The 144,179-nt window shown below is 32.8% G+C and overlaps 8 protein-coding genes and 1 long non-coding RNA gene across 23 annotated transcripts; 5 read left to right on the forward strand and 4 right to left on the reverse strand.

Annotated features, from left to right (window-relative positions):
• The first annotated feature begins 9,341 nt into the window (after positions 1-9,341).
• Positions 9,342-10,332, forward strand: LOC126699631 (21 kDa protein-like). Its single transcript, XM_050397572.1, has one exon. It carries the CDS (start codon positions 9,396-9,398, stop codon positions 9,999-10,001), a length of 606 nt encoding a protein of 201 aa, XP_050253529.1. The 5' UTR covers positions 9,342-9,395; the 3' UTR covers positions 10,002-10,332.
• Positions 10,333-13,460: 3,128 nt separating this feature from the next.
• On the forward strand, positions 13,461-14,418 carry LOC126698943 (21 kDa protein-like). The gene has a single exon (XM_050396460.1). The coding sequence runs from the start codon at positions 13,510-13,512 to the stop codon at positions 14,107-14,109; it is 600 nt and encodes a 199-aa protein (XP_050252417.1). The 5' UTR covers positions 13,461-13,509; the 3' UTR covers positions 14,110-14,418.
• A 30,739-nt stretch (positions 14,419-45,157) lies between these two features.
• LOC126698941 (endoglucanase 8-like) lies at positions 45,158-50,544 on the reverse strand. Its single transcript, XM_050396457.1, has 7 exons — positions 49,815-50,544; positions 49,308-49,715; positions 48,887-48,979; positions 48,131-48,319; positions 47,934-48,045; positions 46,329-46,492; positions 45,158-45,644 (listed from the first exon to the last, which is right to left on the reverse strand). The coding sequence occupies exons 2-7, from the start codon at positions 49,713-49,715 to the stop codon at positions 45,321-45,323; spliced, it is 1,290 nt and encodes a 429-aa protein (XP_050252414.1). The 5' UTR covers positions 49,815-50,544; the 3' UTR covers positions 45,158-45,320.
• Positions 50,545-61,201: 10,657 nt separating this feature from the next.
• Positions 61,202-69,750, reverse strand: LOC126698942 (endoglucanase 8-like). Of its 2 annotated transcripts, none has more exons than XM_050396458.1 (7): positions 69,550-69,750; positions 65,410-65,817; positions 64,218-64,310; positions 63,412-63,609; positions 63,200-63,308; positions 62,249-62,412; positions 61,202-61,522 (listed from the first exon to the last, which is right to left on the reverse strand). In XM_050396458.1, exons 1-7 carry the CDS (start codon positions 69,745-69,747, stop codon positions 61,202-61,204), a joined length of 1,491 nt encoding a protein of 496 aa, XP_050252415.1. In that variant the 5' UTR covers positions 69,748-69,750. The 2 variants fall into 2 exon arrangements, with proteins under 2 accessions (XP_050252415.1, XP_050252416.1); XM_050396459.1 differs by having other exon boundaries at positions 63,200-63,311; positions 69,550-69,732.
• A 6,282-nt stretch (positions 69,751-76,032) lies between these two features.
• LOC126698939 (probable pectinesterase/pectinesterase inhibitor 60) lies at positions 76,033-79,466 on the forward strand. Its single transcript, XM_050396456.1, has 2 exons — positions 76,033-77,062; positions 78,614-79,466. The coding sequence occupies exons 1-2, from the start codon at positions 76,177-76,179 to the stop codon at positions 79,306-79,308; spliced, it is 1,581 nt and encodes a 526-aa protein (XP_050252413.1). The 5' UTR covers positions 76,033-76,176; the 3' UTR covers positions 79,309-79,466.
• A 7,285-nt stretch (positions 79,467-86,751) lies between these two features.
• On the reverse strand, positions 86,752-89,777 carry LOC126700002 (uncharacterized). The gene is made up of 4 exons (XR_007646967.1): positions 89,328-89,777; positions 89,047-89,206; positions 88,765-88,828; positions 86,752-88,052 (listed from the first exon to the last, which is right to left on the reverse strand). It is a non-coding gene; the product is annotated as an uncharacterized LOC126700002 (long non-coding RNA).
• Positions 89,778-92,368: 2,591 nt separating this feature from the next.
• Positions 92,369-95,646, forward strand: LOC126698955 (pectinesterase 2-like). Its single transcript, XM_050396486.1, has 2 exons — positions 92,369-93,418; positions 94,649-95,646. The coding sequence occupies exons 1-2, from the start codon at positions 92,539-92,541 to the stop codon at positions 95,338-95,340; spliced, it is 1,572 nt and encodes a 523-aa protein (XP_050252443.1). The 5' UTR covers positions 92,369-92,538; the 3' UTR covers positions 95,341-95,646.
• A 150-nt stretch (positions 95,647-95,796) lies between these two features.
• On the reverse strand, positions 95,797-104,997 carry LOC126698952 (pentatricopeptide repeat-containing protein At5g62370). Of its 12 annotated transcripts, XM_050396485.1 has the most exons (11): positions 104,850-104,997; positions 101,542-104,466; positions 101,290-101,393; positions 99,419-99,477; positions 98,516-98,595; positions 98,273-98,316; positions 98,060-98,154; positions 96,736-96,819; positions 96,437-96,551; positions 96,290-96,365; positions 95,797-96,121 (listed from the first exon to the last, which is right to left on the reverse strand). In XM_050396485.1, the coding sequence occupies exon 2, from the start codon at positions 104,207-104,209 to the stop codon at positions 101,600-101,602; it is 2,610 nt and encodes an 869-aa protein (XP_050252442.1). In that variant the 5' UTR covers positions 104,210-104,466; positions 104,850-104,997; the 3' UTR covers positions 95,797-96,121; positions 96,290-96,365; positions 96,437-96,551; positions 96,736-96,819; positions 98,060-98,154; positions 98,273-98,316; positions 98,516-98,595; positions 99,419-99,477; positions 101,290-101,393; positions 101,542-101,599. The 12 variants fall into 12 exon arrangements, with proteins under 12 accessions (XP_050252442.1, XP_050252436.1, XP_050252430.1 ...); XM_050396479.1 differs by having other exon boundaries at positions 96,736-96,791; positions 101,542-104,997; XM_050396473.1 differs by having other exon boundaries at positions 101,542-104,997.
• Positions 104,998-123,527: 18,530 nt separating this feature from the next.
• Positions 123,528-129,803, forward strand: LOC126699697 (NAC domain-containing protein 7-like). 3 transcript variants are annotated; one of them, XM_050397647.1, is made up of 4 exons: positions 123,528-124,375; positions 127,262-127,446; positions 127,556-127,827; positions 128,707-129,803. In XM_050397647.1, the coding sequence occupies exons 2-4, from the start codon at positions 127,287-127,289 to the stop codon at positions 129,355-129,357; spliced, it is 1,083 nt and encodes a 360-aa protein (XP_050253604.1). In that variant the 5' UTR covers positions 123,528-124,375; positions 127,262-127,286; the 3' UTR covers positions 129,358-129,803. The 3 variants fall into 3 exon arrangements, with proteins under 3 accessions (XP_050253604.1, XP_050253603.1, XP_050253605.1); XM_050397646.1 differs by having other exon boundaries at positions 123,529-124,375; positions 127,257-127,446; XM_050397648.1 differs by having other exon boundaries at positions 123,532-124,375; positions 127,257-127,446; positions 128,710-129,803.
• Positions 129,804-144,179: the final 14,376 nt, after the last annotated feature.

The raw sequence follows: 144,179 nt of genomic DNA on the forward strand, positions 1-144,179 counted from the left end.
TCTGTCCACTCACAAGGTTGTTTCCCCTCCTTCTGATTTACAACCTGAGGCCACAATTGATGTACTTATAGATGCAGAGACAGGGGCATGGAAAAAGGAGCTTGTCCAAAGACTCTTCCTTCCTCATGAAGTTGAGGTGATACAAGGAATCGCTTTGAGTTCCAAGCTTCCAGAGGATAGGCAGGTTTGGGCTCCAACAGCAAACGAAAGCTTCAGTGTGAGAAGTGCATACAAGCTTGCTGTAGAGATGAGCTTGGGGTCTGATTCTTGGGCTGTATTTGATGACAGCAATTCAAGGAAGTTTTGGAAGTATTTATGGCAGGTAAATGTTCTTCACAAAGTCCGCCACTTTACTTGGAGAGCCTGTAAAAACATCTTACCCACAAAGGATAATCTTGTGAAAAGGAAGGTCTTAATAGAGAGTTGCTGTGATGAGTGCCAAGCAAATGTGGAGTCATCGAGTCACTTGTTTTGGGATTGTCCAAGGGCTCGAGAGATATGGTCCATGTCAAATCTTATCCCGGTGAGACATAATTTCCATTTCAATTCTTTTATGGATTTCTTGTGGCATGTGGTTATGGTGGCTAAATGGGAAAAAGACTTGGTAGAAAGATTATCATGATTTCATGGGTTATGTGGAATAATAGGAATGAGGTGAGGAATGGTAGGGTGAAGAAAAATGGGTAATAATCCATGGTGCTTTAGATTATTTGGGGGAGTACCAGTCCAGTCAAGCAGTCACCATTATGCAGAAAGCGAAGTGTCCTGCAACTTGGACTCCTCAACTGCCTAACTCTTATAAGATAAACGTGGATGGAGCTGTTTTTGCAGCACAAATCGGCTAGAGTGGGAATTCTGATTTGGGATGAAGGTGGCAAATTGGATGGGGCTTGCAGCAAGAAGCTATTGGCTCCCCTTGGTGCTGTTGAGGCTGATAACGCCATGTCGGCGTTATCTCCTTATTACTATGTTTAATTTGTATAATTAAACCATGATTTGCGTTAGTCCCTATTATTTATCTTTACATAATTTCTTGAATAAGATGTCATTCATTGCATGTAATTTTCTACTTTCAGGAAATCATGTGAAAAATATGAGTTTACAAGAGTCTGTGAGAGAATGGAGGTTAAACTAGAATTAAAGAGGAGCTAAAGGACTATGCTTAAATTTCTAACGGGGTGCAGCTGGAGTGCTTGGGTCGTCTACCATGTTTGGAAGCTTCAAATAGGGAAAAAAAATCAAAGAGGCAGAATCTGAAAAGGAAAAATCAGATTTGAGTACTGATCGGTATTTTGGGTGTATCTCTCTCCTCAAAAATTCAATTGACACAAGACCAGATGGGTTGGAACCGTGACTTAAATATCTACAACTTTCCAGTTTTGAGTTTTACGAAATTAATAATTTTTAAAGGCCGAAATTAACTCACAAGTTACTGCTGTAAATCTGGACGAAAATTAAAATAGTAAAAGTTTTATTTTCTTTGGACACTTTGGACGTTAGGATTTTGAAGAGAGGCTATGTAGAATGAATTTTGGACAGAAAACCTTGTATTTTCCTTTCTCTAATGGCCGCTTAAACTCTTTGCTAGGGCTAGGGGTTATGTTTCTTCTATACGATATGAATATTCAATATGATTCTTTCTAAAATTTTAGACAATAACATATTTGATTGTTCAATTAGATTTCTTTTGATTTATTAGTTCTTTCATGCTTTCAATAAGTTCAATCATGTTTTTTTTATCGTTTAGATGAATTTCTAATAGTTTCAAATAGAAATCAGGTTTTAAAGTGAATGGATTTTTCTGAAAACTATTCTAATCACATTATTAATCTAGATTATCATGCGTTCTTAAATTGTCTCAGTTCAACTGAATCATAAGTTTTTAATTGTATAAGAACAATCATTTATGAAATATATATTTTCTTAGATCACAAAGAATTTCATATCGATATAGGGAACAACTCGATGCCCTGATATTTACATTATTGATTTAAATCAAGTATTATTATTATTATTCTTGTTAACAATCACCAAGAAAAAGTACTTTTCTTCTTCACCCAAATTGTTATTTAATTATATTATCTTTGAATTTATCCTACTCCTTGTGGTTCAACCTCAATACTCCGAGAATTATATTGCTACGATCTCCTGTACTTGGGAGTGAGCAAGCAATTTTGGCGTCGTTGCCAGGGAGCCGCGACTTGTTCAGAGGCAATTTTTTTTTGGAGCAAAGCATAGCTGGTGGAAATTCTTCTATTGGTAACTTCGTTCCATTTTTTTCCTTATTTTGTTTTTATTTTATTTTATTTGATTATGGATTCATTGTTGCATGAGCATTTGGGTTAGAAACGAGAGAGGTAGATTAGAAAATTTTGAAACTTACTTTGGTAATCTTTTTGACACACCTTCACCTTCTTCATCAATCATGGATGATGAAACACATAATAATCATGAGCAGAATAGAAGAACTATGAATGAATTGTTACATCCCACACAAAATTTTGTTCCTTCATGCATCATGTTTCCAGCTAATGCATCACATGTAGAACTGAAATAAGGTTTATTAGCAATACTTCCTGACTTTAGGGGACAAGAAAATGAAAATCCCTATGTCCATGTTAGAGCTTTTGAAGAGGTAATTAGTAGTTTCTATGCACAAAATGTTATTGAGACTGCTAAGTTACATTTCTTTCCTTTTTCTCTTAAGGATAAGGCAAGAAGTTGGCTTTACACCTTGAAACCTAGGTCTATAGGTTATTGGGGGGAGATGGCTCAAGAGTTTTTTAAAAATCATTTCCCTCCCCACAAAGTCTAGCAAGTAAAAAGAAGGATGGCTAGTTTTGTCCAAGGAGAGAATGAGACCTTATATCAAGCTTGGGAAAGGTACAAAGATCTTTTCAATTTCTGCCCAACTCATGGGTATGAAGATTGGAGGTTGGTTAGCTATTTTTATGAAGGACTTACACCTAGGGACCGACAGTTTGTTCAACTCTCATGCGAAGGGGACTTTTTACAACAAAAAAAAAACCTGAAGATGCAATGGATTATCTTGATGAGATAGCTGAAAACTCTAACACATGGACTGGACCTAGCCTTATGGACTCCACTGATAGGACTAGAACTAACACTACCACTACCACTTCTAGTGGAAGTGTTTTCAAGTTGAGGGAAGATGATAACACGAGTGCAAAAATCAGCATGTTAACTAAAGAAATAGAGGCACTCAAAATGAAAGGAAGTAAGAGTGTTAGTGCTACCTTTAGAGAGGACCTAATGGAGGTGTGTAAAATCTATCATGAGATATACCATGCTACAAATGAATGTGCATCAATTTCACCATTCTTGAATGTGCCAGAAGAACAAATACACGCATTTAATTCATACTGGCCAAATAATTCTTCTTATTCTAACAATTATAACCCAAATATGCGAAACCATCTGTATTTGAGTTATAAGAGTGACAATGTGTTGAATCCTCCTGCTCCAAGGAATTTTAATTCACTACATGCAACATCATCATCATCATCATCATCATCATCTAGACCTTCCTTGGAGGATGCACTTAGTACTTTCATTCAAAGGCAAAGTGAGCAAAATCAAAAGTTTGAATCCATGCTCACTAGGCTAGATGAAGAGGTAAGAAAGACCAAGAGTCATATAACTAGGCTTACAAATTCATTGAGTGGGACAGAGAGAGGGAAGCTTCCTTCCCAAACTCAACCTAATCCCATCAATCAAAATCTAAAAATTGGCTTTAAGGATTAATATGAGGAAGTAAAAGCTGTGACTATTTTGAGGAGTGGTAAAGAGATTGATAGAAGTTCTCCTCTAGTAACTAAGAAATCTAAGGAGACCCTAGTTGAAAAGGAGAATGATGAAACTAAGTCACTTGTGCTTGATGACATTGAACAATGCCCAATCCCTTCACCATTTCCACAAGCCTTAAAATTACCTAAGAAATTGGACGCCACATCTAAGATATTAGAGCATTTGCATCAAGTCAAGATAAATTTGCCATTGTTGCATGTTATCAAGCAAGTGCCTACATATGCCAAGGTAATTAAGGACCTATGTACCATAAAGAGAAAGCATTATGTGAAGAAGACTACATTCCTAACAGAACAGGTAAGTGCAGTTATCTAACATAAGACCCCACCAAAGTCTAAGGATCCAGGTTGTCCTACGATCTCTTGTATTATTGGAGATTACATCATGGAGCATGCATTGCTAGATCTTGGGGCAAGTGTTAATTTGATCCCTTTCAGTGTATATCAAAAACTTGGACTTGGTGAGTTAAAACCTACTTCAATAACTTTACAGTTGGCTAATCGCTCTATAAGGGAGCCGAGGGGGATTGTTGAGGATGTGTTGGTGAAAATTGAATAATTTTATTATCCTATTGATTTTATTGTTCTAGATTACCAACTTGTTTTACATCCTAGTGTTCATACTCCTATTATTTTGGGTAGACATTTTCTTGCCACAGCTAATGGTTTAATTAATTGCAAGAACGGAAGGATGCAACTCACATGAGGATGATGACTATGCTTATGTGAACCTTATTGGGGCAGTGATTCAAGAAGAGTTTAATAAGAATTGTTTTTCTGGTCCTCTTGAAACTCTTCTTAAAAATTCTATTGGTTCTTATGATTTAGAATGTGATATTCATGTATCTGAAAATTTTTCTTTGTTGGATTCCTCACAGGTTTTGGAAGAACAACAAATGATGGCAGTTAATGAAGGATGGAAGCCTTGCTTTGAGGAGCTACTAAAGAATGAAAAAAATCTTGTGCATTCAAGTGAATAGGCATTACAGCTGGAGCTTAAACCACTACCTGGTGGTCTTAAATATGCATATTTGGGCCTAGGTAAGCTAAAACCTAGGTGGGATGGCCCTTTCATTGTAAGGGAAGTGTTTAACCATGAAGTTGTAGTAGTTGAGGACCCTAGGGATGATAGGATTTTGAAAGTAAATGGACAAAGGTTAAAATCATTCTTAGGGAGAGTTATACTAGAGGAGGAGACTATGTCACTAGAGATCCTTGCCTATTGAGATGCTACGTGAACTCTGAAAGAGACTTATGAAATTGTACCATATTTGTTTTAGTTTTCTTTTCTTTCTGTTTTTTTTTTTTTTTTTTTTTTTTTTTTTGCCTTTTGTTTTTGTCTTTTGTTTTTTGTTTTATTATTATTGTTATTATTATTATTATTGTGAGCTAACATTTGCAGGTGTGAAAGAAATTTCAAAAAAAAAAAAAAAATTTAAATGCTTAAGGTAACTTCTTCCCTTTATACTTGAATTTATTTTGGCTTTGATACATCGAGGACAATGCAATATTTTAGTTGGGTGGAGAGGTCTACACATTTTGCTGCACCTTGCATGATTTTTTTTTTCTTTCTTTTTGGTTGCAACTTTTCAATTCTTAAAAAAACAAAAAAAAAAACAAAAAAAAAAAAAAAAAAAAACAAACAAACAAACAAACCTTGAATTTGAATGCAGAAGAGTTATAAGCTTTATTTTTATATCATATGACAGAATGAATAATGTTGAGTTGGTTATACTATTTGTTACATTAAGGCCTTTTCATGAAAAGCACAATTGGAAACTTTTGAGCACAATAGCCAGGTTAGCGGGCGGTAGGATGTAGGATATGCATGAATCATGAACAAACTAGATATAAGCTAAAACTCAATCTTACACATCTTTCATGTATTTCAGAAAGGTTATATGGTTGAGTAAAGGTTATTTTGATTCAAGTTGGTTGTTATTGCTATGAGTTGGGTTTGGTTTGAATTTTTTGCATTTGATTCATATACCTCCTATTTCAAAGAGAGCAGTTTGCCTTAACCTAGCCATAAGATTATACTACCACTGAGCTTAAAGTCCTACTTGATCCTAAACGTGCATGGCTGGTATGTGTTTAGAATAAAAACTAGGGATGAGAATGGTATTAACCTCATGTTTCTAGGAATTCAACATCCTTTCCAAGAGATCTTTTTCCATTGGATGGGCTATGCACACACACACACACACTCCAAAAGTGAAGCTAGTGAAAACTCTTTAATATGATAAATAGTATCCCAACTCAAAAATTGAAAGTTCATTTGTATGATATAATGATAAAGAAAACTAACATTTGTTGTAGGAATTTTCAGGAAACCTTTGACTTTTGTGGATAGAGTCACTGTAAACCCTCACAAGAGTAAACTCGTCCACTAGGGGTGACCTAGCAGTTCAAAGACTTGCTGCACATGGGAAGTACAATCGTGTAGCCTACGAAAGTGGCTTGTATTTTAGTTTTTTAGTTTTTTTATTTTCCCACTTTCAATAGACATGGGTGCTTTGTAGATTACTAGGGACTAGCAAGATTTTAAGTTGGGGGGTGTGATAACGCCTTAAAATGTATATTTGTTATATATTTATGTGGGCATTATCTCCTTATTACTATGCTTAATTTGTATAATTAAGTCATGATTTGCATTAGTCCCTATTATTTATCTTTACATAATTTCTTGAATAAGATGTCATTCATTGCATGTAATTTTCTACTTTTAGGAAATCATGTGAAAAAGATGAGTTTACAGGAGTTTGTGAGAGAATGGATGCCAAACTAGAATTAAAGAGGAGCTAAAGGACCATGCTTAAATGTCTAAGGGGGTGCAGCTGGAGTGCTTGAGTCGTCTACCATGTTTGGAAGTTTCAAATAAGGAAAGAAATCAAAGAGGCAGAATCTAAAAAGAAAAAATCAGATTTGAGTACTGATCATTATTTTGGGCGTATCTCTCTCCTAAAAAATTCAATTGACACAACGCCAGATGGGTTGGAACTGTGGCTTAAATATCTACAACTTTCTAGTTTTGAGTTTTACGAAATTCATAATTTTTAAAGGCCAAAATTAACTCACAAGTTACTGCTGTAAATCTGGACGAAAATTAAAATAGTAAAAGTTTTATTTTCTTTGGACACTTTGGACGTTAGGGTTTTGAAGAGAGGCTATGTAGAATGAATTTTAGACTGAAAATTTCTCTAATGGCCGCTTAAACTCTTTGCTAGGGCTAGGGGTTATGTTTCTTCTATACGGTATGAATATTCAATGTGATTCTTTCTAAGATTTTAGACAATAACATATTTGATTGTTCAATTAGATTTCTTTTGATGTATTAGTTCTTTCATGCTTTCAATAAGTTCAATCATGTTTTTTTTATTGTTTAGATGAATTTCTAATAGTTTCAAATAGAAATCAGGTTTTAAAGTGAATAGGTTTTTCTGAAAACTATTATAACTGCATTATTAATCTAGGTTATCATGCGTTCTTGAATTCTCTCAGGAACACCCTCACTTGCCATTTTTTTTTAATACCTAGCAAAAAAAATTATAAAAAATTAGTTTAAATTAATATGTTTAGTGACCTTCTTGACTTAAAAAAAAAAGTATGTATATACTTACAAAAAAAAAATATATTATATACTATATTAACTTATTTTGACCGCCCTATTAAAAATGTTAAACAACATGACTTGAGAATCACAAGAATTTGAATTCAACAAAAATAATAGTAATGCTATATTCACAATATTTTCACAATAAATCTTATGTAGTAAATTGTTATTAATTCTAATTTGGGCTCAATATTGACATGTTTTACCCACTAATAGCTTCTGTTATAAAATTGTTGTGGTCACTTTATTATTCTCATATCAGCATTTTCAATTTCCATTTTATCTCTTACTAGTCATTTTTTTTTCTTTGCTAGTACAAAAAATTGTAATATTTCATGTATTTGCGTTTTTTTTTTTTTTTTTTTTTGTAATATTGATATATTCAAGTTATCTCTTTATTAAATTTTATATAATTTAAGTTTCTTAGTGATCACTTAAAAAAAATTCTTAAAGCCGCTATTGATGACCAAGAGTCAAGGGTCCAGTTTTTTCAGCCATTTGCAATATATAATGTCAATTTCATGAGTTAAAGGTTCGTCCAAATTAAATATTTCACAACTTAATAAAAGCCAACCGTAGTCGCATATGGATGACTGCATGTGCAAAGTTGGCATAGAATCTAGGCTAGATGGTCCTCTCTCTCTTTATATATATATATATATATATTAGGATTATCTTAATTTGTCTTTGAAATGATTCAAATGAAGATGATTTATTTCATAGTGAAGATTTAATTTCGTAAAATTAAAAAATATGCGTAATGTCACGTTATTTAAAATTATTAAGTAGTAATAAACTTTAAAATATATCTCAATGCTTTTACTTAAAAGTATTTGATTTTAATTTATTAATTGGAAGATATATGCATCTTTTTAGCTAGCATGTCATGTGTGTTACTCTGACTCTGAGGACATATGTGGCACAATTCTGGGGCCCTACAATATACATCATAATATGATTAAAAAGTTCTAGCTCTTCTTCGCCTACCGAAAGAAGAAAAAAAAAAGGGGCAAAAAAAAAGGGCAAAAAAAAATCTTTAGCGGATTCCCTCAAACTTCCATGCATCCAGCCGTTGAAAGGTATATCTACACAAAGGTTTTCTCCTACAAAAAAAAAAAAAATACACAAAGGTTTTCCTTCTGCCATCCCATGTGGAAAAGTATTTACTCTAGTTGGAGCGCATAACAAGTACCATTATCCGATAAGTATCCATATTAGGTACCTCTAACATACGCCTGCATGCGTGTTCCATCTTTCTTTTTTTTCTTTTTTTTTTGGTGAAAAAAGTGTGAATATGTTCAAGGTATGCCTGGATATATATAGTCGTAACTTAGCCCTCGTGATAGTAAGAGTCTAAGAGTCCGTTTGATTGGAAAGATGGAAAAATTTAATTTTCTCTCATTTGTATTTGGTTAGAAGGGTGAAAAAGTAGAAGGATGAAAAAATTATTTGTTTGGTTGAGAAAAAAAATAAAATGATAAAAAATAAAATTGGTATAAATTTACAATTATATCCTCATTAAATAAAACAAAAAAATAACACATTTTTTTATCAAAAAAATTTATGTATTTGCAAGTGGATGAAAAAAAAAAAAAAAAAAAAAAAAAAAAAAAAAAAGAAGCAACCCAACGTGGATGAACTGGGCATTTTCGTCAGCCCAGTTCATCCTCTCCCCTCCTCCCAGTTTTCTCCCCATTTTGGGGAGAAAACCTTTTGGTACCCGGACCCCACCTCAATTTTTTTCTCTCCTTTACGAAGCCAATCTGAGAAAATTGAGAACCCACTTGTAATTTTCCCAATTGAGATATTTGGGACAAATAAATAGGTATTAATCTTGGGCTCCTCCGCAAATGATGTGGGTCCTTGTAGTTTGTATATATTGGTAACCCTTCTCCCCTACATGCATCCATTACCCCTACAAATTTCTTGCCTCCACACTTGAGAGAGAGAGAGAGATGGAGAGCTTATCTTCCAAACAATTCTTTGCATCTCTTTTCATATTGCTTGCCATTAGTTCCTACATAAACTCAAGCTTAGCTGCTACACCTACACCTAACAAGGTTAGCACTGAGTTCATTAAAACATCTTGTAACTCAACAACCTACAAAAAGCTTTGCTTTACCTCTCTCTCAACCTATGCAAATTTAATCCAAACAAGCCCTGAGCTTCTTGCCATGACAGCCATCAATGTAACTCTATCATCAGCTAAATCAACCTCTACCATGATGGTAAATCTCTCTAAAAGCCAGGGGATTAGTCCTAAAGTGGTTGCGGCAATGAAGGACTGTGTGGAGGAGCTTAGTGATTCAGTCTACGAGCTGAAAAAGTCTATAGGTGAGATGAAAAACAATAAGGGCTCTAACTTTCAGCTTATGATAAATGACATTCAAACTTGGGTTAGTGCTGCTTTGACTGATGAGACTACGTGCTCTGATGGGTTTCAAGGAAAAGCCATGAATGGGAACGTGAAGACCCTTGCGAGGGCTGGGATTGTGAATGTTGCGCATTTGACCAGCAATGCCTTGGCTTTGATTAATCGATATGCCTCTCTTTATGGTTAATTAGCTTACTTTTAAGTGAGATTAATTATACCATATTAATTTTGTATAAGAAAATAAGAAAAAGAAAAACACAAAAATGTAGATGCCTATGTAATATCATATTTGGTGTGGTACCCATGTATGTGGTAGTAGTTGTGTAATATTATATTTGGTGTGGTACCCATGTATGTGGTAGTAGTTGATGCATGGTGTAAGTAGTGATTTGTGATGCCACATAGAGAATCCATGTGGCTATTAAGGATCGATTGAGCTACGAGCTTGACATTATTGGTGTTAGCAAGTTGTAAAGTGTAACTGTTGCTATTGTAAAATGCAAAATTTACGTTCTCTAGATTCCTTTCTACAATTGGAAGCATGATTGATACAGAAAAGAGAGAAAAAGAAAACTTCTTGATTAACTGCTTTTCTCAATCATCATGGTGGGGCTGAAACTTTTGATGCCATTGAAAAATAAAAGAGTTTTTTTTCCCTTAAAGTTTTGTGAGATAAAGTTTGTGCAAGCAAATATTATTGAATGAAATTGCTACTTTAATCTAACTTGATACCTATAGAGCAAGTGCTACAAAAGACAATAAAAATAAAAGGAAGAAGAGGAAGAAGAAAGAAATGAAAAAGACAGGTGTGTTTCTAGAGTGACAAACTAACCAACCTCGAACGTAGAGTCCTGTATAATTATCAAAATTGTTCACAAGCGTGGAAGAATCTTTTCTTCCATCATTCAAGTGAAATAACCTTATGTGATGCATACAGAGATATATGTCTTTGTTCTACTGTATGCAATAATTGCATTTTTACGTAGAGAAATAGTTCTACTGTATGTATGTGTGTGTTGTCTGCGCATGTTCTCATTGTGCATGTGACTTTTGGCAATTGCATAAGCTCTAAACTGAAAAAAGCAGAGCCGCAGAGATTGGGAATCTAATCCAATTGGTAGATGAAATGCATAATAACAACTCGAAATAGATTACAATGATATCGCTTTAGGACTACACATCGGATTGCAACTGTCTAGGAGGCCAAGATTTTTTGTTTATTAGCTAAAGCATCAAACATGTGATTCAATCATGCATAGATAGACGACTAAAGAGAACCTCTTTTGAAATGGACATATTTGTAAGTACGTGGACTACATACTGACCCTAAATGGAGGAGATTCTAACTAGAGGAGGTCATACCTAAACAGGTTTAGAGTGGCATATCAAATTGTCAATTATTCACACAATCCTCAATTTCAGGACATGGCCCCTTCTCGAGTCTACCAAGGCCAGATCAATGAAGTCTCTCGATTTCGGGTACGTGTCAGTCCGAGATTCAATGGAGGCTTCTACAGCACATAGTGGCTGCTTGGCGGCTGAGTCTTTGTCGGTCATCGAGAGAGATCATATGGAAGGATAAAGCTATATTTATATTCGTTGTAGAGATGGGGGCTGTGTACGTAAGGGTTGGGTCTAGTGCTCTATGCATTGGACCCAAGCCACTTCATGGGTGTTTGTCTTTTTAAATTTTTTCGATCTAAATTTTCTTATGGATCGTACCTAATATTCAATTTTTCTTTTTTATGTATTTTTTTTATCTACTAAAAAAATATAGCCTATTATATATAGCAATAATATTAATATTAATATCAAAACCTATAGTGAAGATTCTCAAAAAATAAATATAAAATCCAATAGTGGCACTTGGAAAAAAAAAAAAAAAAAACAATTTCATGTTTAAATTGAAGGAGATGGAGATGGAAAGAAAAGAGGATAGGAGAACAAAAAGGAAGGGAGGCCAGATCTTTTTTGAATAGTGAGCATTATGACCAAGAGTCAATATTGCTCTAGTTTTGCAGCCATTTCTAATGTCAATCTCATGAATTAAAGCTTCATCCAAATTAAATAATTATCAATTATAGATGAGCTAGCCACATTCGCATATGGATGATTGCACGTGTAAAAAAAAATTATGGGAAGCAATTGCAAAGTTTTTTTTTTTTATTTTTTTATTTTTAGAGACAAGCACGTGCAAAGTTGGTTCAACAACTTAGCCGTCAAATGGTCCTATCTCCTATCTGTGTATTACGATTATCTTAATTTGTGTTTGAGCTGGAGAGGGATTATTTCAATGAATATTTATTTAGTTTTTAATGCATTAAAAAAATATAAATAATGCCACATTATTTAAAATTAATCTTTATTAATAGGCTTCAAAATATCACAATGCATTTATTTTGAAACAGCCTTTGTGTTCTTTGGGTTTTATTGTGAGATTTTCAATGGAAAATATTAAAGATACTACAAGTTTACTGCATAAAGTTTATAAATTGATATGACAATAAATATAATTGATCTGGTTAAACCATCTTATAAATGAATATTTGAATTGTATCTTTATGATAAGTGACACAATAGTTTATAAGTTTAATATAATAAAACTTGTAGTACTTGTAGCACTACTCACTTTCAATAAGTATATCTATAATATGATTTAAAACCTTTAGCTTCTTGTGAGATTTTTTTTTTTTAAAGAGAAAATCTTCAACATTGTGTTCCTAACTACCAAAAGAAAAATATCTGCTGCAGGTCCCAAGTATATCCATGAAAGAATGCAGTTTGATGATCCAGCAGTTGTAAGGTATATTAAAACCAAGACTTTTCTTTTGTCATCCCACTTGGAAAGGTAAATTTACTCAAGTTAGGGGCGAAAATCGCCCACTACCACTGTTTCCTGAAAAATTTAGCAATATATCACTCTTTTGAAAATATGTAAGGATCTACCACATTTTTAAAACTCGAGTGTGAAACTCGAGTTTGCCTTGTAACTCGAATTCCAAAAACTGGAGTTCTTTGAAAAAATAACCTTCAAATTTGCCAGAAAATTTTTGATAGAACTTGAAATCCAAAAAATTTTTAGCGGAACTCGAGTTCCATAAAAAATTTTCAAAGTTTTTCCATGGAACTCGAGTTCGAGTACCATGGGAAACTTGATTTTCTTAAAGTCGAGTATCCAAAAAGTGGTAAATCCCTACATATTTTCAAAACAATGATAAATTGCTAAATTTTTCGGTAAACAATGGTAATGGGCCATTTTGGCCCAAGTTGGGGAGCACAACAATTCCTTCAAACCCGGTTTTAAGTATTGCTGTATGGGTTCCTTTCACAGTGCTATTTAGATCGCAATTGGCCAAATTGGAGACGTTTGATAGTAATCAATGTATGAAACAAAAAATCCATCAAAGTGTTGAGGACTACTCAAGGAAATTGTAGTGTAAACTCATAAAATAGAAGCTATTTTGGCCAACGAAAGTGACATAGTTTTGCACATGCATGTTTCCCTTATTAAGCCAAGTTGAGCAAATTGAGAAACCACTTGTGACTTGCCCAACTGAGATATTCTGGGATAAATAGGTATCTTTCTTGGGTTTATCTAGCAAATGATGTGGGTCCTTCTAGTTTGTATATATTTCTAATCCTTCACCCCCTACATGCATATCCAACACCTCTAGTACCATAATAGAAAGAGAGAAATGGAAGGCTTTTCTTCTAAGCGTTTCTTTGCATCCATTCTCATATTACTTGCCATTAGTTCCTACATAAACTCGAGCTTAGCTGCTACACCTAACAAGCCAAGCACTGAGTTCATTAGAACATCTTGTAGCTCAACCACCTACCCAAAACTTTGCTTTACCTCTCTCTCAGCCTATACAAACTTAATCCAAACAAGCCCTCAACTTCTTGCAAGCACAGCCCTCAATGTGACTCTTTCATCAGCGAAATCAACCTCTACCATGATGGTGAATATCTCAAAAAGCCAGGGAATGAGTCCTAAAGTTGTTGCTGCTATGAAGGACTGTGTGGAGGAGCTTAGTGATTCGGTGTACGAGCTGAACAAGTCTATAAGAGAGATGAAAAATGTTAAGAGCTCTAACTTTCACCTAATGATAAGTGACATACAGACTTGGGTTAGTGCTGCTTTGACGGATGAGACTACCTGCACTGATGGGTTTCAAGGGAAAGCCATGAATGGGAACGTGAAGACCCTTGTGAGGGGTAGGATTGTGAACGTTGCACAATTGACTAGCAATGCCTTGGCTTTGATTAATCGATATGCCTCTCTTCATGGTTAAGTAGCTTACCTTAAGTGTGATTATATCATTTTATTTTTGCATAATATAGACCCAAAAAAACAAAAAACCAAAGGACTCAATGCCTAAGCAATATCATATTTGGTGTTGTACCCCCGTATGAAATTGGTTGATGTATAGTGTAAGTTGTGATCTGTGGAGCTAAGTGCTTGAGATTATTTGTGTTAGCAAGTTGCATTAAAATAGTGACTAGTAAGTTCTTCTCTGCTTAATATCTGTGAACAAGTTGCAAATTGCAACTTTTGCTATTGTAAAATGCAAAATTCCAGTAATGGAGATTCCTTTGTACAATTGATCATATATTTTTCAGTTGGATTCATAATTGATGAATATCTGTGGGGGAGAGTAAAAGAGACAGAGAGGACAGGAAGAGCAGACATTTCACATGCTCTGCCCAAGAATATGCAAGTGGGGATCTTTTAGCCAAAATAAAAAAGTGGGGATCTTTGGTATTTTATATTTCTTCAATGAAACCATGTGAAATTATCCAAAGTGCTTCACATTTATATTCTTTTTCTATTGATTTTTCATTTGATAAGTCCACTCATCTTGACTTGTGCCAAAGCCAAACTGTTTAATTCCCTACCTGGTCTTTCCATCTTTTTTACAATAAGTTGAGGAAGGCAAATATTGGTTGTGGCTCTCTTAAAGCAATACTAATGTACTTTCATTTCTATTTACCACTTAAGTTTATAGCCTGCAAGGATAATGCTAATTGTTGATCATAGTGTGCCAATTGCAAATTGCTAGGATAGTGCCATTTGGTGCCATGTTCTTATGGTGCAATGCAGTTGTTAATAAATAGGCTTTGACAAACCAATGGTGGCCTAATTGAACTCTTTTCCTAGAATCTATTAGGGCTACACACGTCACTAGGAAATATTACAGGAGGTCCCTAATTTATGTTAATCAATACAATGGAGCTAAAGTCGTTATTACATCCTAACCCTGATACATATACATTTTTGTTTCTGGGCTAGCTCTGCACTTGGTCCCAAAATATACCAACTTCATTAGTTAAGTAAAATAGTCACAGCATCATCATGATTATTACTATCAAAGAGCTTTTCAACATTTGACTTGCATTCATATTGAGATCTCTAGGTAGCAAGTACCATGCCCTGCAACAAGGTGCAACCAAGGTTGGTTGCCTGGAATTGCAGTCACTGTCATATTCCCCCTAGGTGCATAATGCTTTTAGGATTTTGAATAGTAAAGCATTAAATACATCTTAACTTGAACTGTTGACAAAGTCCCTAATATACTAATCCAGAACAACTAAGTGTTTTAACTTGACCTTGATGGCTATACTGCCACCACTACCATTTTCCATTAAGCACTTAGGCCAAAAACAAAATGGAATCAAGGATAAACACAATGAAGAGGAATCAGGCTAGACAAGTTAAGATGTTTTAGCCCATTATCAAGATAGAGGCTACACTTGGCCGATGGCCTAGGGTACTTAAACCTACTACCATACCCACACGAGTGTTTTATCCCATTACCTACCAATAAGATTCAGATTAGTTGACTATGCCAGTACCTTGAGCAAAAGCTACGAAATGAAATATTCATTCTAATTATGGGGCTCAGCATGCTAATAATAAAAAATGTAAAATGAAGGAACCAGTCTTTCTTAATTTATATAATTTATGAAGCACTCAAAAAAAAAAATATATATATATATATATAAATCTTTTAGTCGTTGACATGGAGAGTTTGTTCTTAGGTAAGAAGCAATTAAGAGGCCCTTTTGGGAGGAGACATGTTACCAATAAGAGAAATTGTTGTTCCAATTGTAAATATTTGTATCAGCAATCCTGTGAAAGTTCAATGAAAGGAGATTAAACATACAATCCAAATGTAAAATAAACATCACACTTACAATCAGCATAAAAAGATAAATAACTCACCAATTAGAATGTGAGCAGTCTCCAGAAGTTAAAATTTATATTTTTCCCAGTTACTTGGATCTTGGATAACCTACTCAGTGATTAAAAATAACAATCAGGAAAATTTCATTGGAATAATATGGAAGCTCCAAGAGTAAGTAATTGGTTCCCACTACATATATAAAATCCTGTAAGGACACCCATCTTTGAGTTCTTGTGGTTAGTAACTATTTTACAAGTGATTTAATGCCTGGACATATGAGAAGGGAAGATTTTACCACAGGATAGACCTGATAAGTCACAAGTCAAGTTTGAATAGATTCTATACAATTACAAAATATTAGCATCTTGGAAACATGACAACATGCAGCACGTCTTAATACATATTTTGTTAATAGTAATACAATCATTAAAGTAAAATTAAATATAAAGTACAACTACTGGCATTTAGACACACTAACACCTATCAAAGTAATTAAGTAGTAACTGGCACATTGCAAACAGACATCAAGCATTTGACATAAGATGAAACAGTCATATATTCAATTACATAAAAAGTTATAATGATAAATGAGTGGCAGCAGTTTGAGTTTCTTGCTTAAAGAACCACCGTGCACCCTTGGTGCGGTGTTCACTCCACAAGTATAAATGCTTGTGGGGTGTGGGGGGGCAAGGGTCAGGGTTCAAGTCTCCAAGAGGGAGTTTCACACACATATACATTTAGATTAGGCTAGAGTAGAAATTCTATCTTGTATCAAAAGAGTTTCTTGCTTAAAGAATTTTATACTTACGGAGAAATTCAAATAGGAAAGAATTATATTAAGGTAAGAGAGACAAGGCTTGCTCAAGTTATGGGGTTTGTAGGGCATAATATGGAGAGGATTTATCTAAATTATGACCGAGTGGACAACCACTTGGTCAGTGACTGAGGTCAATTAAACTAGAATACTTTGGTTTAGTTGATTGAAGAAAAGTACAAAAATATGGGGTTATGTAGCATTGGCCTCAATTTCCTTTGTTGACCTCAAAAATTCAGATAATGAAACGGTTATTTAGTGTTGGCAAGAAGTATATTTGTTAAAACACACATGTCAAGAACTTTGACTAAAAGCTAATACTAAAAAGGAGACTTCCTTCAATCTAAAAGTAGATTAAAAGCGGAATAGTTGCTATTTTTATTATTATTTATAATTCCCCAAGTAAACATTGAAGACCTACACAACATCACTAACAGCTACATTAGGGCAATGTTTACAGGATGAAAGACTATGACTATGAACACATTCACCATTATACAAGAAAAGAGGCTGCACAAATACTGGCGGGGTCTACTTGCTTCGGCAAACACCCTGTGGGTGGGATCAGCTAGGGTTCTTCCAGCTCAATTGGAGTCCACTCCATTGGGGATTTCCTTTTCATACCTCACCCCAAAAACAGAGAGTGGGGTTGGTGGAAGAAAAACTATATGATGCTGCAATATATAGATCAATCATAGGCAATAACAGAAGAAGAGGAAGAGGAGTTAGCCATTCAAATGACTAAGGAGCATTCAGAATATGAGAAACTTGAGATAGGTGAAAGTCACATACACTAAAGAAAAGTTGATAGGAAGAAAACAAAGAGGTGATGATGGGGATCATTACAAAATTGGGACCTGAAAATTTTAGCACTTTAACTGTATTATGTGTTACATTATAAGTACGAGAGGATACACAAGTTGAAGCATTCATTTTCTTTTTAATGAGTAAGAGAATTTTATTGAGATAGAGGAAATGTTATGCACACAAGGTGTACACATATACTCCAAAAAATTAAAAATAAAAGCTGAAGCTTTCATGACCAAAGAACATTTAAAAGCTGAGTACTTTAATTAGATTCGCTGGCTCAAATCTAAAAGCTCCTTGAGCTAAATAGTTTTGAGACAGTGTGATGAAGAGCCTGATTTTTAGGAAAGCTCTAATCATTAACACTCAAGTTTAGAAACTAAAATAAGTCATCTAGCTTGTACTAAATAGAAACAAGAACATCTACCAAATCACTTTGTTCCTATCTAGCATCATACTAGATCTGGTGAAATTATCAACTATAAACACTCAACAGAACCATCCTCAAAAGTAATAAACTGCAGAAGACTTTCAGCAATATAGGGATTTTTTTTCCTTAAGCAATAGTACTGGGTGAAACGAAAAGGTATAATTTTAGGAAAAACAAATTCTGAATTTGTTAAACATATATTGTGGAGTCAATTTTAGCAAAGGAATTAATTGTTGTCTGTAGTTTCTCTTCAAACAAGTTCAGTTTTTTGCAACAAGACATGTGAGTATATAATATGTGTTATCTATAAATCGACTATGAACTTAGATTTCTATACCAATGACTTCAGGAATTATTAACTTTCTTTTTATGAATTACTCAAGGTTTTAATTAAAGAACTTGATCAGATCATCAAACACTCGTTTGCAATTTTTTAGAGTGTCTCTAGCTTGTTTCTCTAAGCTCATTTTGCTTGATTTTTTAAAATATTATCTTCTTTTGGAGAATCAAATATTCTTATTTATCTTCCATGATTTTTTTTGAAGTCTCAATGATAATCAACATTGAAAAAAATTCAACCTTCTTACCTCTAATATAAAATTACTCTTAGCTACATGAGCAATCCAGAAAAGTGTTGCCGCCGTAGATGCAACAATGTAAACTTCTAAGAAACTCACTCGGCTACGTCTTCGACCTTCAAAACAACAAGGACATAGATACAGTAATTGGAAACAGATGCACAAGTACACAGTAGCTCGAAAAAGATGCATAGAGTTTGATTAGATACCTAATTCCCCTATTATGAAAGAAAGAAAACCAATGACGATAGTTGCAATAGCAAGTCTATCAGGACCCTCCTTTAATGTTGTTAGAAATGTGCATACAGCTCCAAAATATGTATAAGATGTGCTGCACGTTGTCATACAGAAAAAATTAAAAAATTAAAAATTAAAAAAAAAAAAATTTAAAAATACAACAGCTGCCACTTGAGATAAAAGCAGTTGGATACAAAAAATTACTTCACGAAAGAAAATAATAAAAGTTATCATGGTCAATGAGCTCTAGCTCAAATGGCACCTCCTCCCCTTGTATAAATAAGGCGGAGAGTGAGGTCTTGGTTTCAACCAACGTGTGTGTATAATGACCAATAATAAAAATGATAGAAGAAATCACTTACATATTGGGCTATTTCGATTTACACAGTTACCATTGTCTGTACCATCTCAATTGAAATAACCCCAAAAATCATGCCTTGCTAATCTAACAATTCTAAATATGTTAAAACCTAGACCACCTGAACAGGTCAAGTCTTTACCAACATTCCACCAGACAGAACTATCCCCAACTCAAATTTTACTAGCCAGCAGCAATAACTTAACACGACTTAGGTGACAATGTTCATTTGCCACAATAGACTATGTCAAACTCTTTACTACCTTATTACTCGCATCGAGCAGGAAAGAAAGGAAATACAGCTTAAAATAGAGTTCGAAAATACCATCTTTTCTTGCTTAGATAATTTCAAACAAATAATCTTATAATAATTAACTAACTATTGGTTCTGGCGGGTGGAGTCAGTTTCCCGTAGGTTTTACTGGTTAGACGCGAGTCCAAAGAGCTCTTTTTTAAAATGGTTCCCTACATTATAAAAAATAATTAAATTGACTATCTAAATGACGCAAAACTTAGATACAAGTTCTCACATGCAGAGAAATAAGACCCATAAAATATTCAATTATTAAATATAAAATTTGCTTTCCTATCTACATTTAAAAACTCAGGACAATAAAAATAAATGCAAAACATAGAACAAGAGAGATACATTATCAAAAATGGTAATTGTATATATATATATATATATTTGAGAGAGAGAGAGAAATGTATGAACCTGAATGAAAATCAGAGCGTAGAGACGAGACTTCCCTTTTGCTACCTTTTGATACCCTAAAATTCAAGGAAAGAAAGCATTAGGGTGAAGAACCCTAATGCTCTCTGTTTGGTCGCAGAGAAAATACGTGAGAAAGTAGTAATTCGAAAGAATTTTCAAATCTTAAAGACACTAATTTCCTTTCCATGACTTTCTCGGAGCCAAACAGAGAATAGGAAAAGAAAAAAAAAAAAGGAATTTGGGGAAATTGAATTTGAGAGTGAAGCTTACGTGAATCGACGACCATACGATAGGAGAAATCTGAGCCGTCCGTCCCAGAAGGTCTTCCAAAAGCTGATTTTCTCTGCTGCATCTTGTTCTCATCCGAACTTCTTCTTCTTCGAATTTTCTTTTTTAGAATGGTCGAGCTCGACTACTGTTCAGCGGTGAAATCTTTGAGATTTATGGGGCATTAAAATTTCATAAAAGGATAATTACATTTTATCCATACGTGGTTTACCTCTAATTTGATTTGTTTATCCATGGTTTAAATTTTGACACTTTACCCACTTGTGATTCTCACCGTTACTGTTTTGTAACCCACCTCTCCCTCACCGTTACTCTAACACATATTATGTAAAAAAACAAAAGTCCAAACAGATCAAAACACTCTTACTCAAATCTTAAACATGAAGAACATACCCAAATTTTGAAACTTAAGTTGGCTCAGTAAACCCAGAACATGAAGATTAACCAAAAACTAAATCCAGATTTTTCTGTTTTTCATGTTCAAGCTAATTGTACCCAAACTATACCCAAACTAAACCCACAATCATGTTCTAGGTTTAGTGAGTCTGAAGAAAAGTAGAAGAACATACCCAAAAACTAAACCCAGAAATTTTGAAGATTAACCAAAAATTAAACCCATAAATTTTGAACATAACCCACTGCAACCAAAGATTAAAACCAAATCAAACACACCACAAATTTCTTTAGGCAATGTGGGTCTCTACGTGTCATTTCATTGGCCAAGAACAAGCTTTCTGGGAAGATACCGGACAATTTGAGCTCGTGTTCAACTCTTGCGTCTATTAACTTTTCGTCGAATCAGTTTTCAGGGTCTTTACCATCTGGGATTTGGTCTTTGAATGGGCTTAGATCGTTAGATTTATCGAATAACTCCTTGGAGGGTGAGATTCCAAAGGGTATTGAAGGTTCGAATAATCTGAGAGCCATTAACTTGGGTAACAACTAGTTCCTTGGGAAGGTTCCTGATGGCATTGGAAGTTCTTCCAAGTAACCATAAAAATCAAATTGTATTCCTTCATCCATGCAATGGTATCAGTCTATTGACCAGAGACTTGCAATGGACCAAAGAGTGGAGTAGATAGATAGATAAGACTATGGAATCTCTTTATGTTGGGCAAAAGAACCTACTGAACCAAATTATAGAAATGTTTGGGAACAATGATGCATGGGGGTTTAGTTTTTGGGTATGTTCTTCTACTTTTCTTCAAACTCACTAAACCCAAAACATGATTGTGGGTTTAGTTTGGGTACAATTAGTTTGAACATGAAAAACAGAAAAATTTGGGTTTAGTTTTTGGTTAATCTTCATGTTCTGGGTTTAGTGAGCTAACTCAAGTTTCAAAATTTGGGTATGTTCTTCGTGTTCTTCATGTTTAAGATTTGAGTGAGAGTGTTTTGATCTGTTTGGGCTTTTATTTTTTACATAATATGTGTTAGAGTAACGGTGAGGAAGAGGTGGGTTACGGCACAGTAACAATGAGAATCACAGGTGGATAAAGTGTCAAAATTTAAACCACGGGTAGGCAAATCAAATTAAAGGCAAACCACATGTGGGTAAAGTGTAATTATCCCTTTAATAAATATGCAAATCTAGTTGGCTTAATCAGAACTTGCCGCATCCATTAAAAATTGGACAAAATTTAACTACAAAATTGGTTGTAGCATAAGGTTGTAACTTTATTTAATATCTTTTTATTGAAGGTAAATTTTGATAAATCCACCATTAAATCACATCTTCTTTGTATATTCTTCATTCTTACAAAATTTCTAGAAAATTAAAGATTAATAGATATGTCATCAATAAATTGTTTAAATTGCAAGTTTTTATTATTTAAAATTATATATAAAATATGAGTTTACAGATCATATGGTAAATAATATCCAATTGACACAAAATTGAGATAAAGAAGAAGACGACAAAGAGAAAAAAGATGAAGAACGTGAATTACCATAAAAAATAAAATAAAATGCTAAACGATTCATTGTTGTTAAGTTGATGTTCCCCATCAGTGAATAAGAAAATGAGAGTGGGAGAACGAGAGAAAGAGAAACAGAGACTGAGAAACAGAATGAGAAAAATGAATGAGACACTAAAATGTCAAAATGCCAACCTCACACTTTTTTTTCTTTTTACATAAAATCGATAGAAGAAATTATGAATGACACTCAATATTTCTGATAGAAATTAATTCTATTATTAAAGTGTGTACGGAATCAAAGGAAATTAATTCTATTACTAAAGTGTGTAGGAAGTTAAGAGTAAGTGTGCCTTGGACACCTTAGTACTACTACATTAAACCAACCTCCTCACTCACCTAGACAAATCCAAATAATTAAAACAATTCCAAATCACCTGACCCTAGCTAGCCACTTTACGAACCAAAATCATATAGCTCTCACACAAGATATAACGTCTGTGACGCGGGTGGGCTTGGGACCCACGGGGTACGTGTGCACTGAAAGATCGATTTGAGAAATAAGTAATAAATAATCATTCTGTCATTTTTTTTCTGTCATTAATTTTCTCTTTCTATTTTTTTCCTCTCATTCTCTCACTTTGATTCCCTCATTTTCTTATTCTCATTCGCCTTCATGGGGAACATTATTAACAGGTCATAGGTAATTCTTTATCTTTTTTTTTTATTTTTTTTTATTGCTTTGTTGTAATCCTAATTCTTCTTGTACGTCTTTCATTAATTTTTTATTAATCATTATATTGTAATCCCCCTATACTATGGGCTAGGGCCTATACTATGGGTTAAGGCCTATACTATGAGTTAATATGTTTAATATATCTAAAAAAATTCAAATTCCACTCCCATATATAGAAGATTTCCATTCCATTGCCAACGTGCAAAATTGGGCCTAGTCCCACGCTGTTTGCATAAGCTTGGGATCCATTTGGTGTATGAGAAGTGGGAAGATCCTTAGCAGTTACCACACACACAAGCAGTGAAGAAGAAGAAGATGACAACAACGCAAAGCAATAAAAAAGCTAAACCGATGAAGAAGAAGAAGAGCAAGAGAAAAAAGACGAAGAACAAGAATTACAAAAAAAAAAAAAAAATGCTAAATGATTACTTGTTGTTAAGCTGATGTTCCCCATAAGCAAATAAGAAAATGAGAGTGGGAGAATGAGAGAAAGAGAAACAAAGATAGAGAGATAGAAAGAGAAAAATGAATGAGAGACTAAAATGCCAAAATGCTGACCTCACACTTTTTTTTTTCTTTTTTACTACAATCAATAGAAGAAACAACAGATGACACTCAATATTTCTATTAGAAATTAATTCTATAACTAAAATGTGTACAAAATCAAAGGAAATTAATTCTATTACTAAAGTGTGTACAAAGTTAGAATAAGTGTGCCTTGGACACAAAATATACTTAATAGTTTTTCATTTCAGTTCAAGTTTAAATGTTTTTTAACACAAAATTAGCAACTGATTAAACCCAAATCTTTAGAGAAGTGGATAAACCCTATTCTTAATTATTTTCACCTTTATCGAAGTAAGGTGTACATGTACCTTTTTTTTTTTTTTTTTTGAGAAGGTGTACATGAACTTGAACATTTAAATAGTACTAATATATGTTCTGGATATGTCATGTGCTTGTTTTGTAGGACTTACAGTGCTTGTTGCCTACCAAAAAAGCAAGACACTGAGAGCATCACTGATTTATTAGGCACAAGTAAAATCAAAGCACATACATATCCATGGCTCCAAACATATAAAACTCTGGTATTGTAGGCTTGTGGCTAATTCGAAAAAGAGCATGATATTGTACTAATGCCTAATGCGGCACACAGTTTATTTTATTTAAAAAGAAGTGGAATAGGCAAAATGTGACATTCACATTTAAGACTACCGTTGTTGAATGGCACCAAAAAGATGAGGAAAAGTCATAACAACTAGGAAACATTCTTGTACATCTATTGTCAATTGAGAAGAGCAGAGAACCAATATGCAATTTTTGAATTATACTTATCCTTATCAATCTGAAAGATAAGACAACATCACCTTCTAGTTATGAAGGTACAACTAAGCAACCCGGGCACAAAGAAATAAGCTCAGTCCTACAAAGTAACAACTAACAACTAAAACCAAAGTCATGATCACCCAAGTTTCCATTACAAATTTTCCCATGAACATGCTAACTTAAACATCACATCAAACTCATGAGCTGCTCTAGCAAACCTTAAGTCTAGATCAAAATTTAACACCACCAATAACCAAAAGTAAAATCTTAAAATCCAATACATTAAAAAAGAAGACAAAAAATAACCTATCCAACAATGTAGCACTTAATAAGCAGCAAAAACCTAACTTTAAAGCAAGCAATACCTCAACTTTGACAAAAAAGTATATTCAAGCTCATCCCAACACATTATCTTCAACATAACTACCCAAACCTATAGAAAAATTACACAAACAACAAAAAAATTTACCTTCTCGTCCATTCACATTTAATTGTTTGAGTTAAGCATGATCATTCACCAAAAAAGATGAGGAAAACGTGATCATGGTATGCATTGATTAAGAAAACCTGACCTAATAAAATTAAAAGCACTCCTTTTAATAGTAAGATTAAGGTATGTAGCTTATCTCTCAAGTATAGATTGCTTTATATACCAAGTTGGTGTGCAGCAAAATTAAGGTATTTTAAGCCCCAATGGAAGGCATGATTGAAATTGATAAAATCAGCCACAATAGTCACAATAACACAACCATATATCTTGCACATCCACATGCGATTGTTTGCAAAAGCACTCTTAAATAGCTTCCTTTCATCTAATCCTCATCAACATATGAACTAGATTGAGATAGGTGCAAGTTGCCAAAATCCTCCATGAGGTTTTCTTCCTCCAAATCATGTATAGCTAAAAAAGGAAAGCAAAGCATTTATTAGTACATCAAATACAGATTAATGAATATTGTGAGCACATAAGTGATAAAAAAGTATGATATACCCGGTACTCCATTTAGCCAATCACGAGCACATAACAAAGCTTCTGTAGTTTGTGGCAAAAGAGAACTGCGAAACTTATCAAGAATGCGGCCACCAATACTGAATGCAGACTCCGAGGCAACAGTAGTAATGGGAATGCTCAAAATATCTCGTGCCATCAATGAAAGTTCTAGGAAACAATTACTGTGAGACTTCCAATACCCCATAACATCCAAATCCTCGTGAAACCTATGGTCAAGTCGAGTCTCTTCCAAGTATAAATCCAATTGTGACTTGCTTGAATCTGAACCAATAAGTTGACTCGTATATGTCTCAAAACCAAAGAAATCATCATGCCTATCATAATGACCATGCAATTCACCACTACTGGATGCTACTTCAACCATATCGCAGATATCATTAGTAGAATACATATATTCTTCAAAGATGCCATATAATTTATCATGAAGATTCATTGTCATAAATATTGCCTCCTGGCTTATACAACTTGCCATAACAAAATTCTACATATTGCAATTTATATCTAGGATCCAAAATGACAGCAAATGATAGCACATGACTGTAATACTCCCAGTATTTATCAAACTTTTCTTTCATTTCTTTTGCCATTGCTCTAATTATTGCATCATCATCTTCCAACTGCTCCGTAATACGCAACTGGATTTTGCAAACACAATGGAAATACAAGTTGGTTATGGGGTAGTTTGTCCCAGAGAAGAGCTTGGTGATATCATAAAATGGTTCCAAAACCCTTGCTATATTTTCTACCCTTTCTCATTCCTCATCTGAAGGGTAATTGAAAAAGTATTTATCAATCCTACTCAGGTGAGAAAATGCATCTCAATACTTAAGACAAGTCTCAATCATTAAGTATGTTGAGTTCCATCTTGTTGGGACATCTTGGTGTACTTTCTTACTTGTCAAAAAAGGAAGCTCTAAAAGTCATTGAGCAAACCTCAACTTCCTATGATCCGAACCCCTCACATATTTAACACTTTCACGTAAATTATACACAGCCTCATTTATGACTTTTAATCCATCTTATACAATAAGGTTTAATATGTGTGCACCATAACGCATGTGAAAGAACTCACCATCATAAGGTAAACAAGGTCCAAAAGAAAGGTGTCTCTTTAGATGACTCACCAAAGTATCATTATACAAAACATTATCTAAAGTAACGGTGAATGCCCTCTTCTCAATGCCCCACTCTTTCAGCAAACCTAACAACCTCTTTGCCAATATAACACCACCACGTGGAGGTAGCACATGAGAAAAACTCAAAACTTTCTTTTGCAACACCCAGTGTTCATTAGCATAATGTGCTATAAGAACCATGTACTCATCAGTGTTAGGTGAAGACCATAAAACTAATGATAAGCAAAACCTACTAGTAATTGACTTTAAATCATGTTTCAGATTTTCCTTTTCTCTCCTTTATATTTTTATCACATCCGATTTTGCAATGTTCCTAGATATAGTCTTAACATCAGGATTCAAAAAACAATGAAGCAACCTATTGTTCTCATGTTCTACAAATGAAAATGGATAGTTGTGACTAATGATTGCCAATACAACCATTTCCCTATACGTAGCTTGATCTAAAGGCTCACAAGACACAATTTGATTGTCAACCTCATTGCATTTGGTTTTATGACGCAGCAAAGAAGTAGTGCCACTAGCATCGGCAACAAAAGAATTTTGACATTTTTTACACTTTGCTCTCTCTTTCCCATCAGGACCTTTAGGTAATATTTCAAACCCCACCATACAAAAGAAGTCCTAGATCTCATTCTTTTTGGAGCACTTGAAACAGTATCACCATATTCATCATTTTCTTCATTCATTGAATCCATATCTAAAATGTAAAGGAAAACAAAACGAACAACAATAATAACAACAACAACAACAACAACAAAAAATCAGCATTTTGAGCCATTCAAATTATTGACTTGAGCCGAGGTTAAATCTAGCGTATCAAAGATCATACACACACATGCATAGATAGGATCATTATCATTGTCTCACAAATTATTTTCAAAAATATCATAGCATATCATTGCACTCTTAAAAACATCACCAACACGTTTTAAGACTTGGAAAGTTTAAAATGAAAGCTGCCAACTTTAGTCATGATTCAATATACCTTTCTCACAGAGATACCATATAATTAAGCATTGTGTACAAGTCTGCGCTTTTTACATGAAAACAAAAACCAAAACTCTGTAGTGTAGTTTACCCCCGACAGTACAAAGCTTGTAAGTAAGGGGATCACGGATTAGAATCCAAAATGTGATTTGAATACGCAACTGGGTGTTAAAAAATTATAAGTAAGGGGAGCTAACTGGTGGAGATTGAGTTTGTTTAAATAGGCCAAATCTACGGTCAAACACTATATACAAAACCAGACTGTAGAATCACCATAGTATCACAATATAGGTATATGCAATATGCCTAGAAGAAATGGACAAAAATAATGGATAAACGATATGATAATATGGATACTAGATACTATTCTTCTGGTATTTTGTTTAATGGAGGAACAAAAAACAAGATACTAATGGAATCTATTGTAACACCCCCAATAACCTTATTAGATAAAATTTTCAGATGAATCAAAAGTAAAAGATGAAGGTTCGAAAAATAAAATACTGTCAAAGGGAGTAGTTGAAGTTGGGAGTTCCTATTCTGCAATATTTTCTTCACAGCTTTCACAACATCTTTTGCTTGCTTGAGAAATTAAACACAAACCCATCATTTCAATACACCAACATAACTTACACCCTGAAATTAACCCCCCCCCCCCCCCCACCAAACTTTACATGATCCAGTTATTTAAAATAAATTTGATTATGAACAAAATTTTTCCAAAACAGAAAAATAAGTTCTTTCTTTTTTCCTTCATATACCCGATTAATCTTGTGTAGAAATTTCTCAATGAAGTTTGCATCTTTATCATGACCCTTCAACTAACTATAGCTTGAAAAAGAAAAAGAAAAAGAAAAAAAGAAAAAAAAAACCTATTTATACCACAAAAGAATTCCCATCTAACATAATCCCTTTCTCTGATTAATACAAGTGACTAATTGAAAACCCAAAAACCAATCATAAAATTAATACCTTTCACTTTTCATGGCTTTGCAATTTGAAGTCCTACCAAGCCCATTAATTTATTTTGCAGATAAAATAGGGGTCACTTTAAGTAGCTTCAATTTCAACTGGTGCAAGTAAAGAGAGAGAGAGAGAGAGAGAGAGAGAGAGAGAGAGAGAGAGAGAGAGAGAGAGAGAGAGAGAGAGAGATTATGCTCATCTTAGCAAAATATAGCAGTTGAGAGATAGGAGACCAAGAGAAAATCAAATGAAGGTTTCCAATGAAGCTACTGGGTTTAATCTGAAATTCAAATCGAAAAGAAAAAAAAAATTATCTAAACCAAACAAAAATGCGAAATCTGAATAAGCATTGACATTAGTAATCAATTCAAAAAACCACAGCAAACTTACCAATTAAAACATGATTGGAGGCTGAGAAAATGAAGGAAAATTTTAAATTTTGAAAACCCTAGTGAAACATTTAGTAGTGTCTGAGGACTGAAGAGAGAGAGTTTAGAGGCTGAGAGAGGGGCAGGGCTGGGTTTTTTTTTTTTTTTTTTTTTTTTAATGGGAAAGGTTGGGTTGAATTTGGGTTTATTGTTTTTTGGTTAAATGAGACTCAATGGGTTTTTAGTTAAAACCCAATAGTTAATGAGTCTAATTGGGTTGCTGCCCATTTAACCCAAATAATAATTGGGTGGGTTTGGGTTCAATTAGAGTAGTTGGGTTTGGGCTTCTTTTGTCACCCTGAACTACATTAAACCAACCTCCTCACTCACCTAAACAAACCCAAATAGTCAAAATAATTCCCAATCACCTATACTAGCTAGCCACTCTACGAATCAAAATCATATAGCTCTCGCACAAAAGATCTGACATTTGTGACACGGGTGGGCTTGGGACCCACGTGGTACATGTGCACTGAAAGATTAATCTAAGGAATAAGTAATAAATAATCATTTTGTCATTTTTTCTCTCATTAATTTTCTCTTTCTATTTTTTTTCCTCTCATTCTCTCTGTCTCATTCCCTCATTTTCTCATTCTTATTCGCCTTCATGGAGAACGTTATTAATAGCTCATAGGTAATTCTTTAGCTTTTTTTATTGCTTTGTTGCAATCCTTGTTCTTCTTCTACGTCTTTCTTTAATTTTTTATTAATCATTATATTGTAATTAGCCTATAGTATAGGCTAGGGCCTATACTATAGGCTAAGGCCTATACTTTGAGCTAATATGTCTAATATATCTAAAACTGTTCAAATTCCACTCCCACATATAAAAGATTTCCATTGCCAACGTGCAATATTTAGCCTAGTCCCACACCGTTTGCATAAGCTTGGGATCCACTTGGTGCATGAGGAGCGAGGAGATCCTTAGCAATTACCACACATACAAGAAGAAGAAGAAGAAGAAGACAACAACAACACAAGGTAATAAAAAAAATAAAGAAGCTAAACCGATGAAGATCGAAGAAGAATGCTTGCTCACTCCCAAGTGCAAGAGATCGTAGTAATATAATTCTCGGAGTACCGAGGTCAAACCACAAGGAGCAAGATAGATTCAAAGACAATATAATTAAACAATAATTTGGGTGAAGAAGAAAAATACTTTTACTTGGTGATTGTTAATAAGAATAATAATAAAAATTGATTTAAATCAATAATGTAAATACTAGGGCATCGGGGTATTTCCCTATATCAATATGAAATTCTTTGTGATATAAGAAATTATATATTTCATAATTGATTGTTCTTATACAATTAAATACTTATAATTTGGTTGAACTGAGACAATTCAAGAATGCATGATAACCTAGATTAATAATGTGATTAGAAAAGTTTTCAAAAAAAAAACTCATTCACTTCAAAACCTGATTTCTATTTGAAACTATTAGAAAGTCATCTAAACAATAAGAAAAACATGAATGAACTTATTGAAAGCATGGAAGAACTAATACATCAAAAGAAATCTAATTAAATAATCAGATATGTTGTTGATAAAATCCTAGAAAGAATCACATTGAATATTCATACCCTATAGAAGAAACATAACCCCTAGCCCTAACAAAGAGTTTAGGTTTCCATTAGAGAAAGAAAAATACAAGGTTTTCTCTGCCAAAATTCGTTCTCCACAGCCTCCCTTCAAAACCCTAACATAAAAGTGTCCAAAGAAAATAAAACTTTTACTGTTTTAATTTTTTGTCCAGGTTTACAGCAGTAACTTGTGAGTTAATTTCAACCTTCAAAAATTGAGAATTTCGGAAAACTCAAAACTGGAAAGTTGTAGATATTTAAGTTATGGTTCAAACTCATCTAGCCTTGTGTCAATTGGATTTTTGAGGAGAGACATACACCCAAAATACTGATCAGTGCTCAAATCTGATTTTTCCTTTTCAGATTCTGCCTCTTTGATTTCTTTCCTTATTTGAAGCTTCCAAACATGGTAGACAACCCAAGCACTCCAGCTGCACCTCCTTAGACATTTATGATTTAAGCATGGTCCTTTAGCTCGTCTTTAATTCTAGTTTGGCCTCCATTCTCTCACAGACTCTTGTAAACTCATCTTTTTCACATGATTTCCTGCAAGTAGATAATTACATGCAATGAATGACATCTTATTGAAGAAATAATATGAAGATAAATAATAGAGACTAATGTAAATCATGGCTTAATTATACAAATTAAGTATAGTAATAAGGAGATAACACCTACATAAATATATAGCAAGTATACATTTTAAGGCGTTATCAAAGAACAAGAGAAAAAAGACAAAGAATAGGAATTACCATAAAAAATAAAATAAAATGCTAAACGATTACCTGTCGTTAAGCTGAAAATGAGAGTGGAAGAATGAGATAAATAGAAACAGAGATAGAGAAACAAAAAGTGAAAAATAAATGAGACACTAAAATGCCGACCTCAAATTTTTTTTTCTTTATTACTAATCGATAGAAGAAACTACGGATGACACTCAATATTTCTGTTAGAAATTAATTCTATTACTAAAATGAGTACGAAATTAGAGGAAATTAATTCTATTACTAAAGTGTGTACGAAGTCAGAGTAAGTGTGCCTTGGACACCTTAGTACTACTACATTAAACCAACCTCCTCACTCACCTAAATAAATCCAAATAATCAAAATAATTCCAAATTACCTGATCCTAGCTAGCCACTCTATGAACCAAAATAATATAGCTCTTGTACAAAAAATCTAACGTCTGTGACGCGGGTGGGCTTGGGACCCACGTGGTATGTGTGCACTGAAAGAACGATCTGAGGGATAAGTAATAAATAATCATTTTGTCATTTTTTTTCTTTCATTAATTTTCTCTTTCTATTTCTTTTTTCCTCTCATTCTCTCATTATCATTCCCTCATTCCCCTTCGTGGGGAACGTTATTAACAACTCAACAAGTAATTGTTTAGCTTTTTTTATTTTTTTATAATCCTTGTTCTTTTGCTACATCTTTCTTTAATTTTTTACCTTTTGTTGAGCTGATGTTCCCCGTGAGCGAATGAGAAAATGAGAGTGGGAGAATGAGAGAGACAAAGAAACAGAAAGAGAAAATTGAATGAGAGACTAAAATGCCAAAATGCTGACCTCACATTTTTTTTTTCTTTTTTACTAAAATCGATAGAAGAAACTACGGATGACACTCAATATTTCTGTTAGAAGTTAATTTTATTACTAAAGTGTGTACGAAGTTAGAGGAAATTAGTTCTATAACTAAAGCGTGTGCAAATACCCCTATTGTTACTATCTCAGTTAAACCCTAATGGAATCTTATGATTCCCATTGTACAATGTCTAAACTATCTCCACTAAATTTTAATATTTCAAAAATTTCCTTCACGTATATAGTGTTCTATTTGTTACCTAAAGAACACTAATTTATTAGGTTTAATCTTTTAAACTTATACTTTTATATAGTTCGATGACACGTATGTCTTTTGTTATCTTGCTCTTTTAAAAAAGAATATATATATATATATCCTTGCTTGAGAGGGTGTTTATTGAAAACTAAATAAGCCAAATATCATAGCAAGACACATAAAAGTAAGATGATAAAGGGTGAAATATGAATAAAAAACTTAGTTGTGGATGGTTGCAGGTATATTTGATGAAGTGCTTTAATTTTATATGGTGTCATTCATTGCAAAAATTCAGTTCTTATGACATTGTCTTAGCAAAACTCAGTTACTTATTGTTGGAAGATGATATTCATTATCATTCTTAAACGTTTTTAGTGAGTGGATATTGCCTTTAACAAATAGGTTCTAAGAAAACTATCATAGTAAAATAGATACTCATATATTAAATTGCTATCTTAAGTTTGTATGTAATCAAAATTCTTATATGAAAAATGAAGATGCCAAAAATCGTTAGTTGAGTTCTCGTCTTTGTAGATGGACGATGGCGCTGGATTCGTCTAGGGACAAACTTGCAATAAGATATGAAAATAAAGAAATACACCGGTGTGGTGTGTGCTAAAAACCCTCCGATGATAAAGTTAGATGGAATTCAATTGGAGTATCACAATGGAATTCAACTTTGGGAGTGTTTTTGGGATTAGAATTGTGTACCTCTTGTAGACACCGCATTTTGTACCCGATAATAAATTTTGGTCCCCAACCCCAATGATAAGCTTGACATATGTCAACCAAGGGTAATTGAAGAGTTCACAATAGTTTGGATGTAATCACAACTCAAAAATGTTCAAATCGCTTTGAAATCAACACTAAAAAATGACATTTGCTCACTGTTTTGACTATAATTTTTTATCCACAAGATTTTTTTTTGAGTCTGGTTTGTTTCATTGGAAATTAGACATCATAAGATTCATTTTTGAACACAATTTTTGCCTAATTTGGACTTATATTGAGTAATTTATGACCATTTGAAGTTAGGCCAACTGGGCAGTCCGATTTTCTAGGTTTTAAAACTTCATTTTAAAGGCCCAAAACATCATGCTTTGATGTGGGCCGGCCCATAGACCCTTGAGAACGTTCAAAGATCATTAATAAGCTCCCCAAAACCTAATTCTAACTTATAAATACAGCTCCCCAAAACCTAATTCTAACTTATAAATACTCATCTTATGTCTTCAATCAAAACCTAGCTGGAGAGAGTGATTTTTTGGCCTCCATCTTCTTAAAAACCCTAATTCTCTTCTCTAAAACTCACACACAACCCCTTAGCACGTTTTTACAAATTGAAAAAGCTCTCTTTAATTAGTTCTAAGGTAGAAACTATTTTTCTAAATTGATTTCTCAAAACCTATTTCAAAATCTCTTGTTCTTGAATTATGATTACTAACTATTGTTGTGTTCTTTTGATTATTCCTATCCTCAATCTAATATTTGTGTTGTAGGCACAAAGGGGTTGGTTAAACAACTACAAATATGCTATTCTAAAGCAAGGTGAGCTTCTTTCCCATGGTTTCCCAATCTTCTTAATATGTTTCACATGATTTTCTTGATATAGCTTCTCCTTTTGTTATATTTGACTTGTTTGATGTTTTTAATTATGGTTGATATGTTTTAATATGATTTTAGGTGATTTATAATCTGTTCTCTTTGTTCTTATTTCAATTCCTAGGTTGATTTAATATGATTTAATATTGTTTAGTTTAATTGTTTGATTTTGTTTCATGCTTATTTGTTTATATTGATGTTTGTTTTATTTGCTTCATGTTAGTTTAAGTGTTTAGGGTTTTAACCTTTTTAAAAAAAAAAAAAATCTTTGAATGTTTAAATCTGTAAAAATAATTTTTTTTGAATCTATGCTAAAGGATGCGTACAAATCTTTGAGTATACGTACGCATGGTTCAACCCTGCGTATGCATGATTGAGTATGTGACGCACCCCGAATCTAGATTAGGGAAAAATCTTATTTTTATTATTTTAATCACTTTTTAACATGTAATTTTATTCTGTTTTACTATGATTAGATTAATTATTTATGTTTAATTATTTTCCATGTTTATTTGAATCTTTTTGCCATATTTAGCCTATTTGATATTCCTTCCTTGTGTGTTTTATTTAATTGTCAACTTGTCATGTTTAATTTATTTTGTTTGATTATGTCTTATTTATTTCCTTTTATATTGTGATGTAATCTTTAACATATTGTGTGTTTTATTTCCTTAAGTGCATGATGTATGTTTTGGTTAAGGATTAGGGCTCTTTTAATAAACTCTTTATCTAAATATGGCTTAGCAACACATAATAGAGGCTGGCCCACAAGTCGGGCGGTCTTGGGTGCCTAACACCTTCCCAAGCCGTACCCAAATTCTGGACCTATAATCTGGTATGTGGACCCATGTATGTAAGTGATTGGTCCAAAAGGCCCAATATGGTTCCTAGACCTAATTTAGGTGGCGATTCCACTTTTCTCCGCCATGGTCCACTTGGCCAGGGTGTACTCTCCTTTGCACCCACACCTTTTGGTATCATTCTCTTCTGGCTTTATAGCTATCTTGTCTTTAATGATTAATGGATCTTTGCATTCATTCCTGTAAAACAGCTAGTGCATTACAAATGGCTGTCTTGATTTGTGTAATGTCTTCTTTCCCGTTACTCTGTCGATTACTCTTTGGTTTGAATGCTTGCCATAAACACAAAACGTATCTTAGGTTCGTCCATTATGATAGACGAAACCTTCAAAAATTGCTCTCATCAATTGCCCCTTTATTCCTTTCTTCGTCTATGTGACAAGATAGAAATATAGGAAATTTTGTCTCTTTGTTTTCTGTGTACTTGCATTTATTGTGAGATGACGTTTCGTCTGTCTCTGTGACACGTGTAGGGCTGAGATTGCCTCGTCATGCCAAAGACCCACCTCTTGAGTTTCCTGTGCATGTTTTCTCTTCTCTTTTCTATTTCCCTCCTCTCTACTTTTTAATTTTATTTTCTGGTGCTTATCTTGGAGCTTTCTTCTTCTTCTCTATTTTCCTATCGATAATCTCTGGTAAGTTTGTTCCTCGTTTCTCTTTTCTCTGTGTTTTTATGGTTGACTACTCCTTCATTCCTCATTTCTCTCTTCTGTGGGTTTTACCCAATATTTGATGATGTTTAGTGAGGAGGAGGTTCAGTCTAGTGAACTTGAAATGGGCTTGTCTTCATTTGAAGAACGTGGGGTTCCTGAAGTTTCTTCTAGGTTAGCTCATTTAAGAGCTTTAAATATATGTTGCTCCCTTAAGGAAAAGGACGAGAGTAGGATTGGGAGTAGATTTCAAATATCCCCTTTCGTTAAGATTAGGATTTCTGATAGAGACAATAGAGCTTGCACTTCCTTCCCTGACGAAGTGTGTTTCTATGAGGCCGATTTCGTCAGTGGTCTTCATTTTCTTGTTCATCCTTTCATCAGAGAGCTCTTATTTTGCTTGAAACTTGCCCCTACCCAATTAGTCCCTAATTCATGGAGGATAGTAGTCTATTGTATGGTTATGTGGATGTTTGCCAATGAAGGGGACGACAATGGATAGACGAGTTCTTGCATCTTTATAGTCTAAGACGATCCAAAATTCCAGGCTATTGGGAGCTTAAGCCTTGGGATAGGAAATCAAGGTTGGTTTTTGATTCCCTTTCTTCTTTTCACAAATGGAAAACTAGATTGTTCTTTGTCTCTAGTGATGGTTGGGAAACCCTCCGAAGTGAAAGTTCAGATGACGCTCTCAAGTTGCTTCATAGTTGGGGCACTCTAGTGCCTGATGCATCTTTCATTTGTTTTTCTCATGCGTGTATGATGTTCTTCATGTTTGCAATATTGATGCCTTTTTTCTCTTCTTGTAGATTCTGTTTGGTCCCATTTGAAGAAGTGATATCACAATCATCTGCAAAAGGTCAAAGGATACGTTGACAACGTCTCTGATTTTGACGAGCTCATTTCTCCATAATCTCTTTTTGTTCATTTTCTTGGACTAAAACCTTCTAATCATGTCCAAAAGAACAATGAGGCTGTCGGAAAAAGTAAGTGTATTGATTTTGTGAATATTAGGTTACCTTTGGACGACCTTTGGATGATTTTTCCTTGTTGATAATTCCCCCCCACCCCCCCACCCCCTTCCCCCCTTTTCTTTTTTAGGAATGGCGACCAAATTCAACAAAGGAAAATTTGTTGAAGTCCAAGAGAAAAAGGCAAAGACGGGGTTGAAAGAGGGTCTCTTATCGAAGAGGCATTGTAAAGATGATGAGTCATCCAAGGGGGAAGACCCTGTGGTTACTTCTAATGCTCAACCTACCTTCCAGCGTCCTACTTCACCCACATTGTCTTTGGAGCTAATTACCCCTTCTGACAAGGGAACAAAAACTCGGGCAAAGGAAAAATTGACACTTAGTACCTTCTAGGACGAGGCTTATTGCGTTGTGGCCAAGGTCCATGATGCCATTTCTGTGGAGGACTTGAAGCCATTGATGTCGCGACTTAAATAATGCTCCCAAGTGTGGGATTGTCGCAAAGTAATAACTTGGTAAGTCCGAGGTCGAATCCACATGGAAAAGAGAATTGATTAGCAAACCACAAGAAAACAAAACTATAACAATAAAATTATATTGAAGCGAAATTTTGATAGTTTGGTGAAGGTAATTTTGAATGAGAGGAAATAACAATATATTAAGGCGCTAAGGTTTAGGGATCCACACACAATACATCTATTGATAATCTTAACAATATTTATTTTATAACTCAACTAAAATTCATATGAAGGATGATCTTAGTCGGATGATTCAACAGTAAGAACTCAAGAATAAATTGCCTAAGGTAGTTACATGAAATTGATTGATTTTAGGCAAAACAAAACTAGTGAATTAGTTCGCATGGAATACTAAGCATTTAACGTGCTCGGAGTCTATGATAAATCAAATAATTATACAGAACTAAACACTTTTCTAGATGATTAAATTAATCAAAAACATAATAACATAAGTATTAAAACCATAAAATAATTGTTAAGAACATACCAATAAATGGTTGGGTTTCACCCCTTGCCTTAGCAAGGCTTCTAGCAAGTCATAACACAAATAAAACTCTAAAAACTGTTAAGAAACTTTAAGAAAACTAAATTATGTTCTACTGCAACTCTCGTCTGAATTTTGCCCTAAAGAACCATTAAATAGGTCAAGGAATCCTATTACAAGTTGAATTCCAGTTTGGAGAAAATCCTAGTTTTTTAGGCTTCACTTAACTGACATTTGTTGCCCATTTAAAGTTAGAATTCAGAATTGTGGTAAACTAAATAGTTGTATCCCTTTAAGTTAAATTTCTAGCCTAACTTGAATCATCTCGATTGGACGTCTGAACCGAAAGTTATACCCAAAATACTAACTAGTGTGCAAGTTGGAATCCTAATCCGGATTGGACTTAGATTTGGTGCAAATTCCTTTGATTCCTTATTCCAGGTGGACTTAAATTTCATTGGGTTGGCCTACTTTGACTTCATTATGGCCCTTGTAAAAGTAAAATCCATTAGCATTCTTCTTTACACAAATCCGCTCATTTAATTCCATTCTCCTACAAAAGAAAAATTCACGCATTAAAATTCAATTAAGCACAAAATTGATTATTCAGCATTATTCCAAAACCAAATATAAATTGCATGAATTAACTCAAAATAAGTATGATAATACTTTCTAATAATAATATAAATATGCAAAATTAAGCTATTATCAATTGACGACAAGATCTTCCTATAAGCTGATAAATTCTCATGTCTAGAAGGTTATGCTGGTATGCTTTTTATTCTTACTATACCATATTCATGTAGAGGTTTCTTTTTTGATTTCTTCTAACCTTTTGTGTTTCCAGGTGTTGGGTGAATCTTTGTACCTTTCAGGGAAATACTTGGATTATGAAGAAAAACATGTGGTTGTTCAATCCAAGGTGGAATCACTCTCTACGAAGAATGAGCTACTGAAGGAAAAGGTTTCTTCTCTTTTTGAAGAGGCGAAAAAATCTCAAGATCGTCTAGAGACTTTGGAGCATGATGTGAAGACTAAGAAGGCTTTTTGTTAACTAAAGGATAAACAGATTGAAGAGGCCACACTTAAGCTTTAAATGACTGGCTCTGAAATAGTAGAGAAATTCAAGAAGTCTGACGAGTATTCTGATAAGTTGTGTGACTACTATGTGGAAGGTTTTGGTCTCTTTTGTAAGTATATGGCCAAACATCATCCAAACTTAGATTTTTCTACTCTTGATATGGAGGCGGTTAAGAAAGAAATTCTAGCGGATTGTCCCTCTATTGATGCAATGGATGACGGACAATGCAATTGATGTAATGGATGTTGGGAAATTTAAACCCCGGTTGATAGAATTAACAAGTTTTAAACCCAAGTTGTTAATTAGATTTATTATGAATAAAACTTGTTAAAACAAACAAACATTAATATCATGTCAAAATCATGCAAGGGAAAAATAAATAAGACAAGATATGATGACCCAGGAAAACCAATGAAACAAACTAGTTTCACAGTAAAAAAACCTGGGGGGAAACCTACCAGAAAAGCAATCTACTATAGTAAAGAGAAGTTTCAGATCTAGTACAAAACCTTTGTCCCTAGACTCTACAATCCCCATAGATGAACTTACAGCAGAAACCTTCTACCACTTTAGAAACTCTGAACTCTTCAATATATGAACGCCACCCTTTTTGCACGGCTTCTAGTACGTGACTAACACACCAACTTGAAGAAGATTTTTTGGTTGCAAAGTTCTTCACTTTATCAACAATGAAGATCAAGAAGCACTTGGTTGCAAAACCCTAAGGCGCAAAGAAGCAGTAGCTTCTTTCAGAGAGAATAAGGCATCAGTCACCTTTTTCATATGTTCTCCTTGTATTCTGTTATGTGACGGCCTCTAAAATAAGCCTTATATATGTCTAGGGTTGTAAGAAAAAAACCCTACACAAATACATAAGCATGGGTTGAAAATCAGATCTGAAAATCTGAATTCCCATAACCTCGATAGATAGTACCTGTCGAGCCTCATTAAACCTCGATAGATAGCTATCTGTCGAGCAGCTGTCGAGCTATCTATCCGCAAGTGTCGAGCTATTTGTCCAACTTTAGTGAATAGCTTTTCTTCACTTGTTTCTTGGTCCAATCTTCATGGCTTTAATACTAGACTTGAACAACATATTTCTTGAAGTATTAAACACATCCTAGATCTACTTAATTACAAGTAAAGTGCGTTTTGTCAAAGGATTAGCCAATTACATAAAATAGTGACATATGTTCCTAACAAGTGAATCACATATGTTCTAACAATGGACAATGATACCGCCAGAGTTCCTGTGGACTCGTCTCCTTCTAATCCTGCTTAGAACTCTTCTTCTATTTTAAGTTTCTGAGAAACAATCTTTTAGGCTCGTTTGTTTTGATCATGTTTATATATCTTGCTTTTAGCTTCTAAAAACAATCTCTTAGGCTCATTTGTTTTGAGCATTTTTATATTCTCTATTTTGACAATATTTTGTCCTGTCTTTGAATATGACTTGTTAACCTTTGGTGGCGATGTTTGAATGACGATTATATGGTTTTCTAAGTCGTGTATTAATGATGGTTTTAGTTATGTATTAATAACTTTTTAAGTCATGTATCAATGAAGATTTAGTTATGTACCAATAACCTTTCTAAGCCATGTATTAATGATGATTTAGTTATGTATCAATAACTTTTTAGATCATGTATTAATGACGATTTAATTATGTATTAATAACTTTTTAGGTCATGTATCAATGACGATTTAGTTATGTATCAATAACTTTTTAGGTCATGTATTAATGACAATTTAATTATGTATTAATAACTTTTTAGGTCATGTATCCATGATGATTTAGTTATGTATCAATAACTTTTTAAGTCATGTATTAGTGACGATTTCGGTTATAACTTTTTAGGTCATGTATCAATGATAATTTAGTTATGCATTAATAACTTTTTAGATCATTGATGACCTTTGTGAACAACATGTGATTAGTTTTAATCATATGGCTAAAAGAAAGAAAGACGATGGTATCTTTTGAATAATACTCTTCTTCATGCTTTATTTGCGAAGGATAGAAATCCTATCGAAAATGGAAAATAACAGAAATAGAAATACATTTTTAATAAAGTAAAAATGGAAATTCTTCAGAATTTCTGTTAGGAACCCATGGGTAGAACTCACCCTTGAAAATCGGTTTGCAAGGGGAGGGTGCCCAAGAACTTATAAACACATGTTAAATTTACACTTAAGTAATATGGGACACTAGGATCATAACATACCACCACGCTTTGCAGTCGATGTCCATGACAACTCACTCTAGTGACACTGACTCGATGGTAGCCCTTTCTCTTTTGGTGGCTCCACTCACCTATCAATTATTTTAATTTGGCCTTTAGGTCTCCCCTTCTGGGATTTGACCACAAAGCCACAACTCATTTGATCCCATATTCAATGAGTTATGTCCGATTATTTGATGTGGTGGTTGGTCTGATACCAAATGTTACAAACTCATAGGTGGAACTCTCTCTTAAAAACTAGCTTGCAAGGGGAGGGTACTCAAGAGCTTATAAACACATAGTTAAGCTTATACTTAATCCATGTGGGACACTAGAATCACAATATGTTGCAAGCTACATCTTTTTAAAAGTTTAGTTAAATAAAATTTTTCTTGGACTTTTACTTTTTATTTGTAAGGACCTGATATATTGTTAGGGGGACCAAAGTTTAAAGATAAAGTTTGGCTACAAACTCAGTTGTAGCCTAATACTACAACTCTTACTAAACAAATTAACATTGCTACCTATTTTGAAAACCTAACTATTGAATTGCAAGTTCTCTATGTTCTTAAAACACATGTCAAATTTCATATCAATCGAATGTTATTTACCATTCGATCCCTAAACTTATTTTTTATGCATAATTTTAGACTACAAAAAATTGAAATTTAAAAATTTGATTGACAACGTAGCTATTGATATTTTATCTTCTTGAAATTTTGCAAGTATGAAGGACATAAGAAGAAAATGTAATTAAATGGTGGAGTTGTTAAAATTCACATTTTAAAAAAATATATTGAATGGAGTTGTAGCCTTAGTCTTCAATCAAGCTTGTTGCCAAATTTTGTCCAAAATTTAATTATGTTGGATCTAAAAAACAATTTAGGGTGGTTACAAAGTTTTTTTAAGGCGAAAACACTATTTTGGTCCCTATATTTTGGAGTCATGGTCAATTTAGTCCTTACATTTTAGTAGCAGTCAATTTGGTCCCTATTATTTTGAACTTGCAGTCAATTTGATTTCTACCGTTAACTCATTAACAGAAAATGCTTACATGGCACACGGCATGCATAGTAGGTACACTTAATGCCTACGTGGCCACTGAAAATAATTGTAATAAAATTATTCATCATTTAAAAAATTCCATGTCAATGTTAAACAAAAAATCCAAAGCAGAAAAAAATAATTTTTTGAATGGATTATTTTATAAAATTCCTTAGTTTTTCTTGGCAACCAAACACAGAAACCCAAAAACACAAAAATCAAACTCAATCCAGAAAATTCACAATAACCAAATTTTGTTTCAAGAAAATGAACTTGGTGTTCGCGTACTAACTCGAACTTATCTTATCCTCCTTAACCCTCTGCAATATTAACACAATACAACACACACAAATCTGTCTCAAAATTTGATAAAACTTGGATTCAAATAAATAATTACACAATAGTATACAACAATGCCTCCTTGTAAGGAGGGTGAGAAGGTGGTCTTCTAAAAGCATAAGGCTTGATGGCTTTATGCTCCTTGGCTTTCTTGGATTCAACCCAAGTAAGTACACAATGTGACCCAATCAAACTGTAGAGTTTTTGAGCCATTGGATTCAACCCAAGCAAATAGCAACCACCGCCACCATTCTCTCGAGAGAAGTTTCTCAAGAGGAAAAAGATTACTTCCGCTAATGCCTTCGTTGACGTGGATTTGGTGATTATGAATTTTCTGGGTTGATTTTTGTCTTTCTAGATTGTTGTGTTTGGCTGCTAAGAAAGAGCAAGAACAAACGGGGACTCATTTTTCTTTTTTCTTTGGCCTGATGTGGATTTTTTTTTTAATTTTTTTTTAATGCTGACATTGCATTTTTAAATGGTAAATAAAATTTTTATTATTATTTTAGTAGCCACAAAAGCATTAAGTGTGCCAACTATGCATGCCGTGTGCCACAAGCATTTTTCGTTAGTGATTTAACGGTGGGGACTAAATTGACTGCAAGTTCAAAATAACAGAGACCAAATTTATTGCTACTAAAATGTAATGACCAAATTGACCATGACTTCAAAATGTAGAGATCAAAATGGTGTTTTCGCCTTTTTTTAAGGATAAAAAAATCATAAATTTTTAAAATTTATACATAATAATTTTTTTTTCAAGGTCAGGATGGTCCTGTGACCACCCTAGACTCTATGTAGAGCCGCCCCTGATATATATGGTTCCTAAACCTAATTTAGGTGGTGACTCCATTTAATAAAAATAGTTTATAGATTTTTTATGTAAGAATTTTTCAAAAAATATTTTTTTCATTAGTTAATTGCATACTTAATGGCAATATTTTTAATGAAATTAGACAAAATGCCTGAATTGAGTAATTTTGAAACTTAGAGGATTCAATTGAATGAAAGTAAAGTTAAAGAACTTAAATGAATTTTAGTCAAAATTAGAGGGTGCACTTTGCATTTTAGCATTTTTTTTTTTTTATTAACAAAAAAATGGGTAGGGAGCAACTGAGTTGGCATCTTCTATTGGGTGCCTGCTTTAACACCACTTGTTGGATTAAGATAGCTTGATCCCGGTTAATTAATTCGATTACCCAAGTTGATTAATTAAGTTTAATTGCATGCAAATCATGAAGGCACCAACAAATCACCAAAAATACTAAGTGCAACGGAAAATAAATTAGACATGGTGATTTGTTAACAAATGGGAAAAACCTTGCAAGGTAAAAACCCTACCGGGTGATTTTAAGGTCACAACTTTCAAGAATCTACTAATCAACAATTAAGCGATTACAAGTATAAGAAATCTAACCAACTACCTTGGCCTATCCCAAAATACTAACCTACAATTGAACATTCACTCCAATACCCAATTGGACTTGATCTTGTAGTAGCCTTTTTTCCCTTTGATGCACAAACCTCCAATTTGTGACTAACCCTTTACACGGATCCCAGTACGTGTCTAACTCTAGCAACTTGAACAGATGTTGTTGGCTACAAAGTTTTTCACTTCATCAACAATGAAGATCAGGAAGCACTTGATTACAAAACCCTATGGCGTACAAATGCAGTAGTTTCACACAGAAAAAATAAGTCTCTTGGTCTCTGCATCCATGTGTAACGGCTCTTAAAATAAGCCTTATATATGTTTAGGGTTGTGAGAAAATAAACCTTAAACAAATACAAAAGCCTAGGCCAGAATTCAGATCTAGAAAACTAAAAATAGTAAATCTCGATAAATCGAGCTGCTATCGAGCTATCTATTGAGTTTCACATTAAGTCTCAATAGTAGGTTTCTGTCAAGCTATTTGTCGAGACTTAATGAACAACTTTTCTTCACTTGTTTCTTAGACCAATCTTCATGTCTTTAATACTTGACTTGAACAACATGTTTCTTGAAGTACTAAACCCATCTTAAATCTATCCAATTACAAGTAAAGTACATTTTGTTAAAAAATTAGCCAATTACAATAAAATATGACCCTAATACTTTTATATATATTATAGAAGCACTTTTTATATTTATCTGGGTGTAGTGATTTCCTTTGTTCTCTTGTCAAATTAAATACACTATCCTTTTGCGAATGGGAAGTGCCCCTTGTGTTACTGTAACACAGTTTAAAATATCATTTTATTCAAAATACAACTTTATTAAACTTCTTTTACTTTTTACAACCATTTCAAATAACCACGTTTTCAAAAAATAATAAATAATAAATAATAGAATTCGAGATCAGGTGCAAGAAAGAGAGGAGCTTTCATAGGAGAGACACATTCTCCAATTTCAGCCACTAGACACTTTCTCCAATTAGGCTAATTTCCGACCAACTTTTCTCTATGTTCCTCTACTTCTCCTCTGTCCCCCTCCATCTAAGCTAACCATATATCACATAAATGAAGATTTCTATCACGGGCGGCTCTAGGTACAATTCAGGGGGTTCAAATGAACCCCCTGAGTTGAACTACCTGAGCGGGGCCAAAAAGAAAATTTATATATAATTTTTTTAATTTTTTTATTTGAGGCTCCTAAAATAAATTTTGAACCCCTTAGACCTAAATTTTTTTTTTAAGCCTAGTTGGAATGAACTTGAATATGATCATGTTGACAACATCTTGGTCTTTTTAAACCCCAAAAAAAAAAAAAAAAAAACAAACAAACAAACAAACAAACCAATTTGATCTAAAATAAGAGGGAAAAATAGTAAACCTAATAACAAAAATATAAATTTGTTTATCTTAAATCTTAAAAGAATCATTTAGATCTTAACAAATTTAAAATAAACTAATACATAAAATTTTATTATATTTAGATCTCGTTTAGAGTTCACTTAACAACAATAATTCATATGTTGATTGTATTTACAAACAATAGATGATTTCCAAGATTTAATCTTAACAATAATAATTAGTATCTTCACCATATTAATAAACAATATGCAATGAACTTATAGTTTATCTTATATGAGAAACGTTATGTTCATAATACGCTCACAACAAAGTTTAAGTGGCTGATTGTTACTAACTGTTATTGATAGGGAAAAAAGTAGTTTCAGTAGTAAGTTTAAATTAGAACTAATAAAAATGTATAACCTAAAATTTGTTAGAAAAGTGTTGTAAAAATGTTATAGATGTAACACTTCTCATCTTTTATTCTCTTGCTAGTATGTACTGTGAAAAATTTTGTAATAAATAAATCACAGAGACTGCAAGACTCACTTTTTTTTACCCAAAATGTATTTTATAATTGACCCCCCTAAATATATGTCCTGAAGCCGCCATTGATTTCTATACGCTAGCTTTGAAGTATGCCAAGACTCCCACAAAAGGAGAATTCATGTATGTAGTAGGCTCTGATTGTGGAACATTATATCGACTATTTTCAAAAGAATCATCCTTAGCGGGACCTCCAATGATAGCCCCTGTGAGCTGATTCATGTCAGGCTTCTGGCTTTTAAAGTATAGGTCACCACCATGACAGCCCAAAAACTTTGGGTGTGCAACAATGGAAGGAATGGTAGATCCTCGGTGATGTATCTTTTGAGGAAACTTTTGGCCATAGCCCACCATGTATGACATGCCCAATGGGTTTTTTCCTAGTATATAATCCGTCTGCAACATACATGATTCACATTCAACTCTCAATTAGAAAGGAAAACTACTATATCAAGTAATGCAAAATCTTTCCCCCTCAAAAAAAAAAAAAAAAAAAAAAGTAATGCAAAATCTTTAATTATCAAAACATGTGAGAAATTAATGCACTATTAAATTGCAATTTATCCCGCTGTCATAAGTTTGTATCTTTAGCATTTTTTGTTATATATTTGATACCTTAAATTTTCAATTAAAATGAAATTATTAGGGTTTCATCTAAACTAACAGATTTTGAGTTTGTTACTCAATCATAATTTAATTCCACAAACCTTTTCAATTGTTTGATTTTTAAAGATTTGGATTCAAATGAAATGTTAGGATACTTTGGACCGAATCCTAATAATTTTATATTAGAGGGTCAAATATTGGAATTTAAAGTTTATGAACAAAGTTATTATGGTAACAAATCACAAGAGTAGATATTGTAGTTTTCCATTGTTTTTTTATGGAAAGAATTTTCCTCAAGTACGTAAAATGAGAGAGTATCATGTCGTCTTTCTACATCGCGCTACTTGAAGAGTACTGAAGTAGTGCTCTTATATGAACAGCATTGCTCATGCACTAAATGAACCAAAATTTGTAGATGAATTTATTGAATCATGTCTAATTTGTATGAAATTCCTTGATAATAAGCAGATATACCTGGCCTTTTGCGACTTCGATCAGCTTATCTGGTTGGGCTACAAAATCACCACAACGAACTACTTTCTTCGCATCTATCATATAGCGAGCGTAAACAATAAGAAGGAAAGACAAAGCTGTTGCATGTTGTAGGTTACTTCCTCCGGCCTTGAATATAAGCCCACCTAATCAACAGATTCAAATTATGATGAATTAATCTCAAATTAACTGGCTAAATTGGATCTCAATAAACATATTTAACATTTGAAACTATATATATATATATATATATATATGAAAAATGATATTTTCCATTTGAAATTGATTTATTTCATATTTCAAATTAGATATTACAAAATCCTAAATTGGTCTAGTGGACTTGTTTATTAAAGATTTTTATTTATGAGGTTCTGAATCTGATATCTCTAGCCAACACATTAGGATGTTTTTTTATATGAATTCTTTGAATACTTACTTGGTGTGTGTGAGATGAGGAATAATAAAGTTTTCAAAGGGATCTAGATTCTAGAGTCTAGACACTCTTGCTGGCCAAAATGGCCCAATACCATGTTTTTTTGAGATTTTTAGCAACAGAGCACTGTTTCGGAAATAATTTGGGATCTACCACTTTTTGTGGTACTCGAGCTTGGTGAGCTCGAGTACCACATTTTTCCATTCCACCGTCGCCCCATATTCAAGGAGCCCTATAGTGACGTTTTCGGGCTCTATAGCGGCGTTTTCCTGCAAAATTTTTTTGCAAGTTTTTTTTGCAAGTTCCCATACATACCAGGTTCAAGGGGCCCTATAGTGGCGTTTTTAAGCCCTATAGTGACGTTTTCGGGCAACTGTTTTTTTTTTTTTTTTTTTTGAGAAGATGTTGACCAATGAAAAGATGGTATTCGAGCTCACCAAGCTCGAGTACCACAAAAAGTGGTAGATCCCAAATTATTTCCGAAACAGTGCTTTGTTGCTAAAAATTTCAAAAAAAATTGGTATTGGGCCATTTTGGCCCACTCTTGCTAGTCAAAATAGATAAAAGAGGTTTAAAACTTGTACGGTGTATCTAAGAGTTAGGCTCATTTGGATATACACCACTGTAAATTTCTTTAAAAGACCTTATCCCCTCTCCCCGTGTGTGTGTGTTTGTGTTAAAAATACTTAGTATTTTTAAAAGAAAAAACTGTGGGTTAATCCCACATTGGAAAATGAGTATGAGTTAAAGAGATTTAAAGTTTATACTGTGTATTCAAGAGTTAGGCCCTTTTGGATATCATCACGGTAAGTTTCTTTAAAAAACCTTCACCCCTCTCCCCGTGTGTGTGTTAAAAATATTTAGTATTAAAAAAAAAAAAAAGATATTACAAATCTAAGCACATTATAAAATGAGAAGAATCATCATTCATTGGAGTCTCAATAAAAGGTTATTTTGGACGGTACAACTCATATAAATATTGTCTTCCTTCCAAAAAGTCAATGCCCTAACATTTTTTATTTCAATTTCAAAAAATTTAAGTGGGTATGAGCTAATTGAGTTTAATTTCTTCAATAATTATCTCATATATAATGTGTATACATTTTCTTGTTATGAATTCAACCTTTCTATATGAATTGATTAGAGAAAGCTACCTGGAGAGTAACTGACTGATTTGACCGTAGGTGAGTCGGGTAATATAGAGCATACAAATTGATCGGCATTGAGAATAAAAGGATTACCATTCTTAGGGTCTTTCATCACCCTCTGCCAACACAGGAAGAAGAAGAAAATTTGAGATTGATATTTCTCATTATAAGAAGAAAATTAATGGTGAGAAATTTGATCTAACCTGGGAAATAAGTACGTTAATACCAGCAGTTTTTGAATCCCATCCAAATTCATTAATTCCAGCTCCTTCAAATGGATTACCATCTATATCTCTGGTTTCCAGATGCTTTAGGTTTCTTTGAAGATAATTCCAGTAATAAGCATCGTTTGTTGCCTTGTGTAACCATGCTGCTCCCCACAACAATTCATCCTACAAGATATAAGTTAAATTACAAAACTTTTAGCCATTGAATTTCAAATTCAATTTACATGAAAGTTGGAACTTAACAGCAAAATTTTTGGGTTAAATTCAAATTACGCCCTTTAGATTTGGGTCAATTGTCATTTTCATACATTAACTTCATATTTTATTATTTTAGTCCCTCAACTTTAACATTTCTGGTAATTAATCTATATGGTGTCGTCTATAAAACCATTGTTATATGTGAAAAAGTGACATTATTATAGACAAAATGGATGAAAAGATCAACTTCCACAAAATGTTAGAATTTAGGGACTAAAATGATTAAATAAAAATTACATTAAATTGACAAAAATGAAAATTTACCCATATTTAGAGGATGTGATTTGGATTTTAGATTCTTTAAGGGTCAATCTAAAAATTTAACTGATTCAAGTCCCCTATAACACCCAATCAATGTTGTTCAATCGATGAGATTTAAAAATAGAAGAATTATTTCGGAATTTAGACAATTTATACTATTTGATCAAGAACTTAATTGTAATATTAGTTTTTTGGAGTCACAATATTGCATACCACGTAGCCACTGAAATCACAGTAAAATGGGCATGCACCATGTGGAATACTAGAATTGTAAGATCCTTGAAACTGATCAGCAAAGTCAAAGACCTGATACAAAAGAAAGGAATAATCGTCATTATTATAAATTAATTATATAAGCAATCATAATGTTACATACACAGTATTTTTCACAATTAAATTGACAAATCTTGATTGATTTTCAAGTTTCATGGCTTCATTGTTTACTATTCATAAATTTCTTTTGGGGATAATTCGATTGTTGGGGAATGAGTTTTTTGAATCTTGGACGTAGAGGTAAAAGATTCTTGACATTTACTATTCATAACTAAGAAAACAATTGTGAAAAAACTTGAGGATATCTAAATTTATTTATTGATAACCAATAAGGAAAAGGTATAATCAACAATTCAATTACCTGTTTAGCTCTATCAAGAAGTAGTTTAGAATATTTAGCATCAGAAGCCTGAAATGCTATGGAAGAGGCTGCAAGTGCAGCTGCAATCTCGGCTGAAACCTCAGAACCAGGACTTGTTTTATTAACCACATAAGTGGTTCTAGGAGTATCCATGTCTTCAGGTCTCTCCCAACAATTGTGATCAGCATTCGGGTCACCAACTACACCAACCACAACATCAGGAACACTAGTAGCTTTAAGTAAATAGTCAGTGCCCCAACGAATAGCCTCCAGTGCATTTTGTTGCTCTGAGCCCATTAATTGGCCAAATTCTATAACACTCCATGCCAATGTTGCTACTGTGAATGCCATGGGAAAGCTGAATTTTACATTGTCACCAGCATCGTAGTAACCACCAACTAAATCCATCTGAGGAGGGAAAGTTTATTGTTAGTTTCACTTCTTAATCAATGTAACCATTTAAGAAGTAATGGTGGAAACAAAGTGTTGGGAAAAATTCTATATTACTGTGAATAAATTTTAGCAAGCACAGCGGAAGCACAATCACACAAAAATACAAAGATTTACGTGGAAACCCTTTCTCCTTGAAGGGAAAAACCACGGGACAAACTCCGAATAATTTCACTATATAAAATAGAGATTACAACACTTAGAAATACAACTTGAATAAAAAAAAACTCTCTTTTTCTTTTCACTCACTGCTCTCTTCCTCACTGTGTATTTTCTCTTACTCTCTCTATTTTTCTCTTCTCTCTTGCTTGCTCTCACTCACGCAGCTCTTCAAGGCTGCACTAGTCCTCACACTTTGGGACTTTCACTTCTTTTCTTCCCCTCTGCACTGGCCGAATGGCCTCTCTATTTATTTCTTCCACCTTTTCTTCTTTTCTCCCTTTCACACTCTTCACATCAAGTCACATTAAATACAAGCCACTTATCTTGACTTTGCTTCAACCATTTTCTTTTTCTTTAGCTCTCATTGGCCGAATGGCCTTGCTTGTTTCTTTCCTTTTTCCTTTCAGCTCTGCCATAGCAGAATAACTCTTGCTTTTGCTTCTTTCTTTTCTTTCTTCAGCATGTTGGACACGCCTAAGCCAACCAACCCAATTACTAATGTTGACTTTTGTACATGATGAAGAATAGATAAGAAACATTAAAGACATGCTCATTAAATGAGCTCTTGACAAAAAACATGTGGGCTGGACTCATGGTGTAGTGCACCCAACACAAAGAAGGTATGTATGTCTTTTTACATGTATGTTATAGCCTTATAGGCATAACTTTTATGAAGATGTGTTCTTTCTGGTGGAATGTAAAGACTTTGATTCCATATACATCATTAAGAATCTATCATATTTCCTTCAATTCTCCACTTGTCTTATCAGCAATGGCATATTTGATATATCATTCCTCGGCGTCCTACTCAATCCTAGTGAATGGAGTCCCTAAGGGTGATATTCGCCCGTCTAGGGGTATTAGGCAAGGAGATCCTCTCTCTCCTTACCTATTCTTAATTTGTTCTGAAGCTTTAAATTGCCAATTGCAGCAGGCAGCCAGGTCCGAAGCCATTAGGGGATTCTCACTATGTAAAAATGGCCCTAAGGTTTCTCATTTATTCTTTGCCGATGATACGCTTCTATTTTGCCGAGCTAGTAAGGGTGATTTGGATGTTATTCAAGGTATTTTGGTGTTGTATGAGAAAGCTTCCGGTCAAAAGCTTAATAAAGAAAAAACCACCGTGTTCTTTAGTAAGGCTACTTCGGAGGAGAAGAGGCTTGAGATAATCGAAGCTTTGGGGGTTAGCGAAGTGAAGGAATATGAGAAGTATCTTGGTCTTCCGGCGGTTGTTGGAAGAAATAAAAAGGCAAGCCTTAACTTCATCAAAGAGAGAGTTTGGACTAAGCTTCAAGGGTGGAAGGAAAAACTCCTTTCCCAAGCGGGTAGGGAGGTGCTCCTAAAAGCGGTTGTCCAAGCTATTCCCACCTTTGCGATGGGTTGCTTCAAACTCCCATCCGGTCTCCTAAACGATATAGAGATGATGATTAGGAAATTTTGGTGGGGTCAACGGGGTAATCAACGCAAGATCCATTGGAAGAATTGGGAAACCTTGTGCAAACCAAAGGCGTTAGGAGGTATGGGCTTCAAGGATTTGGAAAAATTTAATGAGGCTATGCTCGCAAAGCAAGTGTGGAGACTTTTGGTTGACCACTCTTCCCTCTTTTTCCGGGTTTTTAGTGCCAAGTACTTCCCAAGTGGGTCAATATTCGATGCAAAGGTAGTTTCCGGGTCGTATGCGTGGCAAAGCATTGTTAAGGCTAGTAAGCTTGTTCAATCGGGGCTGCTTTGGCGAGTGGGGAATGGCACAAAGATCAGTATCTACAATGATAGGTGGCTGCCTGGAGAGGCTTCGGCTTGTGTTGTTTCTCCAAAAATTGATGAGGCGAAAGATTGGGTTGTTGCAAATCTGTTTGAAGCGGAGGGTGGAGGCTGGAATGAGCAGCTTGTGGATGCCCTTTTTCTGCCCTTTGAAGCTCAAAGAATTAAGAGCATTCCTTTGTGTGTTACAGACCAAGAGGACTGCTTATCATGGCCAAGGTGCAGGTCGGGGTCATACTCTGTTAAAACAGGGTACCAGCTGCTGTGCGAAAAGGAAATGAGCTCCCTGCCTTCTAGCTCCGACTCTGAAGGGGTTAGAAGCTTTTGGAAATTCATTTGGCGGCTGAAGGTTCCAAACAAGGTGAAGGTGTTCACTTGGCGGGCTTGTTCAAGAGCCCTCCCAACTAAGGAAAATCTGAAAAAGAGGAAAGTGGTTGACTCCTCCGTGTGTGATCAGTGTGGAAGTGGGAATGAAGATGAAGTCCACGCCATTTGGGACTGTGTGCAGGTCCGTGAGGTTTGGGAACGTTCCTGGGCTGATGTGAGGAACAAATACCGATCTGTGAAGAATATGTGGGACCTCGTAAGCATTATGAAGGATGAAGGTAAAAATATAGAGGTGTTTGTGATGTCAGCTTGGCTTATTTGGATGCGGAGAAACAAGTTGCGCTCAAAGGAAGCTACTCAGCCTTGCTCAAAAATCGCCTAGGTAGCAGCTTCCCTGTTGACTGAGTTTCAGCAAGGAAAACAGGGGCGGGTTGCTGAGAAACAAACTGGTCTGGTGCGATGGCAGCCGCCGGCAGAGAACACCATTAAAGCTAACTTCGACGGGGCGATTTTCGGGGAGGAGCAGGCAGCCGGTATCGGGGTGGTGCTTCGCGACAGTGAAGGGCAGGTGCTAGCAGCTTTGTCGGAGAAGGTGTGGCTGCCAGCATCAGTTGAGGTTCTTGAAATGCTGGCGGCACGAAGAGCAGCTCTGTTTGCAAGGGAACTTGGTTTTAGCCGGGTTTGTTTTGAAGGGGATGCGGAGCTAGTGGTGAAATGCTTGCAGTCGGGGTCGGATTTAAATGCTTTGACAGGCCATTTAGTAAAAGACTTTATGTCTATAAGGGGGTATTTTCAGTCCTCCTCTATCATCCATGTAAGGCGGCAGGGCAATCATGTTGCCCATGCGCTAGCTAGGGATGCTAGGTTTTCTTTTCCTTTAAGAGTTTGGATGGAGGAAGTGCCTCCAAACATTTTCAGTTTTGTTGTAAAAGATTTGCAGTAGTATTGTTATTCTCTCCCTTCCTTGAGTAGGGAGGTTTCTCAAAAAAAAAAAAAAAAGTTCAACCTCCAATCTATTCTTGCAGTGTGTGTATATATATATATAAATTTCTAACCGATCTGAATATTGTTTATAATTTTAAATATAAAATTTGATAATTACAATAGTTATTAATAGTCATTTATTAGGATTGAGTTCTTATTAATAGGCCCTTCATAATTATTAGTAGACATTAATTTGAATTGACTTTACATGTTCCACGACTTGTCGAAATGGTTGTATTTAAGTGATGAAAAATTTAAGATAGTGTCAATGGTGGGTTAATGTGGAAGATATTGTCCACCATTCACTACTTCACATCTTAATAAGTTGTAAGAGGAGTTATGTCCATGACAAAGTTGTTTAGAAAAATAAAATATTACAAGATTCTATAAGAGAGTTTAAATATGTGCATATATAAGAATCTATATCTATATATATATATATATATATATATATATTTTTTTTTTTTTTTTGTTTTCTTTTCTTTTTTGAGAAACAATAATCTGATTAACTTAGTTACAACTACGAATGAATATTAATTCCATTTACGAAAAAAAAAAAAAAAAAATTATAAATGAATATGTGTTACTACTTACTTCCTCTTCTGACATAATAGTTTCTTTATTTAATTCATTGTGAGATCCATAATTTAGATGAAACGAGACAAATTGCAGAATTAAAGCTAAACAAATCTATATATGTGTCAGTTGTCCACTTAGACTAGGATAGAGAGACTTACACCAATGTCAGAGCCATCTTGAAGACCAGAATCCTTCCTCCAAGTAATACGCTGGGTAGAGGGTAGCTTTCCTGACCTCTGGCCTTCAAAGAACAAAATGGACTTGGACAAAGCATCAGCATAATCAAATGAAGCAGCCATTGGTCCTATTGGCGTCGTCATCATCATCATCATCACAGTTCCTGCCAATGCCAATATTACTTTTGGAATAATATAGCATTCCCCACCCATCTTCTCGATCTTTCACAACCCACTTCCTAGGCTGTAAATTTTGTAAATTGTAATGTGCAACTCCTAAGTATATGTTACACACTGCATATACTCAAAAGAAAAGGAGTACATATACAAGTTATTCTATTACTTAGATATGAAGAGCATGGTTGTTTCTTTCTTATATAGTATTATTGGTATGTACAAAGTGGTGTAAAATTCTTGTTTCAGTGTGTTTTGGCTGCTTCTCTTAAATTGGAATTTCCTAGAAATCACTGTAATTTGGTTGTAAATCTCATTCCTTTAGAGACTCAAGATAATTTTCTTTGTTGTTTGTTTCCATATACACATGGAAGCCATGGAAGTACAGCCTAGCTTGCTAGAAGTTGATAACCCAAACAAAAAATGAATGTCATTACTTAAAAGTCTTACTCATGATTGGTTGTGGGTACTTATACACAGGTATTTTTATACAAGCCACAATTACCAAAAGAAAATGTCTATACAAGCCACGTTTACATATTTGGGAGTTTGACTTCAGAAAGTCTATATACAATATATATATATATATATATATATTCACAATTGTCTAGGTGGCAAATTGTTAATGGTAGGTAAAAAAGTAATGTCAATAATGGGTCTAGATGAGAATCAATAAAAACTTCAATCTACTTATCTTCTTCTAAAAAAATTATAATAATAAAAAAAGGGCTTGCCAACTCAACTATTATGAAAAGATTTGTTGAAAAATGTTGTGTTATAATTGCTCTTGAAAAGTAGACAAATGTGACAAGCAAACTCAACTGGCAAATTGTAAGCATGAAAATTGAAAAAAGTTTAAATTTTGTAAAGATATTCATTGTAAAAACTTTTATTTACATGAAATCTTATCACATCCAATTTTCTTAAATAGTAAAAATAAGTATGTTCACTTTTAAATTCAAATACAATAAAAGAGGATGAGAAATGATAAGTCCATAACATTTTTACAACAATTCCAACTTATCTTTGGCCTTATCTTTGGCTCTTTGCTATTATTTCTCAAAATCCAACTTAGAGCATTGGTCGCATGCAAATTACTTAAAATGGGTAAAAGGGTGAATACAGGTAACCAAACACCCAAAAACCTTCCACATCAACTTACCCTATCAGCTCATCCATATCTTCTTCCTTTTTTTTTTTGAAAACGGAACATTCATTTATTTATAACAAAAGAGAGTCTTGATACAGAGCATTCATAGTTGGTGGAGGTGAATCCTCCATCCAAAACATATCATCAAAAATGTTCCTAGCATATTGTGCAAGAACATGTGCTACCCTATTTCCCCCCCCCCCCCTCCTCCTTGTGCAGCAAATGCTAACCCAATGCAGACCAAGAAGCAGATGACGAACATCGTCCACCACATTCCCCATATCTCAAGAGCAGCGCTACACTACTCTCAGGGGGTTCAAATGAACCCCCTGACTTCAAAAAAAAAAAAAATATATATATATATATATATATATAATATTTTTTATATTATTTAATACTATAATTTTAAAAAAAAAATATTTTTGCACACCTTGACTTAAATTTTACATACCTTTATTACAAGTATTTCCAACTCTAAGAATAAAGAGTATATGTTTGTGAATTGTAAGTGTCACTATTTTTTAAAAATTTATAGGCCAAAAGCACATTTTAGTCCCTACATTTTCAAGCGATTCCCATTTTAGTCCCTACATTTTCAGGCGATTCCTATTTTAGTCCTTACATTTTATTTTTACTACTTTTAGTCCCTATCCTGAAAAACGCTTCCAGTTTTGGTCCCTACCGTTACTCATTTAACAGAAATATCCTATGTGGCAAACAGTCCAACAGTAAATGTTGACGTGTCTATTAAAATAATATTAAAAAAATATTTGCATTTTTAAAAATGCCACATCAGCAATTTAATTTAAAAAAAAAAAAAAGCCACATCAGATAAAAATAATATAAAAATTTCTAACCTAATTATTTTTAAAAAAAAGAAAAGAAATTAGTTAAATTATTATTTTTTTTCCTTTTTTTTGGAAGAACATGAAGAACTCAAACTATGTGTTCTTCATTTTTCTTCCCCAACTAAGCTTGCCCAGAAAATTAAAAATTAAAAATTTACTTTTCTTTTCTTGCATTTTCTTAGCAACCAAAACCATAAAATCACTCAGATTTACAAAATAAAAAGATATGCCCATAAAAATTTACAAAACACAAACATCCAACAAGATTTTCTTATGCTTTGAAACCAAACACAAAAAACACAAAACTCAAACCCAGATTTTCGGCCTCTATGCACAACCAAACCCAGCGAAGCCTGAATAAGATCTTTAGAGAAAGCATACACCTAATTCTACTCTGGATTCGAAATCTTCTCCAAATGAGTAGTCGGTTTGGATTTAGACAACATACACCACAAACCCACAAACCCATAAATCAACATACACCACAAACCCAGAAAATCAACATTGGAATACAACATACACCACAAACCCAAAAATCAACACACCACAAACCCCAATTAACAAAAGTCACAACCCACAAACCCACCGTCAGAATACATATTTCCACCACGATCTACACCATTGAGCTGAGAGATAGAGAGGTGAAAGAGAGAGACTTACCAATCTGGGATAGAGAGACAACAATCTGTGAGTTAGAGAGTTTGAACTATTTGGGTCTAAGTTTGAGAGAATCGTGAGAGAGAGCGTAGGTCATTCAGAGAAAGAAAAGAAGAGAACCACCGCCAGTTATGGTGGTGGTGGTAGTGGCGATGAGTAGAGGAGGCTAGCCATGGAGTTTGAAAGAGTTGTGAGAGTTTTGGAAGAGAGAGGAAGGTTTGAGATTTAGAAGTGAGGGGAACCGGTTTGATAAGGTGTGTTGGGGTTTGAAGGTTTTCTTTTGAGTGTGTGAAATTTTTTTGGATTTGTGAATGAGAATTTTTTGGGTTTGGATGCTAAGAAAATACACGAAAAAAAGAAAAGAAAAGGAAGATAAAGAAAAGGGAAGAAAATAAGGATAAATTTGCTAAGAATATGAGTCAATCTTTTGGGGAAGAACACAGAGAACATGATGATGTTCTTCCAAAAATGAAAAACACATAGTTCTGAGTTCTTCATGTTCTTCCAAAAAAAAAGGAAAAAAAAATTAATTTAACTAATTTCTTTTCTTTTTTTAAAAAATAATTAGGTTAGAAATTTTTATATTATTTTTATCTGATGTGACTTTTTTTAAAAATTAAATTGCTGACGTGGCATTTTTAAAAATGCAAATATTTTTTTAATATTATTTTAATAGACATGTCAGCATTTACTGTTGGACCGTTTGCCACGTAGGATATTTCTGTTAAATGAGTAACGGTAGGGACCAAAACGGGAAGTGTTTTTCAGGATAGGGACTAAAAGCGGTAAAAATAAAATATAGGGACTAAAATGGGAATCGCCTGAAAATGTAAGGACTAAAATGTGTTTTTCGCCAAATTTATATTATGTGTGTGAGTGTGTCTATTATTGATTGGGTGCATTACTTTTTGTTATAATGTTATTTGTGTGAATTATGATGTGTGTGGATGTTTGTGTGTACAATATAAATATAACATAAATTTATATAATTTAATAATTAGGAAATAAAGATGGTTTGTTACATGTGTGTGTATTGTTATTATGTTATAATAACTTTTTGTTATAAATTTAGTAAAATTTAGGAAAAAAAATCATAAAGTTAGTGATTGTCCAAGCATTTGATTGGTTAATTAGACATTAGTGTATAGTTTTATGTATGAATGAGTGTGGTTCTGTGTATCAATAGTTAATACAAAGCCAATGAGTTTAGTTTAAAATATTTTATATAAAAACAATAACAAACAGATAATAAAAACTGCATAAAAATAAAAATGTTAGATAAACTTAACAAAATAAAATGATTGTAGGCTCATACCTATCCATATTGGCAATAGATAGTCATAATTCAAAATTTAAATACAAGTAGAAGGAAATTGTCAAACTTCATGTATTAATTTTTTTTTATTTTTTTTGGTCGGTAACTCGATATATTCAAATTTTTTTTTTATTAAATTTTTTAATGACCCCCTAAACAAAATTCCTAGAGCCGCCACTGCCATATATATTTATCTAAACTACACTTGTTACCTATATTTGAAGAATTTGATCTGGTTTTCCATTTAAATGAAATATGTTTTAGAATAAGGAATTTGATATAGATTTCTTCTCAAAAAAGAAAAAAAGAAAAAAAGAAAAGAAAGGGGGGGAATTTGATGTCGGTGAAAAGGAAAAGTGGTTACCTAAAATAGGAAAAGTGTAACAAATAGGGAAAATAAATATAGGTAAACAGTTTAGTAGGTAAAAAATATAGGTAAAAATAAAATAATATGCTAAATCAAATAGAGAGTTTAAGACTCTAGTTATTAAATTCAGACCAAAACTTGATTCGGTTTCAATATAGACTTTGAATCACATTGTTCAATAGGTCATTGATCGAACTGCAAGTTCAGTAAAAATTTAGTAAAATTTCAGAATAATTTTTTAAGATACATAAGTTAAAAAAAATTAGAAAAAAAAAGCATATCATTTACTCCAAATAAAGTTAATTATTAAGCACTCTTTGTATTAAGTAAACATAAAGAGACAAAAAATTCCCATAAATATACAATTAAAAAATATTGAATTTTTACTTACAAGGAAATATATAATCAAAATATACAATTAAAAAAAAAAGACATATATTAAGAATGTCAACACAAATGGAAGTAAAATTTTTCTTATTTCAAATGACCATAAAAGTCAAAAAAATTTAAATGAAAAATATTTTAAAACCATATTGAAATTATAAAATTTCCTTGATATAGCGTTTTTCTTATTCCAAAAGACAAAATATCAAACTATTTAAAATAAATATTTTGAAATTAGGTAGATAAGTGATTTGGAGCAAATGAAAAAATTTTGACAGTTTTAGGCTTCGTTTGGGAGGAGGGAATGGAATGGAATGGAAATGAATGAAAAGAAACATTTTAGAATATTCTTCCATTCCCTTGTTTGAGAGTTTTAATAGAGGGAATGGAAAACTCATTCCCTTGTTTGGGAGTTTAAGTAGGAGGGAAAGGAATGGGTAGAAGGGAATACTCATTCCTCTCTGTTCCCTTAAAACCTCAAATTTTCATTCCCCCCGAAATTGGGAGGAATGGGAGGGAATGAAATTAGATTTAATGACTTTTTTACTAAAACTCTCAAAATATCCCTGTATATTCAACTCTTTATTTTAAAATAGGGGTCTAATAGTAATATTGTCATAAAATGATTTCATTCCATTCCCTCCATGTTACTCCCAAACAAGATTACTTACATTCCATTCATTTTCATTCATTTCCATTCCTTTATTGTAAAATATCCAATCAAGGTTACTTAATTCCATTTCATTCCATTCATTTTCTTTACTTAAATACATTCCATTCAATTCCATTCCATTCCTTTTTATTCTCTTATGATCATTCCATTCCATTCCATTTCCTTCCCTTGTGAACTCCCAAACGGAGCCTTAAAGAATTTATCTGGGTTGAACTGGTCATCTCTTTTTCTTTTTCTTCTTTATTATAATTCACTCTTTTTCTTTTTCTTCTTTATTATAATTCAGTAGTTAGAAAAATGAACAATGACAAATTTGAACCATGGGCGTTTGGGTTAAAAACACCCTAGGAAGTGTTAGCCAAGCTACAAGCCTACAAGGCTCTTGGCAATTGGGTCATATCATTATGGGGTGTATCATAAAAAAATTGTAACTTCATCCTAACTCCCAAAAAAAAAAAAAAAAAAAAAAAGGATTTCTCAATCTTTAAATTTAGTTTTGCTATATATATATATATATATATCATAGCTTTAATTTAATGGTGTTCGCTTTGTGATGATTACCCTTTATTATTCTCAAGTGTCTTATTCAATGGCAAAGGACTTCAGCAGTTACACTAACTAGAACCCACTGTTATTTATATTCATAATTATGTATCCCACATATTTAGTTTCCAAATAATGGAGATAGATACATAGATCAACAAGCTTATTAGTTAGTATTATTTTATTAGACAAATTCCAATCACTATTTAATCATAACTCGAAAGTGAATATTTGATTATGTAAAGTTAAAAATTGATCCCAAAATCCTTTTTCCTTTATTTTGCAAACTTTTAAACCTTATTACGTAGTGTAGGCATGCAGCGGCCCTTCTTTTCATGAAATTATTCAGTGTAGTATGAACTACACTAGTACTCCCTCATTTGACATAAAAGAGAATCTCACTTGTAAGTTACAGATAGGGTTGTTCACATGTTGGTTTGGGTTGGGTTTGTGCCCTACCTGCAACTGACCCCATCAAATTGGGTAAGGAATTTTCAGATTTGCAACCGACCCATAAAGGTATCTGGTTGGTTGGTTTGAGTTTTTGTCGGGTGGTGGTCAGTTTCGAGTGAAGCTAAAAACCACCAAAAAGCAGCGAGATATTGTTAGATCCAGTGAGATCTCACCATATCCATCCTAGATCCGATAAGATCCCATCGGATCTAGAGGGATTTCCGCCAAATTGTACAGACAATTTGTTGGATTTGATGAATTTCTGTTGAATCTGGTGTATCTCTACCAGATCTAACTATATTAGTCGTCAAAATCGACCGTATCTAGCTAGAAAAGTCATCGAAAAGCTTGAGAAATCACTAAAATTGATGTATTTTGTTAGGTGGGTTTCACGGGTTTTGGAGGAGGAGACTCGAAATCTATCCGTTGGTGTTGGGTTTTTAAAGGTCGAGAGCCACATCCAACCACCAGAGCAATCAGATCGGGTGGCAATAGGTCGAGTACGATTGGGTTTTGTGGGTTGGTCATGTGGGGTGGACACTTGACACCCCTAGTTACACACATGTCACTAACATTTGGTTGCATTTACTTCATTCATAAATTTTATCTTAACTTTTTCTTTTATTGCTTCTTCAAAAATTATGTGAGAGAAAGCTGTAGTTTACCTAATGGATCAAATAATTAATTTCTCCTTTTTCACCGCGTTAAGTCTTGATAACAAAAATCAAAGTGCAAATTCAGTTGAATTAGTTAATCTTTTTATTGTAATTTTTTTTTCCTTTCTGTACAGTATGTGTCACCTGTAGATCTTCCATATAAACAAAGTATGATATCAATGTACGTATAAAAATTGTATGAGTTAAAATAAATAAATAAATAAAATTACGAGTCTCAATGTGTTTTGAAGTAAGCCAATAGCCCCACAAGAGGTGCATTTATGTACGTGGTTGGCTCTGATTGCACAAAATCTGCTCGAGAATCATTGTATGAGTCTTTGATATCAGGTCCTCCAACAACAGCCCCTATAAGCAAGTTTGGATTAGGGTTGTTGCTGCTAAAATATGGGGTTCCACCTTTACAATCAATGGGCCCTGGTTGTTGATTAATTGAAGGTAAGGACGATCCACGATGGTGTATCCTCTGAGGAAACTTGTTTCCATATCCCACCATGTATGACATGTTCAATGGGTTACTTCCTAGTATATAATCCACCTGCATCAATAGCATTATAAATGCCAACCTTAATTTATATATATTCTACTCCTAAGTTTAATTAAGTCCTAACACTTGGGTCTTTAAGAAAGCCATTGGAAAGTTAGCAGATCTTCTCTTAACATAACCCAAATCTTCCTTTTTGTCTTTCTTATTCTTTACTTGAATTTTGATTAAGTTAAATTACTAGTTTAGTAGTCCTTCATTGATTTGGTAAAGTTCAATTTGATTTCTTGACTGTTAATTATATCAACAAGTCCCACTCTAAAAAAGAAGGTCCTACAATTATTATAATTGCAATGAGATCTCGTTCTAATATGGACATGATACGGCATGACATATATCCAAAAATGGTCACACGTTATTTTTTTGGTGTTCTGTCTAATATATTTGTTGGAGCACTTGTCTGAAACTTCACCCTAGGAAGGTGATAGATTCATTTGGCTTCAAATGTCACAATGATTAACAAAAATTCAAGTGAAAAAACGATTTCTGAATTCTGAATCATCTTAAGAAACAGAAAAAGAATTGCAATATTTGAAAACTCCGATTCATGTGGGAAATGATTAAATACCCTTTCCATTTTAATGAGGCACCTAGTAATAATAACCAGATGAAATTTTCTACTTTTTGGAGTGATTGCTAATATGCTATTCTTTGAGAAAACATAATCAAAGTTGATCAAATTATACCATTTTGAAAACCATGAAATGCATGCATACATACCTGTCCTCTGGCAACTTGTATAAGCCTAGCCGGAGTGGCAACAACTACACCACAATGAATCACTCTATTTCCTTGACTCAAATAGCGAGCATAAACAACAAGAAGAAAGGACAAAGCTGTCGGATGTTGCAAGTTACTTCCCCCCGGTTTGAATAAAAGCCCACCTGATCAATTTAAATATTAGTAATTTTATCAATAAAAGTAATTATTAATACTCAAATGGAACATATATAAGAAAGAAGTTAAATATGTTAGAGATATGAGTTTAGGATTAACAGCCCACTGTCTTATATAAATTGCCTCATTCCAAATTGAACAATTAATCATTGGGATGATACTCATTATAAAAAAAGAAATTAAAAAAAAAAAAATCATCGGAAGCCTACTTTGCTTTGGGTAGGTTTTTCACTCTACCTTGGCTCATCCCTTTCCGCCCAATGAGTGTGTGTATATATATATATATAATACATATCTTATTTTTATTTTATTTTTATAAAAAATACATATCCTATCCATAATTTGTATTTTTAAAACAATCATATTACTATTTCTAAAACACTTATTTCTCTCTTACTCAATACTCTCACATATGCCTCTCTTTTTTGTTGCCCATCTCCATATCAACAATGCTAAAGCCATCTTATTAGAGATGACAAAATACCTTCAACTTGTCATACCCTCTTACTTGCGCTATTGTCCCGAAGAACAGACAGAACACTCATAATCTAATCCCGCTTTGCCCAATTGCCATCATCACTTTAGCATGGAGTTTGTCTTGTTATAAATTCCAAGTCTTGTACGGTTGCTTAACTCAAATAATACAATATTTTCTATCCACACTCAAGATAAATCTGGTCTACGATTGAAACACCACTCAACACTTTATTTTGTGCAATTAGATTATTCCCAACACTGATGTCAATAATGCCAATATAGCTGCAATAGAATTACCTGGAGAATATTGGACTGAAACTGTTGGTGATTCAGGTAACACAGTACACACAAACTTGTCCGCATTAGGAATGAAGGGACTAAAATTTGGGTTGCTATTCATCACCAACTGCTAATTCAAAAAGTCATAACAAATAAATTAATACATTGAGCACAAGAATTCTATGGAAATTAAAGAAAATAAGTTATTATGCATGCAAGTATGTACTTACATTGGAAACAAGTATGCTAATTCCGGCGTGCTTTGTGTCCCAACCAAATTCAGCATAACTTCCACCACTATACGAAAAACCATTTATATTTTTGACAACAGTGTTTTCCAAATTGTGTATATTCTCTACAACATAATTCCAGTAATTAGAATCTTTACTTGCTCGATATAACCATGCAGCTCCCCATAGCAATTCATCCTGTAAGAAATTGTCTTGTCAACAATGTAATTTTACCAATTTAACTATACCAATTCATGGATTAACTTGCCCAAAAAAAATAAAAAAATAAAAATTGTAGTCATCTTGGTGAATGGTTCTAGCTAGAATAACAACCAAAGCATTCAGTCTAAAAAGTGAGAACAAATACATACAGAATTTTTTATTTTTTTATAAAATACATTCAAAAAGTTATTAAGTACTCTTCAACTAGGATGATATTATTATTTTTTAATTGAAATAAGCTAGTAACCTATTATAAAATTAACTTATCACTTAACTTTCTAACCCATACATTGAATTAGTTGGGTTGATTTATTGTTATAAAGTAACACCTCATCTGCAATTTAGAAATACCTAATAATTACTCATATAACATGATGTGTACACACTTAAGCTATTAATTAATATGCTTATATTTTGAGATTGTAATTTGTAAATTATGGTCAAAGGCATAATTTGTTACATGTCCGAATGGGATTTTGCATATTGGAAATTCATACATTCTTATGTGAAAATTAGTACGATATATGATACATGTTGAATGATCATCTTAATTACTAGTTGATTAACAACTTTCTGATGCACACCTGATAGCCACTGAAATCACAATAAAACGGGCACACCCATCGGCCAATACCATCATTATAAGATCCCTGGTACTGATTCGCAAATTTGAAAACCTAATCCATACACAAAAAATAGTCATCAATGATTAAGCAAACATGTTTATTCATTTTAATAAATAAATAAATAAAAGCAATGTTTACAACGTTCCTTCTCTAATTGTTTTGACATTAACATTTTCTGAAAAATGAATCATTTTTTGAAAAGCATTTTTTAGAAAATTATATCAGTATTCTATATTTGGTAGCGACCTTAGAATGAGTTGAAAAACTATCTCTTAACTTTTCTTATTTAACTTCGCATGAGATAGAATTGTTTTCCTTATTTAGTTTTGCGTGAGATAATTTGGGTCTGTTTGGTACATGTGTTTAAAAACTGAAAATTGTTGTTTGAAAACATTTGTGGAAATATGTGTGGGTGAAAAAGTGTGTGAAAATACGTGTAATGTTATTTAAAAACTGAAAATGGTTGTTTGAAAACACAAACCAAACACCCCCAAACATGTGTTTAAAAACTGAAAATTGTTGTTTGAAAACATTTGTGGAAATATGTGTGGGTGAAAAAGTGTGTGAAAATACGTGTAATGTTATTTAAAAACTGAAAATGGTTGTTTGAAAACACAAACCAAACACCCCCAAAGTCTTTTTCCAAAAGAATTTAGCAAAAAACAATAAAAGAAGTTAAGAAATAATTTTCTTTTGATCCATTTATTACCAAACACAGGAAAATGCAGAAAATTATCTTTACATAATATTTTCCAACGAAACAAACGGGGTTTAGCTAACTAAATTGGACATGAGACGACTTGTGGCTATTTAGGACACAAGTCACATCTTTATTGAATACAAATTATTTGTCTTATTCTAAGTGTTTCACTTTATACTTTACCAATTGTAGTATGATATGTGGTTGATTTTTTCCAATTTAAACTTTATTTACTTTATAAGGGGAAAAAAAGAACATATGATATAATGTGATTTGGTGAAGTATAAAGTGAAGTAGAGGATTTTAATTAATACTTGGCTAGTGAACTCAAGCACATGAAGCAAAGCAGGAAAAAAAAAAAGCAAAAATATATATATTTTAACAAAAGAAAATATATATATATATATATATATATAATTTTCTAAATAAGAGGATGTGGGTCTCATTTACCGTTCTAGCCCTACTAAGAAGCCTTGCAGAATATTCAAGATCAATGGCTCTAAACACCAAGGAAGAGGCTGCAAGTGCTGCGGCAATTTCAGCTGAAACTTCAGAGCCAGGGAATTGTTTGCTCACAGCATAGGAGGTTCTAGGTGTGTCCATGTCTTCAGGTCTCTCCCAACAATTGTGGTCAGCATATGGGTCACCAACTTGGGCATACACAAAGCCAGGGATGCTTGTGGCCTTGAGAAAATAGTCTGTGGCCCATTTAATAGCATCCAAAGCATTTGAAAGGTCCGAGCCCATGAAATTTCCAAACTCTAATACACTCCATGCCAAAATTGTTGTTGAGAATGCCATTGGAAAGTTGAATTTGACATTGTCACCAGCATCATAGTATCCACCTACCAAATCAACCTAGGGATGGCATGGAATTATCAATAAGTTTAGCTATATACAAAAAATTTCATAATTTTTTTCTTAACTGTTTAGATAGTTTTAGTATATTGTGATTAGTATATAATAAAAATTATGTTAGTAATAGACCTATATGAATATAAACAATGTTTTCTTTTTCAATGACAATTAAATTCAATACAACTATGTTTAAATTTAATTAGGGAATCTAATTAATATACTATATATAAGGCACTATACTTAAGTTTTGTCCTACCTAAGTACCTAAGTTTAGGAAGATGATGTTCATAAAAATAAATAAATAAAAAATTCAGAAAAATGACACGTTGTTAAATTTTATATACGTGTTTGAACGTTTGCTTGAATTTATTTAAACTAATTTATATATACCATATTTTGGCCCCCAAGCAAAAATTCTTAGCTCTACCTCAGTTTGTATTGTTTTGGGATTATATGTACTCGATAGTTGATAGTTGATATAACTTGAAAATGTTCGTCAAACTATTTTGTTCAATTGCATAGGATTAAATTGTTTAAAAATTTTAAAATGCTTGGTTGTTATGTGAAAAAAATAAAAAATAAAAAATTAGCCAAAAGCGTACTTGTTTTGAAGTGCTCAATTTGCAATAAACAGAAATATATTAATTGGCCTCAGAGTCATCTAAATCAGTTATCACATATTAATTTCACTATTTTAAAAAAAAAAAATTTACTTTCTAGCAAAAGTCTTAGAAAATTGGTGAAGAAAATGAAATTCAGTATTAAAAAAGTAAGTCTTTTCTGAAGCTTCTTGAGGTTACATTGGTGAATAAAATGCAGGCCCACAAATTATGAACAATTGTTTCAATAAAATAAAATAAAAAGTTGATTAATCCCTTTCCCTCGGTAGTTCACATAAATTTGATCACAAGTTACAATTTCTGTTTTCTGAAAGGAATTGCAAGATATTAAAAACTAAGGTTGTCAAAATTGAGATCTTACGTAGGATCGTTAAAGGTAGGTGAGATCATAGATCGTATGATCGAATCGTGAATTGTAAGATCCTACATATTTTCAAATTTAAAGCAAAAAACACATTGATAATGACTTTGTATGTTGAATAATCACGTAAATTATAAATTCATCGATAAAAAAACTAAGATTTACATCATATGATATAATTTGCATGTCATACATTGCTAAGTCTATACTAACGAAACAAATATATTTAAGTTTTAACCCAATGTATTTAAAAAGTTCAATAAATATTTAATTAGCAACCAAATACCAAAATATTTATCAAAAAATATGGAAAATATTTTCCAAGTTTGAAATCCAAAATAAGTTAGCAAATGGAAACTAACTAATTACAATATGAAATCCAAGAGTAAGATGAAGATTAAGGTGAAGTGAATATAATTATATATTTTCATTCTAAGGTTCTTATAACCACTATCCCAAATTCCTAATCATCATCCATTTCATCATCTATGTAAACATTATATATTTGTATACTAGAGCTGCAAAAAATATCAAAATACAATTTCACACTCAACTATTCAAGTTATAACACTTAGCAACAATTAAAGAGCATGTTCAAAAAAAGCAATCAATCAATATACAAATACAAGCATATCTGATAAAATTATATATAAAAAAATATTTTAGTAATATTAGAACATAAGTTAGTATGTTGATCAAACAAATTTAACAACATTATAGCTTAAAATGCAGCAAAACCAACGTCAAATTCTTCATTTAGAAATGATGAAGCATTCCTTCATTTTGATTACAAGTGAACTAGAAACTAAAAACATTTACTTAGGTTAACATAATTTTATAAAAATAAAATAAAAAGTCATACCATCACAACATGAAAAAATGAAAACCCTTAAACCTTCGTCAAAACAAAAAATTTATCCCATTAAAAAAAAAAAAAAAAAAAACCAAAAATTTATGTTTCTGGTAGGATCGGTAGAATCACATACAATCCTACATGATTCTTCATACAATCCTACCATTTTTACGATCCTAGTGCGATCCTAAACGTTTTGGTGAGGTAGGATCATAAAGTCTTGCAATCCTACGATCCAAATCGCGATTTTGACAGCCATATTAAAAACTAAGAATTATGTTTCTTTAGAGAGGAATCATACCCAAAACCATTTTTTTAATCCTTCAAATTACTTCTTTAATTTGAGTCATTGTTAAGGATCCTCATCTTTCAAACTATTCTAATTTTCAACATTTTTTTAATGCAATTTTCCACCGAATTTATATGAGACTAGACCCAAAGAATTCAAGCAAATTAAAGAAGTTAACCAAAAAAATAATCACATGGACATGGACAGGTAATTGGCATTCAATATTAAAAGAGATATTATCAACTTAGGTGGTTACTATTACTCAATGGGCAACTGGACAATTTTCCGTTATGTTTATTAAAGCAAATCTTCCCAAATTTGTAACACTTAAATTCAACTCGCTAATAACTGCCGTAAGTTACAATAATCAAAATCATTCATTAAACTCACAAAATGATCCCCTCTTAACTTATTTTCTAAACTCACAAGCATGGAAAACCACAAACCAATTACTTTTTTCTCTCAGAAACTAGATTAATTACCTTTTTCAACCTGAATACACCAAAAGATTTTGTGTGTTTGTGTTTGTATTTTATCCAATGGAGTTAATTCCGTACCGTATCGGCCAGTATCGCCGGAATATACCGTATCGGCAAGCAAACCGGCACCTATAGCCCCCCCTGTTTCGTACTGGAAAAAATACCGGCCGTACCGGCCAATTTCGAGCAATACTGGGCGATATAGAAAAAAGTTTTTTTTTTTTTTTTTTTTTTTAAGTTTTGTAATTTTTGAATTTTTGTTAAGGCAGAATAGTAACTTATTTGCATTAACTTATTAGTATTATTTGTTTTCTTAGTATGCAATGGTAACTTTTAAGCTTTCTATTTTTATATTGTGTTTTTCCTTTTAATTGATACTAAATTCTAAAACCATGAATAATTAGTTCTGAATTGAGGAAATGTTTTATGGTAAACTTTTATATTTATTATAATATATATATACACACACACACACTCATACATATATATATATATATATATATATATATATATTATTTATAAATATAAAAAATAGCGGTAAACCCGAAACGGTACACCGGTATTGACCGGTATTCGAAATATATCATACCGCTGGCCAAACCGATACAGCGTCCAGTACGGTATTGACTCCCTTGATTTTATCATAATACTGTTTGGAACTTTTGCTATCGTAAACTAGCAATAGCACATTCAAATTTTTCATTCTACTAAAAAAAAAAAAAAAAAAAAATCTTTGACATCAAAAATTGATCAAACAATGCAAGAGAAGCAAAATTTAGGTACAATACTTAGATACTGTTTCTTAGATTTCCCTCTTAAGATTTAGCCACATGGTTATACTTACCTAAAATACACTTCTACTCTATGAGAAAAAAGCCACATAGCTGTATCTTAAAAGGAGAACCTAAATAATAGCACCTAAGTATTGTATCTAAGTCTTACCCATAAAGAAGTACTCCCTTACTCTATTTATAAGTCATAACCATATAAAATTTAGACAGCATGTTGAGTAAGTGGTAAGTGCAATAATCAAAGAGCAATCTTAATAGAGCTAACACAATAAGTTCTAATCTTATCGTATCTATAACCAAAAAAAGACTTTAACTACAAGAAGAGATAAAAAGACTTACACCAATGTCAAAACCATCACGAAGAGCTGAATCCTTCCTCCAAGTCATTCTTTGATTAGGGGGTAATTTCCCTGATCTCTGGCCTTCAAAGAACAAGATACTCTTCGACAACGCGTCCCCATAATCATGTGAAGCCACCTTTGTCGCCACCACCATTGTCATCGCAACCAAAACCAACAACCATTGAACTTGACTCATTGTCTCAATTGTTTTTTCCCTCTCTTTCTCAACACAACACTGCCTTTTAACTTATAGTATCTTTTCTAGGATATAGTATCATACATATGACAATAGGAGCTATACATATATAAACATAGGCTATGAGAAAATGCAAGAGTACATACTCGCATTTAGTACTTTAGAGGGAAGCAATGATTCTCTTTTACTAAGGAATTGAAGGGAAACATTCAATTCATCCAGTAGAGAAAGAGAGAGAGTCATACACACACAATTGGGAGAGAAACACTTCTTGCGCCCCCTTATAAGACGGTGAATGTTGGTTACAGTGTATTTAGATAAATGGATTTGTAACGGGTACCATTAATACTTCAAGTCATGCATACTTCTTCTTCCTTCTCTTTTGGCGGTTAAGTACCATATAATATATCTCATACCAAAGAAACTGAAACCCAACGCATATAGTTAAGTACTATATAATATGATATATACAATACTAAAGAAACTTGCACCCAATGTATATAGTTTGCAAGAGCATTATATATGTCATTCAAATTCCAAGCCAAATAACTATGTTCATATTTAAATGTGCCAAGGTCACTTGAATTTTTTGCTGTTCCAAAGCTAACATCATGTGTCATATCCTACTAGTTGCAACAACAAACTTACAAAAACGGTTTATCTTCAAGAAAAATTCTTGAAAACTATTAGTTTCAGTCTCTAACGACAATAATATTGTATTTTCATCTATATGTTGATAGTTTTGATATAAAATTATCAAAACTCCAATGTAATGACCGTCTTGAATTGGTGGATTGCAAAAGGAAAATTTTTATAAAAATAAAATAAAATTGGTGGATTGACTATAGTTTTGTGTCAAAAACTAATTATATGTATTGCGGATGTAATGGAAGACCAATGTATGAAAATCTCATATAATTTTTTATATAAAACTATCAAAACCCCGATGTAAAGCAAGTTTTTTTTGTAAAAAAAAAAATGGTGGACACTGGATTGTCTATTGTTTTGTGTCAAAAACTAATTATATTTACCGTTTTAATGGAAGACTAATGTATGAAAATCTCATACAAAAAGATACTTAAAAAAAAAAAAAAAAAAATCATTTTTCCTTATTTTAAGGTTTTACATGATTCATCTCATGAGTCATGATCTCTCCCCCAAGATTTATCTAGTTTCTCTGTTGGATTATACACGTGATCTTCCAAATCAATTCAAGTAGTCCATGATAAGGTTTTCACTTTTTCATTATGTGCTTAACAAAAAGCCAATAGGCATGACATGAAAATTAACTTTTTTTCCACAACAAGACTATATATGAATCAACAAGGCCCACCCCACAATAGTTATATGTTATCAGTGCGTTAAAACCAATAAGCTTCCCTAATAATAACTTTTCAAGAATTGGAATTCCAAGAAATTTACAAAGCCACAAAATTGGCGAAGTCAGCCATAGCTTTGCTTAGCAATTGGATTAAAAGAATAGGAAGTTGAAAGGACGCCCGGCTTTTCTTGATGATTGGAGCCTTGGAGTTGGAGGTCTCTCTGTCTTTACTTCGGGGTTTCTTTTAGGGAAGGTAGAAAAGTGCTTTCCCAACGGCACACACCAAGGGTTTGTACTTTTTAAAGTTTAAGGAAAGGGTTGCATCCATTTCCATCCCTCTTTTTTTAACAAATGATTACTTTACCTTTAGGAAAATATAAGTATATAACTGTCTATTCACATCCTATCTTCATCTCAAAAAAAAAAAAAAAAAAATCCTCTCAAGTAAAATATATATATAGCTAATCTTGTCAAATTATATAACTTTCATAATAAGGGGAGAGATAGCATTTTATTCGATAAGTGAAGGAATGAGAATTCAAATCCACCAATGATGATTATTGTAATGTAGACTCAAATTTTGATGACTTTTGGTCAAAAGAATGGTTAACATTATCAAAAGAATGCATTTTATTCATCCATGAATGAAAACTCAATTGCTTTTTTAGCTTATAAGTGAAAGAATGAAAATTCAAATTCAAATTTTCCATATAATGAGACTGAACAATATTATTGAGTTATAAAATTTTCGGTTGAAAAGCTCAAATACTTGTGAAGAGAATGCATTTTATTCTCATATATTTGTTGGTTTGGTTAAGCCAATCACTTCCTCCTCACTAAACTTTTTTGTTTTTCTCTTTCCATTAAAAAAAGGGAGAAAAAATAATATTGAGGCCTCTCCACTCTCCAGACTCAAGTAATGGGTAAGAGTTCTGAGCAAAAGAAAAAAAATTCAACATCAAGGAAAGTTTTAGCCCAAACGTATTTTGTTGTGGGCTCACTTGACAACACCATTTGCACATGTTTCTCCTCCAATTTTATGTTGCAACGGGTGGTGAGCCCATAAACATAGAATGCGAGCTTGAGATGAATAACAACAACGTGTTCTGGGCCACTAAGGCACTAACCCAATGGGCCTAGTGGTAATTAATTTTAATTCACTTTTCTAGATAGAGAGAGAGAGAGAGAGAGAGAGAGTCAAATTTTAGTTTAACCTTTAAATTCGGACAATCACATGCAAGCAAAGACTAAAATAAATGTGAAATCTTATACCAATTTATTTGTCCTGTTTCAAAAATTAAACTTTGTAAAGGAATATTATTTATTGTCTTTTCTATTATATAAAAATATGTAAGTTTCCAAAATATCCTTATTAATTTAAACTATAGAAAAAGAATGGTATTGACTTTTTAAATAAAGTAAAGGATAAGATAGAAATTTCAGTTATTAATTTTAAGAAGAAGACTTCATTTTGAAATATTTCAAAATGAAATAAAAGACCAACAAATTAAAACGGGGAAATATATATTTCAACTATAATAAATAATTTTTAAAAAAAAATAGAAGACAATAAACAAACAAAACAATGTGTTAGAAATTGCACAAAAATCTATGTATCTTGTGAGGATTTATCTAAAATCATGTAGTAATGTTATCTGGGGCAGGAATGATTGAAGATTAAAAAAAAAAAAAAAAAAATCAAACCCTGGTCGGATCTTGGCGCCAATTCCGTTAATGGTTAATTGCCTAATATGTATTTTACACAAGATTAGCATTTATTAGTGCCCAGGCTTCATAGAGAATAGTGTTTTGATACTCTCAAAAACTCCAGATACCTCACATGGAAAAATGAACCTCTATTCATTAAGGCTAAAATTAATTCATAGCCATCAGTTGCAAAAAATTCCTTTTATCTAGGCTTGCCCTATAATCTATAGTGCTCAAGATCTTGTTTACTATGCTTGGTTTTGCTAGATTGGTTGACTTTGAAGTCATATTTCTTGAATATCAGTCAATGAGAGTATTCACTCACAAACTCAGGGAAGGAATTGTCATATTTCCTAATATTTGGAATCCATATTTCGTAAGCCATTGCATGTTTGATTGGAGATCTCTAGTATGGTTATTTAAAATGATGTAAAAACTGCAATTTAAAAAGTGTTATGGAAACACGTGTTTACAGTATCTATAAAGCAAAAAATGTGTTTAGTACTATGCTTCAAATAACATGTTTCAGTGTGTGAAAAAATATAGTTGTGTGTTTGGTATGTGTGTGTTTTATTTTTAAAAAACTGACAAGAAAGAAGGCTCCACCAGTGAGAGAGGGAAGTCAGTTATGTGTTGTCTAATCAAGAGTGAGCCCCATGATTTTCAAAATATTTACAAAAGTACTATTGAGCAACGTTATTTGAAAACTGAAAACGGGTAAAATGAGTTTTCTAAATTCAGTTTTTAAACACCCTAAATAAGTAACGTAACTCAAACACTCCAATAAAAAGCACTCATACCAAACACGATGCAACTTTTCCCAATGGATTACATTTTCCTAACCATCCTAAAAGACAATCACTTAATGCATTTCTTAAGAGAACTTTCTACCTCATTGCATGTGAAATTATTATTCGATCTATATAAATGAACCTCAATTTACTTAATTTAGTGATGATTGACGGATTTTAATAAAATTATTATATTAATTCCAAGGAATTGATATAATCTAATTATTATAAATATTGCTATTTAATAAATATTTGTCAAATAATCCTCTATGGATTTGAAGATTTTACTATAATCAACTTTATTTTGATTTAGTGATATTATCCAATTCTCCCATGAAAGAAAATGTGAGTTTGAATTTCCACTTCCTTACTTGTAAGTAAGTAAAAGAAAAACTCCATTATGATCAATGAATGCATTAGATTTGGCCATACTGAAAAAGAATTTGTAACAATGTAGGGGTTAGGTTAAGAGTTAGGCTCATTTCTCACCCCCGGCCCCAACTTTCCCAAATGAAAAGCGGTCTTTTTCAGAAAGGAAACCTACCTTATCAGGCATTTTCAACCAACCAAATGAGGGAAACACCATTTTTTCCCCTCCTTCCGGTTCCTTTAATCTTTCCCAAACAATTCCTTTTCCTACCATGCATTTTCAACCAGAAACACAATTCTTCACTCCTTATATGGTCCCTTTCATTCCTTTCCGACAATTCATTTTCAACCAACCCAAACAAGAGAAAAACCATTCTTCTCTCCTTCCTTCCTTCACCTTTAATCCCTCCCATTTTCTTCCCAACACATGAAGTGTTTTTTGTTGCCCATTCATTAATTCAGTAATGCTGTAGTGTATTATTCACTCTTTTGATTATGTTACCCATTTATCAATCCCTGACACTTGTTGTTTATTTTATTAACATAAAAATAACTCACATAGATTAATGTTGATGTTATCCTAACAAGAAGTAATTAGGTTTTACGTATATAATGGTCATAGTAATTGTGAATGTATTAATCCTCCATCCAAATCAAGAAAATCGTGGACATTATTAGCAAACCTTGCTAGCATGGAAACTAGACAAAATAAGTATATAATAAATAAAAAGACCTCTATCATGTTGATGCTATATATGTAAAGTGGCCATCTTTACAATGATAACAATTTGGGTATTATTATAAGTGTTAATCCTTAGGTAAATTAACCTAGCTTATTGAACTAAGTTATACCCTTCACATGCAAACTTTTCTCTTAAGCTTTTGAAATCATTAAATATAAATGAACAAGGTGACAATGAAATAGAGTTCCAATTTTTTGCCATAAAGCTCACACATAAATATACATAATCTTTAAGTAAACATTAATTGGTTAATTAGTAGTGTTCATTTTCTCTTTGAAGTTTCATAGTTGAACTTAACGACTAAAGAGATTTTTGCTTACTTAACAAACTAGAAAGAACGTGGATTAACCCAAATTTAAGGTCAGTTTAGACACCTAGTTTGAGTGACTTCAACATGCATGACTTCTTCCATTCAAAGAAACTGTTACTTCGAATATAATGGAAATACACTCAACAAAATACATAAATATATAAGACTCACTTCTAATACCTTATATTTTTCAATTATATCTAAAATAGATTCATATATTCAAGCCTACTCAAGCATTTGTTTAAAACAAGAAGAACTAAATTCTATTATCTTACATAATAGACATTTTTGTTTCCCTTGTAATTTTCGTCTAAACTAAAATTTTGCTTTTTCTTTGTCAAAAGGCCATAACCACCGACCTGTCAGTATATTGTAACATGTTAGCTGCTCAAAACACGGTGTATTAAACCATTGAATCATAAAAGCATAAAATATTGAGCAATGACATAAATACAATTTTCTTACTCAACTTTCTAAGATAATATATAATAAGTTGTGTTTTGAACAACATCATTTTCATGTGAGTCTATCATGATTAAAATCATTTTTATTATAAAAAAATGCTAAAATTACTGTAAATTTGAAATTTTTACTATAAATAAAAAAAATAAAAAAAAAACTTACAAATTAATGTGACAAGAGTATGATTAGTGTCACTTAAATAACTTAATAATAGTCAGTACGTTTTGATTGATGAGCTCTACTCCTCTCTCCCACTCCATTCAAACTGGCTATAAATAATTATTTGAACTTTCTTATTTAATGATTAGGAAAACATCAATTCGCAAAACTTATATAATAAAATTTGTAATATCTTTAATATAGGTCTTTTATTTATTTATTATTATTATTATTATTATTGGTGGTGCAATAGCTCGACATAATTAGTGTTACTCCAGTATGATTGGTCCCTTTTCTCTTACTTCATCGATTGTCCCGATAGTGTGATCAACTATTCACGCAAAGAAGGTACATTATATGATCTGTACACACAATAAGTAAAGTCAAGATGCAATATCTTAATTATGTCAACCTTGCACTTGTATTATATACTTGTCATTCATCATCTTTCAAACAAGCCAACCTATTTTACTTACCTGTATCTCCTACATATAGAAACCCCCACCACCGAGATATGACCCTAAAAAACCTCAATACCCAAATCATAGAAACAAAAAAGACACAATCATGGCCATGAACACCAAACTCCTATTCATAATATTCTTTCTCTTCTCTACAACCTTCTTCACAGCCCTTTCTTCCAACAATTCCTCCAACATAGACTGGTGGTGCAACAAAACCCCACACCCTGAACAATGCAAGTACTTCATGAACAACAGCCACCACGATTTTGCACCAGAAAACCGATCTGATTTCAGAAAAATGGCGATCCAAGTGGCCTTGGATCGTGCCATGAGTGCACAAATACATGCCTTGCAATTTAGAGAAAAAATTGAGAACAATCGCCAAAAAGCAGCTTGGTCAGATTGTTTGAAACTTAATGAGTGCACTATTTTGCAATTAAACCGTACCCTTCAAGGTATAGGCACAAATCGTAGCTGTACAGATTTTGATGCACAAACTTGGCTAAGCACAGCCCTCACAAACCTAGATACGTGTCGACTAGGGTCTTTGGAGTTAAATGTTTCAGACTTTATCTCACCTATCATGTCCAATAACAACGTGTCTGAGCTCATTAGCAATAGTTTGGCCATTAATGGTGTTATTCTAGATGAAGAAAGTAATTATACATATGGGTTTCCAAGCTGGGTTACAAAGCATGAAAGGAAGCTGTTGCAAGCATCAACGTCTTCAATAAAGGCAAATCTTGTGGTGGCTAAAGATGGTTCCGGGAATTATAGGACGGTTCAAGCTGCCATTAACGCAGCATCAAGGAGGAGAGGTACTGGGAGGTTTGTTATACATGTGAAGAGAGGGGTTTATTTCGAAAACATTGAGGTTGGCAACAACAACAATAATATTATGCTCATTGGTGATGGCATGAGGTTTACGATTATCTCAAGCGGCCGGAGTGTTGGAGCAGGAGACACCACCTATAGTTCTGCCACTGCAGGTAAGCATTTTGATTTCTTTATCTCGCCAACTGAGAATTCTTCATTTCACTTGAAATAGAGATAGTCATATTCTGTTCATTTTGTTATTGATATTAAAAAAAAAAAATGATAACTATTTAAATTATAAAATAAATCCATTTAAAATGAAGAAATCATTTTCTTTTAAATATATGTATAGTTATTGCTTGTTTTTCTCCATGCATATGAGAATGTGTCATATTCTAGAGAAATATGTGTTTATTGAAGAAATTTGATTGAGAGAAATTAAGGATTTATTTTTCTTAATTTGTTGATGTTTACTGCTAAATTAATTTTGATAGTATATATGTATAGATTATTGTTCTTTCTCCTTGTCAGTTATATATGAGTGTTAAAGACTGATGCGAAAATACATTCTTGTAGCGTCTTGAACAATGCTTGAAGCTTTTCCATAAAAAAAATAAAAAATAAAAAGAACATTGCTTGAAGCTTTATCAATTATTTTTAAACTAAGATACGACTACTATTAAAAACTTTAAAAATGTACGATGCCTTTTATGTTACTTAAGTATAATTTCACGCATGTGAAAGCTTTTGATTAAAATTGAAAACAATCAAGTTATGCCTTTTGTTGCACACAAACGTAAGTGAGAGCTTCACAAATAATGATTAATTTATGCATATGCATGTGTGAGAAAATTGAGTTTGAAGTCTAGTACGGAATAGAACACTTTATTTTTTGGGGGGCGAAAGAATAGTACTTGGACTTCACTTTTGCTATGCAATTTACACAGCTAATAATATCAGGACAATTTAAATACCATCAGGAGTTCAGGATCAACATGAACTAATTGTAATTGGTCTTGATGGAGACTCTGCAAAGTGAAAAGTTCAAATCTGAATGTATCTTGTCCTGACTTATAAATTAAACTATAGCTTGCCTCCTCCAACTTTTTTTTTTTTTTTTTTATATGAAATATATAATTTCAATCAGTAATTGGAAGACATTAAGTGAGTGTTTGGATAGGAATTATAATTCCTGCATTTGCATTTTTGCTTTTTTTTTTTTTTTTTTTCAACCGTTGTTTTTGACTTTTCTCACTTTTCAACCTGTGCACTGTTCACAGCAAAATAAGCGGTAGAGTGCACACCCAGTGGGTTTCGTGCACTGTTCAAGGGACCCACAAACTTCACTTTTTAGTAATTTTTTCATTAAAAATGGTTCCCACGGTATTATTTACACATTTAAAAATTATTTTGTTACAGTGTTTTCAGTTTTCAGTTTTCAGTAAAATAAGTTGTATCTAAACGGACCCTAAGCCTAAATTTTAAAGCAAAAGGTGAACCAAGAGTTTTTATATATATATATATATATATATAAAGTTATTCTGGTCGTTAATCTAGGTCTTATACATCATTGTTTTTATGATGACAATTTAAATATCTAGGTCTGTCATCATAAAAACAATGATGTATAAGTTATAACCATTCTTTTACCTAATTATTCATTCAGTTAAAAAAAATTATGACCATTTATCTGTCTTCTAAATTTTTTTTTTTTTTTTTTTAAGGCATTGATGGCACTCACTTCATGGCTCGTGGCATTACATTCAGAAATACTGCTGGTCCCTTAAGGGGCCAAGCAGTCGCGCTCCGATCAGCTTCGGATCTCTCCGTCTTCTACCGGTGTGCCATCCAAGGTTATCAAGACACCCTCATGGTCCATTCCCAACGCCAATTCTATAGAGAATGTTACATCTATGGCACAATAGATTTCATATTTGGCAATGCTGCAGTTGTGTTCCAAAATTGCATGATATATGTAAGAAGGCCACTAAGGGGGCAAGTCAATGTGATCACGGCCCAAGGTAGAAATGACCCATATCAAAACACCGGGATTTCGATCCAAAACTCTCAAGTACGGGCCGCACCGGACCTAAAGCCCTACATTCGCTCGTTCAAGACGTACTTGGGCCGGCCCTGGATGCAATATTCCCGCACAGTATTTCTTCATACTTATATAGACAGCTTGGTGAGTCCAGTGGGATGGTTGGCATGGGATAGGTCTAGTTTTGCTCTGAGTACTTTGTACTATGGGGAGTATAAGAATTTTGGGCCTCGTTCATCCACCAGATATAGAGTGAGATGGCCTGGATTTCATGTTATAACCAGCCCAAATGTGGCCTTGCGTTTCAGTGTTAAAGGTCTTCTTGCTGGGAGTTCTTGGCTACCAGGAACAGGTGTACCATTCACGCCTGGCCTGTGATCATGTTGCATAGTAATGTAATATAATACATTGAAGTAATTTATCATTCATTTATAATTTATTTGTTTGGAAGGAATAACATTATTGTTATTTGTTTAATGTTGGATTTTTCTCCATTGTAATACCAATGAAAAAATAATAATTGTAATTTCTATTAATTTTTATTAAATCTTGCAAGCATAATATACTTGAGTGCCATGCATTAAAAACTTCAGATTTTAGAGCTAAAATTATGGGGGAAGCTTCACTAGTGTCTAGAATTTCATCAAACATCTTTTTGAAACGACTTTCTTTTATATGTTAATGCATTTAATAACTGGTATGAATACATATCACAATCGCAAGACGATACGAGAAATTATAAAATCCACATGGTGGACAAGTGATGTGGTCCACCATTCCACTAAAAAGCTTCCACTTGTTTAAAATTGTTAATTAGAAAAAATTTTAAAACAGAAATTAATTACTGACTTAACAATTTTAAACAAGTGGAAGTTTTTTAATGGAATTGTGGACAAGTGATGTGGTCCACCAGAGGACTCTATAATTTCTCAGACGATACCAGAGAACTCTATATTTTCTTAGACGATACCTGCATATATAAAAGCAAGTTATATATGGTTGAAAAACTTTCGTTATCTCATGCAAATCTTGTAGATTAAGAAGAGGTTATACATTTGATTATTAGAACTTGATAGCATTTCAACTACTGCTTATGGCATCCTTAAAAAAAAAAAACAAATTTCATAAAAAATATTTGGTTTGATTGATAAGTTTTAGTAATTTTTATTGTAAGAAGCCTCTCAGGTCCACTTGTTAGTATCCAAACCAAAATTAACAAATTCTACTTTCATTGGTTAATATTAGTGTGTAGCCCCGTATATATGCACGAGTAAAATTTTAAAAAAAAATCACAATTATATAATTTAAATTACAACTTTTTTTGAGAAGAGGTTCAAATTCTACATGGTATTAGTTTACATTTTCTTTAAATCATGGTTTCTCATTATATACATGTGTGTGTGTGTGTCTATATATACATATATATAACATTTAATTGAATTTAGACTCTTCAGTTTTTGCACCTAATAATTCACTTGCAACAAAAATTAAAAAATTAGATGGTCATGTGGGGAAAATTAGACTTCAATTGAAATTCAATTTAGAAACTAATTAGTTTTAGACTTTTCGATTTTTACACTTAATAATTCACTTGGCAAAAAATTAAAAATTAGATGGGACACATAGACACATGGCGCAAAATTAAGAATCCAATTAAGATCTAATTGGATTTTCTTTGAGATTTGGCTATTAATATATACTAGCATGTAACCTATGCAAACATATAGATGTATTTAAAATTAAACACAATCTTTATTATAAAAATATAAATAATTAGTCAAATTATTATTAAAAAAAATAGCATGTAACAAATGCATTAATGCATACATGTAGATATATTTAAAATTAAACACATTTTTATCATAAAAATATAAATAATTAATCAATTGTTTTTAAATAAACGTAATTAGTCACATATTAAAATTCTAACCTAAATTTAATACGACTTATGATTTTTTTTTCTTCTAATTTTCAATAAGATAGAACGTGTAGTGATTTTTATTGTGTGATGATTTGTATTAAGTATATGTGATTTTTTTTTTTAATTTGATAGTTCATTAATATTAGATTCCTAGTATTTTGCACTCAATAACTCACTTGGCACAAAGATTAAAAAACTTAAATAGATAATTATGGTGTGGTCCCTACAAAAATTTAGACACATGGCACAAAATTGGATTTTAATTTCAAATTTTAATTGAAATTTCTTTGAGCATTACCTATTAATATATACTAGCCGATATCCCGCGTGATGCGTGGTGTATTTTGATAAATTTTGTAAGAAATTATTTATGATCTATTGATTTCATGAATAATTTTATTGTTAGTCACACTTAATCTGTTAAGTTTCTGCTAAAGTTAAATTCAAACTAAATACATTGGAGGGAAAATTCATCTAATTTACACAACCAAGAAATGTCACCAAATCACAGTTTACATTGTCACTTACAAACCTATTGGTTCTTAGGTGTCTTTCTTGTATGATTTATGTTCTATATATCAATTAGCTATAAAATCTTCTAGAATTTCATGATACAACAACAACAACAAAATAATGTCATAGTGATGCAATAATATCACAATTTAAACTGCAAATTTTAATTGAACTAAAAGCAACCAAAAACAGATCCTTACCAAGTATATGCATCATATGGGAAACCAAAAATATAAATTGGCACATAATTTGAAAAAATAAGTCTAAATACATTACAATGCTACATAAGTAAAAACGTATACATAGAATCTAAACTAAATATTTAAGACGAACATATTTTTTGAAAATTAACATACCTCTCAGAAAGAAAAACAAATATATTGCGAGAAAAATTATGGAAGTTTAATTTTTAAGTCTAATGGAAATGGGAATTTATATTAGACAAATAATATTTACCCAATTCATTGAATCCGACTCTTGCAATTCTGCATTAAAGTTAGTCTTATGCAGAAAATTGAAAAGTTTTCTTAATTCCTACATTTCCCATGACTTTTTTGATCCATCTATATCTATTCAAAGTATGTAAAGTTATAAATGTATACAAATTATTTGAATTTTATTAATACATTGAAATAAATGCATTTGCCATTACTTAATAATTTGACATAAATACTAAATTTAAATGAGGAGGAAGACTAAATATCATATAATGTACCACTTGGCAGAATCTCATACTTTCTCACATGAGGTCTCTGTTTATATATATATATATATATATATATATATGTATGTATGTATGTATATTGATAAAGTTATAAATGTATACAAATTCTTTGAATTTTATTAATACCTTGAAATAAATGCATTTGTCATTACTTAATAGTTTGACATAAATGCTAAATTTAGATGAAGTGAAAGACTAAATGAAAAGAATGTAATATAATGTGCCACTTGGCAAAATCTCATGCTTTCTTACATAAGGTCTCTGCATTTATATATATATATATATATATATATATATATATATATATTGATTTAAAATTTTAGATAAGATATGTGGCACAAAATTGGACTTCAATTGTAAATTCTAGAGAGAGAGAGAGAGAGAGAGAGAGAGAGAGAGAGAGAGAGAGAGAGAGAGAGAGAGAGAGAGAGAGAGAGAGAGAGCTTATAAATTTGAATTATTTTTATTTTCACAAAAAAATGGCCCATAAATATAAAATCATCCAAACTCTCTTTTCCTCTAATTTTATATATAGAGTTAATTATATGATTAATTTTTTTATTATTTATTTATACTGAACTCCTCTTTTTCTACACTGAATTAACTCACTTGACACAAAAATTAAAAAAAAATTAAATTAGATGAGACACGTGAAGCAAAATTAAACTATAATTGAAATCCAATTTTTATACCGAATTAACTCACTTGGCACAAAAATTTAAAAACTTAGACTAAATGGGACACGTAGTGCGAAATTAAACTCTAATTGAAATCCAATTTTTACACCCAATTAACTCACTTGGCTCAAAATTTTAAAATTTTAGATTAGATGAGACACATGATACAAAATTAGACTCTAATTAAATTCTAATTTGAAATTGAATTAGATTTTCTCTCAATTTTACCTATTAATATAAATATATATATATATATATAGAGAGAGAGAGAGAGAGACAGACAGACAGAGAGAGAGAGAGAGAGAGAGTAATATGTAACCCGTGCTTACACACAAGAATGATGAATTGTAGTAGTGCTATTGCTATTAACTTGGATTATATATAAAACATATAAGATATTAGTTCAATCAGGATATTTGGAGGTACTAAAATAGTTTTTTCTTGCAATTTTCATGATATTAGTTACGCTAAGTTTCTCATTACACTATTATTATGTATATAATTTTTAAAATCACTATTGATTATTACATATACAATATTAATTCACAATCAGTATCCATGAAATTCTACTAAATATAACAAAAAATAAAAAAATAAATTTGTCAAATAATATCTCCTAAATTGAATGGGGTAAGTGCATGAGATCGTTCAATTCAATTGCAATATGTTATGTTCTAGATCCTGGCATACAATATATCTAAATGGAAATATTATAAAAAAAATATGCTCATTAGTTCAGAGAAAAAATAACAATAAAAATCTAAACAATTTAATTTGTTTGAAAAGCTAACAAAAACAAAATTCAATTTTGAATCTAAATAAATTTTCTCTAAGGTTATGTTTGGATTGGGCTGAAAACCCACATCTGCGTCTGCGTTTTTCTCCTTTTTTTTTTCTTTTTTTTTTTCACGCGTTTGTAAGACTTGCGGCTACTGTTCATGCACTGTTCAATGAACAGTAGCCGTAAAGTTTGACTTTTCTCCTTTTTTTCAGCCAATCAGTGCACATCATGTACTGTTCACAGACCCACAAATTTCACTTTTCAGCAACTTTTTCATTAAAAATGGGTCCCACAGTACTATTCACACATTTAAAAATTATTTTACTACAGTGTTTTTCAGTTTTCAGTTTCAGTTTTCATCAGCTGTATCCAAACAGACCAGCATTGGTTTTATATACTATATGATTAGATTTTTTATGGCTTATTTATATTGAACTCCTTGTTTTTTACATTGAATTAAACTCACTTGGTACAAAAATTAAAAAACTTATATTAGATAAGACATTTGGTGCAAAATTAAACTCTAATTGAATTTCAATATGAAATCTAATTGGATTTTCTCTTTACTTTGCCTATTAATATATACTAGCTTGTAATCTCATGCATATGCATGGATATATTTAAAACATTCACATTAAGATACATAGTATAATAATCTTATATATATAAATTAAATATTATTGATAGTCATTCTTATATATTTTTTAACTCTTTAAAAAGTCTTGTAAGAATGTTATTAGGTAGAAAATGTAAATTGTCAATTTAAAAAAAAAAAATTATGTTCATTAATTTTAGATTCTTTGATTTTTGTACACAATAATTCACTTGAATGGATATTTATGATATGGTTCCACATTTGATTCAAAAATTAAGAAATAAAACTCTCTCTAAAAATAAATAATTTAGGATACATGGCGCAAAATTGGACTTCAATTGTAGAATCTAATTGGATTTTCTCTAAATTTTACCTATTAATATAAATAAATATATATATATATATATATATATATATAATTTTGTGCTAAATGAATTGTTTTTACTTATAATAAAAAGGCTCATAAATATAAAATCATTCAAACTCTCTCTTCCTCTAATTTTATATATAGTATTAGATATATGATTATGTTTTTTATGATTTATTTATATTGGACTTGTCATTTGCTACTCTAAATTAACTCATTTGGCATAAAAATTTAAAATTTTCGATTAGATGGAACACGTGCTGTAAAATTAAACTCTAATTGAAATCCAATTTTTACACTGAATTAACTAACTTGGTTCAAAATTTTAAATTTTTTTATTAGATAAGAAGCATGGCACAAAATTAGACTTTAATTGAATTCTAATTTAAAATCTAATTGGATTTTCTTTCAGCTTCACTTATTAATATATATATATATATATATAGATGACTTATAAACTTGAATTATTTTTAGTTCTACCAAAAAAAAAAAAGCCTCATAAATATAAAATCATTTAAAAATTATGTTTTTTTTTTTTATGGTTTACATATATTGGACTTCTCGTTTTTTACACGAAATTAACTCATTTGGTACAAAAATTAAAAAAAATTGTCGCAAAATTAAAGTCTAATTGAAATCCAATTTTTACATTGAATTAACTTCCTTGGCACAAAAATTTAAAAATTTAGATTAGATGGGACACGTGGCACAAAATTAGATTCTAATTGAATTCCAATTTGAAATCTAGTTGGATTTTCTCTCAATTTTATCTATTATTATATATATAGATATGTATAGACTAGTGTATAACTCGTGCATATACATGGTACAATTAAAAAAAAAATACAATTACACACATATATGAATTCAAATTATACTCTCTCTCTCTCTCTCTCTCTCTCTCTCTCTCTCTCTCTCTCTCTCTTATTTTTTTATTTTATTTTCTTTTGGATATACACATGAATTTACTCTTTCTTTCCTTTTAATTGAGTTCTTGATGATTTATTTATATTAGACTCTTCATCTTTTGCATCTCATCAACTGATCACCTAGAACAAAAAAAAAAAAAAAAAATTAAATAAGACACATGAGAGAAAATTAGACAACAATTGGAATTCAATTTAGAATCTAATTGAATTTTCTCTCAACTTTGATTATATATATATAGATTTTTCCTTCCCCCTCCATTTCTTCTCCATAAAGCAAAGTCTAAAACCCAAAACTTTAACTAGGTTCTCCTTCACAAATAGGGACGGCACAAGCTCTAGGCCACTTAACCCATTGCTTAGAGCCTAAAATACAAAAGCTCTAAAAATATTTGAGTTAACGATTGGTTTTACTTGTAAAAATTTTATAAAGAAAAAAAATTTTTAATCGGTGGGTTTGTATGTTAAAAATACTTAATATTCTCAAAAAAATTAGTGGGTTGTACGCTCTCTCCCTCTCTCGCTCATCCTCAAGAAGGCCCAATAATTGTGGTTAATGGAAATCCAACACAACCGATAAACAATTTCAACCAATAAAAAAATTGATATGAATATGTCATATCATTATTGACAATCAATTTATTCTAAATTCTAATAACTTAAGACTTCAATTTTTTTAAGTTAATCTTCCACATGGTTGATTGTCAATATTAGCCATCCAATCTTCCACATGACCATACATCAAATAATCTCTCTCTCTCTCTCTCTCTCTCTCTCTCTCTCTCTCTCTCTCTCTCTCTCTCTCTCTCTCTCTCTCTCATTATTAAAATTGAAATTTTAATTTTAATTCTCCTTCACTATGCATTACCTTACCCAAGATAAAATTTTCTTTAAAAAAAAAATCTACATTTATTCAATTTTATACCTAAAACAATATGCTTAATTTTTAATATAAAAAAAATCTTGAATTGGTTAGCATTAATTCATCACGCTACGTGTTGAATCCATCTCTCTATTTAAACAGGTTTAGATTGATGGATGATTCTATTATTAACTGAAGTGGTATTAATTTTTTGAACAAATTATTCTATTTTTCTCATCATCGTATTATTATATTGTATAGCATTTCTTTTACTTATAAATATTTTTTAACTAGTCGCTAACCCGCGCGATGCACGGGATTGTTTTAAATCAAATATATGTTAACATGTTCAGGTTTAAACATTTCTCTAATTTCAATTATTGAAAGCTAAATTGGCTCTAATATAAGATGAAAAGTGTAATTATGATGAAACTATCAAAATATTACACATAAAATCATTAAAAATGAGATAAATACAATATTATGAAGTACTATATTACAATAATCATAATGTGCTTTTACATTTGGTTTAATAAGTATTACAAAAGAACCTAAAATAGAATAAATATACAATTGTGCTTACATCTTCAAGCTTTTATCCAATACTTTTCAACAATCTATTTCCTCCCTTTCTTAGGCTCTTCTCTTTTCTCAACTTCTTCAAGCTACTTAATTTTCCGCCAAATTAGTATCAAGTATAACACCAAATTATACCAATTCATCAAAGATTTACAATGTATAACCAAACACTCTTAATGTCAATAAATTTCATAATAACCCCACCCCAACTATTGAATGATTAAAAAAGTTCGATATGTCTATAATCTTCATGAAAATAAGTATTACATTGGTTTTCATCATGAAATTCAGAAATAAATAACAAAATAGATTATTCACACACAAAAAGGTATTATCATTTTGTGAAACATGTTTAAATTGTACTATATGGTTTTATTCAAACATTAAAAATACAAAAGTCCCAAATCTAGATATTTATGGCATTTGTTTCAAGTTTATGCCAAACCAAAACTAAAGGCATGCCTGAGTGCAGTTCACAAAGGCTTTGTGGCTTGGTAGTGTTGTCAAAATTTGTGTAGTCTTCCAAAAAAAAAAAAAAAAAAAAAAAAATCCAAAATGGGAAAAAAAAAAAAAAGAGTCAAAATCTGTGTGGTCTTCCAAACTAAAAAAACAACCCTAAATAAATAAATAAGGAAACAGATAATATGTGAAAAAATGGGTATTTAATAATGAAAATTAAAAGGGTGTGAGTTAAAAGGGAAAAAACCTTGGGGGTGCCTACCATATTTGCCATTTATTTTTAAAAAGTCACAAATTCTGGCCAATAACAAATAAAAGTAGAAAACTTCTAAAAAATTCATTCCAGCATTGCACAATGTAGGGATGTGTGATTAAATAATGCATATATATTTGTATGCTTCAATAAGTTGCAAGGGTATCAAACAACAGTGATTTATGAACAACACTTGGTTGCATTCTAGCAACAGTAGTAGCAGTAGTATTAGCAGTTGTAGCACTGACAAACTATAAGTACACTACACATTCACACACCAGACATTTAAAACATTAAACACAAGGCACTACAGATGACACAACAGCCCACATATTTTGTATGAAAAATGCATCTATATGGAGAAAATGTCATTTGATAATTTACCTATTTTTAACTTCCAAACTGTGCATTGGAAGATGGAAAATAGGTAATACAGCTGCTTGTGGAGACCTCCACTTTGCATTCCTACCTCATAGCAACAGAGAAAATGAAATTAGCAAAATTAGCAAAACATAGTTATTGGCAAGAAGACTTCGCCCCTTTCTCAAGTTTCATGCCAGCACTTGTTAGCATTAGAGTTCAGCAAAGGGACAACCCTCCATACAAATATAAATCAATCTATAAAGATCAATTATATGTCTAAAAGACTAAGTAAAAAAGTTTCAAACCAAGAGAAATTAATTGCAAAAATATTTGCAATATATCAAATGTACATAAGACTATGCAGCTAAGCAGAAATTGTATTTCATTTGATTCTCAAAACAAAACCTTAACACAGCTGCCATTCTAGCTCCCCAACCACACCCCCCCCCCCCCCAAAACCCAGAAAAATAAGCAGTTGAAGGCTCAGTTGTAGCAGGAGTCACAGTAGTAGTCATCAGAGAGTCAAATTTCTCAGATTTCCCCAGCACAATTTCAATAAAAGAAAGAGATCAGAAATAATCATAATTTTTTAAAGCAAATTTAACAAACTGAACCAAGATACCCAAATGCACACCACCCCTTCCCCCAAAGAAAAAGAAAAAACCACCTTGGCCTTTTGAACACCATGACCCTTGTTCTCGTCTTTCATGCCAACAGTAGATGTCAAAACTTTTGTTCAATTCCGTAATCAAAAATCATCACTATTATCATGTACATGAAATTATTATTAGCATTGGGACAATGGGATTCTTACTCTTCTCAGTAGCCCGTCCATTGTTCTTCAAAAATCTCAAAGATTGTGACAACTGTAGCAATTGCTGTAATAAAATAAAATATGTGAAGAATTTTAGCAAGTATGATAATTCTTAACCCAAAAAAGAACATACAAAATTGAAATATATAATCAACCCATAGTTGATTATATATAGCACAAGAAAATCAGATTCAATTAAATTTTGTGTTTTCTTTATTTTCCCTCAATTATTCAACAAATGAAAAAAAAAAAAAAAAAAAAAAAAAAAACAAACGGACTTACAGTCATTGGAACTTGGGTTGTTGCTCTCCCCCACTCCACCCTCTACCCAAAAGAGAAGTCCAAAAACATGCTACCAAATTGGTCAGTTCTGATTCAACCATCTGATGCAATCTGCCTAGTTTTGATGGCTGTAGTTAGCGCTCAAAGGTGGAGGATGAACCTAAAAAAAAACGCAAATAAATCTATAGATTAAAACCTAGACCACATAACAGACTTCAGAAACAATAAAGCACAGGCAAGAGCCTCATAATATATCTTTAACGCATGCTTTTGGAACCCACCGTGATATTTTGGTGATCTGACTTCACTGAATTTCCGAGTTGCAGTTCACGATACTTTGGGCCAGGTTTAAGACCAAGAGACATAGCTTTGGCTGGGTCAAATTTCCCCTTAATCTCAGGCAATTCACAGACATATATAACAGACATATCACCAGGCTTCATTATAGACCTTGTTTTTCCATTTGGATCCATTCTCTCATCTAGACCCCTTTCTGAAGGATTCTGCGTGACAGGTTCTTCATTCAAGTGTGGATTGATTTTCAGTGTTAGGTTTTGGGGAAGGAGAGAGTAGAGAAATAGAGAAGAGAGAGGAAGGTAGGGGTCTGCTGTCTGCGTTTTGAGGAAAAAGAAGGCATTGATTTTCAGTGTTAGGTTTTGGGGAAGGAGAGAGTAGAGAAATAGAGAAGAGAGAGGAAGGTAGGGGTCTGCTGTCTGCGTTTTGAGGAAAAAGAAGGCTGGTTTTGTATTTATCGGGTTTTGGAAAAGATTTTTTTGCTTTTTTTTTTTTTTTTTTCAGAAATTTTTTTTTAATATATATATTTTAAAATTGTGCTGACGTGGAAAATTGTGGGAGCGGCTGAGGCTTCGATTTTATATATATATATAGATTATAAATATCTACGAGAAAATGTCAATCTTCTTCTCAAAAAAAGAAATATCAATCTATATATGAAAAACTTTAAGAGAGAGAGAGAGATACAAATTAATTGAATTCTCAAACATGATCACTTAATAATTTTACTACTAGTAATATAAAAAAATATAACAGAATATTTAGAAAAAAAAAAATCTTATGAATAAGAAATTCATAAAAATAGTGTTAGAAAATAATGAAAATGAAAATAATTACAATGATGTTCAAAACATAAATTATAATAATTTGTAATTATATACTAAACTCTTTCAAAAAAGCATGTTTCACTTACAGAATTTTATTGATATTACTTGTTATAGTTATTTTTGAAAAATGAAGTATTTCCAAATTAAAAATAATAAAATCCTACTTAACTTTGATTTTGTCAGAAAAGAATAGTAATTTTGCATCCCAAAATGGAATTTAAAAAGAGGTGTTAACAAAACTTAATTAATTTGTAATTTTGCATCTCAAAAAGTACAGAAGAATGAATTTGAAATATAAAAAATATATATATATAATAAAAATATATATAATATAGAAAATAGAAAATAGAAATTTAAAATTAAATTAAATAATATTTAAATATTAAAAATACCTCACTTAAGTTAAAATTCATATTTTAGGTCTCAAACATTCTCTTTATAACTTGGGAAGGCCTTCATCCAAATTAAACCAAAGAATCTATATATAAAAAATTCATTTGGTGAACAAGAAACGACTAAGGAAAATCTTATCAGGGTTAAAGATATGGGGGAATTCCAGGCACAACTTTAGCACTACGAACATTAATGCCCAGCTAATGATCTCTTGGTGCTACATTTCAAATTTCAATATATATGTGCTTTAATATTTATTATTTTCTTAAGAATCTTTCTTGTTTTGCATATGGGTTGTCCTTTCTGTAAGGTCAAATATATTGGTACTTCTTGTACATAATTCGGATAATTTTTTTAACAAAAAGTTGAAGAATATAGCATGGTACCTCACATGTCATTCAAACTCATTGAGTATTACTAGCTAGAAAGGAGGAATTTGCGGTTCACAAATCATTAATTAGTGTTCCTTTTTAGACTTGTAATATTTTTGTCAATGATCTCTCAAATTATAAGAACCTTCCCTACGGACCTCTCTAGATCTGGTCATAAACATCGAGCTTGAAATAATTAATTGGAAGCTACAAAGAAATAAGCTATAGTTGACATACCTGAATCAATAAGAATTGTGGCTAAATTAACAAACAAAAAAAAAAATTTGTGGCTGGGTAATCTTCTTCGATATAATAATTAAAGGATAAGAGTGCAACATTCTGTAATACAATCGAATAAACAACACGTTTTGGGACAGCCTTGGAATTGTCCAAAGTCAACAACATGTTATAGTGTTAGATTTTAGACAACTGGTACACTAGCCGTCCTTCTAATAGGTACATCACTGGCATACATAAGGACATGGTTTTCCTTGTCCAAGTGGAGCATGGAAGTTCAATGAATTAAATTCAAAAAAAAAAAAAAAAAGGAAGTTCAATGAATTATGAGTCATACCTTTGAGTCTTTGACAAGTACATGGTAAATAGATTTATGATTGAGTGGTACATTTATTTTTAATTAGGGTATGTTCTTTACATAGAAATTTTGGATGGAAATTGATTTCCGGTTAGGTTTTTTTTTTTTTTTTTTTTTTTTTTTTTTTTTAGAAACAAATCAACCTGAATAACATTAACAAGCTGGTAAGATTTTCCAGTGAGTTTGAAATAGTATTCTCTTGTATCATGGTTTTATAAGAAGGGTAATCCATAATTGTTCTGTTACTTTGTTGATATGTACTCCTTAATTCTTATATATAATATCCATAATTTCACATAAAATATCAATGTTTATTTTATTAATGTCTATATTCAAAACTTCTTAATTCTTATGTATAATATTCATAATTTCACACAGAATATTGGTGTTTTTTTTTTATTAATATGTCTATATTCAAAATGTGAAATGAATAATGTGGACAAACAATAAACAATAAAGAGGGAAGGTTGAAAAAAAGTGTCCTCCTAGTAACATTATTACATGGGAAATCCTTGCAACCCTCAGTCGAAATAAAGTTTCTTCATATATAAACTATTAAACTTCGTTATACAATTATGACTTGACATTAGATTCTGACTTTTTTTAGCAAAACTACGCTAGATATGTATTTGATGGTGACATGCCTACAAGTCCATATCATGTTCTCTCTGGTTAATTAATTACGTTAACGATATTAAATATTATAAAACTCAACAATGATGAGGTATAATGGTTGAAAACTAAACTGGATCAGTTGGCCAAGCATCATAGGGCACGCTCGTGAAACTCATCCAAAGACGATTGATAATTTGATATGGTCAAGAAACTATGTAAGTTTCTTTTTTCTTTTTCTTTTTTAATTGCATTTCTAATTGAGTTTTCTGTCACTCTTTAGCATGTTCAAACCCAGCCAACCTGGCTCCATCAATCCTCATTCCCCTATATATACATACCCTAACAAAGCCTTAGATATATCACTATATTCTTCAAACCCAATATTCTTGAAACATCAATGGCAAAACCTCTTTTGTTATTAGTGCTATCCTTAATCTTCCTTTCCTTCCTCTCACCCACTCTATCAAGTACCATCTCCAATGACATAGATTGGTGGTGCAACAAAACCCCACATCCTAAAATTTGCAAACACTACTACATGACCCATAATCCAAAGGTCACAAATAGTACACCAAAAGTAAAGTCTGAGTTCAAGAAAACCATTGTCCAAATAGCCTTAGAGGAGTCCCTTAAAGCTAAAACTCACAACAAGTGGCTTGGCTTTAAATGTAGAAACAAGAAGGAAAAGGCTGTATGGAATGATTGCATGCAACTCTTTGAAGAAACCATAACCCTACTCAACCAAACCCTAGTCTCTACCACCAAATGCACCAACTATGACATGCAAACTTGGCTTAGCACTGCTCTTACGAACCTAGAAACCTGCAAAGCCGGCTTTGTTGAGCTAAATGTTTCAAACAATGTCTTGCCCCTCATGTCCAACAATGTTTCTGACCTTATAAGCAACTTTTTGGCTATCAACAAAAATGACTCAGTGACCCCAGACACAGAAAGGTACAAAGATGGGTTTCCAAGTTGGGTTTCGGGTGGTGATAGGAAGCTATTACAATCTTCTACAATAGCTGCAAACCTTGTGGTGGCACAAGATGGGTCAGGGAATTATAAAACTATTACTGAGGCTTTGAATGCAGCGGCTAAGAGAAGTGGGAGTGGGAGGTTTGTGATATATGTGAAAAGTGGGGTTTACAAGGAGAACCTTAATATTGGGAGTAAATTGAAGAATGTTATGCTGGTTGGTGATGGGCTAAGGTGGACCATTGTTACTGGTAGCAAGAGCGTTGGAGGAGGGTCCACAACTTTCAACTCTGCAACTGCTGGTAAGGGATTTGATCTCTCTCTCTCTCTCTCTCTCTCTCTCTCAAATATTAACGTGAAGATAATGTTAAAAGGCCCTTCTAATGTAATTATAAAATACTTACAAACTAACATGACAAGTTAAGTGATTAATGATAAAAGTTTTGTGGCTCTTTGACAAAATCTATTCTCTCTCATTGAGAGAATCTAAAATCAAAGACTCCATTCTTCATTTATTGTAAGAAAAAATAATACTTTGCATTTTTTATATATACATTTTAGGTGAGGAGAGGGGATTCAAATCTTGAATATTTTCATTAAAATCACTAAAATATATCATTTGACTTAAAAGTTATTAAAAAAAATAAACTAATGTACATGGTTAGGGTCACATTAATAATGCATTAAATATTTTTTAGTTTCGTGTTTAAAAATTGGCATATTAGCTTGTAAAGTATATGTAGTAAAATATATAATACCCTCAAACCAAAACTGGATGGCCAAAATTATAACCTCCTTAAACAAATGATGCAATTCGTAATTTTTATTCATTTTTAAATAAAAAATAATGTTTCCCTCAAAAAAAAAAATTTTTAAAAATGTTCGTTAAAAGAGCTAGTACGGTAGGTATCCCTAATAATCTTCCCAAACAGTTTTATCTTTTTTTTCTTTTCTTTTTTTTGTTGCTGAGAATGGTTTTATCTTTATGGATCTAAGAAATGAGTGTCGAAGTATATATATTGGTTAATGTTTAGCTTTTATTGCAATAAACTAATTTTTATTTTTTTTAGGGAATCAAGCAACTTTCAGTTAAAATGATATTTGTTTAACAACTTTGTTACTTCCCAATAGAATTGGACCTGCTAAATTCCTTCTTTAGCCTGTGTTTATTACTCCATATTCTATCTTTATATAAAACCATATAGCACAGTCACTGTAAAGAGAGAGAGAGAGAGAGAGAGCATGCACCATGACATTGTCACTATTTCCTTTTAATTACAATTTACAAATGGCAATGTTTACAAAATGTCAAAAGAGAAGAATAATCAAAGAAGTAGATGTACCTTCTTTCGAATTCTTAGTATTAACGACAAATTACAATATTTAGAAAATGTCAAAACAGAAAAATAATTAAGAAGTTGATACTTGATACATACACTCGTTATGCTATTGCAATACTAATATATTATGTCTTGGAAATGTCATTTGCCTTATAATTTTGTCACTAATACTTAATATTTTATTACAATCAGCTGTGACTGGCCAAGGTTTCATTGCTCGTGGCATCACATTTCGTAACACTGCTGGTCCATCAAACCATCAGGCTGTGGCACTAAGATCAGGTGCCGACCTCTCTGTCTTTTACCGGTGTGGCTTTGAAGGGTACCAAGACACCCTCTATGTGCACTCACAGAGACAATTCTACAAAGAATGCTACATCTATGGCACAGTAGATTTCATATTTGGAAATGCCGCAGTTGTTTTCCAGAACTGCATGATTTATGCAAGGAAACCAATTATCGGGCAAAAAAACACGGTTACAGCTCAAGGTAGAACCGATTCTAATCAAAACACAGGGATTTCAATCCATGATTCGCGTGTTATGGCAGCATCAGACCTTATACCAGTGCTAAGCTCAGTGAAAACATACTTGGGTCGACCATGGAAAGAGTATTCAAGAACTGTTTACCTACAAACTTATCTTGACACTTTGGTGGATCCAACAGGGTGGTTGGAATGGAATGGCAATTTTGCATTGAGTACTCTGTATTATGGAGAGTACAAGAACATTGGCCCCCGCTCTTCGACTAGTCAGAGAGTGAAGTGGGGTGGTTATCATGTTATAACAAGTGCAGGTGTAGCATCACAGTTCACTGTTGAGAATTTTATTGGTGGGAAGTCATGGTTGCCTGCAACTGGTGTGCCATTTGTTGCTGGCCTCTGATTTCTTCGACTAGTCAGAGAGTGAGGTGGTGTAGTTTTCATGTTATAACAAGTGCAAGTGTAGTATTACAGTAAAGAAATTTATTGGTGGGAAGTCATGGTTGCCTGCAACTGGTGTGCCATTTGTTGCCGGCCTCTGACAATCACATCTAACGTCAATTTTGCGTTGTTATTGCGATTTGTTTGGTGATTATTGTTTGATTCTTTGTGATTGCAAATACCATCATTGGTAAAATGAAATTCGATAGAGTTTCTTTGTTATTTCTATCAGAATAAATATGAATAAAATTCTTTTCCCTTATGATTCTTCAAGACTTCAACTACTCAGATTTGTTTTTCATGATAAACGATTCAGTGCATCCAATATGTAACACATTCCTCTCATATAAAGCTACCCACATTCTATACTCCGGGTGTACAAAAATACTTTCTTGTTTCTCAATAAGTAATGATACAAAAAAAAAAAGGCCCATGGGATAAATCCATGACAAATTTATTGCATCATCTTACAGATTTATTACATTATCTTACATTTATTGAGATGTAGCACATTCCAGTAGTTAAACAAATATCTACATAGCAGTATTGATGCATTTTTAATTAGGAAATAACCAACTCCCTTTGGGTTCGGAAACCAGGAGTTAGACACAAACCAATCAAAGTCTTCGGACCAAGGGACATGGAGTCACAGCCTGGCCATTAAAACAGCTTTAGCTTCCCCAATTAGTTCTTCTCAAGGGAATAGGGCTATCCATTAGACCAATTTCACCATCTATGATGCACTACAGAAGAAGAAAAAAAAGAAAAAGAAAAAAGACTTTTAGCCTCAACATAAAAACCTTCCCGTAAATAGTGTGATATATATTGTTATTTTCACATAGAAGTCCTCAGATCCATTGATAAAACACATTCATAGAAGGAATATAAGGGGCTGAGTGTTATGGGTATACCGCTACTTTAAGTCTTTAACTTGATTCTCCAGATGTCATTAGTCTCCATTGCATTATTTATGTTTATGAGGCCTGCCTATATATATGCAGAACTAAATTTCAAAACATAAGCTTAACAATTTATCAAAACTAGATATTTGTATATACCTGATACAATAGTTCACCGAGAGCTGTAAGTTGTTCATCTGAAGTTGCCATTTACGTAGTCATATAAGACTTAAAGAGTTCCTAAGCAATCTTTTGCCATTTATAAATTTTATATCTGCAACACAATTGTTATGAACTGTAAAGCCGAATCTCAGGAATTGTAAATCTACTTAAAAAAAAAAAAGTATATATCCCCTAGCAAATCAGTTATTGCACATGAATTTACTAATGCAAGTTCATTTTGTAAACCATCATATAAAATGAAACTTCAAAGAAGTGAAAGTTCGTATAACCCCCACCTCCCTCTCATTGATGTAAAACTGCTCATTGTAGCAGGAATCCCGAGGATCATCTCCTGATTGTATTAAGAAACCGTAAGTTGGCTGCACAAAACAATTAAATGGTTAAAATTAACTAAAAGCAAGAGGCTATGGTATCAATAACCTGGCTGCACAAGATGTGTTTGTAATTTACCAACAAAAACATGGTTTTCAGAATCCTAAAACTTTAGGAGTTGCGGTATTTCTTGCATACATGATATATATCAAAAAATTGACAATCATGATGTGTAAACTTGGCATACTTATTCACACAACTAACATGCTTCAAGAAATGAAGTTTCAATAGCAATGAAAACAGAAACAAAATTGTGAATAATTAAAATCTATTTCAATGAAATGAAGAGTGGATTTTTTATACACAACACAACAGAGCCCTGTTCCAACCAATTGGGACTGCCCACATGAAACCAAAACCAATTTCATTATTGACTATGCCATACTTTCACTCAATGAAAATTTAACTTAAAAAGTGACATCCGTTTTTCACTCAATGCAGCCCTCCTTTCTGTAATCAACATGGTATTTTTTGCTGAATAAGCTACAGGTACCTTGTTTAAACATAAAACCCCCAGTTCAGCATAGGTATAGGTGGTAGGACTAATATAATGCCAATAACATAGCATGGTCATCACCTTCCCAGCATCCAAGATTATGACTACTACATTAATATATGGTTTGGATTGCTGATGCTACAACTGAAACTGAGCCACAAATGCTGCAGCATGCCAAGTTTAGTAATTTGCAAGTCTCCCAAAGTGGCTTTGGGCCTAAAATAAACCAAATTTCCATTAGGCTATGAGGCCTCATGCAGATTAATCTGGCCTGGACTCTCCAAAATAAGCACCCAGATGCCTGTGCAGCCTTACTGAATGTCGTAACCCGCTCTTGTCCTCCCACTGAAGTTTCACCACTCTACTCTCAACCCAACAGGTCTCCACATGGGTCATTTCATGCAATTGAAACCCTCCAAGGCTATCACAAGTTGAGATCTGAGTTATATTAATAGCTCAGATCCCTTGGCTGCTTTGATCTCATTTAGTCCATCTAAGGTAAACAAAATTCAAGTAAATAATCTTTCAACAAATGGCTCATTTATAGGCCAAGGTATCACTTCCATTATTTCAAACCCTGTAACAAGAGTCTGATTCTCCCTATGATTACTAATAGCACTGTTTTTTTTTTTTTTTTTTTGGGGGTTGTTTGGATTTCTAAAGAAACCAAAACTTCAATTCATATTCACCAAATTCCTTATATTAGAATTGCTCAGTCCTTGAAAACTTACCTTTTCTTTAACACAACACCTCCACCATTGTCTTTGTAGAGAAGCAACTGGGGTGAATCTAGCTCTCAGACAAGCTTCACTTCATTGTTTGAAGACTGAGGAAAAAAAGAACTTTAAATATGAAAATTATTTTCTTTGGTTATTGTGCATACATATATGCTCTTTACACATTCAAAATTACAAAATTTATAAACGAATGGCTCTTGACTGAACCTGCAATTCACTTTCCAAAAACTCACACTCAGCCCCCCAACTACCTGCAAACCAATGCTAATTATGTTATTTAAGCAATTAGGAGGATCAAATAGTTCCATGTGCTTCTCTCAGGGTCACAAGGCCCTCAATGGTTTACAAGAGCACTACATGAAAACCATACCCTTTCTGAAAATTAAGAGTCATTAACATTAGTTATACCATACATTAAAGAGGCAAGCTATCATACAGTCCTCTGCTTACCAGCAACGACATCAAATTCTATGTTTATGAATTGCCTCAATATCTGAGAACCGTCTCACTTTGAGCAAGGACTTTCTTTCCTGTACTCATTTGATAGCAAAAAATATCATTTGGAGAAAAAAAAAAAAAAAAAAAGGAAGATACAAGTAATAAGAACGACACGTATAAAGAAGTCTTGGCTCCCTTAGTCAATGCGCATTTAGGAAAATGCTCATGTTTTATTGACTGCGTTCACAAAAAGGCAAAATCTAAAACTGGTATGAGTTTCTAATCATGTGCATATACCACATCCATGATAAAATTCTTCCATGCAAGGCTGCTATGCAATTAAGTCATTTGGTCTATATGCTTTCATTCTTTTTTTTTTTTTTGATAAGTAACAAAGTCTAGATGTTTCATTCTTGTCAAAGATAACAAAAGCCAAACAAATCAGTGACATGAACCCTGCCCTAGTGCAATGAATATTATGTGCAACACAAGATCTGAAATGAAAGGAAGTTATATGCCTAAAACTTGTAGGAATGATCTTAGGCTTAATGCTTCTGAAATGGGACATGTAATAAGGTTTTCGTCAGATTTTGTGTGCCAGGTCAAATCAGAGTCACACAACTATAATTTCTCTTTGTTACCTATATTTCAGTACTTAACCTCACATAAAGCATATTGTGCTACTTAACTTAAACCAGCCATTCAATATTGTAGGAAGGTTAGCAACTGGGACTTCATGTGGTTCCCTTTAACCAGTAACTTATGATGTTCATGATCATAACAACCTCCACAGTCACCTATGCATACCCTTAGCAAGCACAATAGATAGTCATTTTCAATGTACACAGAAACATGCCACTATAAAGAGAACAACAGTGGAAGAAAATAAATAAATCAAACGTGAGTGGCGGTTACCCCATCAATGACTCCAATTATAGTTTCTCCATTTTCATCTGGACTTCCACCAGGCCCAACTGTTTCAGAGTAAAATCATATAAGTGCAAATAATGGATAGCTAAACCAATTCATCCATTGTGTGCTTAACAGTGTCAATTGAAAAAAGCCAGAAGCATTACTCTATTGTTTACCAGAGATCATTCTTTTCAATTACTGGATCCAAGTACATCCAACATACTATAAATCTAACTAGTGTGATGATAAGCCATAAACTCAGAATCAAGAAATTAACTAATAAATTGGTTTGACTTGTATTTCCATAGTCACATGAAAATCAATACCTAAACCAACTGATCTCACTCTTGGAATACCCATATACCTTGACCACCCAATCAAGCACAATCAGAACTAAACCACAACCCACAATTGAATATTATATAATAAAGAATAATATGTTGAGCAAAGCAAAACTAGATTATGAGAGCATGTATATTTAAAGCAATTCTGCCTTCAATTAATTTAAGAAAATCAGATTCAAGTTCTATCTGCTTTATCAACATTAAGTAAGAGGCTGAGAAATCAGTAGACTCTGATCAGATCTATTGAATCAATAAATGCCCTAAGCTTCTTAATGCAAATAAATATTGAGATGAATATTCAATAGAATCAATACCGTACTGTTAGCCATTGGTTTGGGAAGATTTTTGTAGATATATTTCGTATGAGGTGGGTATGGAAAATAGGGTGCAGTTTTAGCTAGATTGTTGGTGTGGAGATCAATCTCTTAAGGAGGCTTTCCCGGTCTTGCATGAAATTGTTATGGATCAGGAGGCTTCGGTGGAGTCTTTATTGGCATGGCATCAAAGGGAGGGGATGACAAGTTGGGATGTGCGGTTCTATTGAGCTTTGAATATTTGAGAATTGGATGCAGTGGTGGCTTTTAAGGCTTTTACTCACATCTTGGAGACCCATATTCCTTTTGATGAGGTTGGAGACCAGATGAGGTGGAAGTTGAGGATGAATGGGGAGTTTGGGATTTGGTCTTTTTATTGTGGGTTGAGGGCGTCATCCTTTGTTATCTTCCCTTGGAAAGCAATTTGGGGTTTAAGGTTCCCAAAAGAGTTTCCTGTTTTTTTGGACAGTGGCATGGGGGAAAGATTCTCACAACTGATAATTTAAAGAGGAGAAGATTTTATCTAGCGGATTGGTGTTGCATGTGCAGTTGTGATAGGGAATTAGTGGACCATCTTTTTCTTTGTTGTGGGGAGGCTCGCTGGTTGTGGAATTTTGTTTTTAAATCCTTAAGGGGTTGCACGGGTGATTCCTAAGAGAGCGAAGGATCTTTTTCTTGGGTGGAGGAATTGGTTGGGGAAGCATTCTTCCGAGATTTGGAATTTGACACCACTGTGTTTGATGTGGTGTATTTGGAGGGAGAGGAACAGGCGTACCTTTGAGGATATGGAATGCTTGAGGGAGCAACTTCTTGTCTTTTATAGGGACTTTGTTTGATTGGTCACGGGTTTGGGGACTCACATCTTGTGAGTCCCTCCCAATATTTTTAGATTCCCTTTCTTCTTGTACATAGCTTTATGTCTCTTTTGTATTTTTGTGGCTACCTCATGTTTTTTTTTCCATGTCATAGTCTTTTTTAATGATATCTTAACTTACCTATTAAAAAGAATTTATGCCAAAAATGGAAACAAAAATTCCACAGGGTTTCCTTTAACAAACACATATTTAAAAGTGAATATTGCTTAAGATTTGGAAAATCAACAGAAACGATATTCCTTCAACAACAAAGTAAATATCATTTTGAAACTCTCTCTCTCATCAGTTTCATTTGCATATCTTCTAGGAAAGTAGCAGGGCACATCAGAATTGAAAATTACCTGATTCTTGTCAGCTGCATGCAAATGACCTCATTGGCAAAGATTGGAGTTCACGATCTCCACCATTCCTGCATAAATCACTTTGTTTTTCGTAGGCATCATTCCTGCATACAAACACACAATTCCCAAGTCAAATAATTATAAATTGTACATTTGAACTTTGAGGTGAAAGGGGGGATGGTTTGGGAGCTAGAATGTAGAGACAATTGAAGAGATGCATATTTGGCACAACAAAATTTCCTTATCACCAACCTCTAAATGTGTTGCACGGCATCAGGCAATAACTTTTACTTTGCACAAGGATATGCCTTCAACAACATAATGCTAGATTACCTTCACTTCCCTCATTGCATGTTTTCAAATAAAACCTCTTTGTTGAATGTTTTGGAGTTATCCCTCTCTGAAGCATCATATCAGATACCATACGAGCTTCAAGAAAATTATTATTCTCACATAATTTGCAAAACAACCAGTTGTGATTAAACTGCTTAGGTTTATAATTTTGAGCAAGCATTTCTTCAAATATCTTGAAGGCAGGAACACTCATATCACTTGCACAAAAACAGCTGAGTAAACATTCATAAGAAAACCGATTTGGGAAAACCCCCCTCTTACGCATTGCATATGAGAGTGATAAGGCATCAAGTAGTCTCCCAGCCTTACAAAGGCCTTTCAGTAAAGTGTTATACGCAATTCTGTCTGGAGCAAAACCATCTGCATTCATCTTATTGAACAATCCTATTGCACCGTTAATATCACCAGATCGAATATGCCCATCAATGAGAATGGTGTAAGTCACCTCATTGGGATGTACACCCTCTCTTTGCATCTTTTCAAAATGATCATAGGCATCCCACATCTGCTCTGCCCTACAAAATCCAGAGATTATACCATTGTATAAGTACAAGTTTGGCATAAACTCAATGTCTTTAAACTTCTGCATCAGCTTCAAAGCAAAGCATTTCGTCTCCTCGGGAGTATCAGCAGAAATTCTTAAAATCTTCTTCATTGGCATAAGAGTTTTCTGATGGAGTAAATGGAACAACATTTCTCTTTCCCTTTCAGACTTTTTATTTATAACGCACAATTCCTTCTTAATACTAGAGATATTTCTACTAACACCACTGACAAGTGAGATATACATGATGAGATCGGTGTCAATCTGGTTTCTGTCCATCAAATCAACTAACCTAAAGGCAAATTCGAACTGACCCTTCTTCAAGAAAAGACTGATAAGCGAGGTATATAGCACACTATTTGGCTGAAGACCATCTCCCAACATCCTATCAAGGTATATGCATCCCTTATAAGTCATATTTTTCTTCACCAACCCACTTATAAGTGCAGTGTAGGAATAAGAACTTGGCTGAATGGAATTCTCTAACATTATATCAAACAACTGGTGGGCTTCAATAGCTCTTCCATTCTTCGAGTAGCCATTAATCATTGTCACATAGACAACCTCGTCAGGATCCACACCAGACTCGAGCATCATCTTAAACATTTCTTCTGCTTCAAAGATTCTTTTCTCTCTGCTTAGACAACCAATAATAGTGTCATATATAGCAACATTAGGTCTAAGTCCCCTCTCACCCATTTGGTCCAGAATATTGAAGGCTGACACCAGATCACCCCGTTTACAGTGTTCATTTACCATTATCAAATAAGTTGCTTGATTTGGGACCACACCTCGATCTTGCATAAGGTCAAGTAGGTACTTGGCATCCTCAAAAAGGCCCTTCTGACATAGACACCTGATCAAAGAGTTATAAGTAAAAAGCAAAGGCATGCATCCAACTCTCACAATTTTATCCATGTAAAGCAAGGCATCATTTGGCCTTCCTTCTCCACACAAGGCACTGACAACAACACCGAATGCTACATTAGCCAAATTAAAGTTACATCTCACAATTCCATCAAGCAGGATCTCAATTTCACGCTCCAAGTCCCCATTAGAGTTTACACTAGCAGAGGATGAGAGCATAGAAGGGTCAAAACCACACCCATTCTTGGCAATTGCCTGCAGAATCAGATGAGCAAGGTCAAGCCTCTGCCCCTCTGGATACTTCTTCATAAGGACAAAAAACAGCACATGATCAGGAACAACCCCCCTTACCAGCATGCTTTTGAACAAATTATAAACTTCCATTAGCCTATTCTCCTTGTAAAGTGCATTGAATAAAACCGTGTAACAATGGACATTAGGAGCTAAGTTGCAACTAACCATGTTGTTCAAAAGCATCAAAGCACAATCAACTTTCCCTTCCCTGCAGTACTTACTGATAAAAAGGTGATTAGTTACCGCATCAGGTTGGATTCCCCACCCTGCCATCTGTTTGTAAACCAGCCACCCCTTATCAAACAAGCCCAATTTCAAAAACCCATGAATCAATGTATTATATGTGTAATTATCTGGCTCACAATCTGTCTTCAGCATTCTCAAGAAAACCCGCATTGCCATCTTCATTTTCTTATCCTTGCTATATTGATTAATCAAAGAAGTATACATCACCCTATCTATATAAAGACCCTGAGACTCCATTTCTCTGAATAGTGACTCTGCCTCTACGACCAGCCCTCTCTTACAAAGACTGTAAAATATTGATTTATATAGATGGAGTGTAGGTGGATAACCATGTCCACAGCGCATTACATCAAACAATTCAAGAGCTTCATCCATATACCCCTTATAGCATAACCCATAAATCAATTTATTAAAACACAAAATATCAGGAGTAGCTCCAGCCTCATTAACTCTAACTAAATAATCAAATGCTTCTAAAATTCTATCTTGAGCATAAAGCCCCCAAATCATTGCATTACAAGCAGCTTTGCAAGGAATTCCACCTATCTCAAGCAGCCTATCAAATTGAGCTCCTGCCTCCTCTACTTTATCTAACTTACACAAACAAATAACCATAGAATTCAAAATCGATAAATCAGGATCAATACCTCTACCAACAATGTTGTCGCGAAAAAGTGCCTCAGCCAATTGGGGCTGACCCGAAAACACTAGTTTCCTAATGAGTTCGCCATAGCTACCCAAATCAAGGTCTAAGCCACGTAAAGCAGCAAAATCAACAACCGAAAAAGCATCAGAAACCGACGAAGAACGTGTTATTATTCGCCGAACCACTTGCTGCGCCGACGATAACAAGCCCCGTTGAATGAGCTGCTCTGCCAATGAGAGACACAGAGATTTGTGGTCATTGGCAATAGGTGAAACAAAAGCATTTGTAGGCTCTATTGGCAAAGAACAAGTTGTAATTGCTCTTCTAGTCCTGAAGAAATAGTAATAACAATAAGAACCAGGCCTTTTCTTAATCATTTTCAATCACTCTTATCTGATTACAAGAAAATGAAGGGTTTTAGAGACAAAATTTAGCATTTTGAGACCGACCCAAGCGCCAAAATACCTTAAATCTACGAATAAAAGCACAAACGATACCAACCCAAGCGATAAAGTTGAGAAGATTCACAGACCCAGAAGCAAGAAAGACCAATACTACTGGAGAAGAGAAGTTGTAGTTTTTCAAAGGCAAAGCAAAATTGAGACTAACCCAAGTGAGGAATCGAACCCAGGTAGCAAGAATGAAGCAGAAACAAGTAGTGGGGTAATAGAAGATGACACTTGAATATTGATAGGATGAACGGACTAAAACCCTTCCTCTTTGTTTGTGTGTATTTTATTGTTTGGTTTTTAAACTGATAAACCCCAAGTTCGTTTGCTGAACCGGAATGGGTTTGAGTTTTATCCTTTTTAGGGTTTTAGTATTTTTTAAAAAATTATTAATTGAAATTATTTACCCTACAGCATAAGCATCTATTCTATACTACTAATAAGATTATTCCTCCATTTCGTCTTCAATATTTAACATACCAAAACATCCTCATACAAATTTTAAAATAACATACCCTATAGTTTAATTTTTGACAAAAACACAATTTTAGTCCTTATATTTTGGAGTTACAATTAATTTGGTCCTTATATTTTGTTAGCAGTTAATTTGGTCTCTGCTATTTTCAAGTCAAAATTAATTTGGTTTCTACTGTTAGATGACTAATGGAATCTGCTTAAGTAGCAGACGGAATGCACACGTGGCATAAATTAAATTAAAATATAAATAGTCTTTCCACGTCAGCCTTTCCACATCAACTTCCTCTACTATTAATCCCTCATGACTCTCACATGACCCACTTATCATCAACACTAGGGCTGTCTAGACCCGACCGAAGCCCGAAACCTGGCCAAACCGCCCGATGCCGACCCGATTCTGACCCAAACCGAAGGTCCAGTCGGTCAGCAGCAGGTTTCCGTTTTCAAGAACCGACACCGGCGAGTCGAGTGGCAAGTTTGCTTCTCCAAAACCCGAGCAACCCAAACCTAACCAGAGCCATATAAAAAATCTAGCCAAATCTACAAAAACAAGCCAAATCTAGCTGTGATGCCCCAATTTAATTGATTGTGTGATGTGTGTGGGTGTGTGATGAGTCCCACATCGAGTATTTACTGAGTTAAACTGGGTTTTATTAACAATTGCATTTTTCCTTGGGTTGTTACATATGGTATCAGAACCGACCCAGTAACCCCGTGTGGGCTCGAAGACACTACCCCACAAGTGGGCCCTAACGAGGACGTTAGGGATTTAAGTGGGGGAGATTGTGATACCCTAATTTGATTGATTGTGTGATGTGTGTGGGTGTGTGATGAGTCCCACATCGGGTATTTACTAGGTAGATTTGGGCTTTATTAACAACTACAAGGAGTCTTAATTGTGACTAATCCTTTTAAGGTATAGCGCAGATGTGGCTAGCACTTTTCCTTGGGTCGTTCCACTAGCGAAATCTCAACCAAATCTGACTAGATCTAGTGGGATTTAGCCAGATCCGGCCAAATTCCAGCAAATTTTAGCAAAAAAATGTAGATTCCAGCCAAAAAATGCAAATTCTGATGATAAAATGTAGGTTCCAACGATAAAATGCAAATTTCAGCTACTTTTTCCAAATTCCAGCGACATTTTTTGCAAATTTCGATGACTTTTTTTAGATTTCGACAATCGACTAAACCTACCGACGCTCACCCTCACCCGAAATTGACTCAACCGATTGATTTTGGCGGTTAGTTTTGGGTTCCTCCACCCTCCACCTGACATTGGCGAGTTGAGTCCAGGTTGGATCCAAAACTGACCTAGCCCGACCCGTGGACAGGCCTAATCAACACCCTCCTCACTAGTCAGACAACTCAAACCCGATTGATTTCAAAATCCCCAAAATGAAATTTCGAACCCTAACCCAAGATGAATCCTTCTTGATAACCACATCTCTTCTTTCCTAATCCTCTTTTTAGGATCTTAAATTCTTAATAATGGCAAAAAGTTTTGTATGGAAATCTTCTGTTATTTTTTCTGTAAATTAATTAGAATCTTTTAAATGGGCTGCAAATGTGTTGGTCACCTCTTTATGTTTCTACATTGTATTATTACTTGATGATATTTTACTTGTAATTTTATCTGAGATGGTGTTTTACTAATATATACTCACTATAAATATTTTATTAGCGATAATACTTTTGTTGACTTCATTAAAAAAGAAGAAGAAGAAGAAGTGCAGAAAGAAGGGTAGATTCAGCCATTACAATTAACAATGGGTAGGACTATAGGTCTATTTATTTAAAAAATGAATTTTGAAAAGCTACCCGTCATATCGGTTGAGCAAGCACAACGTGAGGTCCATGCCCGTAAGGAAAGACAACGAGGTCCAAGTGGCTGTCAAGAAGGAAATCATCGTGGGTTAAGGATTTGAAATTTCATTTTTGGGGATTTTGATTTCAATTGGTCTGAGTTGTCTAACTAGTGAGGAGGGTGTTGATGATAAATGGGTCATGTGAGAGTCACGCGGGATTAGTAGTAGTGGAAGTTGATGTAAAAGGGCTGAATGGAAGGACTATTTATATTTTAATTTAATTTATGCAACGTGTGCATTCCGTCTACCACCTAAGCAGATTTTGTTAGTCATCTAATGGTATGGACCAAATTGATTGTGACTTGAAAATAGTAAGGACCAAATTGACTGCTCTCAAAATGTAAGGACCAAATTGACCGTGACCCCAAAATGTAAGGACCGAAACGATATTTTCACCTTTTTTTTTTCCTAAAAAAAAAAAAAGGTTAAAAGAGTAATACTATCTCATGTACAAAAGGGGGAAAAAAAATCACGTAAAAACTATCCATTCTTATCCCGTATTCAAATGTCTGATTCCAATCTGTATTTATTATTTATTTGAATTCAAATACTTCAATTATGTTTTGGGCTTTTTCCTTTATCTTCTTCATTCTGCCTAAAACTTAGAACATTATCTCTATCTCATTTTTAAACACTAAACCAAAAAAAAAAAACATTATTGCATGTGCAAAGTGCATGTGATGAGTCTAGTATTTTTAATATGCAACTTTTATATATATATATATATATATATATATATAGGATTGGGTTCAAGTTACACCACTCAATATTTTTTAATTGGATGCAAATTTTGACAAATTTACCATTAGATTACATTATTTTCATATATTCTCCATACTTGCAAACTTTCAAGGTGATCAATGATTAATAGCCTTGTCATTAATCAATTGTTTAAATTCAAGTTTTTGTTTTTTAAAATAATGCATAAAAGATGAGTTTATTGATTGAATGGTAAATAACGTTCAATAGACATGAAAATTGACATGAATATTAAAAACATATAGAACATATAATTCAATAATGAAATTTTCAAAATATGAATTCAATAACAAGTACTTGGGTGGTGTAACATTACTTAGAATTACACCATGTATAACTTAAACCCAACTCTAAGTAATGTTACACTACCCAATAACTTATTACTAAATTAATATTTTGAAAATCTAACCGTTGAATTACATGTTTTATTTGTCCTTAACATGCATGTAAATTTTCATGTCGATCAGATGTAATTTACGATTCAATCCATAAACTAGTCTTTTATGCATTATTTTATATTATAAAAACTTGAATTTAAACAATTGATTGATGACATGACTATTAATACTTGATTATCTTGAAATTTTGCAAACATAAAGAATATATGAAGATAATGTAATCTAATAATACATTTGTTAAAATTCACATCTAATTAAGAAATATTGGGTGGTGTAACATTGCTTAGAGTTACACCAGATGTAACTTGAACCTAACCCTTTATATATATATAAAGAGTCATGATAACGATGGCCCTTAGGGCATTGGTTAATAATCTAGTTAAAGAAAATTTTTATGGGAAAATAAAAAAAAAATTTGACAACTTTTTTCATTTCCTATAAAAGTAAATGTCAAAATTTTTCTAAAATAGATTGTTAACCAATGCCCTAAGGGCACTCATTAGCATTTCCCATATATATATATATATATATATATGAGATGGGTTCAAGTTAGAGTTACACCTTTTCTAAACCATTAGATTTAACAACGGTAAAAAAAGACACTCATTAATGCTAATATTCTTATTAGAATCTCATTAATTATTATTTATTTATTACATTTCATACCTATCTCTAAACCTAAAAAAAGTTATACGTCTCTCTCTCTCTCTCCATCCTCTTCCACCTCCCCGGCTAGGTCACCTACTGAAAAGAAAAAAGAAAAAAAAAGACTTAATTTACTGTCAAATATAAAATTTATGAATATTTCAAATATAAATTTAATGTCAATGTCATGCTATATCATAGGATCCTATTAATAAGGACAAATCATTTTGCAAGGTGCTTCCCATGGCCATGGTCAAGTTAAGTTTTGCAGCGTAATAGCAGTTTTTGAATAAGTAGTTTTACAAATATCTAGGTCTCTAGCCCAAAGTGTATTTCATATAAATGGGTCAAGTATTTGACACTAAATTAAGTCTTTTTTTTGCCGATGACCTGGCCGTGGAGAGAGAGAGAGAGAGAGAGAGAGAGAGAGAGAGAGAGAGAGAGAGGTATACTTTTTTTTAGGTTTAGAGATAGGTATGGAATGTAATAAATAAGGGATAATTAATAAAATTCTAATTAGAATATTAGCATTAATGATGTCTTTTTAGACCGTTGAATCTGCTTAAATCTAATGGTTTAGAAAATATGTAAGTTACACCATGTGTAACTTGAACCTCTCTCTCTCTCTCTCTCTCTCTCTCTCTCTCTCTCTCTCTCTCTCTCTCTCTCTCTCTCTCTCTCTCTCTCTCTCTCTATATATATATATATATATATATATATATATATATGTGTATATATACTCATGTCAATATATTTTTTTGAGTAAATAGTAATACTAATACTTATTAGAACACACACACGAAAATAATAATAATAATAATAATAATATTTTAAACTGGGTTTATAATACATTACATAATCAAGGTACAATTACAAAATGACTTAACCTTTAAAGTTATAGACTAGGGTTATAAACAGCAGACACTAGACACACACAACCAATGTGGGATAAACATCTTTTTTTTTTTTTAGTAAACAATAATACTTATTAGAATATACACGAAAATAACAATAATAATAGTATTTTAAACCGGGTTTATGTAATGTATTATAAACCCGGTTTAAAAAACTATTATTATTATTATTTTCGGGTGTGTTCTAATAAGTATTACTGTTTACTCAAAAAAAAATGTTTATCCCACATTAGTTGTGTATGTCTAGTGTCCGCTGTTTATAACCTCAGTCTACAACTACAAAGGTTAGGCACTTTTGTAGTTGTACTCTGATTATGTAATGTATTATAAACTCAGTTTAAAACATTATTATTATTATTATTTTCGTGTGTGTTCTAATAAGTATTACTGTTTACTTATGTTAATATAGATGGACTAGAATCAGGAAAATTATTATAGGCCTCTTAGCAGCTATAGAAGCTAATTTGTAAACATTTGACAAGATAACTTTTGGAACAAAAAATGGTGGTAAAGTTTTTTTTTTAGATGTGAATTATGATAAAGAAAAAGTTTTTTATTTATTTATTTTTGTGTGTGTGTTTTAGAATCATTGCTTAAGTCTTAATCATGGAGAGAATTTAGATTCAAATTCTCTTTCTCCCTTCTCCGCTTGAGTAATTTTAGAGATTATTATTTATTTTTTTTTTTAAATTGCTAAGTTGTTAACTTGTAATTTGGGCAATATAATTTTTGGGTCATGCTAACGAGTGCCCTTAGGGCACTCGTTAATAATCCATTTTAGGAAAGTTTTGATATAACTTTTATGGGAAATGAAAAAAACTGTCAAAATATTAATTATGTTTTTTTCATTTCCCATAAACGTTTTCTTTAAATGGATTATTAACGTGTGCCCTTAGGGTACTCGTTAGCATTTCCCATAATTTTTATTGGAGTTCACTAATGACATCATTTTTATTTTGCCTCAATCATATCATCAATTATAAAAAAGATGTTGTATCCCTAAACTTATTATACTGTGGGTGTAATGGAGTAAAGACCATTCATCTCGTGGCCTGCTATACTTTAATAGAAAGTAATTTCAAGCAAAAAAAAATTCTAAGAGAAAACAAAGGTAATAGGAATATAGGATCTCATACATTTGGTTTGATTTAGCTGGCCTAAGGCTCTGCCAGCCTTGGGCAAAGGAATCCAAAGGTCAGGATGTGCTTCAACTACTACAAGAACAATATCGGCTTGCCAGATTTCACTCTATGGACCTAAGCCCTTCATATCTGGACTTCTATTGTCATGAATTACATGGCCCATAAAGTCTTTAGGACTTTGGGGGTAATTCTCTAGATTAGGTTGGACTTCATGGATGCCGACAGAGGTAATTATTAGCAGAAAGTTTCCTCGTTGTTAAAAGATAGCTCAATTAATACTTTTTAATATTTTTAATAGAAGTGTTCAAAGTTTAAGGTTGGTTCGGTAGCGTTGTTAAATAATTAATTTCATTTTTTTAAATAATATTATACACATTTTCACACATTTTTTCACCCACACGTATTTTAAAAAACTACAAACAATATTACTCAAACTTCTTTATCAAATGAACCCTAAATATTTTTCTCTCTTTAGTTTGTAATCTAATTAACATCTTTAAGTATTTCCAATAGATGTATTACATCGAGCTTGGGCTTGCTCTTGCTCTTTGGCTCTAAGAACAAAGGGCTAAGTCGATTTACTTTTTTTTTTTTTTTTTTTTTTTTTAACTTGGTAAGCAATTTGGACTACTACTCCTAGAATGGACCTCAAGAATCATATGATTGACTTTCAAAACCTTATCACCAAAAACCTCTCCCCAATTTGAACCCTAATCACATTGGAATATTGGGGAATTTGATTTACTATAGGAGTCTATTACCATATGTCCTACATAAGGGTCATGTTGGAATCACAATAAGGTATACAAAAAAATAATAATAATAATAAATAAACGCTAGCCATCACTCTACGGTTGCCCAAGTTGAAGCTTTGGAATCTAGAAGAGCTGATGAATTTGCTTCGGAGATCGGTATCACCCAAGCTACTTTTGATGGGGACTTAGACATTATCTTCAAGGACTTTACAAGTCACTAACCTTCTTTAGCTTTACATGGGCATTTGATTCACGATGTAAAACTTCTAGTTTCACTTTTTTCTCGCATTAGTTTCACCCATGTTTGCCGTCAAGGAAATACTATAACCCATGCATTGGCTAAATGGGCAATTAATTTGCTCAACTTAACTTTCTAGATGAAAAATGTATCACCAAACAGTCTACATACTGTTCAAGTTGATTTAACCTCTTTGATTAATTAAATTCAAAGTCTTCATTCTCAAAAAATATAAAGGAATATTATAGAATAAATCTTACTCTGTATCTTTTTTTCTTTTTTTTAATCTTTATCATTGGTGCCAGATTTGAGGTCTAAAGCTCTATTGGCAATGGACCTTATAACTAAATTGACACATCTCCATACACAAAGTGCTTGGGGTTTATAGGAGAAAAGGTTTGTTGAGGGGAAAATTTTTCATGTTCCCAAATAGAATATAGGGTAGCCAAGCCAAAACTCGACGATGGGCCTTGAAATAAAGCTCAAAGGCTTTTGTTGTTGTGTAAGTCCACCCAAGCAAGAGATGGAGGCTACATCCAGACAAGAAGACAATAATAAAGCCCAATAAACATGTTACTGTTGTTAGTTTGTTATATTATTAGTCCTTTTACAGCATCATAGTTCAAATCAGTCCTCTAGTGATACAGTATTATCTCCAGCGGTTGGGTAATTTTAGGTTAATAAGTGTGTTTACATGGTAAAAATCATATTTTTTTTTCCTTATTATTATTAAGTCAACATAAGGGAGAACTTCCATAGTTTCCAAAAAATTATGGCCTTCATCATAATAATATTAAACATGGATTAAAGGCTTTATAGTTACAAATAAAAAAGGAAAAAAATGATGGAATGAAGGGAGAGAGAGCATGCCCAGCCGTGTGCATCAGTTGGTTAAGTTTGTCTCCTTAATCATGCACTTAAATGATTTTCCACATGTAATGCCCTTTTAGTTTTTTGTCAAACATGAGTGAGTTCGTGCCTTTCATAAGAATAGCTTTAAGTATTAGCAATGTGTGTCTTCAATGAGAATAATTTTAATATGAAGTCTTTGTGCCTTTTAAGAGAAAGACCTTTTGTAATGTGTTCTTGGAAGAGTATTTTGATATGTTTTGAGATGTGTATAGATTGTGAGAAATATATATATATATATATATATATATATATATATATATATTTTGTGAGATATGGTGTTTGTAATATGTATAGGAATTATATAGAGATACTTTGTTGAATATGGATCTTGTATATGTATACTTTGTGAGATATGGAGTTTAAAGATATATAAGAAGTATGTATGAGTATTTTGTGAGGAATGTGTTTGTAAAATATATGGGAGTGTGAGATAGATAATATAAAGGTTGAATATAGTAAGTACATGAGATTATTTGTGTTATGGGTTATGCTGTTTTCTAAGAAGGGAGATTTTGTATAAGAAATAAAGAATGAGATGAAGATGTGTTTTTGGGCAGCAAAAATGATAAAGTTTCAGAATAATGGAGTATGGGAAAGATGGATAATGGATAATACTGTGTTTTAATATGTGTGTTGTGTTGTTATCTATGAAGAGGGATTTTGTAAGAGAGATGGAGGAGTATGAAAATGTGTATGTGGCAGCAAAATGAGTGAGGTTTCAGAATAAGGGGGTGAGAGAGGTATGGATCCCCCTTTTTGTGTGTAGCTTGGTCATCTTTATATAGAGCCAAGCATGTAACTAGATCAGAACTTAGTTGAAGGGGAAAATAGCAAATAAGGAAAAGTCTTTGACAAAGTAAGTGGTTTCATTAGAGGGATTTTGTTTTTTAGCTAAAAGAAGAAAGTTAGAGACTTTAAGGCTGATGTTATAGCTGTAACAATTGTCAATCACAGCTGTTACAGCTGAAAGATGTCATCCAAATGACATCTTGCTTGGAGGAAAAAAAAATATTTGGCATTAAAGTCATGGTTTGGCCTAAAATGGCAAGATAATCTTTATGGGATCCTCTATTTCTGACAGCCAGCTGTTGGGATTGGGCATTAATGGGCAAATGACATCATTTTAGGACATGTGTCAACTTGCTGGAGCTTCTACAGCTTCTGTTGGAGCTGTTACAGCTTCTGCAGAAGCTGTTTACAACTTTCATTAGAGCTGTTACAGCTTGTGCAGAAGCTGTTGTAGCTTTTGTTAGAGCTGTTACAGCTTGTGCAGAAGCTGTTGCAGCTTCCACTGAAGCTGTTATTGGTATTTTCGGTTAAGTTTCCTCTTTTGAAAAATTATATGTTTAGTCCATATATAATTTTGGTAAGTAATAGACTAGTTGTTAGATGTTTGATGAAATCTTAGAGATGTAAATATGATCTTTTTGTATTTTAACCAAATCTTGGAGAGTAGGGAGAGCATTTAATGCTAGATATGAGATATTAATGTATATTTAGCCATATGCTTGGAATTGATTTATATGAAAATAATAATATAATTAATATGAAATGACATAATTATATTTTAAAACTCATATTATATGATGGACATTAATTTTTATGTAAAGAGCATGATGAGTTTTATCATTTTAAGTGTTATGTGATATGAGAGGCTTATCAAACGTTACCTATTGCACACTGACCCGTTAGAGTTTAGGGAATTGGGGAAGACATGTCAAGCAATATGTTTTTCTTTATCAACTTTGAACCATTGGAGCTTTACTGAACATACTTCTTGGCCCTCCAAACCATGACTCCCAAATTTCCCCCGATGAGACTCATGAGTTTGGATCATGAGTCAAAAATGAGATGTTGTACCATGAGCTCGAACTATGGGCCTTGATGAGATTATATCGCCATGAGTTTTGGACCATGGGCTTCAGCATCATTTTTGTGAATATGGACTCTTTTGGGGCTTTAAAATAGATTTTTCCCAAAATCCATGATAATTTTGACGTGGTGCAAGTCGCCAATGAAATAAAGCCATGTGGTGTGGAAAATTTGTCCTCAACAAGGTTCAAGCTGCAAAGTTAGCAGCATATTATAGTTATCTTTCTCTCTCAAAAAAGAAAAAAAAGAAAAAAAAAAAGGGTCTAAAGCTCTATTAATTGCATCATTCACTGATGATAAAAACTAAAAATAAAAGGTAATGGTAGATAACTTTCTCCTAATGCATTGTTCTTTTACACTAATTGATCCGAAAATCATCCCATGGTAATGATTCTTGTTTTACTTATCCAAAAAAAACGAAAGTCATTTTTTTCCCTTGTGATTCTTATGTGAGTCATCAAATTGTGATGAGCTCAGATTACGTTATATTTCCGAGTTTTTCACATTGTGTTGTTTGCATTTTGACATCATAAAAACACCTGTGGTTTTTCTAGATAGTCGGTAAAATTCGATTATAATCATTCCAACTTCCACTTTTTTAGGCCTTTATTTGTTCTCATATCTTATTCCTATTATTATGGTTATAATTGGTATTATAATTTTGAAGATGACATATAAACCAACATGCAATCATAAATCCTCATGTTTAGTAATTATTTTAATTTTAGGTAAGAGATGGAGTATCATTTTGCAAAAAAGTTGACAATGCAAATAGACACTTAAAAAACAATTATTAATACCATTTTACTTATAAGTCGGATATTATTAGCGTATAGTGCCGACGTCAGAGTGCGTGCCAAAAAGGTTTATGATGATGCCATTGACAAAATTGGCACTTGGTCTTAAGTAGTTTTTGGCTTTTTCAGAATCTTTGATCCCCAAAGCTAATGTGCAGTTAATTTTTTTTTTTTTTCCCCATTTTAAACTGTCAAAAAATATCTGCTCTCATAGTTCTTTCTTCTACTTTCAAAGAAAAAAAAATTCTTCTCTTTTTCTTTATTTTCTATTTCTTTAATTATTACTATTATTTTTTTGGTTTGGGAGAGGTTTGAAAAAATAAATAAGTCACATATGATTACCTTTTCCTCTAAAGTTACAAGCCAAATAACTTATTGCAACATTGAATTTAGCCATTTAAGTGAGAGAGCGATTATTTGAACTCAGATTCTCCTCAATAAGAATGTCATTAAACCATAACTCACAGGAATGAGAGCCTCTAAATTGTGAGGTTTACATAAATCAATATTCATGGAAATGTCATTTGGATCCTACCCTAATCATATAGGGTCATTTCTTTAAAGTTTTTAGACTTATTTCCTCTAAATTTTTCGAAATAACTTTATTGTAGTAATTTTTATAATTTTGATCATTCATTGATCAATTAGTAGGTCAAATTTTTTCAAATCAACAATAACTTGTTTTTTTAGAAACCATTAATAACTTAAATAGATGTCAAAACAACAAGAATAAATATTTATTTAAATGCTGATGATATTTTTTTTAAAAAAAAATTTAAACCACTCATTTATCAATAAATTGTCGAGTTTTAAAAACTCTAGGCAGAATTATCCTAAGAAATATAGAAAATTCTAAAGAACTAATCCAAGGTTTTCCTTGTTCCCTATTTGAACCAGATATTTGGTCAACCAATTGCTATTATAATTTCGTGTCAAAATGCTTAAATAATTCTGTCAATATTTTTGGATTGGAATGAGTGAGAGGTGCACATAATCTTAATGTCTAACTTGTGGACCAAACCCTTGTTAGAGTACTATGCAAACATTGATCCTCTCGAACAATGAAAACAGCAGGAGTGCAAAACCTAAACAATTCTAAACATTTGGTTCATAACTAGCTAGCTCACAATACATTAATCTTTACTAATATCAGCCATATATATGATATCATCATATCATACAAATAGACAAATAGTTTTCTAGCCTGATAATCAACCATCACTCTCAAATTATCTTCCTTTACATTATGATATTATGGTCGAATCTTCAGAGATTTCAACTGAACTATTTGATATGGATAGTAGTTACAGACCATTATTCAACAACAACAAAAAAAAAGGTTAACCTCAGGTTCAAAAACAAAAAAAAAACCTTACAAACTATATCCCACCTCAGGTGCCTTTTATGTGGAACTAGGTCTGGTAATACGTCAGTTCTGACTACCACCCATTCCAACTCAGAAGTTATGTAGTCCATTGTATGGGACTAGGAGTTCAAAAACTAAAATGATAAATAGTATTTTCATACAGGGCACATGTTCACAGACTCTTATATTCTTTTACTTAAAAAAGGATGGCATTTTAAGTTGTAAATACAAGTAATTATGGTTTAAATATAAAATGCGTGTCCTAATTTTATGAAATATGAATTTTTTATTTTTATTTTTTTATTCTTTTACTTTGAGAATGTGGTTTTTATTTTTAATGTGAGTTTGTGTGTGAGGTCAATGAGAGTAAAATTTGATGGACAATTTTAAATTTCTTAATTTACCTTTATTAATTTGTTTCGTTTGTTAGATTGCGATCAATCAAATTATTGATTATTTTTTAAAGTACAGAAGAATGGAAGATAAAGAGTCATATATATATATATATATATATACATACATTAGCACGCACGCACTCAAGAAAAAGAACAGCAAAAAAATAAAAAAAAAACAAAAAACAAAAAACATAATGACTTGTAGAAAATATAACATGCATGTAACATGACTCTGAATCTGGTTGGCCCTTACTTGCTATAAAGAGGTTGGGTTTGGACCAAAACCCTATGTTCCTATTGCATTTGAACATTCCTTTCTTTTTTCCTGGTTGGGGTTGCTGGGTATAAAAAAGCTAGTGGCCAGTCCTATCTTCAATTTCGCTGTACAAAATGATTTAGTATATATAATATCTCCATCACATCTGGCCTACCTGTATTCATACTCTGGCTTTGAGTATTCCATACTCATGGAAGGTACATTATACGCTTTTTATATTTTTGGAATATCTATGCCAAGGCTACCCTCACATATCTAAGAAAGCTCGTAGAGAAAGGTTCAAGTTATATATATAAAAACTATAAAGAAGTGATGTGACATGTTTTTGGACAGATTATTACTTTTTTTTTTTTTTTGTCAAAAAAATACTTCGAAAATTTTATGATTGATATTCATAGTATGGATTGAATGACTTTCGATTTATGTCAAGCCCCAAAGTAATAAGCACACTATGCAAGTAATCCAGTGAAGGTAGATCTTATATCCATTGTACAAAGAAAAAGTGATACATAAAATAAGAGTGTTTTTTACAATTTTTCCCTAATGAGATTATATTTTGTCTCGTATATGTATATACAACATCTCTCACAATATATATAACCTACTTATTATGAGGAAGTTGTCTATATTAGATACATGAGATAATTATTAGTAAAAGATTATAATTTTTATGCTAAAAAAACAATTTGATGCATAATAAAAGTGGTGTTTGTAATGGAGTCATGCAAAAGTGATGTTGGTCCAACTATTATAAACCATATCAACAATCGTGAAAAATGTTTTGTCCCTAATATTATTCAACTAGTCAAAATTAGGACTGCAAAAATGAACTAAAATATTTATGAATAACTCAAGTTTGGCTAGAGAAAGTGCTTATTTATATTTGTATGTCCAAGCACAAACCCAAGTTTAGGCTGAACTATTAAACTAGCTAAACTCAAACATAACAATGCATTTGTGAAAAAACTCGTGAATATGAGGTTCGATTTAACTATATATAATATCATATTTATATGTATACTTCTCTAAAAATATACTTGATAATGGATTGTATAAATTTTTAAATAGATTCACATGATATCAAATCATTATTTGTAGTTTATATATATTGAAAAATATTAAATTAATCAAATAGTTTATGAACAAGCATGAATAAGAAAGTAAGTTCATTTTCTTGTTCAACAACAAAACAAACCTAACTTAAACATGCAATTTTGTTTAGTAATGGGTTCGAACTTAATACATGTTCAAAATAAAATTAACAAATTTGAATTTTTATTACTTAACTCAATTCGGCTCATTTACAATCCTAATCAAGAGAGGAGAAATTTGTCTTTTCGCGCATTAACGTGTCAATAGGTACTGTCCACGTGGACTTTGATGGACCAATAAGAAATGAGGCAATGAAAGATTTCTCCGTGTATTTGGGGGTATTGCTAATGATAATGAAAGGGAAACAGTGACATTACAAGTGGGGCCCAAGGTACATTAGAAAAGCCGCATCACACACTATTTGTTGCGGTCAAGTTGAGTCACACCTAAACGGTAACACAGTCAGATTTGAAACGGAGTTACCCTTTTCTCATCACCGAAACGTTTCGGGGCCGAAAACAATGATGTTCACACAGCCGTCATGATTAAAAAATGTGGGACCCACACGATTGAATCTCGACCCTACATTTTCTGGCAAAAGTCCATTTTGTATTTTTGTTCATAATTTTGTATTCCTTTAAAAAAATTTTATGCACATGGAGACAGTTGTGTGTTATCCATGGTGGGTTTTCCATGTGACATGTTCCAATTAATTTGGCTATCGTTGATGATTGTTGTTTTTTTCAGTACTATTTTGATAAGAGTCACATTCCTTTTGAATTATGATTCACGAGCTTAAAATTGTCACCCTACTAATTTAACTGCTTGTGTCAAGAGATTCAGTGTGTTTGGATAAATTTCTCTGTTGATTTGTTGAAAGTGTGTAAAACTTTAAAAGTATGTAATATAAATTAATTAATTATAGTAAAAAATCTAATCTAAATTCACCTTAATTATTGTATGGATGCATGCATCAACAAGAAAACTTTGTGTTTAAGCAATTACCTGACCTTTCCTTAAATGTACTTGTTACCAATTATGATCACACAATTTTTTAAATATATAGACTCTTATTTTCCAAGAGAAATATATGAATATTATTACATCATATGTTACATGTGATTCTTATTGAATTATATATTAGAAATGCATGTTTGCTTAAAAAAAAAATCAACTTAAAAAGAAAATGAACAACTTTTCAAAATGTTAGTTATCTTTTTGTCATTTTTTTTATTTGACAATTTAATAGTTGAGGTAGAAAAGATTTGAATCATGTATATCTCTATTGAAAACACTAAGAAATAATAATCAATTGAGTAATAAGACTCTTGGCGTCCAACTTATTTTTAAAGTAAAATTAACAAATGAAAATAAATTATATCAAAAAAAATATTAAACTAAGTATATGATTTAGAAATTAAAAAAAAAAAAAAAAGTATATATGATTTAGTGATTTATGGAATAAGTAATTTTCCATAATTTCGGGTGCCATACAAAATTGCTAATTTAAAATACATCTTCTTGTTCATTATGGAATTGTATAAGATGTAAGTAAATACGTTTTCACATAGAACTACTCGTAAAAAAGAACTTATAGGCTCTTGTTCAATTATGGTGAAGATTTACTTTGTTAAATTAAGCTTTAATTTTGTTCTATGGATGTTAGAGTGGGAGAAGATAGTGGTGTAAAATTACTGTTTTGATCACAAATGAGACTTTGGCTTCACTTCACCCCCTCGTAAAATGAATGAAAATTACTTTGTTTCACACTTAATGTTTTTCTTTATGCTCTCGTCTAATTCCTTTGATAAAAAATAAATTAAAACACTCCAAAACAATTGATTTTTTAAAAACCATATTAAACATAATCAAGAAAATAGAAAATCTCAATTAATTAGAACTTTTAGAGTTGGCTCATATTTGTTTATAAACCACTAGTTTAGAAGTCTTATAAGTATAGTAAAGTAGAGTAAAATAGAGTAAAGCGTAACAAGCAAAATAAAACGAATAAAGATGATTGTTGACGTAAACATGCATCCCAATCACGTAAATTATACAAGTTAATTTCTTTTCTTTTTTCTAATCTTGCACAAATTGATTCTTTCACAACAATCAACGACTAAAATGACCTAAATCACAGGAAGAGAGACTGTGGGACCTATCTGATATGCAACTTGGGTCAAGGCGGTGCATGCCTCTAGGCTGTACCAAAATCAAATCAAATGCTCCTCAAAACTCAAAACTCAAAAAGAGTTCTACAAGCTAGCAAAGCAAAAGGCTGTTTTTTCAGGCACTCACACAATAATTACAGTGCGAGTGAAAATCTTACAAAGTTATTTCCATCGCCACTCTTATTGTTATTTTATGTGGGCTATAGTGCACGTGTGAGGCTTGAAAGACAATGAACCTGGTATGACCCAACTTGTTGGGACCACCCGCTTTGGGACCCACTAGGGACCTCGTGTGTGGGACCCACAGATGGACCCCACCACACAAGCTTAAACTAGGGTCTCAGCCAAACCAAGACCATCCAAGTTGCGAGCTCAATGATAGTGGCTAGCCCACGCCGGACCATAAGCCGCCAAGTACAGAGTCACAGACTCACAGGGCCATCATTTCCTACTGTGGGACCCACATTCCACCACACTTTACTGTACTAGACCCAAAAATATTAGCTCGGCTCGGCTTGCCAGGCTCCACTTAAATAGCCAGCTTTGTAATTTGGAGCAATGTCTCATTCGTGATGCCCCCATATATAAAAGTCGGTTTTGTTGTGGGACCTATCCCATGAAAAACCACCCGTGAAGACCCAGTAACTTCCTAGGATAACATTAAACAAACGAAAGGCCAATCAAAATGAGCCACGTATATAGCCGCTGGCGGTATCAGAAATTCATTTTCACAAATATCCCTAATATAAAACCCATAATCTTTTAACTATTACAATTTTCGTGTCATAACTTTGATGTTATGAGTAATTATTTGTTATTTTCATATAAATTTATTACATTTTCTTAATTACTTATAATCGATTATATCATAATTGTGATAAAAAAATTGTATCTACCAACATTCTCAATTCATTTGAAAAACTAGGGCAGGACAGGATAATTGGACAAAACGGTGGGCTGTTGGAACGGGGCTTGGGGCTCCCAAATAGTCGACTCAGTGAGAGAGATAGTAATTATATAATATAATGTAATGTATAATTATGACAGTGGAAACGTATTGCTCAAGAGCAAAATTTGGTACGTTGAATAAAAGTATATGTTATATAATAATAATATAGAGATAGGTTTATAGTTATAGGGAAGGCGGTAACATTGGTAGTGAAATTAATTACTTCTTAGTTGATACTTGATAGGAGAGTGCTTATTTGTGTTCACCAGCAATCATTTGGATGTTTTTCTAAACCAAGGTTACCAACTGATAAGTGTTGAGGTTGGTTTTCTTTTATCACTACCTAAATATTGTGTTCAAAATGACTTTGGCATATATTTTTCTCCTAGGGACCATTTAGACTACCACCTTTTGAGAAGGACTCATTAGATTGTGATGCTCTTGGTTTTACCTAACAATGAATCTGCAGTCAAAACTTCAATTCTGTCAAAATTGTGACTTACAAGATGTTGTTGATTTTTGCTTGAAATATTTTTTCTACATATCATAAATAGTGAAGAACAAGAATTAAGTCAAATCAGTTTATCAGGGGGTAAAATCCATTTTTGGTATAGATTGTTAGTAGAATGAGATATCTTTAGTTACATGAAAAAGAAAGAGGTAAGATTAAAGGAAATAAGAAATAATTGTAATTAGTAACACACTCATTCGATCATGGATCATATATGTTTTTTGAAGTGGAGGTGGTTAATTCAATTATGTCAATCTCTATCCCTTGAGATAATTATTTATTTATGAGAAAAAACACCCCAAGAAATAAGGATAATATAAATTTCTTTTTCCCAACCATATTTTAGCACACTCTACGACTATTTGTGATAATCGAACAAAATTGTTTTATCCCATTAAAAGTGTTCTACTTTATGATCCAAAAATTAAAACTTCTTTTTTTTTTAGAAACAAACACACACACACATACAAGGGAGAAGAAAAAGGGTTCTAACATAAAAGCATATCGCAACTCCACTCAAAAGTCACGATCACTTTTAAGGGAAGGTGGGGCAAGTTGTACTACACACAACACATTCTCTTAAGCAATGTCGGACAATTACCTTTTTTTTTTTTTTTTTTTTTTTGAGAAACAAACACATGCACATACAAGAGAGAGGGAAAGTGGTTCTAATACAAAAATACACCACAACTCCACTCAAAAGCCATGATAACTTTTAAGAGAAGGTAGAGCAAGTTATACCACACACAACACACTCTCTTAAGCAATGTAGGACAATTACCCATTTAATAGGCCATAAAATCCAAAACAAATTTCAAAGTTTCAAACACAAAGTTTGATGATGGGATATCCTATCCCAAATTTACGGTAATTATTAGTGTGATATAATACTATAATAGCACTAATTAGCAACCTTGTTAACCTATATTAATCTGGAAAGGACAAAAGATCAACAACTATATAGGTATAGACAATGTCATCAATGTCCAAACTCCAAATGTTGATGTTGGACCAAGATTGCACGAGAAATCGATGAGACCAATTAATTGTCATGACCACCCCTCCATCATCTTCAACATCATCATCCCAATTTTGTTACAGTTAAGACTTCAAAGAGATGGTGGAAATGGTAGGGACTGGGAATGGAGTTCTAGCTAGTGTGGTCCACCATACCCCATCTTGAGAGAGAGAGAGAAATGGGTTTGTATTGTAGGTGACTTTTTGGCTGGTGGCTGCTTCATTACGTCACCACCAATATCCTTCTATTTTATTCTCTCCTTTTGGGGTCTTTCTGGAGTCCTTTTAATATTGCTGATTGGTCTGTGCCGTTTAGGTCCTTCTTACTTCTCCGTTTGTTTTCTTTCTGAACAATATATATGACACTAAGCACTGACACGAAAGAAGTTTCCTCTTTCACATATATGTTTCACACAGCACAAGAGAGAGAGGCTTGAAAGGGAAAAATATCGATATTTCTCTTGTAACTCTCGGTTGAGTCTCTATCAGTTGCGGGTAGAGGTGGCAGAAGAGAGAGCATTCCTTCATTCCTTAGCTCTCTCTCCCTTCAGCCAATTTTTGCGCCACCTTTTTTCCCGCCCAAAAAGCTTTCCCACTAATTCAGCTTATCTCGATAATGAGAGACAATGATATAGAAAACAAGCTATAGCTATAAGATAATCCTTGTTTTTTTCCAATTTTTTTTGTCATTAGGGTTTCTTATTTTGTTTTGTTTCTGTTTTTGTTTTTTTGTGCCTCTTATTTAACCCTACTTGTTTTCTAAATATTCTTCCATTCCTCAGCCTTTCCTTATTTTGATGTGCCTCGGGATTTGGTCATAGAAAACACGACAGCCTTGAGTCAGTTTTTTGGTACAAAAACAGTCGGGGTTCAATTCCCGAGGAAGTACTTAAAAAATACAACTCTTTTGTATTTTTGTTGTCTTTGTTTCTTGTCTGATCTAGCTCTAGCTCTCTAGCTAGGAGGAGCTTCCTCTAGTGAAGTTGAGACAGAATACCCAGATCGTAAATCTCAATCTACCTTTGGAGAAAAAAGGGTTTTCTTGGTTGTTGGTGAAAGATTGACTCAGCCACTTAGTCAACTCAGATCTGTGGGTTACAACAAGAGCTAGAGACCATTATTCTTGCTTGATCTGTGAGCTCTCTTTTCTTCTTCTTATTCTTTTTGATGTTTTACATTTTATGGGGTATAATTTGATACAATGGATCTTTGTGTGTGAGACTTGAATGTGTATGAGGTTGGACAGCACGTATTTGGATCAGGAATCTTGACTTGCAGATCTAAAATGTCAAGGAGAATTCTCTTCTACTACCACATAGCTATTGATTTGTTAAACAAAGAAAGAATATCAAAAGCATTCTCTTCTTTCGTCATATACGCTTCTTATCTCCTATTCATATTTTCCTTCTCTTTGGTCTGTATTTTCTTTTTTCTTCATTGCACTCCAGCCATTGTGGTGGGAACAACAATGAGTGACCCTCATAATTGGATGTCACTTTGTATTTTCATTCTAATGCTAGAAATGTCTATGGTCTTAGAAACATCTATGATGAGTTTCCCAACATATCACATGCTTAGTCAATTAATCAGATAAATGTTTCACACACACACAATATGAAATTTCATGTTGATCTATGTATTATGTTTTCCATCAAGAAATTATCTTTTTATTAACGTAGTAGTAAAGAGAAGATTGGAAGCTATGGATGATTCATGACAAAGGAAGGTCAAAAGAGTTTTTTTTTTTTTTTTTTTTTTTTAAGATCATTCAGCTGTAGTTGATAGTTAATAATTACATGCCACTTTTTCATTATTACATGGGAAATAATATTCCCTTCTTCCTTCATTTAGTCAAATGTCTTTTAGAGATCATTCTTATTCCCCTATTTTTCCTCATGCTGAAAATGACTATTAGAGATCTTATGGACAAAATATTAACTCCAAGTTCCAGTCTATATCAGTATAATTTTATTTTGTTTGGGAGTCTTACTTCATCATATATATATATAGAAAATATTATTGCTCATATTGTCAATATCTATTGATAAATTAATGATAAAGGACTTTTAATGGATTGAGTCTAGCTTTAAATGCGAGAATTCCTACTTGGTGACAAAGGCTCGTATACAATCAATCAAATTATATGATTATGCAAAAAAGAGAATAAGTTGGATTTTATAATCATAGCTTCATTAAAAATATTTTTTGCATATGATGTTACAAAACATTATAAGATGCAATAAAAAATTATTTTGTGTATCTGCCTTCTATTGTGATTGATTTGCACTGCATCAGATGCCTCATGGATATTTATACTTTATGTCAATTGTAAAAGTAGAATATTAAATATACTTGTCTTATAAATAACCTGGTAAAGTAAAACGGAACACAAGTTTACTATGCTTGCTAGTACTTTACTTGAATATGTCTTGTTATATTTTTAGGTTTAATTAGTTCTCTTTTGATAATGAACCTTTATGAACTACCATTTTGATGCCATGCTAAATTCAGAATTCCAACCATTGTGTATGAGATATTGTTATTTAATTTATTCCCTTGATTTGAATATTGGGTGAAACATAACATTCTATACTCGTTACCCCATTCATTTGAAGAAGTGAATATGAGCAATTTGGATAATTTTGGAATTGTCCTTCTGTATTTTTCTGCCTTTTTTTTTCTTAGATCTATCCCTTGGAAGCGACTATGAAACTAATTCAAATTTTTCCATAACCCTTAGTGGCAATTCTGATAATATGGATGATTAGTAAATTTAATTCAACAATTTTGTCATATCTGTTTCGATTTTATTGTCATGCTGCCCATACAATAATCTATGCACTTTGTTTATATAGTCTTCCCATGAAGAAGGACTCAATGTGCTCAACATATTCATGACATTCCTTTTTAGATTGGTTTTGCTTTTTATTATTCAATAAATGGACTCTCATGCATCTTGTATCTGATATAAGTTATCACCAAAAGTTGAAAAATCTATTAACTGAAAGTAGTTGTAGCATGTTTTATGCCACTGCAAATTGGCTGATAATCAAATTTCTTTAGCTCCTTTCAGAAGAATTATGATAATTGACATTGGAGACAAGAATTAGTCAATGTAGAATTTCTATCTAAATCTTTAGAAGAAACTTATGCATTTGATACGACATACTTATGATGATAAAAACATGTAGTATTCCTTCAAGGCTTTTCAGGAAATTATCTTGAAATGTAAGTTTGAATATCAACTAATGATGGTGACAAGATAATAAGCAAGATTCCAATTTGTGAAATTTAGTCAATAATTTCGTTCCTTTAGAAAAAATCATGTGTTACACACTTTGTTCAAGGAAGAAGACTTTTATTGGGGTAATGATACACATTGTACTATACTGATTTTACCACCATGTGAAAGGGCTACAATGTTAGTACATCTCATGCATTACTTAGGGTTTTTTTTTTTTTTTTCATTTTTACCATCTCTTTAATTTTGTTTTTCCTTTCCTGGAAAATAAGCTCTACAATTGGAGCCAATAATACATCTTGTAATATCTAAGTCCATCGGTATCAGTACCAACTGAAGAATGAAAAGATTGAACAACCACTTCAATAACTCTTACAACAGTAGCCTATGCATAATCTTTCTTGAACTCACATCCTTCAATGTGATATTACCTTTTTTGTGGTCATTGAATACTTTGCTTTGTGTTGATGTACCTAATGAGATAGAGGAAATTACTCCTTATTGTTATACTCAAAAGTAATGTATCATTTTTTTTGTACACATTTTAAGTGGTAGTGAAGGGTATCAATATTGAGTATCTCCATTAAAAACACACAAAAAAAGAAGTAATTCAACCTAAAAGTCATTGTCAAAAGTAATGTGTAATGTATCTTTGGGTAAAGGAGATGCCTGAAATCAAATGAACTTGATTGCATCCAATTAATATTCAACCTTCTATAATTGATAAATTTGGAATGAAAGGAACATGCTTATGAGTATGCTTAATTTATGCAGTGCAGGACTCAAGACTCAAGTGGGGAGAATATGAATACTTTTTCTCATGTTCCACCCGGTTTTCGGTTTCATCCAACAGATGAAGAACTAGTTGATTATTACCTTAGGAAAAAAATTTCTTCACGAAGGATTGACCTAGATGTCATTAAAGATGTTGACCTCTACAAAATTGAACCTTGGGATCTTCAAGGTATATAGTACTGATTTCATAAAATTTTCAATTTCCAAATTATTTTTTATGAAATTAGACAATCAAATAAATCTGGTTATTTTTGTACATTCTTGCAAAATTTGGAAAGAGCTATGCAGGATAGGAACAGAAGAGCAAAATGAATGGTACTTTTTTAGCCATAAAGATAAGAAGTATCCAACAGGAACTCGCACAAATAGAGCCACAACAGCGGGGTTTTGGAAAGCAACAGGAAGAGACAAAGCTATATACTCTAAGCATGACTTAATTGGAATGAGGAAGACCTTAGTCTTTTACAAAGGTCGAGCTCCAAATGGACAAAAATCAGACTGGATTATGCATGAATACCGGCTTGAAACTGAAGAAAATGGGACTCCACAGGCAAGTACAACAAAACCCTAGGAGTTTAATTAAATTTCCTAACTTTCATTAACTTCAAATGCTCATGTACCTTTTAAAAATATGTTTTCCTTTGTATTACGTAGAAAATTCAACATAAACTACCTGTCCTCATGCATAGTTTTGGTCTTTTAATTTATGGTCCCTCTTATGAATGTCAGCCAACTTCTTAGTTTCAGAACTTGTAAGAATTGCAATATAACTTAAAAATTCATTAGGCTGTCTATATCCATCTTAATTATAGACTACAGACCTTTTAGTACTTTACACTACTTAATTATCTCAGAAACATTATTTCATGTTCAGTTGTTTGGAATATTGGTGCATATATATATAAGCAGGAGCTCAAATGCAGTATAAGTGCTCCCTACTAACTTTCAATCTTCCCCATAAGAACTAGAAAGGAAAATCTTGAACATATTATGAACCAATCTTTCTACGAATTGATCTCAACCCCCAGAAATTGAATTTTTTTCATCTCTTCAATGTATTTTAACACTTTACTATGTTTTAATATAATATGCAACATTGGCATATTTATAGGGGTATTAGATACTATCTAAGAGTATTGTAATTAAGTGCATGGTATCATACAGTTCTTACTACGACAAGAATCAGGGTTTGAATCTCTCTCTTCACTCTTTTAAAGCAAAAATTAGGTTGTTATTTGGAATCCTAATGTCCTAACAGATTTTGAGTGAAAAACAGCAAACCATCTTGTTCATTTTCAGTTTGCCTTTTGGGTAATGAAATGAGTACTACTTTCTTTTGGTTTAACCTATGTAATGGTGTTCATCATCGGAAAGGAAAGTATATATTGCAGCAAAATTACTCATGTAATCTTTTTGTGCAACTGATCAGCAGGAGGAAGGTTGGGTGGTCTGCAGGGTATTCAAGAAAAGGATAGCAACAGTGCGTAAAGTAAACGAGCAGGGATCACCCTGTTGGTACGATGATCAAGTCTCATTCATGCCTGATTTAGACTCACCTAAGCATAATTCCCAGTCTAATTTGGTGTACCAGCTCCCTTATTGCAAGAAAGAGCTAGATTTGGTACCATACCATGCTCCACATGACCACTTCCTTCAGCTCCCACTCTTAGAGAGCCCAAAGTTGCTCCAATCAGCTCCCACTATAAGCTCCAATTCCTTAGCCCCATATGTTATAGACATCAACCATGCCACCACTTTGCAATCCTCATCACTCTCACAAGAGGAACAAATTCAACATCAACCCCATGAACAAAACTTTTATGTGGCTTATGCTAACAATAATTGCAATGGGCAAGCAGTGGATCAAGTTACAGATTGGAGAGTGCTTGACAAATTTGTTGCTTCTCAACTAAGCCATGAGGATGCATCCAAGCAAAATAGCTACTCAACTGGTACCAACAACATCTATCACACATCAAACAGCACCAATGTATTTGTCAGACGTATGGATAAGCAAGAAATGGTGCCGGAAAGTGTGTCTATGTCAAGCTCTAGTGGCCAAACTGAGTTGTGGAAGTGACATCTACCATGCTGATCATAGAATATTGAGTTTGAAAAGAAGAAGAAGAAAAAAAAGGAAGTAATGTTTCAAATTTCTGTACATAATGAACTAAGACAGTGTAACTTTAACAGTTGGTGAGCTTCTGGCTCTCCTACTAGCTAGTATTAAGTTAATACTACCAAATAGTTAGTGAAAAAAAATTATATTTCTTTGTATGATGAAGATATATCCTTGGAGGGTACTATGAAGCTAGCTGAGTGTAATAGATGGAGCATGGTTTGTGTGTAGTGAGCTTTGTTATTTCTTTTTATAAGTACAAATTAAGGGCTTTATTGTGTAGCTTAAGGACTTACAGCGTACATGTGCTGTTTATGGAGTCAGCCAGGTGGTCGATCACAGTTGTGTTTGTATGTTCAACTTCATGAATTAGTTTTAGAATAAATAAGATATATCTTTTTGTAGTTTATTGAGTTCCTATGATTATGCTTCAATAGATTGTTTCCTTATTTCCATCTTTCTTTCTTTTCTTCAATAGATTGTTTGTATGTTCCATTTGATAGCAAAAGTAAGCCTAAGGAACCAAAGCATGTGATGCTCAATATCCTATGCCCCATCTCAAAATCCTTTGAAATTTGAATTATTACAACTATCCTTACAACTCCAAATTAAAAACTACGGACTCCAAAGTTTCCTTTTTTGTTTGTATCCTGTGTGAATTTTGAATTAATTACCAGTTACTCTAAAATTAAAAGCTTGGCTAATTGATTGGTTATTCTAACGTCACTTGTTGAGGAGAGAACATTTTAAAGAGACTCCAATTGAGATGTTAATATAATATATAAGAATACGACTTAAGCTAAAAGTTTAAATTTGTGAGTTTTGACCCGACTTTATATGTTATATTAACTATTCACTCATGTCATTATATTCTATACAAAATGTTACTATTCAACTAATTACACTACCCAAACGTGAATATTTTACAACTAAAAATTTAAAAAAAAAAGTAAGAAGTTAAACATGCACCTTTACTAGCCATATGTATCATGACAAGAAAATAATAATAATGATAACGAAATGCTTTGCTGCAAAGTTTTGCAAACTCACATGTGCATTCTATTCTTTATAGGTGTAGAAGGCAAGCAAGTGGTCATCTAGAATATGCTAATAAAGTTTGGCAATAAAAGAAGATAGCTTTTTGTTGCTTTCTTTCCTGCCACGATGAAAGCTTGTAAAATGTAAATTGTAATATCTAGCACGGAACAACTCTAAGCCTCTAATTGATGTGTACTCTAATACCTTGATGCCGGGCATGTTATTCACGTAATCATTATCAAGAGCTGAATTATGTGGAGGATATTTGACTGCCACAAGACAGAGAACCCGTAAAAATGGCCATGACTAAAAGAATATTCTTGGCTAAAAAACAATCACAACCACATATTGAAGAGACTACATTGTCCAAACAAAAGTTATTTATCCCAATAAAAACATTTCATTTTATACTTCACAAATTACAATGAGTTGCGTAACGTGTTTGATTTAATTTTTTTGGTTTTTTTATATGAAAAAAAAAAAGTAATAAACTATGATTGGTGAAACATTGAATAGAATACAGTAAGGATCGGTGATTTTTATTCGTGTTATCCCAACGATATTAGAGATTTCAAAGGCAATATACTTTTTGTTATTATTATTATTTTTTAATAAAAAGTCAAAGAAATCCATTCTTTCAAAAATTCATTTTAGTCCTCTTACCTTCATCAGTATTTAACTAGTTGCAAAAACGAAAAGATGCATTAGACCAAAAAGAAATGGAACTTCTAGGAGCTCATGTAAAGAAATAAGCTCTTTTTGCTGATGCGAAGTACCATACACAGAAAACAAAGGAGAGAAAATTAAAAATAGAGAATAAAAAGAGAATTCAACAAACTGTGTACCATTCTTTTCTTATTGTCATCACGAAGATAACGAGTCAAAAATTGAAACAAATTGGTGACCTAAAAAACACAGCATCCTTATGGAACTTGAAGACTTCCAAGTCCCAAACTTCACTGCTATTGCTAGTTATAAGCAAAAGAAAAACTGAAACATTTTACTTCCAGTATTGAAACAAGTACCTGCATGCATGCCAAGTAGTTTGAGCCATTGCAGGTAGGGAATGCAATTGTAAGAGCACAAAGGATAAACGACAATGAGTGTTGAACTAAAATATTTTACGGATTCGTTGGGTATGGTTTAGAAAACAATCTTGGACCTAGCTGGTACTTGTGGCAATATAGAAACGAGAGCTTTCCAGTGATTCATAGGGATTAGAAATGTTAGAACATTTATTAAATGGATAGGTCGTTTACTTGTGGTGAAGTCAAGCTTATTGAAAGTCCCTTTTAAGCAATGAATGTTCTAGACAACGTACTCATTAGCCATGTTCGAGAGAGACTTGATTAACGTATGGAATCCAAGGAAAAAAAGGCTAGTGAACAGTCCTTGTTGCTACTTTATGACTTAATGTGGACCTGCATTTCCTTCCCGGGTTATGTTAGAGGTACAATATTTCTAAAGATGTCCACATATATCACTTATATGTTATAATTACTTGGTAATAAAAGCAAAATTAGTGTCAAATTGTCAATAATAAACCCAGATAAAAGTGATATTAGCCATATTACTCCAATTACAACAATTATGAAAAAAACATTGTATCCTTAGCATTAATCTTTCCTCCCTTCTAACTAAGAGAGAGAGAGTCCTCATGCAAAGTCAAAGGATAGCCTTACGCATCACAAGAAAAGCACTTGGTGGTGACAGGACGTGACTGAATAATTAAGGTCATTATTTTTATTAATTGTTGTTTGAGAGAGAAGGAAGATAACATCATGCACCTCCTGAGTCAAGTCCATTATGTGATACTATTATATATGTCCTTTCCTTCCAAACATCCACCCTTGTGATGTGCATTCTATTCCACATATCTTTTGTTATACTTATTAGTTTGGTATATATGGTTGCTACAACTTGCTAGTGCAGTACTATTTACTAGCTAGGTACTAGCAACATTCTCTTTAACTTTGCTTTCGAAAGTACTGGTATACTGTCATAGCAACCAGTATTTTTTTATGAAAATCGTTAAACAGTTTATCTGGGAAGGTTAGCTAACTGCTAGTGTATGCATGAACTCAGATATATTAACTACATACTTTCCTCAACAACCAAAAAAAAAAACACTAAATACTAATACAAATCTTAGCCAAAAATTTTATGAACTCAGAATATATTTCCTCAAAATATAAGATTTTCTAGAGAATAATTTCATCCACAAGAAGCATTTTCATGTGAGATTTTTGCAGAATTTTGACATTTCTGTAAGCAGATATAGAAGGTTTCAATGGATTTAAGCCAAGGTGATCTATACTATAGGCGCAGCACCAAATGAAAAAAAGAGAAATATTAGGCATACAACAAATTCTTGGTGGCAGACTATTATTTATAGATACAAAAATAATATAAGTAGTAGACTTATATTACAACCAATATATTTTACTACCTAAAATATGTTGTGAAAATAGTATTACTTATTTAAAACATTATTTTATGGGGAAGGTTTGGGTTTAATACTTCCAGTGCATTGGACCTGATCGGATGATAACACATGTCTAAAAATAGACAAATGTCACAATCTCAGCAGGTCCAATGTCACTAAACACTGGATACTAGACCTAATCTGGACCTTTATTTTATTGCACTCTATCCTCCCATAAAGACTTTATATATTGCATCAAGAGCCAGCTTAGTCAAGTTTACCGGGTTGGCCCAGGTTACTTTATCTATTTCATCCAAAACATTATTTTAAAGTTTCTTGGATCATTATAACATTGGATTGAGGGTTGGGCCAGGTTAGTCAAGTTTACCAGGTGTTTGAACAACCCTAGTTTTAACTTTTACTGAGTTGGGGCCAGGTTAATTTGTTGAAATTTGGGCTTAACAGAGTGCATCAAACAAAATAATATTCATTAAATATATAGATTTTTATTATACAATAATTATTCTTATCATCAAACCAAAATATTATGAAATTAAATTCATTAAGGACAGGGTGTAAATCATTCGATTTACATCAACCAATAAGAACATGCCACATCAGACTTTTACTTTTTTTTTTTTTTTTTTGAGAAACAAATCATGAACTTTTATTAAATCAGACTAGCCAAATTCGGCTTGAAGTACATTTTGTAGCTGTGGTGGAACATCTTCCATCCACACAAGATAACCGCTAACACGTCTAGCATGTCTAGCAAGTTTATGTGCCAAATTATTACCCTCCCTACGAGTGTGCGTGAAACTCAAGCTGCTGAAACCATCCATAATCTGTCTTACTGCAGCAATCAGATGACCATATGTTGACAGTGATTCCTCCTCGCTCCTCATGGCTTTGATAATTTCTTCAGAATCTCCCTCAATGATGATAGAAGACACGCCTAACTCTGCTGCGAAGGACACCGCTCGGACTGCTGCCAGAGCTTCAACATCCACAATGGACGGTGGGAGCGCTACATTTTCAGACAAGGATGCGATGACCTGCCCTGTGTGGTTTCGTATCACTACACCCAACCCCGCTCGTTTTTCTTCTTTAAAAACAGCCCCATCAAAATTCACTTTAAACTTCATCGTTGGAGGAGGTTCCCAACGGACTTGCTGATCCTCTGTTCTTGTTGGTTGACGTTGTCTTTCTGGAAGCACTTGCACAAAGTCGTGTAACATCTGGATGGCCAACGGACCGATTTGGTTGTAAGTAAATTCTTTCTGGCTGACCCTCACTTGGTTCCTGCGATACCATATCGCCCAAACTAGCATGGCAAAACTCTCCAGATCCTTGCCTTCAGCTATAACATGTTGAACTAACTCTTGGAAGGTTATGAAGCTTGTATTTCCCCTGAAACTCCACTGGTTGTCTTGCTCCCACACCACCGACAGTTTTGGACACTCCCAGAGTGCGTGAAGAGCAGTTTCTGAAGCTGCATGGCAGTGATCACAGGTTCCCTCAGTCAGAATTTTCCTTCGCACCAAATTCATCTTTGATGGGATTGCATTTTTACACACTCTCCACAGGAAATTTCTCACTTTGTTTGGAACAGAAGCCTCCCAAATACTCTTCCAGAGAGCTTGGTTAAGGCCCGAATTGGTTGAGCTTGTGGCTTGAGATGAATTTTCTTTAATTAGAAAATTATAACCTGACTTGACTGTATAGTTACCTGAAGGTACAAATGGCCAGATTATTTTGTCTTCAGTCCTCCTCTGACTCAGAGGAATACTCAAAATCAGTTCAGCTTCTTGGGGAGTGAACAGACCCTTAATCAAATCTGTCTCCCACGTTTGAAGATCAGGGTTGATGAGGTCCCTTACTTTGGCATCTTGAAAAGCTTCCACCACTGGTGATTGCACTGTAGGCCTATCCCGGGATGGTAACCAAGCATCATTCCACACACTAACATTTTCCCCACATCCTATCCTCCATCTTGCTCCTCTCTTCAACACATCTCTTCCTTTCAATATACTCTGCCAAGCATAAGATCCACTAGAAGACTGAGTAGCCTCCATGATGGAGCAATTAGGAAAAAATTTTGCCTTGAAGATCCGATAAAACAGAGAATTTTGGTTGTGAAGAAGGCGCCATGCCTGTTTTGCTAAGAGAGCATCATTAAATAAAGCTAAATCCTTAAACCCCATACCTCCTTCTTTTTTTGGTTGGCAAAGACTCTCCCACTTTACCCAATGGATTTTTCTACGCTCACCTCGTTGTCCCCACCAAAATTTCTTGACAAGGCTTTCAATCTCAGAGCATAGACCTATTGGGATTTTAAAACAACTCATGGTATAGGTGGGTATTGCTTGAACCACAGCTTTAATTAAGACCTCCCTTCCTGCTTGTGAAAGTAGCTTCTCTTCCCATCCTTGTAACTTCCTCCACACCTTTTCCTTGATGAAGTTGAAACTGGCCTTCTTCCTCCTACCCACAAATGATGGCAACCCCAAGTACTTCTCGTATTGCTTGATTTCAGGGACTCCCAGAGCTTGCTTTATGTGGGTTCTCATATCTTCTGAGGTGAGCTTGCTAAAAAATATGGTAGTTTTGTTCTTATTTATCTGCTGGCCAGAACATCTACCATATTTCTCCAGGATTTCAAGTACTTTTTGGCACTCCTGCACTGTTGCCCTGCAAAATAGGAGACTGTCATCTGCAAAAAGAAGATGGGTTAGTTTCGGGCTATTTCTGCAAAGCTGATAGCCTTGGATCTCTCCAGAGAGTGAAGCTTGGTTTATGAGACCATGAAGACCCTCTGTACATAGTAAGAACAAAAAAGGTGAGAGTGGATCTCCTTGGCGAATACCCCTTGTAGGATGGATCATACCTTTCGGCTCCCCATTCACCAATATAGAGTATGAAACTGTAGTAACACACAGCATCAACAATTTCACCCATTGTTCACTAAATCCCAACTTCCTCATTACCATCTCCAAATATGGCCATTCCACCCTATCGTATGCTTTACTCATATCCAATTTAATTGCCATGTAATTATCTCTCCCTTTATGTTTCCGCAAGCTGTGAAGAGACTCAAAAGCTACCAAAATATTATCAGAAATCAATCTACTCTTAGTAAAAGCACTTTGATGCTCTGAAATAATTTTTGGTAAAACTTTCTTTAATCTATTTGCTAAAACCTTCGAAAAGATTTTATATAGAACATTACATAAACTGATGGGTCTATATTCAGAGACATTTTCTGGGCTTTTTATTTTTGGGATAAGGGTGATAAAGGTGTGATTTAGGTGTGGGGGTAGGGTAGCCGAGTTTAGAAAACTGAGGACATCCAAAGTAACATCATTCCCTACTAGGTTCCAATAATTTTGAAAAAATAGAGGGGGCATACCGTCAGGGCCTGGAGCTTTTAGCGGAGCCATCTGTTTAATCGCTTCCTTTACTTCCCATGCCATAAACTGAGCTGAAAGCTGAGAGTTCATATCTGCTGTAATTATATTCTGAATGGAATTAAGAGTCTCATTGTGCTGAGGAGGTTGGCTGGAAGTGAATAGATCTCTGTAGTAATCCACCAATGTAGCTGTCACTTCTTCCATATCTGAACACCACTGCCCTTCGGAATTTCTGATGTTTACAATGGAGTTTTTTCGGTATCTTTGGGTAGCTCTTCTGTGGAAATACTTTGAATTCTGGTCTCCATTTTTTGCCCACAACACTTTTGACCTTTGTAGCCACATGCGTGACTCCTTATCCAACAGATCATTAATATCTGCCTTAAGAGATCTTACAAGTGAATTATCCCCAGACTGCAAAGCTTCTTTTTCAGCTTTGATGAGTAGTCTTCTCTTCAAGTTTAACTCAGATCTGACATTCCCGAAGTGAAGTTTACTCCAATGGGTCAATTCTTTCCCGCATTTCTCAATCTTCTGAACCACCCTTACATTCGGATCTAGGCCTTCTTGAGAAGACCATACTGCTTCTACCACTTCTGTGCACCCCTTGTCAGACAACCACATTTCTTCGAACCGGAAAGGTTTGGCAATACGTGGAAGATCCAAACCCTTTGGCCTAATCCATAAAGGACTATGATCAGAAGATGTGACAGATAAATGGTAAACTCTCGACTCTGCAAATCTAAGCATCCATTCATTATTTGCTAGAGCTCTGTCAAGTCTCTCCCAAATCGAATGGCCATCAGCAAAATGTTTTTGCCAAGTAAACTGAGATCCCACAAAGCCAAGATCTAAAAATCCACACTCATCCACTGCTTCTCTGAATATCTGCATCTGTGACTGGCTTCTATTACTTCCTCCCCACTTTTCTGAACTTTTCAGCAGCTCATTAAAATCCCCCGCACACAACCATGGAAGAGTAGTACGATTATTTAATTGTCGTAATAAGCTCCATGATTCAAATCTTTTATGTGTGATGGGTTCTCCATAGAATCCTGTTACCCGCCAAGCATCTTCCTTCCACTTTTACTTAAACTTATTGTAAAATCAATACATCTTAATATACCTAATATCATCTCCAAAAAAAAAAAAAAAAACCTATTCCATTGCTTTTGTATAGAACCTTGGGCAATGGCTTCATTCCTGCGTCATCTAGATAGCCGAAAATCATCAAATCCATCTGCAATCTCACAGCTGTCAACCACACTTTCTTAATTTTTATTCTTTTCTTTGATTTATATCCAAAGAGAAATAGAAATCATTTCAGAAAACAACAAAATCTGAAAGAAAAGAGTAACAATCAAAATAGTTCTTCGGTCAATCAATTCCATCTTGTGGGACCGAGGCAACAAACTAAAATTGTTCTTCTGTCAATCGAGGTGAAGCTCAAGGTCGGTGGGAAGGTAATCGAGGTGAAGCTCAATGAAGGAGATGGAAATCGAGGTGAAGCTCAACGAAGGAGATGGAGAAATGTGAAATAGGTTTTTTTTTTTTTTTTTTTAAATGTTATTAGATGTATTAAGATATATTGATTTTAAGTAAAAATCTGATGTGGCATGTCCTTATTAGTTGATGTAAATCAAAGTTTTTATATCCCGTCCTTATTGAATTTAATCTCAAATAATATTCAAATTCAATTGCTTATTCCACAACAAGAAACGTTACTAGTTAAATTAATTGTAACCCACATGTACTCCATATCTATATCTATATCAATCAAGATCTGTACGTTATTAATAATACAAATTATATTCACAAGAATCACAAATGATATTGACAAAATCTCATAATCATTACGACTTACTATAAATAATCTTTTTTTTCCCCTTTTTTTTTTTTTTTTTTTTTTTTTTTTTTTTTTTTTGAGGAAAACGATACATAATCATAAGTCCTCACAAACACATTCCATCAACATAAGCCAAACTCACAAACTATCACATTTCCACAAATCCCAAACACATACTCCAAAGTTGCATATTTTATCCTTAAAAGTTAAATGAACTATCACATGATTCACATTATTCCTGATGTTAACAGACTACATTAGGCCAGTTCCACCGCTTCGGATGAAATTTACCAAACCTTATAAGTCAATTCTTCCACTTCGCATGAAATTACCAAACCTTGTTAGTCCTGCCTATATACAAAGCTTTAATTTCTATTTTAGTATTTGGATGACAAAGAATGTAAATTAGGGCATGTTTAGTAGACTGTAATAGGCGCTGTAATGTAATAGTTATTCCTATGGTTTAGTTATTCTTTAGTTTAGTTATGTTTTTATTATAAGGAATAATCATTCCTTATGAATAGTTATTCTTCAAAATGAGGAATAATTATTCATCTTTAAAAGGTTGTATTAGCTATTCCTTAGTAAGAGCAATAATTTCAAAACTTAATATATTTCCAAATAAACAAACTTTCCATATACATCTAACAATTATAAAAATAAAAAATCATAAAAAATAACACATATCTCTCTTAAATTTAAAAATAACAATTTTTAAGGAGATATAATTGTATAAGTAAGAAATTTCCTAAAATAAATGTTAAGTTTCATTTTAATGTTATAACTCACAACCAAACTAATGAATATGTTTAGTTATTACATTACAACACATTTTATTCCTAGGAATAAAGATTACGATTCCTATCGTAATCCTCATTCAGTGTACCAAACGTACCTTTAATTCTTTAACAAATATTAAATTCCTCTTTCAACACTAAAATTAAAGAAGTCAAATTAAAGAGAAAACAGCCATGTTATTGTATTTTGAATCTTGTTTTTTAAACCCCGTTTGGTTCCCAAGAAGGCAAAGGAACAAAAAAGATAATTTCTAAAATAAACTAATTTCAAATATTTTATGTTATTATATTTTTAAATTAATGACGTGTGGTAGCCTAGTGGCAATTTAGGTAGTAAAAAATAATATTTTAATATCACTGTTAGTCACGTCATCTTTTTTCATATTGACTATTTTGATTTTTGACATAATATCAAAATGTTGAGAACTAAATTGACACATTCAAAACGTTAGGGAACATTTTGAAAAAAACGGAAAATGTGGGGACCAAAATGGTAATTTATCTTAGTTTTTTTTCTTTTAAATTTTTAACTTATTTGTTATGTAAGGATAAAAAAAAAATAATAATCTTAAGTGTGGGGTGCAAAAATTTAAATAAAGTACCTGTGTCACATGTCGTATCCATGTCTGAGGAGCCCACTATCGTGCCGAGGAGGCCACACGCTTGGACAGTAAAGCCATATCAATGACATGTTACCAGAGGATGTCATATAGTAGAGAAAGAGTTTCGGGGAGGGGGTTAACCCTGACATGACTGAAGGAATGGTGGCTACCACCACATTCAATATATCTCACCAAACCTCCTAGCTACATTTATGTGGAGAAGACCTCTAAACAGTACCACCTTTACTACCCCAACTCACCAGGGGCTTAAGAAGGTGTCTGATGGGATAAGCACCTAAGTAATGGTCTGGACGATCAACAAATAGAGGGCCAAGATCATCTAAAAAGAACTATATAATGTAGGAGACCCTCTAAGGAGAGGGGGTAGAAAATCTATACAAAAAACACTATAGCATTAAGAACATCAATTGTAATCAAATTTAAAAGAAATACATTTAAGGACTACTCTCCTCGGACATTGCCGAGGAAGAATTTCTATGTACCACATTCGTCTATTTACTGTTGTTCCTTGCTCTCTTATCATATGTAGCCCATTGAGGTCGTTGGCCATTTTGTTGAAACCTAACTTTTTAGCCCACTCTCTACAAATTTATTGTATTGAGTTCTTTGGGTCTTAACCCATTCATCTTTTAGATCCAAGAACCAAAGCCCGCCCTTACATTAAGTATAACTATAATTTTGCCAACTTTTCAACAAAAAGTTAATTCAAAATCACTCTTAATTTATAAACAATTTTAACTTTATTTGATGTTCTATAACATATATATGCGTTTTATTTTACTCTTTTATAGAATTATTAGACTTGTAAAGTATTAGAATTGATTACCAAACTATAAACTTAAGAATTTTTGTATTTTTGTATTTTTTTTTTTTTTTGTTCTTTTATTTATATCAAAAGAAGTAGTATATGAAACAAAAGGTTAGAATGTATGATAAAGTTTTTTTTTTTTTTTTTGGTGTGTGTGTGTGAAAACAATACAAGTCATTTCGGTTCCCACCTCGTTGAAGACCATAATGGTAAAAGACTTGGACGAAAAGTGAGGATAATATTTAATTATAAATTTTGGCTGCCAAAAATTACAAAAATAATAATAAACAAAATGGAGAAAAGAAAAGAAAAAAAGTATTCTTTTGCTGTCACTAGGAGTTGTCTCACAAGTTCACAACCTTCAAACATGTTAAATAAAATTTAATATGTAGCTAACGCTTTCTTGGTAAAAATTTTGATCCCTTTGAAAATTAGCTGCACGACCTTATTTTCCACAATTTATTGATACTGATTCTCCTATGTTGAACAGCTTTCTACACCTTTAATAGGAAGTAGGAACAGCTCTTTAATTTGGAGGTTTTTTTTTTTTAACCCTTTGCAATTCCATGACAAAACAGCTTATACAAACTCAAGAAGTAAATGTGAGTTGGTAACACAAGAAGCAACTCGCTCACAAGTCTATAGTCTATTCTCTATTTTTTTCTTTTTTTCCCTAAGCATTTGGCATGCCTCATATCCACCTGTTTTTGGCTTTTCGCAGAAACTAGCTGCTATAGGCATAGGGAAGGAATAAGAACGACCCTGTTAATGTGCCAATTCCATTGGTTGAAATGTTACTGTGATGTGGACAAAACACTCCTAGGAACCCATTGGGTTGAGATGGGACAGGGCAATTATTGTAGCATGTCTCCATCTCAACCCAATAATTTTTACATTTGATCCAAAGTTTTTGTTTTTTTTTTTTTCAACAATAGTATGTACTATTTTTCTCATTAATTTTAAAGTAGATATTATGGTCTTATAAATTAAATATTAGGGTTTTTTTTAACATTAATTGACTAAACAAGAGTATTAAATAATAAAATCATATATTCAATAATAAATATAACCTCATGTTTGATTGGCATGAACATTCTAAAAGAAGAGGAGACTTAAGGGATGAATAATTATCTTATGTACATGATGAAAAACATTATTCGTCCACAATTCATAAAGAACAAGATTTAGGTACAGTATTTAGGTACTGTTCCTTAGGTTCCTCTCTTAAGATTCTGCCATGTGGTTTTTTTTTTAGATAGAAGTGTATTCTTTAAGTTAAGTAGCCACATATCAAAATCTTAAGATTGGAACATAAGGAACAGGTACATAAGTTTTGTCCATCCATAAAAACTAAAAGAATGACTGTCAATGGCCTTGTAGCCTAATAGCACCTACCCCTCTGGCTCTTATGACACATGTTGTGGATATGATGTGCCTCCTCTCTTAAAAAAAAAATAATAATGAAAATAAAATCCATAATATATGTACATGGGAGAGATAGAAAATTTCTTATTTAGAAATTAAATACTCATGTCTGAACACCTTTAAAAAAAATGCATGAAAAAAATAAAAAATAAAATAAAAGGGACAATTTCAGTAACTTTATTCATATTAAATATAACAAGATTGGTAAAGAGAAAATAGAGTTATTAATGAAGTTTATTGTGGGAAAAAAGAAGAAGAAATAAGTATGATAAAAAAAAAAAAAAAAGTCATAAAGATAATTTATCCTTATGAACGCCTAATTAATCAAATTGAGAGTGTCTACATGCTATCTTCTTATTTGATCCCCCTTGCCATTCCATCGTACAAAGTACTCATTTCTTTCCATCTTTATCTGGAGAAACGAGATTTTTTACAAATTCGAATATACTCTTTGCGAGTCCCCACCCTGCATTTAGAGCCTCCATGCTCACCTTTAGCTTTAGGCCATCAGAGGGAACAAAAAAAAGTGCCAAAATAAGAAGTATTAAAAAATGGCTAATAAACATAAATTTGTTGCTTCCATTAGAGGCTGCCATCTTTTTCTTTTTCTTTTTTTCCTTTTTTCTTTTTAAGTATAAATGAACTCAAGGTTATGGTTGTGACAGTGGTTCCGGTGGTATATATACATGGCATAGGTGATTAAGTCAGCCATAAATGAAATTAATTGAAGAATTTATATTTAAGTTATGTGGACTGTTTGTAACTACTCAATTAACTACATTGAACACAATTAAATTTAACATGAACTGACATATTTCCTCAAATGACTTGCAATTAGTCTTGGAGTGGCTCTGTACCTTCAATTTTGTTACCATATAATTTTACAGCCTGCTAGGCATGCTTCTGGCATAAAAAATGTTGTCCATATTTTCTTCCAATTTTGTTATTTTCTTTATCAAAGAAGCTAATTGTCTATATTGATGGATTCCAACAAAAGCATGCTTAAGTGGTGTTAGGCGGCTTAAATGATAAGTATATGTATACTGATTTATCAAACACCTTAAGGCAAGTGTATGTTTAGTATAACTTATTTTGATAAGGACAAAACAAATTAGACTTGATAAACTACACCTAAAAAGATGAAATTTTCAATAGGGTGTGTACTTAACAAAATAATTTAATTTATAAATTAAACAGTCATTAACAGTTGATCAGTAAAATTAAATAAAATGTTTCTGCTAATCTATATATAATTTAAAACAATGATCACTTGGGTTAAATTCAAAAACTTAAAAATATTTTTTTCTCCACCACTTACCTGCAGTCATATTAAAGTTATGACATCTCCAAATATTTTCTCTTAAAAAACAATATTGACTAATTCTAATAATTTAGAACTTGAATTCTTCACTCTTTTCTAGAAACCAAAAAATACTAAATAAGATAAATCAAATGACTTGTGAGGTGAGGGTGATGTCATTTTATAGATTTTTTGTTTAAGAGTGTAGTGATATGTGTGGGTGATTTGCATGGGAGAACTACCTTTCGACATATCCAATTTCACAGCATGAGCTTCAAGATATTATTGTATGAGTACAACAACAATGGGCTCACTACAGTCTTAAATTTAAAATGTTTTGATACATTAATTTGGGAATATAAATAAAAGTGAATGTTTTGTTGTGTTAGCATTACTCTTTTTTTCTTTTTCTTTTTTAAATCTTCGGTTGTCCACTGAATGTGTATTTGGGTACAGCTTTAGCTTTTTACTTTCTTTTTTTTCGCTTTATCTTTTTTTCCATCATGTAAAGCTTTTGGGAATGTAAACTGTTGAAAATTCGCATATAGGGAGAAACCAAAAACTAAATCAAATTGAAGTTATTGGTTGCCTATTATATAGAACTACCCCAAGGCTTACTCATTTTGCATTTTTTATTTTTAGAATCACGATTCTTATATTAGAACTCCTTTTCCTTGACACATCACCATCATCTCTTGGCCATTTAAGGTCTGTTTGGATAGAACTTATTTTGCTGAAACTGAAAACTGAAAACTGAAAACACTGTAGCAAAATAATTTTTAAATGTGTAAATTATACCGTGGGACCCATTTTTAATGAAAAAGTTGCTGAAAAGTATAATTTGTGGGTACATAAACAGTGCATGTATACACTGTTTACGGTCAAAAATTGCTGTTACTGTTCATAAAAGTTGTGGCTACTGTTCACTTTTCCTATTTATTTTTTTTCCTTAATCTCTCTGCCATCCTCTCTTTCTCTCTTTGTCAGAAACCCAGAACAGTAAGAATAGTCATTATTCTTATTGTTTTTTTCTTCACCAACTCCATCCAACCATTTATTATGTTAAATAACTTTATACTAGTTTTTTTTGACCAAAAAATAAAACTTTATA

This window comes from Quercus robur, chromosome 9, assembly GCF_932294415.1.
Source record: "Quercus robur chromosome 9, dhQueRobu3.1, whole genome shotgun sequence".
Classification (NCBI taxonomy): domain Eukaryota; kingdom Viridiplantae; phylum Streptophyta; class Magnoliopsida; order Fagales; family Fagaceae; genus Quercus; species Quercus robur.

Bases quoted from the DNA above. Each gene is read 5' to 3' on its own strand.
- LOC126698942 (XM_050396458.1), bottom strand. From the start codon at position 69,747: ATGAGTCAAGTTCAATGGTTGTTGGTTTTGGTTGCGATGACAATGGTG. The intron at 65,818-69,549 runs GTAAGTCTTTTT...TGCCATCCCTAG, and splicing joins GTGATGGTTTTGACATTGGT to GTTGATTTGGTAGGTGGATA. The intron at 64,311-65,409 runs GTAAATGAGACC...TGTATGGATTAG, and splicing joins TTCTTAGTAGGGCTAGAACG to GTTTTCAAATTTGCGAATCA.
- LOC126698939 (XM_050396456.1), top strand. From the start codon at position 76,177: ATGGCCATGAACACCAAACTCCTATTCATAATATTCTTTCTCTTCTCT. The intron at 77,063-78,613 runs GTAAGCATTTTG...TTTTTTTTTAAG, and splicing joins CTATAGTTCTGCCACTGCAG to GCATTGATGGCACTCACTTC.
- LOC126698941 (XM_050396457.1), bottom strand. From the start codon at position 49,715: ATGGATTTAGTTGGTGGTTACTACGATGCTGGTGACAATGTAAAATTC. The intron at 48,320-48,886 runs GTATGCAATATT...TATATCTTGTAG, and splicing joins GTGATTTCAGTGGCTACGTG to GATGAATTGTTGTGGGGAGC. The intron at 48,046-48,130 runs GTTAGATCAAAT...CTGTGTTGGCAG, and splicing joins TTAACGTACTTATTTCCCAG to AGGGTGATGAAAGACCCTAA.
- LOC126698943 (XM_050396460.1), top strand. From the start codon at position 13,510: ATGGAAGGCTTTTCTTCTAAGCGTTTCTTTGCATCCATTCTCATATTA.
- LOC126698952 (XM_050396477.1), bottom strand. From the start codon at position 104,617: ATGATTAAGAAAAGGCCTGGTTCTTATTGTTATTACTATTTCTTCAGG.
- LOC126698955 (XM_050396486.1), top strand. From the start codon at position 92,539: ATGGCAAAACCTCTTTTGTTATTAGTGCTATCCTTAATCTTCCTTTCC. The intron at 93,419-94,648 runs GTAAGGGATTTG...TATTACAATCAG, and splicing joins TTTCAACTCTGCAACTGCTG to CTGTGACTGGCCAAGGTTTC.
- LOC126699631 (XM_050397572.1), top strand. From the start codon at position 9,396: ATGGAGAGCTTATCTTCCAAACAATTCTTTGCATCTCTTTTCATATTG.
- LOC126699697 (XM_050397647.1), top strand. From the start codon at position 127,287: ATGAATACTTTTTCTCATGTTCCACCCGGTTTTCGGTTTCATCCAACA. The intron at 127,447-127,555 runs GTATATAGTACT...AAATTTGGAAAG, and splicing joins TGAACCTTGGGATCTTCAAG to AGCTATGCAGGATAGGAACA. The intron at 127,828-128,706 runs GCAAGTACAACA...GCAACTGATCAG, and splicing joins AAGAAAATGGGACTCCACAG to CAGGAGGAAGGTTGGGTGGT.